Raw genomic sequence first — 139,603 nt, forward strand, 5'->3', positions numbered from 1 at the left:
GATGTTGAGGGTAAAATCTAGGAAAGAAAATCTACCTTTCATCACTGCAACACTCACTAGATATTTCTTTGAAATTTTTGGCTCCCTTTCCATGTGAATAACTCCCTATGGAGGGGCAGGATTTTTCCACTCATGTCTTATCAAGAGTCTCCTGCAAATTTTCCTCTCTGTTTTAGCCCCTCTAGAGCAATGTGCATCCAAGGAACCAGCACAACCATCAGCAAGCCTGGGCTCAGGGCTCTCACTCTGCCTTTCCTCCTGCCAGTGGCTGCAGCAGCACTGTGCACCATGTGCTCCCCTTGCACAGACTCATACAAGTATTTATAAATTCAACCCAAGCCTGTTTGTCCCACTGACAGCAAAGGGACTGCCCCAAGGGCTCATCTAAAAGGCACTAACAAGTCTTCATGCAGAAAGTCTTTTCTTCACCTTCTGTATTGTGACCTCTGGGCAAATATGTGCCTTTAGAAAAGCAGGACCAAAAAACCAACAGTCAACTTGGTGTTTTAGCTACTTTCAGGAGCCTCCAAACCATTTCCTGGTGAATCTCTTTCACCAAGACATAAAAGAAAATGAATTTCATTAAATGGGACATGACTTTACCTAGCACCTTCCTCAGCACAGACATTTCTTCAACAGCTAGCAGCATTCTAATGGTATTAAACTGTAGAAAAGAAAACAGTCCTTTGCCAATATCACCTTTAGTGCAGAGACTAGTTTATATTTTCCAGTGTTCCAGTAGCAAGTCCTTAATCTCTTCTGGGTTTGCTTTTAAGAGAAAGAGAATTTCTAAAGCCCAGAGCATAAGCCTGTGTTGGGAGTACAGTTAGTTACACTCCAAGCAGACAAGTCTGTCTGAGCCTGCTGTGCTCCCTGAAGTCTTTAACCAGGATTTGGGAGAGCAAGGCACCCTCTGGGGGAAGAGCCAGACAACCCAGGGCACTGCTGTCTTCCTCTCTGGATGAAACACTGAATCCTTTCCTAGCTTAAAGACAAATACCAAAACTTTCTGCATCGTTAAATGGCACTTAGCAATACACAGCCTGCAGATTGCTATTTTTATCAAGTACTCCGAATTTGCACTTCCTCTGAAATCTCAGCAGGGTCTCAATATTGCTGAAGCTGACTCCTGCAGCCAGCATGCACACAGGCTGTGCCTGGGAAAATGCATCTTGGAGCTGGCAGCAGTTATCAGAGAGTGATTGATAATGGGCAAACTTCTTGTTCAGCTAAACGGGCTCTGGCACAGGATCACTTGAAATATAACAACAACCAGAAAAAAAGGTTTAAAAATCAGTCTGTTGAAGAGCATCCACCCATACCAGATGTGCTGACTGGAGAATATGCCAAATTCCTCAAAGCAGTACAACTTGACAGCAGTTCTAGGCAGAAGTGATATTTTTCCCCCAATGTATTTACAAACAAAAAGAACAGTAACTGTAGAGTAGGATGGATAAGTTAAAATATTTTTGTGACTATTGGTCTAAATTTTTTAATGAGTCTCCCTCTGCTAAATTTAATTTCTTTTTAGTGGGTGCGGAAACAACTGGCTTTTGCTGGCACAAACACCTGTTAAAAATATACAGCTCCCCATAGTGAATGTTTGAGTTTGGAAAGCACTGGCACTTTTAAAACCATGTAGAAAAACGCTGATGACTAAAGTGGCCATGGGCTAATCCATCAGAGAGAGAAGAAATGTTAGATTTAGGTTTGTTTAACCAACTTAAACTCAAAACCAGAGCAATTTCATTATTTATATTCATGACCAATACTTCTCCAAATGAGCCTTCACTTCTCAGTTCTGCTCTTTGTGAATGCATTGCTAGCCATGAGCAAAAAGGGTAAGATTCAGACATTTCTCATGTCATGGCACAGACAAGCTCCTTTCTGGAGTGAACATGCACAAAAGCACAGGTGCAACAGATTTTAGGTCAAAAGTGAAGGAAAAGACAATCAAGGGCTTGCTTTTGAAGTGCAGTCCCAGGAGGGAGGGAGAGATGCAGGCTGGGCAGATGGAGCCACTGTGGCTCACGTTTATCCGTGCCCTGCCATCACTCCTGCTCTTTGGGCCCTGCTCCCGCTCCATCTCTCATCTCACAGGTGAAGGCAGCAGCAAGTGTGACAGGTAACCACCTGCTGCTTCGCAGGGCTCCCTGCAGCCCAGCCCCACAGCAGGCTGAGTGGGATCTCAGGTCAGGGCTGGAGAGGTGTTTGTTCCATTGTTGTGAGCTCTAGGGAAGGTAACACCTTCCATAGCGAGTGCCAGAGAGGTGAAGGTGCCTCCAAGCTGTACAAACTACCTACCTGCAGTTTTCTTGCATGTTCAGGTGAATTTTCTGTGCAATCTGTCTCTCTGCTTGTTACTGGCTCATCCCCAAGCCCATCCAGGTTTTCTAAAGGAAAATCAAAATCACCTTCCAAAGAGGGTCAAAAGCTGAAGGAGGATCTCTGTCAAGCTCTGTGATGGAGGGTGCCACAGCTCTGCCTCCCTGCTGGCTTCAGCTCTCACACAATTTCCACAATTTCCATTTCTTTTGGGTGACCTGACCAAATGTCCACTGCAGGCAGAGGAGACTTTCCAGTCGTATCGATGGATGTCTGATGGCGCTCACTGGCACTCAGTAATACACTAAACAGTCCTCAGATTCCTTGTGGTCACCAAGGAATTCACAAATGCCTTAGCTTTTACTGCCCTGAGTAATTATTTATTGGGATGGCCTTTTTATAGAATCTCCTTAAAATGTCCATCCAGGTTTTAAGGCCAGTGGAGACTATTAGCTCATCAGTCTGCAAAATAACATATCCCATAGCATTTCACTCAATAACCACCACTGTGTTTAGCTCAGCAGTTAGCATTTGATTAAAAAGCATCTTCCAGAAAAGCCTGCAGTCTCCACTGAAGAAATAAAAAAATTAAGAAATTACCATTACTTTCAGTGGTTTATCTGGTGCCTCATCTCCTCTTGGGTTTAAAAGTAAAATGTATTTAATACAAAATTTTCCCCCAGCTTTGAACACCTCTGGACACTTTGCTGGGAGCACCAACATCTCCGGCCCAGCATCCTCATGGGTTTCTATCCACCACAGCATTGTGGCTTGCAGAGAAATGCCTGGAATTGTCATAGGGGATTGACCACAGCATCCCAAAAAACTCACTTCCTTTTCAAACCAGGACACAGATTGAGCTATTCATCCTAATTCCAGCCTTGCAGTCTGGAAAATGAAGGAAAAATCTTTGCAAATTATTGTTGAGGAAAAGGACAACTTCCCATTTCTTCCAGGTGGGTTGGAGGAAAGAAACCATTGCAGTGGCGGAGTGGCTTAATTCTGACTCCTCCTCCAGCTGAATCACAAGTCGCACTGCTTTGCCTTTTTCTCCGTCAGTATTTCTGTCTTGCTTGTTCTAAGCTCCAGTTTTCCATCTCCTCTGTCAGTTTTGCTCCAGGAAAACAATATCACATTGTGGGAACAGGTCCAGTTTGTCCATGTATGATGGTGGGCAGGGATGCACCTCCACTTAACCTTGGCTTCTTTAGCCCTGCTTTTGTTTATAACCATTTCCTGGATCTTCACTGGGGGAATAAGGATCATGTACTAACCAGATGCTCCAAGGGTTTCCAGGGATGGAGCAATATGTCCTGGCTGAGCCCATGCAAAGTGGGGAGTCAAAAGTGAACTTTTGCAACAACAACAACAACAGCTGCTGTGTGTGGCCAAGGTCAGCTTCCCGGGGAGGGGAATTGGGGAAGGCCTGTGGGAGAGGATCTGCAGAAGCTCTAAAGGAGCTCTTTCACATGTTTCAGCTCAAATCTCTATTCCCTGCTCCTACTATCCATACCTCTGAGCTGAGTTTGCCTTAAAATCCTTTGAAACGATGTTTGCTTTTGTGCTCCCAGAGTGAAGAATAGTTCAGAGTGTATCTATGGAAAACTCATTCCTTGCTGCCTTCTCCAGGCCACTTTGTACCTCAATGTGGTGCAAAACCCACTGGCTGCCATCCAAAGATCCACACAGCAGCTCAACTCAGGTTGTATCTTTGGGCTTGGTAGGGTTAAATCACTCCCTCCATTTGAAATTGCCAGCAAAATCTCATTGATCTCAGCAGCCCTGGGATTTCTCCAGTAGCTGCTAAGAGCAGAGCAGGCAATGTGACACCCTGTGACTGCCACTGGAGAGCCAGGGGACAGCATCTCCACATATTCCCATTCCCTTCTGTTCCTCCCCTGGCTCACTCACAGGAGGGACTGCATGACATAATAAGATGCATCATAACAAGATGCCTTTATAAGCCAAAAAGTCATGCTTCTCCATGCTGGGGAAAACAGCAGATGAATGACCCACATGGATCACAGTAACTTCAATTACATTATGGAGACAGTGAACTGTTTGTGGCACATCCTGTACAAGGCTCTTGAACCACAACAAATAGATTGAAACCTCTCTAGCACTTAATCTTTTCTCCCATTGACCATGGACAGGTCATACAGGAAAAGAATCTCTCTTCCTTCTGTGTCTGTATTGCATTTTATTAGGTTTGCAAGGTTTGCTCTCTGTGTGAGTTACTCTAAGACCTCACTCTTCCCCTGTGATGTCCAGGGGATTATACTCACACTCTTCCATAATTGCTTTATCAGTGGGGACCATGTAAAACCACATTTTACATGGCACTTTTGGCATAATTTGTTTTGCTCAGGGGAGAGACAGGATGCTTAAAGGAATTGCTCTTCTGCTCTGTACCAGAGAGGATCCATGAGATGTGTCACACCTGACCTGCAGGTGTGCATCAAATCCATGAGGACTCAGGAAAGTCTTGCCTGGAGGTACAGAGACAAGTCCAAGGAGCAGCAGTATCCTGCTCCTGAATTTGCAAGACAAAACTATTTTAAAATATCTTCATTGTGTCCAACACTGATGCAGAGAGCCAGAGAGGGTGGTATTGGAGACCTTTTCCTTTAAGTCTCTCTCACTGTAAAACTTCACCACCACCAAGTATTAAGAGCTAAAAAAGCTTTTTAAAGTCTCTTCTAGACAATGATACTATCTAGACTTGGAGTGATAAACATCAGAACCTTACATGAGTTTTGGGGATGTCCAAAAATAGAGAGTGGGGCACAGATGGTACAAAAACAGTGATAAGACAAATTTAATTTCTTCTGGAAGCTGGTTGGTCTGGTTTTGCTCTTCCATGGACTACTCTGACCCTACTGCGAAGGCAGTAATATATGTTGTATTCTTAGAGGAAAATGAAGCCATGACTATGCATTTCTGCAGTGCCCCCAAAATGCCTGCTGCTGGCCCTCCTGGTGACAAAGCCTTGCACTGGAGGGGCTCTTCTGATCCACCCTGTCATAGCAGTGGCCCTGCTCCTGTGCTCCAGCAGGGTATGCCAGGCTGCATCCAAGGATAAAAAGGTAATTGATCCCACCGAGGAAAAGGAAGAGCCTGAGGCAAGAGACAGACACACCAACTGCAAGAATGCTACATTCATACTTTTACCTAAATCAATAGTAACTATGAGAAAGCTGCTATAGCTGCAGGCTCTCAGGCTCTGGCTGAGTCTCAGACCTGGAGAGAGGTTTGGAAATCCTTGTGTGCAAGAAAGTACCTGAAAACTGCCCAAAACTGGGCGTGAGGTGAGGAAAACCAAAGCCAGCAGGAATCAGCCACACTTACATACAGGCACAGAGAGGGGTAGGGGGCATCTTCCTGCACCAAGGTCAGGCCATTTTGGAGGTGTCTAAATGCAGGCTGAGACCATCAGCTGGCTTTGCACGACACAGTGAACAAGTGTTTCTCAAGACAAGGCTTCCTGACCTAGGCTGCACTGGTAGAGACAGATCAGACATCCATCAGTACCCCACGCACTCTGTCCACTGGAGATCATTTATTTTGGCTCCAGTGGCAAGCAGCAATATGTGAATTCATCACAGTCAGATAAACACTAATAAAATGTCCCAGGTTAGAGCAATAGTGATTTTTCTGTCAAGCCCAAACTGAATAAAAAGCAGAAAAATTTCATTTTCTGCTCTGAAGCTGGAAGGACCAAGGTGTAGAAACAGAACAAGAACAAACCCCATGAATTCTTTGCAAATAGCTTCCTCTCTTCTAATTGCATTTGCCATCTAACTCCACTTTTGCTATGGCTTGTGGAGGTAACAGCTATTGATCTACAACTATTTTGACAAGGAGAGGTGCTGCAGAAACAGCAGAAATCTCCTCAGGTCGTTGTCAGCTAATCTGGCCACACAGTAAGGGAGAAAACAATTAACACCAAGCACTGGCTGCTGGGCTTATCATTATCCAGCAGTATAAGGTCCTCTGAGGACTTGAATTCACATTTGGGTCCAGCTCATAATACAAAAGTCATACTTGAGTAGCATGTGCTGGCAGAGCTGATTTCACAGAGCACAGAAACACAAGCACAGGAGCTGCAAACATGTTTTCCATTGACTGGAGCATACAATGTCTTATTTATCACAAGCCAATTGATGACTAAACTCACCCAGCAAAGTCATAAAAGCATTAGTTTGTATTTGTTGTTCACACTCAGAGACATTATACATCAAAAAGGTCAATGCTTCCCAGCTAATTCAATTATAACACAGCCATCTATCATACCAGCTCTGTTAATACCATGTTAGCTTGCTGCTTCTGAGGAATGATAAAATTTGAAGTGTCCATACAGGATGTTCCACTTTAATGACAAACCTGTGAGTGAGAGCAGAGCTCATTGCAAACCTTTCTTTGCCAAATTCTTTGTGTGTCTGAACTACTGCTCCTTGCAGGTGACAGGGTGTTTAACTGCACTGAGGCACAGTGCTGCAGCCTGAAGCCATGCTACCTACACAGAGCTTGAAAAATGAGAGTCCCTAAGCATGTTTTATTTGTCTGCATTTGTTATTAAATGCATGGTGACTGGGATTCATTTACTGGACTGTTTTCAATAGATTTCATCAAAGAACCATCATCCTCCCTGCACAGGTTTGAAAATCTGGATGTAAGATAGCTACAAGGCGAGGATTTATTTAATAAATCTGTGCAATCAGATAGAATGAGAAAATATGATATTCCAATTTTTTAGAAGTGCAGACAAGCAATCTGGGCAGCTTCAGGTTCTCGAGTCTGATTTCACAAGCAAGAGAGGCTGTTTAATACATGATGAAGAAAAGGGCTCTGAAAGCAAATGGTGGCAGGAGAAAATGCACCAAGATAAATCACACCCAGGGACACCATTATGTTTCTCTGATAAAAATCCTCATTTTTTAAAGCAGCACATATAACCTATCAGGACTTCAGCAAAACAGCTGACATGGAAAATTAAGTTCACTGGAAATTATTTGGATTAATTCACAACTACTAACTACCTCCCCACCCAGCCAGTAGGGGAGATGCTGACATGCCATTTTGAGAGGAGGAGGAGCAGGCTGGGGGAGATTATTAGAGGAATTCCTCTGTGTCTGGAACTCACTTCTGTTGCTATTTTCATTAATTATCTGTAGACAGAGCAGAAAGGCACTAATGCCTCCAGTGGCATCAGACAGAGAGCTGGGAACCATTCTTGGAGAAATTGCACAGGATGAGAGGCTGAGAGATGGGTCAAACACAAAAAATAATTTACAATTATGTACTGAATGAGAAGCAAGAATATCTGTGAGATTATCAGTGGGGAGGAAGGGGAAAGGCAAAGCATTGGTCTAGCACAGGATGCTTATGAGCATTTGTCAGGCTGTGGCCATACAAAATCAAAGGAATGGGATGAGTAGCTCTGCACAGAGCTCCTGGGGAGATGCTGACACATTTACAGGCACAGATCACTGGGAAGGAGGAGCATCTCACTGGGAACACCCTGCCCCATCCCTGTGCTCAGCAATGCCCAACCCAGAGCAAAAAGCAGCAGGGATGAGCCAGTGCTGTAAGAGGAAAGTGGACAAGCTGCTCCTTTTAGCTCTGCAAAATGAAGCCTGAGAGGGGCTGTGATTATTTTCTATAAATACATCAACGGGGTAAACACAGGGGAGAGAGAAGAGCTATTTCAGCTGAGGAAGAGTATTGGCACGAGAACAAATGGATGTAAATTGATGGGCTAAAAAAACTTCCTCAGAAACGTGAGTTTTTGGAACAGCCAGACAGGCAGGGAGAATGAGCTCTGCCTGTCTCCCACACCCTTTCTCTGTGGCTGAGCAGGTTTGTAAGGCCCATTGGGGTGGGATGACAGCACACTGCTCCCAGCACATCCTCTGAGGTCTGGGTTCTCACACTGAGCACACACCACACCTGCCAGTGGGTATCTCTGATACCACAGAGATCTTCAAGCCCCCACTCAGCCCATACCATCCAGAGCTTCCAAGAGTTTTATAAAGCTTCCACTTTTATAAATGGTGGAGTTTTCACCTCAGCTGTGTTTTCCTGGTCAAGCCCAGTGGCCAGGGGGACCATGGAGCTCCTGCCCTGTGCCCTGGCAGGGAAATGGCACAGATGCAAATGAAACCTGTTGGTGTGCACACAAACAGGACCAGCCTGCTGATTGCTGCCCTGCTGACAGGCAGCACGAAGGGTTCATACAATGGAGAGCTCCAAAATGTGGGATTTTTAACATTAATGGGGATCAGAAACCATAATGCTGGGCTCAGGCCTTTTGCTGATGGCAAAGCAGGCTTTTAAATCACACAACCGTTATCCATACTGACACAGTAACATTACTAATAGACTCACAAAATACCATCCCTAATCATCACATACCATGACACTAAACAGTATGTGGGAAACTGAGGCACAGAAATTCAAAGTCACAACTCAACAATTCTTTGATCACTCATTTCCAGCTAAACTATCCTGCTTTAGCCCTACAAGAGGTGCAAAAATCACATCTGTGACTGGCAGGAGATCTCCACAGACACCAGGGTAGCTTTCCCCAGCTCTGTGGCACCTTGCTCAAGCCCTGGCCATGGCCCCCTCTCCCTGTGCAGAGGCACAGCACCCCAGGATGGCATTTTCAGGCTGAAGCTTTCAGTGCAGCCCGTTCACACTCACTGCTTGCATGGCCCTCCTCCACCAGGTAATGCATTTAGCATCTCCTCCAAGCAGCTTTTTCTCAGGGCAAACACATCATCTTCTGGAGTGTTTTTACATTATCACAGCAGAGCTGCTCAGATGACACACCACTAATGTGGGACTTTGCTTTTCCACTTTGGTGCAGTCTGCAATAAAATTAGGTGGAGGGCTCCTGAGATGTGCATTTTGAGTCCTTCCATATCACACTGGAAAGTGCCAGCCCATCTTGCAATGAAGGAGTCAAACCCAGAGTGGAGACTTCAGTATGAACGGGCTTTTCAGTGAGTGGGGCAATAATTCTCATTGCTCTTCCTCTGAGTCACACATGAAAACTCTCCTGCAGACCCAAATGAGCTCATCTATACCTCAAGTGCAAATAGGAAATGCAGTCCTCTCCTGTGGACATCAACTACCAATTTCTGTGTTGCCTCATACTGTTCAGATCATGTTTTGGGCTGATATTATCACTTTTGCTATCAAGTTTATTGGTTTTATTTATACCAACTGGAGTCATTCTTTTTAGCATAGACTATCACTGTGCTTTATAAATCTTATCACAAGAATAAATCAAGAATAACATTTTTTGCTAGTCTATGAATCCATAATTGGCATTTGCTCTCTGATGTTTTATGCAGATGAGGATCTTTCTCAACACATTACTACACCTGCAGAAAAACCCTCACACTCTTCTCTAGAAAACCCAATAAATTTTAAATCAAAACCTTCCAGATCTTTTGTGCCCAAAGGTTGATTTTATTTGCACACTGAACAAACTCCTGGAAGAGAAACACATTCATTTTAATACCTACTGCTGGATCTTAGTGCATGTTTTCTTTTCCATAAAGAAAGCCTTCAGAAAAAAAAAAAATAATAGACTATTTGCTCAGAAGCTCTTCTGAATCTGGGAACTTTCTCTCTGAAACTGATGGAAGCTGCATGACAGGGCACCGAGGTCCCAGGAGCTCAGGACCCACATTCTTCCTTCCTCTCTTTTCCAAACATCAACTCAGAAACCCCAAATGGGGCACGGGTCAGTGATGGCACCAACTGATGCAGTGATCACCAGCAAAGCCAGCTGCACCCACCCCAGCCCTTGCTTTTATTCTGGTGGGCTCTGAATCCTCCCAACATGCCAAGGCTTTAGGAGAAGAAAAAAACTTGAAGGACCTTATTTTAGTCTGAATCCATTACAGAGAAAACAAGGAGTCATGAGTGTGATACTGCTTGGGGGAATGGTGTAGCTTCTTCCTCCTTCCCTGGCATGATATAAAGGGTCTGTTAAAAGGGAAAATACCACTCTCTCATAGAAGGTAAAAAAACCTATGCCCTTTTGAGATGAATAGATGTCAGTCCAAACTGATGGCTTAAATTAAATATTAAAGATTTAAAAAAACCAAACCTCCTGAACCAGAGTTTGATTTATATACTACTGTTCCTTTAGAGAAGATTTGTGGAAACATGAACTCCTTCTCTCTGTTGTTCTTTGTAAAAGAAAAAGAACAAAATCAATTTCTATAAAGCAAGATTATTTTAGGAGTCAAGTTATCAGAAATGCTTGCTGTATCTGGGACATCTGTTTTTCTCTTCCCCATCCTCTCTCTCTCATAAGGCAGTAACAACAGAAAAAAACTGAAAAGGATCCCAGAGCCAGCCCAAAACTAGGTTATTACCACTTTTCTCAATGTGATTAAACTTGTCTTTATTGCAATCTCACCTATTTTCAGCTAACATGATTAGCAGAAGCTCAGCTCTCTGCACAGACCCACCTTTGCTGCAGCCAGCAGCATCCCTGGGCCCACTGGGTGATGTTTCACACTCTCCTCATTTCAGTAGGACCCCAAGGAGCACAGGGGCACCCAGCATCCAAAAATCACCACTTTCCCCAGGGGGACTCCCGCACACAGGAATGGTGCTGGCAGCATTGGTTAACAAAGCCAAAACAATTATTTCTCCAGCAAACCCTGGGCTCTGAACAGGGGATTACAGGGTGATGTTTAATAGCAGTCATGAACCTTGTGCCCCATTTCCAAACTCACCAGAAGCATGGACAATTCTTAGTGGAGTTTGGGGTTCTTAACCTCCCAGGCTCTTCTGGAAGGGATTCTAGCATCCAGCACTCAAAATTCTGCAAAACATTCCCATCTTTCAGGGGGATTTGGCACAGCACAGCCCAGGAGACAGGGAGTGCTGCAAGCCCCTTATGCACAGCCAGTGTCTCACATTTGATGGTTGGCCTGGTATCACAGACATCTTTTACGAAAATTCCTTTCCTTAGGATTTTTTCCTCCTGAGAAGCTGAGAGGGCTCAGGAACAAAATGTAAACATTGATTATCTGCTGCTGTGGAATGCAACAGGTGCATCTGTGATTGGCCCCTGTTGGATGTTTCTAATTAATGGCCAATCACAGTGAGCTGGCTCAGACAGAAAGCACCAAAAGACTTTGTGATCATTCTTTCCTATTCTATTCTTTGCTAGCCTTCTGATGAAACCTTTTCTTCTTTTAGCATAGTTTTAATGTAATATATATAATAAAATAATAAATCAGACCTTCTGAAACATGGAGTCAGATCCTTGTCCCTTCCCCAATCCAAGAACCCCTGTGAACACAGTCACAGGCTGGCACCAGGTTTCAGCTGCCCAAAGGGACCAATCCCTGGATCTGATGGAGCAACTCTAGAGCTGAACCATGTGTGGAGGGGACCCAGATGCTGCCTGGGAGCAGGCAGGGAAATGTGAGTGAGGGGAGCTGCAAAAGGCAGCCTCGGGTGTGGGAGAGATTAAAATTGCACTGGGCACAATCTGTCCATGGGGGTGGGAGGGTTAATCACACAACAGCTCCCATGAGGAACTGTCTCACAAAAGCTGTCTTTCACAGGCAGAGAAAAAAGGAGAAAACAGCTGCTAAGAAGAGGTAAAAGATGCTGCAATGTTAGAGAACTCCTCTGGGCTTGCAATAAGTCACTGGAGCAAGTTTGTTCTTGAATGAAATACCTCCAAAGCAAACATGTCCTTTTGAAGAAGGATGTTTTTTATATGTAGCTTAAAAGAGATTAGTTGCCAATAGAAGAGCACAGCAGAAGAAAATATTGAAAAAGAACTGGAGATTGTACTAGTGGTTATCACACTAGTCAGCAATCAATATTAGAGTTAATGCTGTCATCATTAATTTAAATATTAGAAGCCCAGATGAACTAAGGAAACCCACATGAGCATAATGAAATCATTCACCTGCATCCAACCAACTTAGAGTTTTCTCCCATCCAGCATGTGCAGCCTCTTGTACAAGTGACATGTGAGTTTGCATCAGAATTTCAGATGGAAAACCCAGAAAATTGTTCAGATCAAGTTGGATTTGGCTCCGTGACTACAAATGGCAAATGCAAATCCTGTTATGTGGTGCATACTCAGAACAGGATAGAGATAAAGCAAGGGAGGTGCTGGGACATTCAGTAAAGAAACCACCACAAAATTTGGCTTGTTTTTCATCAAACAGCCAGAAAGAGAGAGGCTGAAAGGCTGTGCTTACTCCTTACTGTTCCCCATGTTTCTTTTCTCCCCAGAAGATGCCAAAATATTTATCCAGCTGCTGTGTTTAAACACTGCACTGGAAAGGGACTGGAAATACTTTGTAGCTCTTTTGCAAGTTTGGTTTTCATAAAAAAAAAGAAAAATAAAGAAGGCTAAGGATCTGTGTAGCTGAGTAAACTTCCACTTGAAGCTCTCAAGTGCTGTTAGGCAAAACAGCAGGATCTTATTAAAGCAGAGATGTGCCTGCTGCCATACATCACTGTGTGCCTTTCTGGATGCTCACAGATGCAGATACTTAGGCTACAGGAGGTTTATCAGGGATCAGACCCGTGTTGCTGGGCACTGAGCTCAACAGCCCTTAAAAAAACAAACCAACCAAAAAACCCCAAACACCCCACCTGAGTGTTCAGCAGCAAACCAGGTTCTGCCAGCTCCCCTTCACCTAAGTAACCCAAACCCTTTAAATCTAATTAACCCAAAATCTTTAAATCTTACAGAAAACCCACAGGCCTAAAGTCACAGCCTTTGAGAGACCAAGTCAAGTGGCTTTTAAAAGTTAATTTCTAGGAACACTGGAAGATGCTTTATGTGTACAGCTCGGTTGGCTCCATTATTAAATTAGCAGGTTACAAAGCTGGTACACCATGCTCTGCACTGGGACATTAAGCTGCAGGAATTTTCCTCTCAGCACTGGCATCTCATTATTTGCTTCTGTTGATTATTCAGATTGCATTAGATGTCAAGGCTTGCTGGATTCAAAGACCTCAGCGAGACGAAGGCAGTTCTATCCATCACAGACAATGTGAGGAAATGAGTATAAAAGCTACACCATCCTTCAGGATAACAAGTGATGCAAATATACCACACCATGCTTTATTTAAGAGTCTTTTGAAATGTCAGAACAGCTTAGATTCAAAAAGGGAGGTGCAGAAGAGGGGGGAATCCATCCAGTTTCAAGAGGGTCTACAGCCAGAGCTCAGTGAATTATGTTTTGGTCCTCGCATCTAGAGTTCATACCTAGCTCACCTCTGCAGCACAGATTCCAACCCTGAAAAGTGGGAGGCATCTCTAAAACTGAGGAACAAACTGATTAAGAGATTACACTTCCATCTCCTCCGCTAAACAGAGTGCTTGTTGTGGGAAGAGGCTCAGCTCCCCCCTGCCCCAGCAGCTGGAAATATTCTCTATATTCTCTGACAAAAACCAGCTGCACCTGAGGACAAAGCAGCCCTGTGAGGAGCACCTCAGTGCCCCATGCCCTTCTGCTGCTCCCTCCTGCCTGCCCTGGGCACAGGGAGACAAATCTCCAAATCAGACACATCTGATCCCACACCCTCACTCAGGCTCAAACAATGGAGAAGAGCCTGCACAGCCAGAAAGTTGAATTTGCTTTGGTTTACTACCAAAAAAAAAAAAAAAAAAAAAAAAAAAAAAAAAAAAAAGGGGAGATTGCCTTATTGTTTTCTCAGCTCACCATTTCACCATTTTAACCTTCCTTCCTCCTACTAAGTGAATATCTTATGTGATTTCTGTGCTAAAAGCAGCTGAATGTCAGAGACATTGATCTTGGCTCCAGCTTGTTTTTTTTGTTGTTGTTGTTGGTTTTTACAGGATTTGGATCTGGTCTGATTTGGCACCACATTATTGGTATCTATCAGTGTCAAAGTGCCACTTTCTGTTTTGTTTTCGCTTGTTCACAGCCCTCAGCCCTTTGGAGAGCAAGTGCCAGCCTAAATAGTCTGGGTAATTAAACTGTAATGGGAGGAGACTCTCCTCATGTTCCCAGAGCATCCTCTGGTGCTTCCAGGGGACACGAATGCACCAGTGGGATGGGAAATTATTCCCAGAGTAATTCACTACCTCCCTTCTGAACCAGAATTACTGCAGACATCACTGCCATCACACACCAGCACAAGGGGAGCAAGCAGTGCTGGTGGTGCAGCAGCAGCACTTCCCAACTTGAAATCACAATTTCAGTTTGGAAGATGGCAGCTCTGCCAAATGAGAGAGGGAAAATCCCTCTGCACAAGTCCTGGGCTCACTGAATGATTTTTATTTTTTTTTTAATAACTACTTCCTACATTCAGAGCATCCTCATTCCTTTGTTTCTGTTGCCTTCTCCCTAAATACTGGACACTGTTCAAGCCCCCTATATGCTCTCTAAAAACAAGTACAAAGCACTTTTGCCCTTCTAGGATGACACACTATATAAAACTACATAAAGGCACATTAATCACAGAGCTCACATTCATTTATTCATGCCATTAGAGATGAGAAATACTCTCTGGTTTTAAAGGTTTCTATAACAAATGAAGGTTGAAAAGCCAAAAGAGAAAAAGAAAGAAGAAAATGGAAATGAAAAAACTACATCAAAATATTTAACGTGGGAGAATATCGAGTCAATGCTCTCATGGATTTCTTGCCAAAATCACTTGAAAGACTTTCACAGCTGAAATTGGGACAGAATAAAAGAACTGAAAATCCTAAAAGAACATGCTGAACAATTTAAAATAAAAGGTGAACAGAAGATCTGACTGAAGAAACTTAACTGTGATCCCAAGCCATTTCAATTACCCATGAGAACCCAAGCTCTTCTCAGGAGCTGGAGTTACCTGTTTGGGACATCATTTTCAGCATTCACCACCCCAAATCATAACCCCAGGCTCTAGAGAAACAGCACCTTCTGCAGAGGTCTCAGAGCAGGGAAAGGGACAAATGTGGTGATAGCTGGGAATTAAAACAAGCAAATGTATATGAGTTCAGATTTGGGCTCAGGAGAATCATCAACAGCCCCTTCCTGAGGAGCAGGTGGGGATGAGAAGTGCAAAAGCAGAAAGGTGTGGACAGGGCCAGCGCTGGATCTGGACCATCTGTTGGTTTAGGCTCCTGATTTCCAGCCCAGCCTGCTTTGAAGGCAACTCAACACCAAGTTTTGGCTCAGGAGCATCAAAGAGAAGAAACATCAAGAGCAAGAAACAACAAGAGCATCAAGAGTAAGAAACAAGAAGAACATCAAAGACAAGAAGGTTTTGGAGGGAGCAGCAGGGACAGCCAAGAAGGTGCAGTGAAACTCAAGAGATTCTTGTTGTCCATAGTAAGAGCTTAACAACCCGAAGGGCTCTGAGCTCCTCTTTTGGGGAGATATCCACAGGAACTGTGGTTGCTCTCAAAATCCAATTAGGGCTTGCCTACATCAAAATGTCGGCAAATAAAGGTGTCTGATCCAAATTTGCCAAGTGCCTCCCAGCATTTCTGTACCAGATGGTGTGGTTTTTGACAGAACTATGATGCGTGAAGCCGAGATTGATCTGCAAGCTGCAGATGATGAAGATGTGATTAAGGAAATAGGAATCACTCTCAGAGACAGTGGTCTTAATCAATTAGTTTCCATTCCTGGAATGCTTGCCAGTGTAAAGCCTGCTTTGCAGGCCATTTGCAAGTGATCAAGGACACCTATGGTACCAGGAGCTTCCTGTAACAGCCAGAAAACATAGTAACTGATAAAGCAAAAGGTGAATGCAAGTTTCCAAAACCCCTGTTCAAATCTGAAGTTGGCTATTATTTTCTAGTTAATCTTCTGTCTGTTTGTGGTGATGAGGGAGCCAGATGTTTAATTAGTTTTAACAAAAAATTCCATTAAAATTTGTCTTGCTTCTACTGAACTAGATTTATAACCTGTGTAGACAGAGACAATTGAAAATCCCAAGAAAAATATTCCGTGGGGAATCCAAGAAAATCTGTATCTCAGAACATTTTCCTCCTGTACTTGGGGACCTTCAAGGTCTGTAGACTCAGATAGAAAGACCACATGCATTTTTCAGCTGTCACCATCACTTACTCACTTAACAAAGGAAAAAGAAAAGCCTAATTACTCATGGGTCCATTTTTAATTTGCAAGGTTAGCGATGTTTAAGAAGAAAAAAAAAAAAAGGAAGAAAAACACAGAGATGAATTATCCCTTCTCTTAGGGCAGTAAGGAGATAGTGGTGTTTCCAGGCAGGCAGGTCCAGGGGGGAATGCTCAGGAAGCTTTAGAGCCCAGAGCACTATTTCAGCCAACATCACCAGTTTGCAACCCTCTGCAGCTTGTTTGCATGCTTTTAAGCAATATTTTGCTCAGGGACTTGTTTCTGTGCTATTCTACCCAACCTCATCAAGGCAATTTGTATCCCCACCCTCCTCAGGCACAGAACCCTCATTTCAGCAGGTTCAGCAAGCAGGTTTTGTTTTTTTCTCTGTACAAAATAATCCAAGCTAGACTAAGGCTACTATTTTTTATTTAAAATAAAAAGTAGCCTTTCATCATAGCCTCCCCAGCTGTTATAGGAAAACCCTCCACATGCAGACAAATTGTTGTGCACAAACAACTACAAGCAGTTCCAAGCGAGTGTTTTGCAATCATCTGTTCTACTATTATTCTGTTAAGCACAGAAAGACCTACAGTCATGGTTATTTTGGCTCTCCAACCCTCTGAGAGCCCCTCAGGTACTGCTGTGACTGAGAACAGATCCATCCCCTAGAGGCTGCTAACACAATTTTCTACTTGTTGCAATTTTCTTTCCTCTTCTCCTAATTAACACTGTTGTGAATCTGGTTGTTCTCCCTTAACCTGATTTTAAAATATGCAACAGCATTGACAAACTCCTCCATTAATTATTTAAAAATACCAATACAAGCATGTTTTGGGGCACTGTACAACCACCTCAGTCCAAGTTGGAGTGAGATATAAAGCAGATTCCTGTCTGAGCTGAAAGGACTTAGTTTTGATCATAGAAAAAGCCTGTAAGCACAATAATGCTTGGTCTTTTTCAGGCTGCATTCTCATGCTTTCCTGGACCAAAACAAAAAATAAAATTGCAAGCACGTTTCTTTCAGGGCAGATTTCAGCCTTACACAAAATTGAAATCTTTGTCTTAAATAACACCACCCCCTTTGCCATTGTGAGGGGCAAACTATATTAGCCAAGAACATTTTTTAAACTGCTGCTAAGAAAAATAGGTTTTTCTAGTAAACACAATCCCATGTCTAGACAGAGCCTGAAAGGAATCTACTAAAACCATTCAAAACAAAACATGTAGAAACAACATGTTCTCCTCCATGCAAGAAAAGGTTTTTCCCAGAGCTAAAGCAGCTCCACAGCCTCAGCCCCAATTCTTTCTCAGGGGGTCAGATCATATAATGAGAGATTTTGGCCTCTCTCAGTGGCGTCTGGAGAGCTGTTCCAACACCTGACACCTTGGTCAATACTTGGATCTGTAGAAACTGCATCCCTGTCCCTCACCAGCACAAATTCTCTCCCTGGCACCAGGGAGAGCCTTTGGAGCACCAGGGCTCACGAGGAACGAGATGTGTGAGTCAAATATGCACAGGAGCAAACCCCGGCAGAAAGGGGACTCCATGAAGGTCTTTCCACTTCCCTGAGGACCAGATTCCCCTGGTCCTCAGAGCAGGGAGAACATGGGATGGGGCTGCAGCCCCAGGGCTCAGCTCCTGCCTCCGCATCCATCCCACTCCTGACCCAGCAAACCTCCACTGTCACCCCAAGGCCATTCCCTGCTCAGGAAAGGCTCAGACACTTCAGATTATCCTCCTCCCTCTCTAAAACGTGCCTTGTACTTGTGCCCAGGGCAGGAGCAGTTTAAATAGCAGAAATAGAAGTAAATGATAACTATAAAGCAAATAACAGCTGTGTGGAGGGAATGGCATCTTCTGGAGTGTGTTAAGGCAGTGTTAAGAAACACAGGAGAAGCTGCACTGAATATCAAATTAGGAAGGAATGTTTTTTTTCTTCCTCCTCTTCTCCCTGGTGAAACCCCAAGGCATTTCTCATTCTGCTCTGAGGCACAGAGCCAGTGCCTCTTTCAACAAAAACTTGTTTTCTGGCCAAGCATGGGGACTGGGAGACTCTGGCTTAGCTGAAAGTGTTCTGGTCTCAGTGTTCCAGAGGGTGCAGGCTTTTCTAAACTTCTTTACTCCCCATGACAGCAATATACACAGAGTCTTGGCAGGAGGACTCTCTTTTTCCCTCATTTTCCCCAATTACAGTCATTCCTCCCTCTGCCCCATCTCACACACAGGTCCCCTTTCCTGAGCACATCCCATTTACCAACTCTCCTTGGGGACAATTCCATCCTCTAATTCCTCTGAATTTTCACTCCCATTGGGAATCTCCACAGATCATTCAAGCCATGGATGTAGGAGTGAGTATGAAAGCACATTGTGTGTGGAGAACTGTTCATCATAAGAATGTATTTTTATTTATTTTTTTACTGTGCCAAGTCCTTTGTCCATTTGGTTCAGCCAGCGGAAATGGGTGGAGAGCACTTCCTGCCAAGTGCTCAAACTTCAAACTTCCCTGCTTTGATAATAAGGTCAGACATCAAAATACAGGGAAGAAAATAAATGCAAAACGAAAGGTGACACCAGTGTCACAGCAGACCTGAGAATTTCCTGCATCTCAAACAAGGTGAACCCTGAGAGGATGCCCAGAGTGCTGCTTTTCCCTGCCCAAACCAGGGCTAAGATCCCAAACCTAAATGAAAATTTAACTTTAATTTGCACTCAAAAATGTGGATTCTGAGTGCTGGGACACAAATAGGATGGCTAATATGAATGAGTTAATAGAAATGGAAATCACTCCCATCTGAAGTGAAAGTAAGAGCCAGAACTTAAGGCACTTAAGTTCTGGGGATTGGATAATTCCTGAGGATAATGATAATTAAAAAAAAAAAAAATCTATCAAGGCATAAATGGCAGTGTGTGCTAGGAAACAGCAAATATAAAACTGTGTTTAAGTGAAGCCCATTAATCCAACTGCACTAGTGTGCAAGATTTCCTGAACAAGTTATGAAGGGAAAAATAATTAAAAGATATGGTGGCTAATGGAAAGCAGTATAAAATGTAGCATGGGTGTACAAAAAGAAGCTCATGCCAGACTGAATCCAATCTCTTTCTTTAAAAAGATAACTCGTTTTCCACGGGAAAAATGTGGCAAGTCTAATCTATTTGGACATCTGTAAGGAACTTGGAAATAAAACTGCATGGGAAAGTGCTGGTTGGAGCTAGAAATAAAAAAAAAAGGGTGCTACAAAAATTATTAACAGTGAGAAGCTCTTGAAGGAGCTGACCAGAATACACACATGCTGTGTTCTTGTCCTCTCATCTTTTATCTTAGCAGTGGCTTAATTTTTTAAGGTTAGTCTGAGTTTCTATGGTTGATGAAATTCAATTCTCACATCTTAGGTACTTAATAAGCCCACACATAAAATAACTGCTTTTTGGGGGTTTTTTTTTAAGGGAATGTAACATCTTATTGTCCTTTGAAGTAGACAAGGACAGTGGTGTATGTCCTTAGCTTCAGGAAAGTTCTGCAGAAGTTTTATGTGCTAAACCATCCAGTTTCTGATGCTCCCCAAGCCTGTGTTCCTCTCCACAGCTGCAGCACAGCTTTGTTTACTCACAGAGTTTCAGCCCATCCTCTCTCCTCTGCAATCTCAGTCACAGCCTTGCCAATGGTCTGGTGTGAAGGTTGCTTCGTGCTGAGACAGAGGAGGCTCAGATACTCCAGCTTTACTGTGACAGTGGTCACAGGGGTCTTCGGGTGAGGGAAGAGATGAGAATGTTGGCTCCCTGTTCAGAAGGCTAGATTAATATTTTATTATATATATATATATATATATATATATATATATATAACATTATAACTAACTAAAAAGAAAAAGAAGGAAAGGTTTCCTCTCAGAAGGCTAGCTAAGAATAGAATAGACAAGAATGATAACAAAAGCCAGCTGTCTCAGACTCTGAGACAGCTCAGCCTTTATTGGCCATTAGTTATAAACATCCTAGATGAGCTCATCAAAAATCCACCTGATACATTCTACAGCAGCAGATAACCATTGCTTACATTTTGTTTCTGAGGCCTCAGCTTCTCAGAAGGGAAAAAATCCCAGTGAAGGATTTTTAATGAGAAGATGTCTGCGACACTTTACACTGCAGATATCCCGAGGCACCAAGGATGGGCATCAGGCAGGTGCCGAATCCCCTGCCCCACAAGGACCAGCAGCACTGAGGGGGGGCTTAGAAAAATACAACCAGCAAAGGAAAGGCCTGAGACCATTCTCCTGCACCAGACAGGGAAACACTGTGGTTGTGGCTGTCCATCAGCACAGCCCAGCCCCAGTGAAACCCAACCTGCTGTGGAAAAGCACAAAGAACCCTTTCCCCGAGCCAGGAAAGCCCAGTACCAAACAGAAATGACACTGGTCTGTGTCACAGACATCTTTTATGAAAAATCTTTTCCTTAGGATTTTTTTCCTCCTGAGAAGCTGAGAGGCCTCAGGAATAAAAATGTAAACAATGGTTATCTGCTGCTGTGGAATGCAACAGGTGCATCTGTGATTGGTCTCATGTGGATGTTTGGAATTAATGGCCAATCACAGTCAGCTGGCTCAGACTCTCTGTCCCAGCCACAAACCTTTGTTATCATTAATTCTTTTCTATTCTTAGCTTAGCCAGTCTTCTGAGATGAAACCTTTTCTTCTATTCTTTTAGTATAGTTTTAATGTAATATATATCATAAAATAATAAATCAAGCCTTCTGAAACATGGAGTCAAATCCTCATCTCTTCCCTCATCTGAAAACCTCTGTGAACATGGTCACAGGTCTGCACCTCAGCTGTCTGTGCTGCCCTTTCTACAAAGGCACCTTGCAGCAGCACACTCCCACCCTGAGTTTTCTCCAGACTCTTCAGCTCCAAGATTGCAGGCACAATCTTCCCTGTATGGGCAAAGTGGCAGATACTTCGTCAGCAGGAAAATGTCTGTATGACTATTAAAGAAATCAAAGCCAGGAAGGCTGCACACACCAAGTGGTACTAAACTGCTATAAAATTCAAATTAAGCTGCATTGCATTGCACAAACTTCCCCCTAACCCACCCCATGCAAGGTTATTAAATGAATGTGACTTGAGTGCTACAGAGAAGAAAAAAAAAACAATATGAAAATTCCTGAGAAGCCAGTGCATAATTTTCCCATCTCCAAGCCATAATGTGGCAGTGCGAGAAGGTTTCCTATTTTGGAAACATCAGGCAGGCACATTCTGTCTCCATCCCAGCATGTCTTAATCAAAAGCATCCTGATCTCAGGTTCAGCAGCTATTTGCAGGAACAGCCAGCAGCACACAAATGATCAGAGATATTACAGAAGAAATGAGTTCTGTACCAAGAAGCCTTAGCAGGGTCTCCTACTCTCTCCAAACACATATCTTTGTGCTTTAGTGCTGCAAGAACCAGGGAGGAACAGCACAGTCAAGATGTGAGCAGCATGGCCAAACCAGACTGTGCAGGGCATCCCTCATTCAAGGGTGCTGAAGATAATTTGGGTTAATTGCACTGTGGCTTGTCTTTCAGCCTTTAGGTACAGTGAAGAAAGTGGAATAGATGCTGGGAAAAGGGTGGGAATGTACAGAACCAGCCTGGAAAGCCTCTGGAAACAGCAACGGTGTGTAAATGTAAAACCAGGAGTTGGCTTTCCATAGGGAGACAGAAGAAGGTGCAGCACTGATGTAATTTAAGGTTTAACTGTTTTGAAGAGATTTAGCCATGCAACAACTCACAGCTGTGCCCTCCCTGAAACCAGAGGTTCAAACATTGTGGAATGGAAATTAGTGTCCATCAGCCAGAGCTCGTTACAGAAACAATAAATAAACAGCCACTCCTCACAAAGGGCAACACAAAACTTTACAAGAACATCCACAATTCAAATCTTAACAAGATTAAAATATATTAATACCACAAGTATTTGATTTTTTTATGAGCAGGAAAAGAATATTAATTTACTGCTGGGGAATATTTTGGGTTTTCACCTCCTGTGATGAATCTCTCAGACAAAATCAAATCAATTCACTTTACTACCTGTCTATCATCAGATCATACTGAGGTACCATTCAGAAGGTAATTGAATAAAGTTTTTAATCTTAGATGACATTCAAATACCAGTAAACAGCTCTCTCACTATTAAGAAAAAAAGAAATCACTCTTGCTTAGCAGGTGGCAGATGTAATGATGGCTTTTAAGGAGATTGCAGTATTAAGCTGAACAAGAGTGACAGAGCTGACTATGTCTCTTCAGTGGAGTTTAGAAAGCAAAGTTTGCTTGCAAACTTCGGAGTCACTCTCTGGGAAGGCTTGGCTCTCCAAGGAGATGGTCAGATCCACACTTTGGGCTGAACTCCCTCCCAGCACAGCCCTCAGCTCTCCAGAGCCTGTCCTGCAGCACAGCTCAGGTGCTTCTGTTCCACCCTGCCTCCACTCATCGCCTTTTTGGGCACATCTTCCCTCTGGAAGAGTTAAGGAAATCAATATCCTCTGGTCTATGAATGTAAGAGAGACACAGTGCTTCTTCCTGGAAGCTTTATCTTTTATTAGAACACTGATGTAGTTTTAAAAAAAGAATAAAAGCTAAATAGGAAGGAACATACTTGCCTGGAAGCTTTCCTCCCTGCCTCCTTTACCTTAATACAGATATTGCAAACCTCCTTCTGTAGACACATGAACACAAAGAATTTGCTGACCTGGCTCCACCTTGACACAACAGCTCCCACAGCACCTGCAATAACATCACCTGAAAGAGACATTGCCATCAAACCCGGCGTGCTGCTAAATTGCACTGTCCTGCAGAGACTGCAGAATTCTCCCAAGATGAAGACAAAACAGCTCACAGGAAGCCAATGACCTCCAGGTTAGCAGTGAGTTCACCAAAGCCAAAATCCCCTGGGGTTTTCTCAGGTATCTCAGCTCCTGGCTTGGGATAAGCAACCTCCCCTCCCTGCCTGACCTGCTCACCAAAATATCCCCTGCCCTGATGCCCTGTACTCACCTGTACATCAAAATATCCCCTGTCCTGTTGCCCTGCACCAGGCTCAGTCCTGCTTAACCTGCATGGTGCCCACCACGTCCCCAAGCATTTGGGAAACCCCTGCAGTCAGGATTGCTCTCTGTTGAGCATGGCTAACAATCCAATTAGTTTAAAATTAGCTGGTTTTAAGGTGCAAGGCAAGAAAATATTCAAGTCAGGAGGAATCCTCCTCTTTAATTAACTTTGGTGGAAAACAAGTTTGTCAGATGGTATGGATATGTTTGTTTTGGTTCAGTTGATTTCTTAATAAACACATTAGGTGTAACATACTACAGTGAGCTTAATTGCGCAGCTATAACAGAATTCAATGAAGAACATAGTTAACAATTGCTAAACTGCAGCAGCTCCTGTTATTGCTCACAGAGTTATTACAGCTGCCAGTGGTCACCTGTCTCCTCTGGATCCTAATAGAGCAGGGGCTGCACCAACCCATAAAAGAGGTGACAGAGGGGGGAGACCAACATACACTTAAATAATTGTGCAGCAAGGCCTTGTAAATTCCAATTTCTGCTAACACTGCTTCCCACAGAGAACAAGCAGCCTTGGCTGGCATGGTCCATGCTTCTCCCACTCAGGAGCTGCTCTGTTCCCTTGCCCAGAGCTGAGCTGCAGAGATGCCTCAAGCAGAGAATCAGCCCTGCCAAGCCCTCCATCAGCACACCAGGGTGGATGGCATCAGTCACCCCTGTAGCACTCACTCACAGCCCAGAGAGGAGCAATGGATTGTTCTTCTCTGCAGGTCAGTATATGGCTTTAAGCATTTCTGTGCACAAGCTGGGAATTCTTGGAGGGAAGAGCAGAAGGAAGAGATACAAGAAGCACCTCCCTGCTGCCAGGGCCATCCAGCTGTAAGGATTATGAGAGTTGGCCCAGTGTCCCTGTCTGGAGGTCACAGCCCAGCAAAATGCAAACACTTGCTCAGCATCAGCATCACTGCAGCCTCAGTTTGGGAATTGCTTGTCCATGTGCTGCAGACCTCACTGGTGGGAGCTCTCATTTTGCAGCAAGAGGAATCAATGTTTCTCCACTCATGATCCTCCTCTGGCAGGAGAAGGGAAGCCAGGCTGGGTGTTGGAGAGTGATCTTTGCATGCTTCTCATACAGAGAGACTGATGCTGCACAAGCATGGCAAGGGCACATCAGGTGAGACCCTGTGAGTCCCTGCACCTCAAACAGCACAGAGCAGCCCTACAAACCCTGGATGAGACATGTCCCACCCACAGAACCCTCCAGAAACACCCTCTCCACATCCCAACACATCCAAGTCTCAAACTCACTACAGGCTGATCCAGCCAAGACAAGGAGCAGCAGTGGCAGAGACACAAATAATTTTAGTTTTGTTTGACACAGCTTCAATTTTCTACTCGTGCTGAGAACATGAGCAGCAGCAGTTGATCCTAACACACACACATACACAGATATATATATATTATAGAACACATTGCTGTGATGGATGTCTCCCTTCCCTACCACACCTCTCAGTCAGCACACAAATTAACTTCACTCAATCAATCATTCTGCCATCTGCACCTATCACCATACATTAACTCCAGTGATAGGATAATGTTAAGATGAAGTTTAGATACAGGCCTCTAACCTCTGGCTGGTGCAAATGAGTTTACACAGCCCATGCTTTCACAATCTCATGAGAAATAATACTTACTTCCTCTGGTTTAATGATGAGCACAGACTGCATATCCATACTTTTATAGATACCTTGGAGAAAGGTGAGGGAAGGTGCACTCCATAAGCATATTGATGAGTTTTGTAGAAGTGCTCCAAGTACCCATTAGACACTCCAATATGATGTAGTCTATTAAGAGGAACACAGGCTGGACAAATCACTGCACTCCGTTACTTTATAAGTGATAGGCAGAGAGGTTGTGGACAGAAAGAAATGCTCTGACTAAAATTTGATCAGGCAGGAGACAGTGCACAGCAGGATTTTGATGCTGTTTTACCCATCATCCCTCAAGAGGGGAAAAACAATCCTTACTTAGCTTTGGTGGCAGAGGAAAATTAATGCCACACAGGGAGCAAGGGTTGAGGGCCTTTTCTCCACAAAACCATTCCCAAGCTGTTTATTCCTTTTTGCCTCTTCCCAAAACCAATCATGTCCCAAACCATCCATTGCACGCACCCACAAAATGGTGTCACTTGTTCCGCTCCTTGGAAAAGTCTATTTTGGCCTAAAACAGCAACAATTTAGCAAAGCAAAATGAATCCAGCTTCTGTATCAGTCATGGAGAAGATGTGCAGTTTTGCTCCCTCTGCCTGCAGTTGGATCTGTACTTGGCCTCAGGTGGTTCAAAGCATTTATGTTTAGAAATCCTGCTTATTCGCAATTAAAATTGTGCATTGCCATTCGAGGGAAAGTGCAAATATTCTGCCCAAAGGTTCTGCAGGTGCCTGGGTGACCACACACCCCTGCAGACCTCGCAGCCATCTCAGGAGGCATCACCGGAGACTCAGCTGTCATTCCCCCTTGTCACAGACATCTTTCATGAAATATCTTTTCCTTAGGATTTTTTTCCTCCTGAGAAGCTGAGAGGCCTCAGGAACAAAATGAAAACAATGGTTATCTGCTGCTGTGGAATGCAACAGGTGCATCTGTGACTGGCCCATGTTGGTTGTTTCTAATTAATGGCCAATCACAGTCAGCTGGCTCGGACAGAGAGTCTGAGCCACAAACCTTTGTTATCATCCCTTCCTATTCTATTCTTAGCCAGCCTTCTGATGAAATCCTTTCTTCTATTCTTTTAGTATAGTTTTAATATAATATATATCATAAAATAATAAATCAAGCCTTCTGAAACATGGAGTCAGATCCTCATCTCTTCCCTCATCCAAAAACCCCTGGGAACACAGTCACACCCCCTTACCTTGGGGAATATTCTCTACTCAAAAGTGGTAACAACCAGAAGAAAGAACCCATTTCAGTTGTGCCACAGCACAGCAGAAATCCTGGAGAGCATTAATTAAGGTCAAGAGAAAGAACTTGGAGGGTTAAGAGCACAGGAGCAGTCAGCAGCAAAATATTGCCTATTAACATAAAAAGCACACAAGTTGTTCATTCTGTTTAGCTTGTTAAATATTGAAATTAAGTGTTATGAACTATTAAATAAAATTAAAGTCAAAATTAACTGCCAAGCCTCCCCTTTTAATGGCTCATTAGTGATGCTCACCAAGGAGCATCACCCCACACTCAGCACCAACGCTGCTCCCTCTGGGATTGCCTCTGCAGAGTTCCCATCAATCAGGCTCCCAGAAAAGTTGGTGGACAAGAGTTTAACACTTGTGGATCATGAACCAACCTTGTCCATCTGAGCTGGACAAAGCTGGAGAGGCATAAAACCAGCAACAACCTCCTGAACCTTTCAAGTGTCAGAGCTCTTCTCAGAGCAGCTTTAAAATCCCCCCTCTACGTTTGCTAATTAGTCATACCTAAAAATACACCATTTGCCCCAGAGACCAAGAGGATTAAGTCACTTTTTTTTTTCCTAAAGACATGATATTTTTATAGGAAGAAAATTTGGTAAATATATGGAAATGAACCAACTCTCCTAAAAGGTTCTCTGATTTTAAGTGAAGGCTGTTCTGCATCACCAGCTGTTTATATGCACTGATTGAAGGCATAATTCACAAGGGATAATTGCTTATTCTTCCTAATACGTGGTGAATTACATTTTTCTGACTCAGCACACCACGCTGATGAGAAGCCTCACAAAGCACTTGCAACAGAATCAGTCTGGAGGGCAGGAGCCAGACACATTTTTCAGCAGGAGGGGCCACTTGGGCCTCATCTTGAACACTGAGAGCCATGCTGAGTCCTCAGGAAAGCTGTGGCACCATCCAGCAGGGCTGGGTCTCCTTGGCACTACAAATATATCCCAGCTAAAAGTGCCACAGAGCTACCAGCACATCGTGCCTGGTGCAAACCTGCCATCAAACACAGACCTATTAAAAGTACAACAGGATCAGAGTTCAAAACTGTGAGAGGGCTTAAATATTGAGTATTCACTAATCAGGTGAATGCAAGATCTACTTAAGAACACAAGCATTTAATAATGCTGATACAAATTAGCAAAGGCTGATAATTGCTTTGCGGGAAATACAGCCCAAGGAATGAGTGGGAGGAGGATTTAAACCCCTGTAGTATTTGAAAGGAAAATGTTTTTGTCCTAAAAATGTTTCACAGCAGTTTAAAAGGGGCAAAAATAATATTAAAGGGGCAGTTTTCAGAAAGAGTTTTAGGGATTTGGGAAGTTTTTCCAAAAGTCTAGGCAATTTAATTGGATAAAGGTGTTATTGAATGTCCTCAAGTCCAATCAATTCCCCAGGCTCACCCCAGGAGCAGAAAATGCCCCACAAGGCACAAGGTCTGGTCAGGGCTGACACAGGGTCCTGCACACACAGATGACCAAACTCTCCTTGATGAAATGCTAATTGCAGAGCTCAGGCAAATCCTTCATAAGAGTGAGGCCAGGGGAGCATTTAATGGATGCTCTCACACCCCAGCCCAGCCCTCTTGCCTTCAGAGACTTTGGATGAGTATCTCCAGCTTTATCAGATAAGAAGCTTATTTGAAATTCAAGGCAAGGGTATTCCAAGGCTCTTCCTTTTCTGCATGTTCATTCTGTTCTAATGGAAAGATATTTTATCTAATGCTTTTTAATTCTAGCTACAGAGTATAATTGGCCAAGACTGGAAGATAAGCAGTTAAAAATCTCCAGTTCCTTTTTCAATTAAGGCTTTCTTGAAAACAACCTAAAAATCACATTTAATGAACTCAAAATATTTAATGCTTATTCAGTAAATTTCACAAGAATTAATTTTTGGTTTATATCCAAACAACACTTCTGATTGTTGAAATGCAGTGTGCCTTCAAATTAAAACCTGCTGGTGGGAGATGTAATCTAACATTTCCTTCAGATTAATGCCAGCAATAGAAAGGGCATTTCTTGAACAACCTTACTGCTCCAAAGAGCCATTAAAGGATGCAAAAGGAGTCAGAGGTGCAGAGTTCATCCTCTTGCTGCTCTCCCATCCTACACACCAGGGATGGCTGCTGAGCACAGACAGGTCCAGCTTCACCTCCCGTCACCACAGGGGGCTCTGAATGGCCACAAACTGACCAAATCAGGGTCTTTTTTCCAAATCTTCTCCAGCCTGTACACCCCATGTTGTCCCTGGTTAAGTGGGCTCAGCCACAGCCTGTATCCTGATTTGTACAGGCACTCAAAAGCATCCCAATGCTCAAATCTTAAGCAGCATCCTTTGCACAGGTTCATTTTGGAGTCAGCAGCACTGCACAGCAAAGGGCAGCAAATCCTGCCAGAAATCTCCCACAGAAAGCTCCTGTGGAGCTTTGTCCTGGCAGAACTTCCCCAAGCCAAAGCTGGGCAAGGAGGAGTCAAGGCGGGACAGCATCAACCAGATCAGATCTTGGGATGAGGTGATAATGCCCTAGAAGGGGCCACTGGAGAGGACTAGCAAAAGGCAGAGAAGCACTAACGAGACACAGATTAACAGTGACTTTGGTTTATCTGCTCTCTCCTGAGGGAGGGAAGAATCTCTAACAGCAGGAGATGTGGTCTCAAGCAGCAGCTGAAGCTTTGGGAAGTCTCCTAACCACCCCACGTTCCCAGGCCCCCATACCCATCCTTCAGCAGTGTTTGCCTGGGTGGAGAGGTGGAGCAGATCCCCTCTGGCACCCCAAGGACCAGCCCCTGTTCAGTGCCACTGAGCTGCCCTGCAATGTTAAAGGCTCTCAGTGATAATTGGGAATACAGCACCTGGAAAATCTCCATTTCAGAGCTCTGCTGCTTAATCCAGGGAGACAAAAAGGGAGCAGTGGGAAGCTGTGAGCCTGGATTGTGTCTTAGAGGCACTTCAGGGCTCCAGCAGTGATGCCCAATTAACACAAGCAGCCAGTGCCAAGCACACCCCAGGGCATGAGGTGCAGATTACTCTGCACAGCACAGACATTGCCCTGCATGGAGGTGGTAGGCTGTTTTCCAGAGGCTCTGCTGCATCTCACAGAGTTGTTTCCTTAACCTACTGCTGTAGGCTATGGGTGTAGAAGCAATACAACAAAAATAAATGAGGATAACCCAAAGAAAATAAACCTGCACTTGCTTTCAAGGAAACTGCTGCCTCATTCACCAAGCCTGCCAGAGTTTAAAGAACTGCCTGGTCAACACTCAGGCACATAGTGTGATTCTTGGGGTGGTCCTGGGCAGGACCAGTTAGATTTCAATGATCTTTGTGGGTTCTTCCAGCTCAGGATGGTCTATGTTTCATCAGCCAAGAATTAACTGGCAGTGGCTGCTCAGCTTGAGTTTTGCTGGCCAGGACATGCTGCAAAAGCACCAGGTGAGCTATTAGCTGAAAGAAAGGGTTAAAGATGACTCCAAGGCAGGCAGATTTGGCATTTCAATGAGGCACCTCTAATTAGGGCCACAGGCTGGGGACAAGAGGACAGCCAGCCTAAGACCCAGTACAAGCTCACACCAAACTGTTGTGGTTTACAGGAGCCACTGGTCCTACCCAGGGTCATGGGGACCTGAGCAGAAGGCTCAAAACAGGCTGAGAAAATGAGTAAGGAAAGTGAGAGTGTTAGAGATGCAGACCATGTAATTACAGACAGAGACACCTGGATGGTTTACAAGAGGTAAATGAACTTAAGTTCATTAAGGTCTAGCACAAGACAGCCAGTGCTCTCAAGTGTCAGTACTAAATGGGGTGGAGGAATTTAGCTCTTCAGGTCCTTCACCAGTTTGTTTGGCATGTCAGGATCCCAACAGGGCTGCTGAGGCACAGCTGGGAGTGGGAAGCAAGCAAGAACATTTTCCTGAGAGCTCATACAGCAAGGACAGCACAGGGAGACCAGGGAAAGCCAGGAGATGAGCCAAAGCACAGCAGGGACTTCACAGTCACAAACCTCTGTCTCAGCTTTGCTGGGAGATGCCTCTCTTCATGCAGCAGCTCTGGCTTCTTGTGACATCCTTGTGCCACCAGCTACACACTCAGAAAATGGCTTTTTCAGCCCTAAGAGGCCACTGGCTTGTGCTGGCCAGCCCTTACCTGATGGGTTAAGGGGACTGTGAAGGAGCTCAGAGGGGCAGCAAGAAAATGTTCAGAGAGGCTTTGGTTTCCAAGCACACACTGGACTCCTACTACCTTCTTCACACCAGGCAACTGGGAAAAAATTCCAACCAAAGTTCCATTCCTCCTGGCCAGGCCAGCAGGATTGCTGCACACTCTGCACCAACTTGTGTGCAGTTTGTGCTGCATTCCTGCTCTGTCCTTACAAAGAGGCTTTTCAATGCCAACCAACCACCAAAAGAGAAAAACATTGCAAGAAGGCAGAGGAAAATCCACTTCCCTAGGTTGTATAAGGAACATGTATAAGGAACATGTATAAGGAACATGTATAAAAGTTGTATAGAGCTGTTGGCAAAGACAAGGAGAAGCTGTGTCCTTCTTGCAGGAGATGCTGAGTGAGCAGAAGGCTGTGCCCAGCAGCCAGACCAAGCTGTGCTTTGCAGGGCTGGACCCTGAGCCCTGTGCTGCCATCCCAGCCCTGGTGGCAGCTGCTGAACCAGAGCCAGAGGGAGCCGCCCTTGGTGGCACAGGTGCTGCCTCACAGCGCTCCAGAAGGGAACAAGCTGCCTCATTCAAACAAGAGAACTTGAATTCCTGCCCAGCAAACCATTCCTCCTGAAAGGGAACTTTCAGATCAGCGTTTATTAATTCTGGAGTGTGATTTTGTTTCCAAGAAACTTTCTCGGCTGAAACAATGAAAAAAAATTGCTGGTTTGGCAAAGTTTCTGATTGAGAATTCAAGTGACAGAGCAAGTGTTTTGCTGATAACGAAATCATATACATTTTTTGTTTTATAGCCACTACTGTTTGCTGCAGAATATTTATGGGATGTGATAAAAATCTACACACTCAGCACAGCTCAAACTTCTTTCCACAGAGAGGTCTTTACCCCACCAGAAGTTTTGTCAGGACAGAGGAGTTATCTCTCAGAGGGTCAAACACACAAATCTGGGCCAACTCACCCCTTTGCACAGGATCAGGAGCACCCAGGGCTGCATAACATTCATCCATGCTCTGGAGTTCCTGTTAACCAAACTAATTTCACCTAGGAAAAGAACCTGGAATTCACTTTAGCCAGAGGAGCACACAGTTCCTGCCCCTGTGTACAAAGCACATAAAAGCCCATTCAAGAGCTCTGTTTCCCTCCTATGCTTTAATTTATATCAAATCAACATTAGGACAAATAGATGCTCTCATACAAGCTGTTCATAGGCAGCCTGGATTATGTGTGGTTTTATACAATTTGGAAGTCCTTTTATTTAATTTTTTCTTTGTTTTTTAAACCTCTTGCAGTTAAGACTGGAAGCATAAGGAAATTTCCACCTCTGGCTCTTGCCTCATTGCTTTGCCCAATAGATCTTCAGGCAGCAGTGCAGATTACTTGATTGCTGCTAGATCTCTCTCTGCCACCTCTGAAAATCAGTGTGTGGACAGCCACTGGTGGCTGTGGTCAGAGCAAGCAGCTGGCAAATGGCTCCAGCACTGCTCTGGGGAAGCAGGACCATCAAGCCTGCAGGATTTATCAGGCTGCAGGAGAGCTGACCTGCCTGCTAAACAGGGTGGGTTGGGGTTTTTTACTCCATTCAGATGAGGATGGAGTTGGAATCTCACACAGCTATTTGCTGGAAAGGAGCAGCTTTCCACTCCAGCAGCAGCAGCCCTGCCCGAGCCACCGCCCTGACAGCCAGGATATATTGCCCCACCACTTTGGTTAGGAACAAAATCCAGGGATTTGCAGCTACAACCCCCACCATTAATCACCTGGGTGCAGAGATTTTAATTTTGTGCATCTCCAGCAGAGCCCTTGGATGTGCAGGAGCTGTGCCAGGCCCCAGTGATGGCTCTGATGTGGGGAGTTCAAGGGCACAGACCAAGACTGGAGTTTCCATTTACACAAACAACCACAATGGGAGTGGGGACAACCATCCCTGAGGGCTATTTTCCTTAAGAATATGCACACAGTGGAGATGAAATCTGACTCAACTGAGGATTGAAGACTACATCCATCCAGGCCTGTGTTTCCCAGGTAAAACATCCAGGTGTGTGCAGAGAGGAGGTGGTGATGGATCTGCCACCATTCCTGAACACAGCTGGTTCCCTTCATTGCTCATCTCATCAATCCAGGGACAGGCCATTACTGTTATTGATGTGCCTCAGACCTCAGGAGCCCTCAGACTTCCAGCCCCAAGAGCTTTAAAGTCATGAATTAAGCCCTAAGAGTCATTATTAAAAAAGCTGCAACCATTGCATTATTTTCATCTGCCGTCTGTTTAAAGGCTTTAGGCTATACTTAGCTCAAGGTTTCTCTCCACAAGAGATAGAAATTTACTTGCTCTAAATGAAAAAAAATCCTCTCCAATTGTCCTGGAGTTATGCAGTGATTTGAAGTGAAGTTTTCATTACTGTGATACTTGCAGTACAGGCAAAATGCTCCAGTGCTTCCAACTTTGTCCTTGAGAATGCATTGCTCAAGGTGGGGAAGGATGGAAATCCAGGATCTGGCCAGAGCTCATCTCCCAAATGCATATGGAAAAAATTGATGTAAGATGGAAGTGTCACAGTCCACAGCAAGGCAGTGACTTCCTTTGGTGCTTGCCTGCTCTCGTCATCACTGATTTTAAACCACTAGATCAAGAGGAGCTCAGTTTACCTTGAGTTTTCCACTTGGATTCATTTTCAAGCCATCACAGATGAATTGAAAAGTAAAGCATAGATTCAGTTTCCTAATCCACTCTGGTGGATCCACCCCATTCCTCACAAACAGCCTTCGTTCACCTGCTGTCACCAAGAGCAGCACTGATGCACAAAAAAAAAAAAAAAAAAAAAAAAAAAAAAAAAAAAAAGATGGGGTAAAAACTAATATCTACCCTCAAAAATAAGATTTGTTTTTAAATTTTCTTCTTACCAAATTCCCTTTTCTCCAAGTCCTAAAGAGGAGCAAAGATCAATTGATTTAAAGATGTTCTCTTCTGCAGCCACAATATTTCAAGTCCTTAGACCTCAGCCCATTTAGATTTTAATTACTCCTAACTCGCATAGTAGAAAGTTTGTGGTTACAAATAAGGAACCAAAACGGCACCAAGATCAGACTTGGCCTTGCAAAAGAAAAATAAAAACCTTCTTTTTTCTTTAAGAAAAGCTTCAATTTCTACATTCAGTAAGAATTCAAGAAAAAAAGCCCAGTATGTCTCTCAAGCTGGAGAGTGCTGTGTTTCATTTTCTGCTTTATAAAATAATCCTACTGAAAACATTTCTCTGCATACATTCAGGATCTCTATTCCAACAAAAAAGGAAGCCCTACCCAATACTGTAGATAGCTTTAACAAATATTGAAAGGACTGCTCTACAAACAGCAGAGCTGGAATCCAGAGCAGCCCTGGAAGGGGTATGCATCACCCCCAGATGGGAGGAGCTCTCCTTCCTCAACACTTGCTATGCCCTAACAGTCCCCTCTGTGGGCAGCAGCTCAGTCAATAACAAATTTAAGAACATTTATTGCAAGACATGCACAAAAGGAGCTCCTGAGGAGCACACACATCCCCACTGCTGGTGAGGCAGCTGCTCCTTTAGGCAGTGAGAGCAAATCAGTGCAAAGGGTCTCATTTGTAAATTACAGACAGAGCTATGCCTCATCCATCTCACAGGCACTGACTCCTTGGAAATTGGGAGCCAGTTCTGTCCTCACAGCCTTGGGGAGGACCAGACCCTTTGCACAGCCCCCATTGCATTTTTGGGTGGCTGGATTCCAACAGGAAAAACATAAAGACTAAGTTGACCTGGGTTAAAGTAACTTCCAGATTCAAAAATCACCAATCCTGGCAGAATCAATTTGTATTTCCTCCCCCTGATGCCAAGGCCTCCTTTCTGAGATCACCAAAAGCTCTAAAAGGGCAATGACAACTCCTTTAATATGTAATTTTAAACCACCCACCACACTCAGTCATTCAAGTCTTTGATACTCATCTGCTGCTTTATTGAGGCCCTTTGTTGAGCACAATGGGATAGACCTGAAGCTCTCTAGGGTGAGCCAATTTTCACAGAATGTGGCTTCAACAAATTCTATGTAGCCAACTGGAAAATTAAAAACTGTCTTTTTTCCCTCTGGAATTTATTAAGGTTGAAGTAGTCTTTATAAGTGTCTTCTCAACATGTCAGTGCTATCTAATCAATTGAAGATAAATTAAGGGTTTGATCAGACTTCCTTTCACAAGAATTAACCTGATGAGTAGAGACAATACTTTGTGTGTTGCTTCATCCAGTGCAAGAAGAAAAATCAACTGTACCTTGCTACAAGTGGCCAATTTTGGGTACTTGAGGCCCCCTGACCTTAAGCATCACTCAGTGCCCACTGCTGTCTAAGAATGACTGCACAACTTGCTCTGCATTTGACTCTGCAGGAGAATTGCCTTAGTTATTATTTAAATAGCTTAAAACTGGGACAGCTTGAAGTGAAGCAGGGCTGACCCAAACAGTGAAAACCCAAGCAGTGCCACCCAAACAGCCCCCTGAGGTCACAACCATGTCTCTCCTCTCAAAAAGGCTTTAGAGGAGGCAAACACTTGATTTCTTTACTCAAAAAGACAGCACCACAGTCTCTGGGTAGTCAGAGATCAGAGATGAAACCACTTTAAAATGACAGAATCCACTGAGGCTGGAAAAGACCTCACAGATCTGACTCCAGCACCACCATGTTCACCACTAAATCACATTCCTCAAGTGCCACATTCACTGGATTTTGAGCTCTTCATGAACAGTGATTCCACCACTGCCCTGGGCAGTTGCTTCCACTGCCTGACCACCCTTGCAGTGCAGAAATCTTTCCTGTCATCCATTCTGTAAACCTCCCCAGCACAGCCTGAGCCCATTTCCTCTCATCCTGTCACCTCTCACATCCAAATTCCCCCTTCCACCATCTCCCAAACCAGGTAGGGAAAAAGATGGAAAGCCCACACCAGTCTTCTCTCCAGCCAGCTGCAGGGTCTGCAGAAATACCCCCAGAGAGAGGGAAAAAGCACAAATCTGGCCCCTCAGGCGCACCATGCTGATGGCAGCTAATCTCCCACACACCCATAAAATCCTAAAACAACCAGGTGTGACCGTGTTCACAGGGGTTCTTGGATGAGGGAAGAGACGAGGATCTGACTTTATGTTTCAGAAGGCTTGATTTATTATTTTATTATCTATATTACATTAAAACTATACTAAAAGAATAGAAGGAAGGATTTCATCAGAAGGCTGGTGAAGAAAAGAATAAGAAGGAATGATAACAAAGATTTGTGGCTCAGATTCTCTCTCTGAGCCAGCTGACTGTGATTGGCCATTAATTAGAAACAATCAACATGGGCCAATCCACCTGTTGCATTCCACAGCAGCAGATAACCATTATTTACATTTTGTTCCTGAGGCCTCTCAGCTTCTCAGGAGGAAGAATCCTAAGGAAAGGATTTTCCATATAAGATGTCTGCAACAACCAGGTATTCATTTCAGGGAAAGTGTTGAAACAAGAATAGGAAAAAGTAACCCTGAGGAAAAAATAGTTTCTGTTTGAGTGTGATAGATGGCCTGGGAAGATGACAACCTTTGTGTGTTTGTTGATAGAACAAGCTGATGATGTGACTGGGCCACAGGAGAGGCTAATGAGTTTCTGCAGTTATTACAGAAGGTCTGCTCAGGAGAAGCTGAAGATCAGTGTTATTGCTCAGGCCCAGGAATCCCAATTTAGGAAAGATCTCATTCAGACTGAAACAGGTACAAAGAGCCATATGTGTTTAGTTAATCTCACAAAAGAAGATTAAAAATAACTCAGTTTGCAAATGAAAGTCTAGTGGCGCAACTGCAGTCTTTGAATAGATCAGAGAGATTACCAGCATCAGACCCTGCCTGTTTTTACACTGAGAGCTGGAGTGACCCTTGGCTCCACCAACAACATGCAAGACAGAAAGCAGTAGGGGCACAAGAGGAACTTCTACATTTAATTTCCAGCACAGATACACTGGCCAGTTAAATGTCTAGGTGCTAGATGAGGGCACAGCTGGAAAAGCTTTCCCGTAGGAGAGGAAGAAATAGCACCCCTTACTAAAATAATCCCACTTGCTTGCAAGTTCTCTGAATAGGATTGGGATCTTTCCTGACACTGAATTAAACTTTCAGACACTTCCCTTCCTGCCTGACCCCACAAAACAACTGGAGTGGATACCAACAGCCCCAGCAGCATCTCCAAAGCTGGTCATGTTTTTCAGTCTCCTCATCACTGAATATTTCCATGAATTAGGTTTTTCAGAAGAGGGATGGAGAGCAGCAAGTTTAATATACTGAAAAAATTAAAAATTTAGGGGCAGGATAAAACTAATTGAATCCTGTGTTAAATTATACCACTGCAGGGATGCCAGTGCAATTTTATCATTCATACTTAGTCTAATAAAAACTCTCAGGCCTTTAATTTATCTCCCCTCCAGCACCATCCTGCATCATGAAAGGGCTTTGCCACAGAGCAGAGGTCAGGCTGAGGAGCAGCACAAGCTGTAAATACAGCAACTGCCTTCAGCTGCTTCCCCTTGGGAGTGGCACCAGGATGCTCTTTTCTAAGGATAAATCAGAGATAAGCACAGCACCTGAGAGCTCTCTTGCTTTCATGCTCTGTACAACTGCTTCACTCCCAAAAGTGTCCATAAAACTGTGCAAAACAAGGATGGGGGGGGTCAGCTGGGCTTGGCCTCCAGCACAGTGTCCCCCACAAGGGTAATTCAGACAACTGTGGGTGTTGTTTATGAAGAGGACAGGAGAACAGCTTTCCTTTCTCCAAAGCCGTGATCCATCCTCAGGGTTTAGGCAGTTCCTCAGACCAGCCCCAAATTATCTGTAAAAAGACAGGGCTGTGCACCCAGCAGTCACCACAGCTGACCCCTGCAGACAGAGCAGGCAGTGCTGCTGCTTGCATAGCCTGCAAAACATGCTGTACTTCAGTCCTCAGGCCTACAGGGAGCTGGGACAGAGATTTTGTGCATCTTCTGGGCTAAAGATTTATTGCACAGTTGACTGAGCTCAATGTGCCAGCTGCTGCACATTAGCCCCATGCCCCCACACTCATTTGAAGCCCTGTTCTGAGCTGATTGTCCCAAGATGGGAACTCGGCAAGTTCTGGAAGATCTGTGAGGCTCCACCTGCCTGTGTTCTGCTTGGATTTTGATTTCACATAAAGTTGCTCAGTGAAACCTTCCATATCTGTTTCATAGAACCTTGCACTTGCAGGAGCGGTGATCCCTGCCAGCCACCCACCCCACTCAAGCCCAGGCTGTGCATCAATCCCCCCAAAACAGGCAGAGTAAAATTTCCACAGTGCCTTTTAAGACAGTTTCAACTTTAAAAAGCCAACAATACAATGAACAGCTGACTAAACTGTTGCATGGTTTTGAGGAATTATTAATTTCCCTTATTGGTACAAGCTGTGCATTCATAAGCAGCTCAGAGCCTCACCAGACTCCTGCCAGACTGAATCACTTTAGCTGGAAGACGAGAAACTGCAAAAGTTCAAGGTTGCCACAACAGCAATCAGGCTTTAGTTCAGGCACTGCTATAAACAAGCAAGCAAAAATTCTACCAGCCTCAAGATGCTGGAGATCCAATTCCATCCTCCTGGAGGTGGGGATGGGATCTGGGGGAGCTCTGCAGTGGCCTCATCCCAAAATGAGGAATTGGATGTCAGGAACACAGGGCTTTAGCGCCCCTGGGGAGGAAGGCACCAAAGGGCACCCTGGATGGAAATCAGCAATTTCTGTGCTGCAGAGATGCCCTTCAGGCAGTTCTTACAGCTCCTAACCTATCACAGGGTGAAAAACACCATTGGAGCATCTTCCCCAGGCTGAGAAAAACAACTCAACTGCTCTGTCCTCTGCAAGGATATCTCAGACAACAACCTGTAGAGCTGCACTGAGTGGGTACATATGGTCAGGGACCACCTTCAAAACACAGCAGCTTTAATTATTCTGGCTCCTGTGCCAGGCATATGGCATTTTACCTTCAGTTTAAATGCCATCAGCTTCTATTCCCATATTGTTCCTTTCCAAAACTTGTCCTTTCTCCCCACTTTAATATTTTAAGCTGAAATGGAACTAGATTTTTTTTTTCAAAGGAAAAGTTTGTAGCCAAGCAAATATGTCCATGTCATAAGATGAATGACTATGCAGCTAAAGCAGTGATGTTTTCAGGATTAATCTTGCCTAAATATTTCATTTCTTCATTTTGAATTATGAACATCTTTTTCACAAGTACTGATAGAGTTTATAGATCATTCCCAAAATGAAAGTTTGATTAAAAAACTAGAAAACCACTTGAGGAGGAGGACTTCAGTCTTATCTGAAGGACAGTTTTTGCCACCTACTGAGGAGCCTATAAGAGATGGGTCACTTATTTTTGATAGAGTTTTTATTTTGGCACAAAAAAAGGACTATAATAAGTCTTGTGCTACTTTTCCATTGTTGGATTAATATAATGAAACCTCTGCTTGAGTCTAAAACCAAGAGGCATTGTCAGAGAGTATCTGGGGCTCAGCACTCTGCAAGGCTTTGGCACCACATGCACCCCCTTGTGCTGTGGGATTCATTGAGAGCTGTCAATACACATTTCCTTCAGGAAATCAGGAAGCCTAAGAAACCCCGTGGCAGGTAAGATGCAAGACTGATGAGCTGCAATCAGTACAAATTGGCACCTGCAAGGGATAAAAGGAAAGAAAATATCTATTATGACTATCAGAAAAATTCCAGCTGCAACATGAACTTGAGGAAGTCACAAGGTTGTTATTTACACCTAGACCTCTTCAGCAACTGGAGTTTGGCAAAGGAAAAAACCCAAAACAAAACCAATGTTTTTGGTTTTGTTTAAAATGAGGTTTTATTGGGTTTTTTGGTTTTATTTAAAAGGAGGGTGAGTACAAAAAAATAATTTTTCCTAGGAATGAGAAAGCCACAAAGATTAATAGCTCCTGGTCAAAGGGAGTACCAGCTGAAGAAAAGGATTAAAGATGAAGTAGGTTTTTGCTAATGGTGTCTAAGGGATCATTTTTTTCCCCTCTGTTGAATCTTAGGCACCTTGGAGATGGGTGTACACCCATCAGGGCACCATCCTTCCCAGCTCATGTTATTAACACACCAGAACTCCTGGAAATGCTCAGCCCCAGCTGGGAGGTGGTGGAGGGCTGGCTGGACAGGGAGAAGTGTTGGATCTGCCAGAGGAACAGTTCTGCAGGAGGTCACCTGAACGTTCTGTAGGAACAAGAGTCCATTTCCCCAATGCATTGCTGTGCAGCCAGAACAAAGACCCAGAGTGGGCAGGAAAAGTTTTAACAGACCAAGCAGATGAGAGAAGGAAATTGGTGTCAAGGGCAAGCACAGCCCAGTGTCACCGGGCACCCCAGCAGGTCACATAAACCATCCAAGTTATGAATTTCATTTAGAGCTCCTTGTTCTCACTACACCTGCAAAACCCAGATGCTGTTCTGTCCAACAGCACCTCTTAACTAGGAGATAAGCACCATTAATTACCTGCAGGCCCAGGGATATCTCCTTTCACTGCCAGCCCACTCTCAAGTGCTTTGATAAACACCGAGTTCCCTCTTGCAGGGGGAGGGATCCTATCTGCAAAGTGTTAATGGTCTGAAGCCACTTTCAAAGTAGCTTCTACCAGCTGATAAGTTTATCCTGTATCTCAGCACTTCACAAACAGCAGCTCCAAACACTTTTCCCTGACCAATTTATCAAGATTTATATCAGATTTGGGTTCTCTGCTCCAGCTTGACTTGCCCAATATTTCAGCATTCTGTAATCAAACCCCGAGAGGCCCATGACTCTTGGGCATGACATCTTCTGCTTTTCAAGATGCTCCTGTGCTATGAAATAAAGAGGCAACTGTGCCAGGCAATAAGCAGGAAGAGAATATTTCAAGAATACAAGAGAAATAATTAAAACTCAGCAATTTGTTTGGGAACACACATGTGCTTTTGTTAGTAGGAGAAACATCATCCGTGGCTTTTTTAATCTGGGGATGCACTGATGTATTGTGACACTCTGTGCTTTTCAATGCCCTGCATTTCCATCCATTTCCTTCCCTCGAGTGGGGCAGGCTTTCCAGTGGATTGTCACCATTTAGTAATTACAAATATAAATGTCACTGCTGTCAAATAACATCACACACCTCACGCATCAGGACACAAGCTGTTTAAAACCCAGCCATTACAGCAGAGCCACCGCTGGGCGAACACGCCTTGATTAAATTCATAGACATTCATCATTTTAAATAAAAACTGAATTTTTGTCAAGGCAGCAATGAACTTTCCAGAAGATGTAGGAGTGAAGTGATGTTTCCAGAAGGCAGTGTTCCTCCAGGCATTCCTTTAACGCTGGAGCACAGTTGGAGTACATAATGCATAGCTGCAAAAAGCAGTTTTTAAGCGCGGAGCAGTTCAGGACCACAAAACCCCTGAAAGCTGCAGCCCTCAGCATATGGCAGCTGCTCACCTGAGCACCAGCAGAGCCATCACAATCAGGTGCTGTCTGCTCAGGCACAGCCCCAGTGAGCCCAAACCAGGGTCCAGGGTAATTTGGTTTTGCCACGCTGTCAATCCCACTCCCAGGAAGAGGTTCCCCTGCCAGCCTGCCCAGTGCCAAGACAGCTTCTATTTTCCAGACTGTCAGTCTCAAATCCTATCAGATTTCAGGCTGCAGAAGATAGATTATCTGGGCAGCACTATGACAGATGCACTGCTGAAGATGCCCACTTACTCAGAGAGAAAAGGGAAAATTTCTCCCCCTGCTCCTCGTCTGTGTCAGACCCATCTGCCATCCACTGCTGGGTTCATCTTTGTCACTCCTGGGGACAACAACTCCACCAAAGGGTCTGCACATGCATTCATTAGGATGAAACATAGTTTGATGGAAAGATTTAGTTTCTTTATCTTCCCAGAGAAGGGATATCCTGGGAAAACAATCTATGATTATTCCCCTATACATTAAAGGGGTTCTTCTGCATAGGGATCAAATTGCAGTTGCAGAGTGGAACAGCCACTTGGCACAATGACAGATGCTGTATCAGTCATACCTGCAAACCTTATTTACAGAAGCACCACAAAAATATTTGAGCTGGCAGCTGTTCCATTGTGAGAGCAAATATAGCTAAGAAGATTTTCTGTTTTGCAGAATTTCCCACCCTTAAAAAAAAAATGTGCAAAACACATCTCTCCTCACTGTCATCCAGCTTCTGCCCACCCCTTTTGATGAAGGGTCCCCTAAGTATGGAGCATTTGCTAAAATGCAGACAACGATGTTGCTGTCACTATTTAGTCTACTTATGAGTCCAGCTCTGAGATCAAGAGCAGATGAAAGAGGAGAGAAATCTCATTTGGAGTCAGATGATGCTGAGCCCCAGCTTGCGGCATGCACAGCCAAGTTTTCACTCCATCACTCAGCCACCTTGCACTTACTGGTTCCCCAGGTGTGGCTGAGCCTTGCCCAGCCTGGGGTGAGCAGAGAGTGGTGCCAGCTCCAGGGACAACAGGAGACCCCCAGGGCCTTGTCGGACCTGCAGCAGCAAACCAGCTTCATTACCCTTCCATTTCAAAAGCAAGGAGAGCTCAGTGCCCCCACATGAACGAGCACAGCCAGCACACAGCCCTGCTGATCTCTCCCCTGCCCTCAGCCCTGTGCTGCTCCCTCCATCACCCAACTACAGCTGCACATGCAGCTGGCACAGCAAAGGCAGACTGAGGAGCTGGGCTAAAAAAAGAGGCAACTCCTTGCAAATAAACCCTTAAATTTAGCTTCAGAGTTTGCAGCACAGCTCTCCTTGATTGAGGCTGGTGTGCTGGCAGTGAGATGCCTCCTGGCATGGATGCCCCACCCCAGCACATTCAGCTCTTCCCAGAGATGTGCTGGGGTTTCTCTGTGCTGCCCTGGGACACACCAGCATCGTGCACAGCCTGTGCAGTCCCCACCAGGCACAGCCTCACCAGACAGACAAGCAGCACTGCAAGGCCACTCATCCAGCTTGAGGCATCAGGCAGCACTATCACAAATCCTTAGGCATAGTAAAGCCCCGAGATTTTGGGGTTTGTTATTTTTTAAAAGCTGAAACATGCATGCATGTGCTCCATCTCTCTGTTGCAGACGGGTAAAACACAAAAAGGTAAAGTTTGTTTTTAAATGCAAAAGCCAGAGCCCACAGCCCCTTCCTTTCTATCCCTCAACCTGAGTCAAGCACATTAACCAGCTCTGCCACTCAGCCTCCTCTTCCTGATAGAAATGTATAACAGGAGGGAAATTGTGCCAGGATCCAGAATGTATTTGCCACCTACCAGAGTCAGGACTGCACTTTACACCAGAAAAAAATTCTCCTGGGCACTCATTTCAAACTCAGGTCAACATTTGACTCTCCCAGCATCAAGCAGAGCAGCTCTACTGAAAGCTGCTTGAACTATCCCCTCCACCTAAACTTGCTCCCTGAGGGACCAGAGAAGCTCACCATATACAAGGATGCTTAATTTCTCACTTGCCTTGCCTGAACACAAGCCCTCTGCTGCTCCTCAGCACCCCTCAACAAGCAATTGCACCTCAAACAAAAGCAGCTTTTCCAAACCCAAGAGAAACCAGAGCACACAGCACCTTAACTTACCATCCATGCTCTCAAGCAGCTCCACTTCCCACAATCTTCCTTGCCAAGAGCCACTTCATCCTACAAACCTCTTCACCCACCCATTCTGAACTGAGGAATCATTTATACTCATGGCCCTTAATGATTTGTCAGGTGGTCTGGATTCAATGCACCAAAAACCCTTGTCTTCCCCACTTGAAATCTTTTACCCCACTCTCCTGGATTGCCCTGGGAGGAAATGTGTGAGTTTTGTGATAAGACATTTGTGTTCCTTCACAGGGGACAGAGGAGAGGTCAACCTAGAGGAAAGGGATGGCACAAATGGAAAAGTTTGGTGTTTTGGGGTTTTTTTTCTTTATGGACAAAGAAAGCGTTAGAGGTCAAATCAGCAGCAAAGCACACATTTTGCACTAAAAATATATGTTTGTACAGATATAATAAAAGCATCAGAGTCTTGCTCTGCTCTTGAGCAGTGGAAAAACCCATGGACTCCTCTTGCCTCATAAATCACTGGCACAATTGTCCTGTGCTAAACACTCTCACTGCAGCCAGGCTTGGGGTGGCAGGCAGGGCAGGGCTTGGTGTTGTCACCCAGTGCAGTGGCCAGCAGGACAGGTTTCCAGCCGCAACATGTGAGGATGAGGATTCAGACTATGGTGTGCTGTCTTGCCCTTCATTTTTCAGCCAATTTTTAGTAAGCAGGATTAAATTCTTTGCACTGGTTTCTGAAGCAGGAGCAGGTCCCCAGCAGGACACAGCTGAGAGCACTCGTTGCTGGATGCAAGGTGACATCCCCTACTCTTATCCACACATCATGAATGAAATTCAGAATAACAGCTGTGCTGTACAGCCAAAGAGAACCTTCTTGTGGACCACTGCAGACACAGTTATCTGCAAAACATGTTTTTTCTTTGCACATGCAGAAGATGAGCTCACTCAGAGCCTCAAAACCCCAGCATGTGGCCAGCTTGGGGCAGCTGGATGGGATGTGTGCTCAGCGTGGATGTATGTCACAGACATCTTTTATGAAAAATCCTTTCCTTAGGATTTTTTCTCCTGAGAAGCTGAGAGGCCTCAGGAACAAAATGTAAACAATGGTTATCTGCTGCTGTGGAATGCCACAGGTGGATCTGTGATTGGTCTCATGTGGTTGTTTCTAATTAATGACCAATCACAGTCAGCTGGCTTGCACTCTGTCCGAGACACAAATCTTTATTATTCATTCCTTCTTTTTCTATTCTTAGCTAGCCTTCTGATGAAATCCTTTCTTCTATTCTTTTAGTATAGTTTTAATATAATACATATCATAAAATAATAAATCAAGCCTTCTGAACCATGGAGTCAGATCCTCATCTCTTCCCTCATGCTCGGACCCCTGCAACCACTGTCACAGATGTGCACCTGGATTCTCCCTCCCATGGCAGCCCAGGGAGCACAGCATCCTCCTCAGCTGCATGACTGCTTGTTCAAGAGCAGGAGGAGGAGCAGTGTGGGGCTGGGAGGGTTCCAGAGGTGCCACAGCAGTTTTGCTGAAGCCACGGCCACACTCTGCACGTTAGCAATGGCCCAGCCACAGACCTGAGCTCTGACCTCCACAAACACCAACCTTCTGATCAGAGTCTGAAACCCCTTAAAAACCCCCTTTCATACACCTCAATTATTTTAACCACTTAACCATCACGTTCCAGTATTGATTTGAGCACAGACGAATTATTTAAGTCAATTGCCTATTAAAATTCATTTTTGGTGAAAGGTCAGAGCTGCAAATTGAAACCAGATGCAGTACATTATGTCTATCAGCACTGTGATCTGCACACAAGTTCATTATAATGTTTCTGCAGAAGTAATTTCTCTTGTCAAATTTTGCTCTGTATGCCACTGTGGCTATTACAAACTCTATTAATTAAGAGGCCTCTTTATTCTTATTAGCAAAAAGTTTTAAATTCTGCAGTTTCAAATAAAGATATATAAAAAAGCATTAGGGTTTACCCACCTTATAGCATCCTGCCCCTGAAATACAGAGAGAAAGGAAAATGAATTAATTTTGCAGCTGTAAGTGTATTTTATTCAGTTACAGGAGATCTGAGGAGTTTTTGGACTCCCTGGAGTGAGTAACAGTGGCAAGTAGCACCCTCCCCTGAAGCTACCAGCAGCATCCCTGCATCCAGGACTGTGTTACTTGTAAAGTGCAACGACTTCTGGGCAGCTTTTAATCCACTTGATGTCCATCAAGAGAAAAAGGTCACAAGAGTAGCCTCTCCGTGTCACCTTGAAGCCTCCATCGGCTCCTGATGAAAGGCAGCAGAAGCACAGCAAGCCTCAAAGCAGCCTCTAAGTGTTTACACTGCTCTCTTCCTCAGCAGCCAGAGCTGGGAAATCCCACCCTGACCTGATTTGGGTTGCATCTGGTTTTAAGTTCCTAAAAAAATAAAGGCCAGTTACTCATGGCTTGCTCTGGCGCTGCTTGCATGAATCTTGCCCCAACACAAACACTGCCCTTCCTTTATGTACTCATGGCTTTTGTAGCAAAGAGGGCATTGGAACACAGAGGGGAACATGGCATTTTCTCCCAGTTTTGTTTTCTTTGAGACTGACCCTGTAGCTACTGTCCCAAGAGGAAAATTAGTTTTCTTCCAAAGTAAAAATCATTTGAAAGGAAGGCTGCTGTTCCAGTGGGAAAATGATGGTGTTCCTCTTGGGAAAACTGAAAACAAACTAAAATGGAAATTTTCATTTCATTTTAAAACGCCAGCTTGAAATAGGACATTTGCATTTCTGCCCTCCAATAGCAGGCATGTTGTTCCTATTAAGATGTTTATAAAAAGATTGTGTTTTGGTAGAAGGAGGGGGTGTTTGATACTTCTGATAGGGAAAGCTGATCTCTGACCATCTCTGAACATCTGAAAGTGTTTTGAGCTCTTTGCAGCCTACATTGACATTTCAGAGTGTTGGAAGTTGCACAGATCAAGTCAAAAAGTTTCAGGCAACTTATGAGTAATTCAGTTCATAGAATCTCTCCCAGCCCAGGGAATCACTTCACTTGAACGTTGCACCAACACAGATCAAGGCTGTGCTTTGGTTACAGCATCTTCCACAGTTCTTCCAAGAGTTCTTTAAGACAATTGCCAGGGAAAAGTGGAACAGAAGAGCCAAGAGAAGAGGAGCTGCTCTCAGTGCCAAGCATATTCAGCAGTTGAGGAGGCACACACAGACACGTTTTTTTCTTTGCCAGAAGTTAAACTTTTTTGTCATAAAGTTTTCTTGTAAAAATATTTCTTTTCAGTGGAGCTCTGTAGAATCTGTCCAATACTGCATATTATATGTATATGTAAAAAAAAAAAAATATATATATACACATTATATTATATGTATGTGTATATATGCTATATTATAAGTATATATATATATATAGTATAAGTATATATATATTATAAATACATACTATATTATATAATACTATAATATATACTATATTATAAGTATTATATATACTTATACTGTATTTTCTGGAACAAGGAACCTGCAAGTCCCCAGCGGGTCACCCCAGAAGCTGATGCCTTAGGATTTTAGCTTTTATGTTTTTCAAATCCTGTACTGCTTTAGGTTATAACTCTAAACTCCATATAGAGTGTTAGTTAGCTGTATTCACATTTTGGTCAGACAAAACAATCCCTCCTAGGCCTGATGCTGATCAAAGTGAGTGGGAGCTTGTGGGTGTCCCAGGGAGGGGGCATGGGTGGGTGCAGGGGCTGCACCCAGAGCAGATTTCTCTATGACACAGCTCATGGGAAATTAGGAGGTGTCTGCTCCCCTGAAACAAGGATCATTGTGTGAGCAACCACAGAAAAAGGGCCAAGGATGGGAAATGCATCAAAAGCAAGAGTCCTGCTTGAAGAGATGCAATGGTGGTCCTGCTTCTGGTTGGGTTAGGCTTAACTTGTCTCTCTCTCTGAAGTTATTTGAAAATGACTCCATGGGCACAGCCTGTTGGAGGGACCAAGCTGCTGTCCCAGAGCCCATCACGCTCCCAGCTCAGCTGCAGAGGTGGCTGCTCTGCAGGCAGGGCAGGGCCTCTCTCGCAGAGGGATTTGTGACACAGGCACAATCCTGCTGGGAAGGGAGTGGCATGGCCAGGCCAGCAACCCTGGCAGATGGTGAGGATCTTCCATGTCAGCAGGGCTCTCTCAGGAGGAGGGGAGGCTGGACATTGCTCCTCCAGTCACACATGGCTCTGTGCAAGCCAAGGGATGATCCATGGGCAGGACATCCTCTGCAGCTGTGGCTGCTGGGGCCATGGCAAGAGCTCTGCAGGGCTTTTGGAGGGCCCCACTGGGACATGAAACAGCTCCATTCAGTCAGAAAAATCATGGCAAGGGCTGGTGCTGTGGGGCCATGTAATCCAGGGGTTAACAAATTCCAGTATCACCTCTCCATCTTTCTGCCTCACTTTATTGGAAAAAAGATGAGATAAGAGCCCAGCCCTGGGCAGGATTTCACAGTCAGTGGCAGGCATGTATGGTCTCTGATTCTCAGAGGGGAGCATCTCAGAGCAGCTTCCAAATGACCAACACTGGAGGGGTTCTCACCATTTGGCTGAGCTCATCCCTGTGCCAGCGTGAGCCAGTGCCAGGGTGGGTGCACAGCTGATGCAGAACTGATGCTGCACTTGATCTCAGCTGAAAGGCCATTACAGAGGAATCAGAAGAGACTGGCTAAAAGCAATTTATGGGGTTACAAAATGATGTATTACATGCACCATGGCTCCAGGTTTGCAGTAATTTAGGCTGGTATTGATTGAGGAGAGAGTGGGGCATATTCCACCACCTTTTTAATTTCAGCCTGATTTGGCCACTACTTGCAGGTCAGCAGGCAATTTGATGAGACAAAAACAAACGAAGCATTAGAGCAGCCTAAATCACATGCTTTTAGAAGTACCTTGTAAATAACTTTTAAGGCTGAACAAGGAGAACAAAATGAAAGAATTGGCTATTAAGGAAATCGAGACTGAAGTTTCAGGCTCAGAAAAAAATGGTTTCATGGCACAGCTAAGAAAGAATATCCCTCACACCTACCATCATTGCCTGCCTGCATTTTCCCAAACAAATATATTCTTTTTCCTCATATTACAGTGCTAATTCTGATTCAGTGTGTACTGATTAGGTACCAAAATAAAGCCAAAGTTCATACACTTTATTACAGAAGCCTCTAATGATATTTTTTCAGCAATGAGATAGATGAATTGGTAGGATTCCAGATTATTCAAACCATGTAATGGTGGAGTATTGTCTCTGCACTCCAAGAAAAGGGACAGGCTGTAAACCTGAGATGGTCTTTTCCTGGAGGTAGTGATTACAGTATTAGTGCATGGAAGGGAAACCATCAGTACTTGAGGTGGGGAAATTGCCCAGTGACTTCCATCAGGGAAGAAAACTTGACACATACCACGTGATAGAGAGGAGAAAAAAAACAGGCAGAGGAAGTGGGAGAAAAGGTTATTCAATTCTTCATTATTTCTTTTGATTCTAGGGTTGAAGAGTTCTCCTCCTCACAAAATTACATTACAGCGCACAAACTCCCAGATCCTTTTCCCTTTCCCTCCTAGGCATGTGCCCTGTAACTTATCAGGCACAGCCACAGTCTCACAGGGTGATGGAGGCCCATGGTAAAGGGGGAATTGTTCCAAACCACAGAATGCATCCAACTGCAAACTGCCTGAATTCAGCCCCGAGCTCACCTCTGCTGTGTTTGCCTATTGATGTTGTGCAGGACGTGGGCAAAGGTCTCAGCAAAGCAGATCGATTCTGTCACTGACACCAGCCATTAGGTGTGGATATAAATGGATTTTCTAAGTTTGCTGTGACTATCAAATCTTGAACTCTGATGTGCACAGGTAAAGAGAGACACAGGAATCTCTGATTGGAGTAATTAGCACTTTCCTGCAGAAGGCTCCTCTGATCTCTAATTGCATGTTCATTTCAGTCTTTTAATAGCACACTTGTGAGTGATTTTCTACTTGCTGCAGGTAAAGGGAGACGTGACCTCGTATCCCATCACACCTGCTGATGGAGCAGATGGGATGTCCAGACTTGCTGATGCTTGGGAGGGAGCTGGAAAAATCTCTGAATTTACTTCAAACCAAGCAGCTTCTGAGGACTCAGTTTTTTATTTCTGGCTAGCAGGGATTCTGTTCAAATGGCATCCCAGGTAGCATGAATTCCCCCTTGATGGTTTGTCTCATAATAAAATCAAGCTGAGTGGTGTGAGGGAGGATAACAACTCCTTCCCTGGCCTGTAGGAAATGGTAACCTGCTCCCAAATACATACACATATATGTGTTGGGAAGGCCAGTCAGGATCTATGGACTCTCACAGACATCACAGAAAGTGCAGGGCTCAGCTGCCAGTGAACCTGATTCCACCCTTCTGATAATTCATTCACAACCAAATGAAACCACCTGAGCACCTTCCTTTGTCTCAACTCCAGAAGTGTCAAACACCTCAAAAGTTATTGGCAGTTTTAATTAAAACTAGCTTTGAGACACAGAGCAACCTATAATGGCTATGGCTCATTCTAGATAATACTGTAATAACCCTCTCTCATATTAAATATAGCAGCAATATTGTTCACCAGAGATGAGGACATTAGCACAAATAATCAGCTCACTGTTGTGGGGAGGGCACTGAAGCCAGGAGGGGGGTCTAAAATGATTGCATAAAATGCATTTACTCCTGGAAAAGAGACACCCTGCAGCTCCCTGCCCTCATCACCATCCTTCCCAGAAGGGCCCTGAATTTCCAGCAGATTTAGTTCAACCCCCCCATACCATCTCAGCAATGTGCTGCCAGTGGGAGGCATTTCCAGGCTCCTGCCCCTGCCTGGGCACTGGCTGCACTGTGTCTGTCTCTGCCAGTGCCACTGACACAGCCCAGAGCTGTGGCAGGGAGGGCTGTGGGCTCAGTGGCTGCACAATTTCAGCCCCATTCAGCTCTTCTGATCCAGGCCTGGGCTCTGCCCAAGGGGCTGCAGCAATCTCAGGGCTCAGCTCAGAGAACTCTGTGATGTTTGAGCAGGCTGGCAGACAGAATCTCTGCTGTGCTGCACTTCAGAGCTGGGTGGCTGTGGCACTGCAGAAAGGGGATTTGGTGGAAGGACATGAGGCTCTCCTGGGGCTGGGGGTGCAGAGGGCAGGGCAGGTTATCACACATGGAAGGTTATCACACATGGCAGCCTATCACACATGGCAGGTTATCACACAACAGGTTATCACAGCCTTGCTCAGTGAAGCCAAATGGCTCTGCAATCACAGCCCTGATGCAATCAATGCCTGAGGGATGTGTGGCTCACCTGCCTTCTGCTCACCTACAAACCCCCAGCACGGCTGCAATTAACTCAAGTTCCCTCCGGTTGATCTGCATAGGAAATAATATTTTTCTCCATGGTGTAAAGGCACTGAAGTCAGCACATTGCAGGAAGCCACACAAGGAGGGAATTTGACCCAGGGCAGTTCCTGTCACAGACTCAGGTGTTCACTGACACTGCCCAATGGCCCTTGCAGCTTCAGCCCAGTGCTATTTTAAGGGCCAGTGGAAAATTTAATTATTTCTTCACATGCATGGCAGCCAAACCTTCAGTGCATTTTCTAGGGAGATATCTTAGGTTCATCTGAAAATCTCAAGACATTCTGATTTGATTTGCAGGAGGCCTTTGGGGGACAGTGAGAACAGTCCATTTGAGGAAACTCTAGTTGAGTACGTGAGGTAAAGGCATCCAAAATCATTAATTTCTTTTGCAAACCACATCTCCCCTTTCCTACAGTACTGAGGGTGTGCATGAAAACACTGAAACAAGTTTTGCTCAAAAGACCATTTCAGTGAAAAGGATTGTCATTTTTTAAACTAATGAAACAAAATGCAGCAGTGTTTCTCCTTCGAGAAAAATAAAAAAAAAATAAACCTTCTTCCTTACAGTTCTTATTCCTTTTTCACCCTGTGTGTGTAATTAGATAATAAAGACAAGTAAAAAAACACAGGAGGTGGATTCAAAATTTGAAACCCACAGGGTTCTTTACAAACTTCTTGGCGAAATGTTTAGCTTTCTGATAGATGATACAAACCTTACTTATAGAACCAGAAGCTCATGCTAACTTAAAATCCCTTACATCTGAAATGCACTTCAGTGGCCATTCTGCTCAGGAACAGTTCATCCTTGGGAAAACATTATTGCTGGAATGCTACGTGAGTCCACAGCTTGGAGCTGGAGGATGCATTTAAATCCTCTAAAGAGGCTTTAGGAATTCATAACAGCACTTGGATCTACCTTTGGGGGAGGGAATATGGGGGGTTTTGTGCTGCAGCAGCTGAAAGCATTAATTGGCTGATCTTTTCACCAACAATTCATTGTGTTTCATTATGTCCCTTTTATGTTTCTGTTGTGTTGTCCCAGTGCCTTGCTAAATATTTCCAAGCTGCAGCATGGCAGCTTTGAAAGAGGGAGAGGGGCTCCAGCCATCACTCTGTTCCTAGGAATGAAAGCAAAGTCAAAATTAAATGGGAAAACAACTGTCACCACAATGATAATCAAAGTGCAGGCTGCATTAGTATTTTTCCTCCAGAAGCTCTGGTATGAGGCAACAAGATGCATGTCTTTCCACAAAATAATTATGCTGTAATGAGACTGTCTTAATGTGTTCAGAAAGAAAAACTGCTGTTGAGGCTGACTAAATGGAAGTACAAGCAGAACAGGTAGCCTAAATGGCAGCTAGGCTTTGTAGTTTCTTCCCCAGTCTGGAAGATTAGGATTAGTGTGATCATAGCAGGAGTAAAATGATGTGATAGATGCAAGTGTAAAATCCAGATCTGGATTTCAGGTTTTGCCTCAAGAGGTGGGGAATATACAGAGGAAGGCTTCTGATTCAGGTTCATTTTGTAAAGGAAATGTGTAAGTCTCTATCTCTTCATTCTGGTACCAACAAGTAAATAACTTCAGCCTCTCTGATCCCTGAGGAATGATGATTTACAACTGGTAATGTGCACTGAAGAAAAATACAACTTGTTTCTGAAAACCACTGATTAAAGTGATCATAGCAAAGCCAAATAACTCTGGGCTCCCTCCTTTTATCACCCATACCTGCCTTACCCCTTGTTACTCCACTCAGCAGCACTGACTCTGATTTAATCTGCTGGAAGGGGGCTTGTCTGCAATGCTGATCAACACAATTCAGCCTTTGCAAACATTTGCCAGTGCCAAGGGACCTTCTGGCAATGCTTTTAGCAGAAATAATTTTAAGAAAATGAATTGCTAAAATATGAACTTCCACAGAGACAGGATCAGGAGAAAAAAAATGACAAAACCATAATAGGCACTGCCTGCTCACTGGGAAGCATGAAGGATACAAGTTATTGAACCAGGAGGGAAGTACAACCTGGAAAGATATGTTTAGTCCTCTTTCATCCACCATCACTGCCCCAGTCTCTGCCAGGACTCTGTCACAGGGCAGATCCATAAAGAGCAAAAGCTGCAAGTGATGGAACTGAACATTCCATCCCCATCTGGACAATTGCCAATATTTTTTTCCTGGTTTTTAGCCCTCCTCCTGGTGCCTCTCTGCACTGTCCTGGGAACTGTGTGAAATGCTTTTCTCATTTCCTTTTGTATGTTATAGCCTTCAAAGAGAGAAAGGACCCAAATGCAGGATGTGTGGGTCAGGAACACAGTCAATGTCATTTCTAGAAACTGAGAATCACAGAGAATCTGGGCAAGAAGAAATTCAGGAGTACCCTCTGTCCTACTGGATCTCCCTGGCCAGGAGAATCCCTCCACTGATGGATGCTGCATGACTCCCCAGAAATCTACACTTATGCTGCATCCACAGTGCAAATTTCCCCTCACCTCCAATCTGAACCCACTGCTAAGTTCCTCCATGGACACTGGAGTTGTTTAGTCCCCCTACACCTGCTTTACACACACACACATGGCTTCCAAGTCCCTCCACCTTTTCCTGGTGGGCTCTTCCATCCCCCAGGGACTCAGCAAGCTGGAGGGTGGAGTGTGACCAATTCAGACCAGAAACCGGGTGCAAATTTAAGCAGCACAGGTAGTTTAACAGCTGTGACAAGTGACCACAGGCTGTGCTGGTGTCAGCCACGGGCAGCTCAAAATTAGGATGCCGGATGTTTTTAAATGATGGCTGTGTTTCAAAGAGGAATTAATTCAGAAGCATGGTGCATTTAGTGTTTACCCTGTATTACTGTGCTATATTATCCCATAATTGGTTGTTAGGTCAGGATTGCAACCTAGCAGGTTCCTCTTCCTTGCCTAATTAGTGTGTATTCCTCATTGCTCGGTGCAGGACTTGTTGTTTTCCCCCTACACATCTGCTCTTCCTATGAACACCCTCCCAACAACACAAATTTATCCCCTCTCCCTCTGACAATCCAGCCCTTCACATGCAGAAGAGCTGCAGTTTGCCCAAGCAGGGTGACCTGAAGCTTCCAACAAAACGAGCTGTTTAGTCTGACGGGCTTGAGGCAGTGGAAGTGTTTCAAACTTGGCAGCACAGCCAACTCACTACTCAGACACTGTACATTTCCCTCCTGTCTGATCTGCAGCCCTGCAGTGACATGAGTCATTCTCCTTCCCCTTCTCTTAAACCATGGGTTTCCTGGGGCTAAGCCAGCACACAGCCCTGCACAGAGGTGTGCCATGTGAGCACCCGGCTCCTGCCAGGACAAACCCTCCCTACAGCACAACCAGCCTGCTCCTCCTCACCCCAGGCCCAGCACTGGCTTGAGCAGGGTGTGAGCTCCTCAGAGCACACGCACTGTCTGCCTTGAGCTGCACGGGGTGCCTGTGAATCCACGGGCCTAGAGCCAGAACACAGCATCACCCCCATCACCATGCAAATCTCTTATCTCTGCAGCACCCTCAGCTCAGCTCAGCCAACCCCATCCTGTATCTTGGCCTCAAAGATATGGCTCGTTTCTCATCCCACCCAATTGTCCTGCTCTTGCAAAATCTGGTATCAAGGCCAGCAGAACCTGGCCCCCCATGTGAGACCACAGGTGAATACACACAAGGTCCTGGACAGATCAGCACAAGAGGCACTGTACACCATCAAACTGGAAGAGAAACAGGGACAAACTGGGAGGGTTTGCAGAAGCCCGGGATTAAACCAGACTGAGATGCCTGGCACAATGCATTAGGGAAGATTAAAAGAGTGGATGGCTTGGCTGAACAGCACAATCCAACAGCAACAGCCTGGGCTCAGAGGATGATGAGAAACTGCACCCTGGTACAGGGAACTGGCATTAGAGGTAATGAGGCAACACTAGTTTGGACAATGAGAGCTATTTCAGAAATTGGGAATGGGATGCAGTACATAGTCTACCTATATCTAGACACAAATTAATAGAGCAGGGGGGACAGTTTGACCTTCCCTTGCTGCTGCCAGAGCAAACCAAGCAAGCCCTTGCTGGGACTGTCCTGCCCCAAGCACCACTGCATGTCCCACAGAGTCTTGCAGGGACTTTATTTCCCCCAGCTAGGACACAGTTCTTTGCATCTTCCTCCTCAGAATGGCTTCAGGTTTATGTGCTGAGACACTGCAGGATATGTGGATTGTTGCATTAAAATTGGCAGCACAGGCAAGAAGAAGTGCAGATCTCAGAGTACACAGCATTTCAGCTCTTCTGAGGACCACGCTCCTTCCAACAGACACAGACGTGGCTTACCCAAACAGCCCCAACTTCTGATGGCCCCAGGAGCAGGGGAATCAGATCAGATCAACCTCTGATTTCCCCTGCCTTCACAGCACAAGCATGCAAAGAAGTAAGATGACATTTGGCTTCTTGCAGAGAGCAGCAGATATTTAGCGAGATTAAACGACAGCCTCGTCTCCCTTCTCGCGCAGAGAAACCATCTCCGACCTGTCTGTGCTGGAATGATGCTGCTCGAGCGCCTCTCTGTGGCTCTGAGCTCCTCTTCCTCCCTTACAGCCTTCTCCAGCCACCAACTGATCTTTTAACTGCCTTTTACTTTTTTAAAATACAGAGCCAAATTGCTGCTATTATACCGTGAGCACCTCTGAGTTCACTAAACTTGGCACTGAGCTAGGAGCTGGCCCAGACAGAATTCACAATTTCATCTTTTTGATGGTGAGATACACACGTATCATGCTACTCAAGGCCTTTCTGTAGTTTCCAGCAGCAGAACAGCTGAAATTGGAGCAGACCCACAGCTGCCCAGGGCTCACAGAGTGACCAGGAATGGTGGCTGCCAAGGGCATTATTGTGTTTGAAGGAGGTGCCTGTGCTTGTCTCCAGAACGTCCTGTGGAGCTCAGCACAGAGCTCCATCACTAACACACACATGTCAACACACTGAGCATGCCAATTTTTCTGTATCCCTCGAAGAAGCAGGAAACAAATGGTCCCCTGCTGAAATCATGACTTAAAACAAAGGCTCTTCATCAGCCTCCTGCAGCTGCTTGTTGTTTTCCCTTCTCTGTGGAGCCTGCCAGCTCCTAGTTATCTTGGCCAAGTACATGATTAGAATCTTAGAGCAAATTCTAACTGCAAACAAACAAGTACATCTTGAGAGGAATACACACAAACTGGTGGATGCACAGTACATCTAACTGCCCAGCAGATCCTGTCCTGCCTCTTCTGATGCCAGGCAAGCCCTGCTCCTCTTCTGGATGAAAAGCAGATGGGGCAGGATTAATAGCACAGATCCCCAGGCCCTTTATATTTGCACAAATAGCAAGAACTAGACCCAGTGCTGCTCAAGGGGCCACATATTTGTTGTGCTGGCTTTCTGCAGCATGGGAAGCAATGTAGGAACAGGAATTCCTGCCCTGAGTAATCCCCAATGCCTGGCTATGGCAGAAGGTCTATTGTTTCTGAAAGCTCCATAGAAACAAGATAATTAAGCTCTATGGCCACCACAGCAAGAACAGAAGGAAGGATCAAGGGGTGCTCCTTGTTCACTCAGTGCTGACCCAGGTGGCTGGGCTTAAACAGGCACTGAGGGTGGTGTGGGCTCACCCTCCCAGCTCTGCACTGAGGCAGATGGCAAGAGCTCACCCAGCCCAGCCCCAATATCCGTAACAATCAGATGAGCTGTGAAGCTGGAATCTGTGGCAGATGGAAAATGACAGCACAAAAGCTTTTACTACAGGCCTCAGAGCCTTCACAAAGGTAGCAGAGAGGAAGGTTTAATTCAAATAGCTTGTCCTTCTCCAGAGCAAAGCCAGGCTGTGAAATAAATGGAATGCTTCTCCCTTTTCCTGCCTCCCCAACAGCTTGGCTGACTTCATTTCCAGAGGATGAGCTGAAACATCTCATCAAAACTCAGCCCAAACAAGACAACTTGCTATGAAAAACTGAAATGGGACCTTGGCATGAGAGCATCTACACAGCACAGTCTGTGCTGAATCCCTGGCACCCTGCATTGGTGCTCTCCTGAACCTTTGTGGGAGGCTATAGAGGAGGCACCAGGGGATTAAAAAAAATGTCCCCCATGCACACAGACTGGAGTTGTTCCTGGGAGATTTGTCAGATTACTTGTGGGTTAGGCAGTCATCCAGTAGTATGATCAGTTGTAAAAAGACTGAAGCTTTTTCATGGGCCTCCCAGGCTGCAATTCCTAAGCAGTCTTATCCCAAAAGTGCCTGCTTTGAAGTCAAGAGAAACAACTGCAGAACATCCTCTGTCAGGGCTGTCACACTCTGCAGTGTCACTGCTGCTTAGCACTGCCATGCTTCGAGGGAAGACACCTCCACAGCCAATTTGCTGCCTCCTTTGAAAGGACAAGGTTTCTGGTTAAGCACAAGGATGCTGATGGCTGTCCATGTGGGTAGGAGCAGAAAATGACACCCACTGGTGAGCTCCAGCAACACAAGGACAGAAAATCAGAGTCTGACAAAATGCCAATGCTGTGAAGAGCAAGAGACTTTTAATGGAGGAAAGGCTTTATTAAGGTGCACCCTATTATTGTGACATACCAGATTGCTCCTGATGCTCCAGATCTCTGGGAGAGAGATGATCACAATAGTGTCTATGAAAATGTCAGTGCTGGATCATGGGCCTGGCCCTCAGGATCCAAGGCTGGCTACTGCTTCTTCTCTCCCTTCATTTTCTCTCTCTCCTTGTCCATGGCAGCTGCCCGTTCCTGCAGACAATCCCAGTACTTCTGCTTCTCCATTTCCAGCAGTACCTCCTGCCTGAAAAGGTAGAGAAAGGGTGGTTGAAACAAAAACAGTCCCTGACATTCCCCCAGTGCTCAGACAACATCCCCAAGGGCCCCTGGGGCTCACTACTGGTTAAGCAGCTCTACTCCCTGTGTCCAAAAATCTCAGTGGTTCCCTCATGCCAATCAATAGTCAAGTTCTCCTGACAGCAAGGAGCTCTGAATTTGTGTTATCTCCAGATCTCTGTAGACAGAGGTCCCACTGCAGCTGTATTTGCACAAATCTTGGTTTCAGCTCTCAGATCCCAGGGAGCAAGATATCCCTGGAGGTGGTGACTCCCCAGTTCTGTGGTATGAGGCAGATAAGAGTCTCCTCTCCAGCATTTGGAGAAGGAGGGACACCACTTCTGGCTGGTGACATAGGATGGAACTTTTCTGCACTTAACTAGCCAGACAACTCCACAGGATTCACCCTGGACACAAGGAATTAGGGAAGGCTACCAGGTAATAAATATGTGCCATAAGGTCGCACCAGCACTCACCTGTTTCGTTTCGAATTAAGAAATTAATGCATAGTAAAAAGATACAAAAGACTGACACGGATCTAGTTCCAGGTTCCCAGCAGAATTCGAGGCCAAGGAGCCCAAAAAGAGATGTTACAGTGCCATCTAATGACGGCAGCGGCGAGATGCTCCAGCCCCGAGGCTGCGGGGACCTGCTCCAACCGAGGAACCCCCAACACAAACCACTGAAACACCACACGGAGCCGGGAATGCGGGGGTGAGAGAGGCACAGAGACCCCAGCTCTGCCTGGATGTGGGGTCTAAAGGAGCATGCAAACATGTGAGGATCATACCCCCTAAAAAGCTCGCACAAACTGTACTGCACAAAATCACATCAGAACTTGCATCCTGACTTACAGCTGAAGCTGTTCTAGGGAAGACAGAGGGGAGAGGAGGAAGGGCTCTGGGTGGCTGTCAGGAACCCAGCTGCCTGAACACCAACCTTTCTCAGACACAAATCTCTCACAGCACACAGAACAAGCCAGAAGCTCCAGGGTAAGCCCTTCCATGAACTCACCATCACTACAGCTGACAATAATGCAGGTAAGGTGCACTTACCTCTCGGGCAGAAAGCGAAACCTATCGCATAAATAAATGTTACATCTCTCAGTCCACTGCAGCTCCTGCATGGGTTTGAAATGCAAATCTGGTTTCTTTGGGATAGCCTCCTTCAGTGGGTAGGAGTTGAAGTCGTAAACGAAGATGGTGCTGTGAGTGGCTTTGCTCTGGAAAAATTCATCTACATGCTGGTGCTCATCTCCTAGACAGAGACAAGAACAGTGAACTACTGTTCAGGAATCACCCAACAGGAACAAACAAGGAGCAGTGCACAGCTGAAAGCACCCAGTGACGGTGTACCTATGCCCACCCACCTCGGAGCAGCAAGCAGTTGTTGGCACTATCCACTGTGAACACTGGCTGCCAGGCAGGGGCCACAGCATGAGAAGGTGGGGTGCAGAAGCAGTAAACAGTCTGGGATGTGTCAGTGTTCATCAGGGACACTGTGCCATCCCAGCAGAAGATCAGGACCTGAAGCAGCAACATTGACAAGTAGGTGAAAAACAAGTGGAAAACACTTTCAGTAAAGGACTTGAGGGGATATCCAGGACTCCACATCCCCAAAAATGACAGAGATGAAGAACAGCCCTTGCAGAGAACTTGGACCAAAACTGCTGGAGGTTTGGATTGGAAAAGGACAACAGAGCACATTAGAAATGAGGTAGATCCAGCCTTCTGTGGTGAGTGGCTATTAGTCCTTTCCTCCCCATGCCTGCAACCTTTCTGAGGCCACTTGTCAGGTTGTGTTTGTACCTTTCTCCCCAGGATGCCCCCTCATATTTGACCCTGATGCCTGAAGCTTCATGGCTGAACCCTCCCACTTTCACCTGTCTGTGTGCACCTCAGTGGCTAGTTAGAGGGCACAGGTGCCAGGGGATACTGGGTAAGATCATGAAAGAGAAATCCTTTGAGCATTACCAGCTACACACACACCTGGAGCTGGTGCGGGAAGTTTTCACACCAAAAATATTTGGAAGCTGGAAAGGATGTGAGGATCTGATTGCCCTGCTCGTTATCTTCTCAGCACCCAGTTACTGCCCTTGCTGGAAACAAGGTCCCAGCACAGATGGACATGAGCTCCCACCCAGGTTAAGAGAGCTGGCAGCAATACTCACTGCACTGGGGAAGGCCAGGACAGGCATCACTGCACTGACTGTAAGATTTGGATTTTCAGGCCTGTGAAAGAGACAGAGGTTTATGCTGCTGTTGCATGTACCTGGCACATGATAATGACATTGGCTTTGTGTCACACTGGCTGGCAAATAATCCCAGACAAGCCCCTTCCTTATCGAGACAAAGCCCATCTCCTCCTGGGCAGGAACCCCTGGAGCCCATCCCTGTGCAAACCTGCCTGGGAACTGCACTGGAGATACAAATCCCTGCCTGCCAGGGAGGCAGGAACCCAGAGTCTTCAGAGCAGGGGATAAATGAACACAAAAAAATGATAGAAAGATGCCAATAAATGTTTATTCTGACTTCTAGGGGGATAGTATTCTGCTAAGGGCAGAAGAGGGAAGAAAAAATTCCCCTGAGTATCCAGCAGAGACACAAAAGTTCAGCATCAGCCCTGGAGCTGTGCTAGAAGTATTTGTGTTCTGGAGCACAGAAGAAGCCAGAAACACCCCTAATTCTGGCAAACCATTGAATTTTAGCACTGATAAAACCACACTTGCTGCTGACAGCAGCATGGCAGAGCCATCTGGGTGAAAACAGCAGGAAGTTCTCTACTCCACAGAAATCTGAGGCTCTCTCTTAGACAGGATCACTATAACCACGAGTCTGGCTCACCTGTCTGCCAGGAGTGTGATGCTGGACTTGCCAGCCTTGGGTGCTCTCACCAAATAGAAAGAGCTGTCTGTACACAGCACTAGGAGCTGTACGATGGCACAGACAGGGTCTGCACCACAATAGACAGGATCTGCACCACGTGTCTCATCATTGACAGCTGAAGAACCATACAGAAAGTGGATGCTACGGATGAAGCGTTCCTCTAGAATGGCAGTCACAGACAGTGGGTATCCTGGGGAAGGGAGGGAGAGAAAAGAAACTGGTCATTTCTCCAAGCAAAGCTTAGTTTGGAGTGTGGGAGGGAGAATAAGCAGATGGCAGAAGAAGATTCTTGTGCCAGGAGAGTCCCTGCATCACGGCAGGGTGACACTAGAACTGATGGCAGCCTGAATGTGGCACCACAACAGTCTCAGAAGTGACCTTAGAGTGCAGTGGCAAAGCAGGGACTGGCACTGTCTCACAGCCACGGGCAGGACTGATCAGTCCTTGCTGCAGCAGCTCCAGCCCCTGCATTGCCCTGCATGGGCATGGTTCTGCAGAGGCCAGGGCAGTCATGCTGGCCAAGTACCCAATAGATGACTGAATCCAAACTGTTTTCAGATTTCCTTGTAAATTCACCACCAGCCTTTTATTCACACTAAGTCTGAGCTTCAGACTCCTAGGCAAAGGTGCAATTTACCCACAGTGATCCCAATACAGACTCCCAAAGGGCAGGCTCACCTAGGTGCTTATCCCAAATAGTTATTGTTGCATCTTCACCTGCCAGTGCCAGGTACCTGGAGCAGGAACTGACAGCTGAGCATGCAATTGGAGCTGCACATGGCCACACAAGATCAGGCTTCAGATCAGAGCCTAAACAGAATGGCATGAAGAGAGACAACTGTAAGAAGGTGCAGAACATTCTCTCACACAGTACTAGCATTTATTTTCCCCATCAAACATGCACCACCATTCTGCTGCTTCCTGCCAGAGTGGCTTCACTGAAAACACTGCCAGTCTGTGCAGCACAGAGCCCCACAACCCAAGTGCCAGCCTCACCCATGAGATATGAGTCAGCTTTCTGCCAATTCCTCATTCCCCTGAATCATGGAGACCTGGCAGAGTGAGAGCCCCTGGCCACAGAACACTCCCACTCCCCACAGAGTGCTCTGCTAGAGAAAGCAAAACTTCCTTACCTGCTTTGTCCTTGAGGGAAGGGTTGAGTAAGTACAAGCAGAAATTGTGGTTTCCATACCAATGCACTCCAATGCCAACTGGAATATCTGGTACAGAGAAGGGGATGGCAAAAAGAGAAGAAGACTGGGGACAAAGAAAGGAACAATCCAGGACACCAAAACACCATTAGAAAGCTTTCATTAGAGCTTTCATGGTACTCCTAATAGAAATTCTGCTCACACAGAAACTAAACCAGAACAACCTCTCCTTTTTGTTTGTTTTGTTGGTTTTTTTTTTTTAATCTTGACTATATGCCTCCTTTTTAATTTTTGGGGGGGGTTGTTTTTATTTGTTTGTTTTTTGGTTTTTTTTTTTTTTCAGGGGGAAGATTGTGGAATTCTTATAAAATATGAAGATAAGTTTTTTTTACTCCGAGCCAGTAACTGATTTATAAGTCTTAGGGCTGACAGTTTTACCCAGACTTACACCCTTGGAGATGGAACTTAGAGTGGATGCAAGCCAGACCCACTGAGCTCTCAGTAGAGCTCAATGTCATCCAATCAATGACTGTGCTTCACAGATTAACAGCTTTTTGTCCATTTGGATTACCTGGCTCTACTTCCATTTCTGGTGCCATCAGGATCCGGCTAGGAAGGAGGAAATGAAAGGTAGCATATCTGAAAAAGGGAAGAAATATATGTAAAAGAAAGTAGCTTTGATAAGTAGGCAGCAGGATAACAAGACCTGGAATGGCTCCAGCTCCCTGCCCTGAAGCCTTGGGAGGAAGGAAGCAAAGCTGAGAGAGAGGCTTCCATCTACACAGTGCCCTGTGTGGGTGACTCATGGCTGAATCCTGGCTGGTGCTGCCACTCACCTGGGCATCTCCTCCTTGGTCACTCCCTCAGCCTCCAGATACTCCTGGTAGGTGCTACAGAAGATTGCATCCTGCAGCTCCCACTGGGAATCCTTGATTAGGTGGTTGTACCCCAAGCCAAACGTGCTGCCATCACCCACTTCCTTCAAGGCATCCAAAGGGCCCTTAAAACTGGTGCCTGGGTCGGGAACACAAAGGGAAAAGGCACAGCCCTGGAGAAGCAGAAACCATGAAGCAAACATCATGGAGGCATTTGGGGGTGGCATAGTCTTGAGACAGAAAACACTTTCTCTTGTGTGGGGCTTTCCATATCACAAGTTCATTTTCCAGTATTTGAATGCAGGGATTAGGGCAAGGACCCCACTCACATTGCCTTTCTGTGGCATTTTCCAATATAAAGCCTGTCCCCTCCTCATCCTTGGCATTTCTCTATAATTCCAGAATTTCTCTGTGATTCCAGGGCTCAGGAGTGCTGCTAAATCTAGGAAGGAGCCTCCTCCCTCTCACACCCACTCTGAGACACTCCAAAGCACTTTGTGCTGGCCAAGGTGATGTGTTTGATGATCTGGGAGGAAGCAACTCCCACTACAGGATTACATGTAACTAGATAGGTCAGGAAAGGACCGCGGATTGTGTTACTGAGACTTTCTGACCTGATCTGTGTTTATAGGGGCCCTGCTGCCTTTGCACCTGAACCAGGCTGCACATACAGACCCAGTCCTGACCTGTAATGGGTTTGGGTGGCCTCACTGTCAGCAGCAGCTCTGGGGGATCCAGCTTTATATCCAATCTAGCTTGGATTGCAGGCACAGGAAGCTCCTGCAACAGAAAAGTGCCCACCTGAGAACTGTGGTGTGTGAAAATGAGTTTTCACCTGTTCATGGGAATCAAGTGCCACCCAAAGAATTTAGGAAAAACTCCTTTGTGTAGGCAAAGGATGGCTGGCACTGTCTGGGAGATACTGGGTTTGGGCTCATTCTTCAGGCCAAAACACAGAAGCTTCAGGGCATCACTACTTTCCCAACTACATTACAAGGATGTCCTGCCCACACTCCTGTCTTTGTGCCATCTCTCAATTATTCCTGTTGCAGCACAGGCCTGTGTGAGTCACAGCAATGAAGTAAAGGGAAAAAATTTTTAAAAAGAAGCAAGACTAAAGGTTGAAGGGTGTCTCCTGAAAGTGAGAACCAGATTTTACTTCACAGAGCCAAGGACTGGAGGAGGGCTGGGGCTCCTCCTCATGTATATATACAGGCTGGGAACAGAAAATTGTAACAGGGGGCCAACACCAGTGTGTGCCCACCACCATAACCCCACACACATTGACATTGGGCTAAACAGAAAAGGTCTGGCTTAATAATCAGCCAGTCTGAGCGGGAAGGGGCAGGAATTTGGATAGTTTGCATAGAATCGGCAAAGAGAGAATGCTTGTTTGGTTTTGGCTTCACTAAGTTAAGCAGGGTGTTTGCCCCGAGGACAAGGCTGAGTTCCCTCTTAAATGTCCAGGAAGGTCTTTGCTGAAGGAAGAGGAAAGAGTTGGGAGCTGCTATGACAGAGGGTTAGTTCAGGGTGCTGGGAAGTAGTGTCTGTGTGCTACAAGGGGAGGGTTAAGCACTGACTCAGCACTTTGAATTCCCCATGGCAGCTCAGGACAGCCCCTGAGGCCAGTGACCATTTCTGCAGAGCTGTCCCATGCAGCTCCTCAGTTTTCTGCCAAAGAACAGAGCTGACTGTGGTTAGTGCACACTGCAGAGACTCTGCCCTGCTCGGGTGGGTGAGGCTGTGACTCCACCAGGCTCTCTTTGTATGGAATCTAAACACAAACCCTGCTTCAGACTCCCAAACAGAGGCATCCTGCCCGGTTCCCACTCCTCCTTCCCCCAGTAACACCAGGGAGAAGCCCTGTGGGAATGCCCTGGGCCCCCTCGGATGGAGCAATGCTGCTGAGAAACGAGCTGCCAGTTTCAGGGAGGGGCAGCAGGAACACGAGTCCTGGGACCAGGGAAATCTCTTTGGAAAGCCTGTCTTGGGAGAGTAAACACATCCCAATGGCACAAAGGCTTATGAAATGTGGGATGGGCAGCTGCAGCAGCTGCAGACACACAGACACACACGCCATCCATCCCCTTGGGCGGCACGAGGGTTCAGGCTGGGTCAGGCTGTCACTGTCTGTACCAGCAAGGCTTGGGGAAGAGCTGTGGGCAAAAAAATCTTTAAAAAAAAACAGCACAGAGGGAGATGGAACTGTTTTGTACCACAGGTGAGGAGCTCGACCTCCTCTCACTGCCAGCCAGCTCCTCTGCAGCTCTTGAGTTCTCTTCCATCTCTGTCAGCCAGGAGTCCTTAGGCAATTGGTAGATCTCCAGCCAAGCTTCTGTGCTGTCTGCATTGAGAAACCATGTTAAGCAATTGGAAATGAGGAGAAAAGGTCTTCCAGGCAGGCAGCCTCTGTTATCTTTTATCCTTTATAAAAAGATTTGTGTATTTTTCTGAAATATAAAATCTCTGTGAACTGCATGCAGCCCAACTCTCCTCTCACTTAAGGCTTGACATGCTTGATGGAGACTGACAGCTCAGCCTGCAGCTCAATCCTCAAGCTCCCACACCCACCAAAGAAATTCCATTAAGCTACTCAGTGAAGAACCTGACTTGCAGCCTCTGAGTAATAGAGTAGAAAGTAGAAAGTGAGGCATGGTCTCACATTAGCTCTCTGCTACATGTCTCATTCTCAGCATGTGTCCAGGCAGATCCCACCAAACGCAGGTGCAGAAAACCTGCCTGCCATGGATTCAGCTGCCATGAAACAGAAGAATATGATAACAAGGATTTCTTGTGGTGTTTCTAGAGGCTCTCTATGCTCTCTGGCCTATATCTGCAGAGAAAATTCTTCAGGTCTACATCTTTCCAGTGAGCCATAGCAAAGTAGAGGAAGAACTGACTTTGGTACTTCTGGAGAGAGGGAAAGCTGCTTTCACTGGGAGCTGGGGAATGTTTTGCAGAGATAATCAAAACTCCACAACTTTTGTGAAAGTTGTAAAGCCGGTATGTTTATTACAGCACTGGACGCATGGGGGAATCGTTCCCCTAAAATGACATGCATCCTTCTGGGAACTTCAGGTCCCTTTTTATCCCCCTCTCAAATACATATGCATACAATTTCACAATAGGTTCATACATGTTCATTTTTATGAATTTTGCGTGACATTTGCCGCTAGTTCTAGAAAGAATTCCTGGGTCAGGTTAACCTGCTCTCACAGCAGTCTCTGTCTCTCTCTACCACCTTCTGTCTCCCTCACCTTATCTCTGTCCTTCACTGAAGCAGTTTCTCTGAGCCTAGGTTCTGCAGTCAGGCTAAATAGCTATGTTTTCTAACCACAGACTCAACTCAAAAATGTACATTTCACCTACATCAAAATGGATTTCTACCCTGGAAAATTTCCACTTTGCCTCAGGACTGCAGTGACCAGCTCCAGACAGCTCAATTTTGGGATCAGTCTTGGTGCACACCGAGTGCTTTGGAAAGGACAGGGAGTGTCAGGAGCTGCTCCTTAAGCCAGAGGGGGAACTGGGAGGATTAAAACAGGATCCCTGGCTACTCAGACCACTTGCAGCATTCTAAAAACATTGCTGCTGCCCCTGTGCTAGAACAGAGGATTCTCCAAACACAGCATGTTGCTGCACTTGCCTTGCAGCAGGATTCCTGCATAATCACCTCCTCGGGACAGCACCACCTCCACACAAAGGCTTCGCTGGCTGATGTCCTCCTGCCAAGGAAAAACAGGCTGATCAAAGCCAGGCCACTGATTCAGAGAGCTCTCACACCATTCTCAACAGGCTAAAGGCCAGCTAGACTGCTGGAAGAACAAAAGTAAATATTGGGCAGCAGTCTTGGAGCACTACTACCTGTGAATAAATTTCTGAGGGCAACTGGTACTCCTCATGATTGATTACTTCCCAGCCTGTGCACGGAATTAGCTCAGCACTTACCACTTCATTCAGGGCTTTAATGAGCAGGAAGCTTTCCCTGTGAAAGCAGAAGAGCCAGGCAAGCCCTGAAACAGAAATACAGGAGCAGCAGGAGGAGGGAGAGGAAAGTGAATGAACATTAGCCATGCTCTTCTGAGATGGCTGTTACAACATGTACAGGGCAGTGAGCAGGATTACATTCCTCCCTGGGCCCAAGGAAAAGCATCCCACTGTTTCCAACACTAAACTTTTTGCTGGCTTCCTTGTGCAAGCACCAGTAAAGCTTTGGTTGTGCACAGAGATGGAGAAGCCAGTCTGAAAAGTGTCTCCACCAGAAGTGACAACTTTCAGATTCACCAACAAACTCGTACAGCTGCAGGGGCAGCTCACAGGCAGGGGGTCTTCCTGCCCAGCCCAAGATGTTCCTAAACCTCACTGTGCTTCCCCCTCAGCTCTGCAGCTGCCCCTGCTGTGCCCCAAAGCTCACCAGACCCACAGCCTTGCTAATCACAAGGCCCCAGGGCCACTCTGCCACCCTGCAATCTGCTGGCTGTCCAACGCCCTCTCTGCAGGGCTTTCTAGGAACATTCTCAGCCTCCCTGATGCTGCTCCTGCTCTGTGGCAGCTCAGCCCCAGAGCACAGCTCATCCCCAGCCAGGGCAGGGACACCCAGGGCACACTGACCCATTTCATCCACAGCAAGCAGGACGTGGCACTCGTTGCCCAGGGCCGAGGCATGGAGGGCACAGATCTCTTTTTGGGCTGCATCCCAAGCACAGACATCCTTCAAGTCACACCTGCTGAAGGCAGCCAGACCCACAGACAGACCCACAAAGATGTATTTTCCGGACACTGCAAGGCAATTGGCTCTTTCAGTTACCTAGCAAAAAAAGGGAAAGGATGAGTGTATCCAACTGCATTCTCATCAGCCATGCTAATTATGTATTCCTGGCCTTTTCACCAGAAAATGCTGATTTATTCCACAAGGGAAGTATAATAAATGATAAATTTTGACACATTCTTCCCCCACAAGAGCAGGGGAGGATCTCTTATCTCTGTCACAGAGATTGGTCTGTGTTAGGAATGAGAAAGTTTTCCCCCATCTTTCCCCTTCCCACAAACAGAAGGGGCTTTAAAGGCCGAGAACTCAGGAGCATTGAGCCCTTCTTTTGTCACAGACATCTTTTATGAAAAATCTTTTCCTTAGGATTTTTCCTCCTGAGAAGCCTCAGGAACAAAATGTAAACAATTATTATCTGCTGCTGTGGAATGCAACAGGTGGATCTGTGATTGGTCTCATGTGGTTGTTTCTATTTAATTGCCAATCACAATGAGCTGGCTCAGACAGAGTGTCCGAACCACAAACCTTTGTTATCATTCCTTCTTATTCTATTCTTAGCTAGCCTTCTGATGAAATCCTTTCTTCTATTCTTTTAGTATAGTTTTAATATAATATATATCATAAAATAATAAATCAAGACTTCTGAAACATGGAGTCAGATCTTCATCCCTTCCCTCATCCTCAGACCCCTGTGACACTGTCACACCTCCATTCCAGTGCAGAGCAGGGATGGGATGCTGAACTCCCCCAGGCAATCACAGGCACCAGAGTGTCCCCCTGGACACCCCCACATGCTCATGGGGAAGGCAGCACCTTCATTCTGCCCCCATTCAGCAGAGCTCTCAGAGCTGAGCTTGCCCACTTGTGTGCCACTGAGTAATCACCTTCTCCCCGGCAAACAAGGGCGGAGCCAGCCCGGGAAGCAGAAGGTGAATTTAGTGTTTAATACCTAGAGAGGTGTGATGATTGGGTGGGAAGCAGAACCTGCCAGACAAGCTGGGAAGCTGCAGGCTTTTAAACAGAGCCAGTGAGATGGTGGCTCATTCTGGGGAAGGTCATGAGCAGAAGAATGACAGGATCTGCTGTGGTGGTTGATGCTGGCTCTGTACCTGGAATTCAGCTGTAGGAAAGCATTTTGTGGGCTGCACTTTTCGTTTCTGTGCTTCTCGGAGCATCTCCCTTTCTTCAATGATTTCCACAGCACTCTCAAAAACCTGCATCACCAGTTTGTGGATCATCCTGAAGGGCTGTGGCAGCACATCGTGCTTTCGATCGGGATCCAGCAGGAAGAAATTTTCCTCCTCTTCCTTCGGCCAGTCCTTTGCAGATGGCGGGGGAATCTCCAGGGGATGCTGCCGGCTATTCACTGCCATGGTTCTCCCTCTGCAGATGCAAAACGCACCACGGATGCAGGAACCACCCTGGATGCAGAAGAACAAAGACTCCTTCAATACTTTCCTGCATGAGGTAATGGGGGAAACCTTGATTAATGATGTCTAAGGGGGTTTCCTTTCAATACTGATGGCCAGAGCAACCCTGCTCTGCATAGCTCAATTCTCCTTGCATCGCCTTTGTTTCCCGGGGGCTTTGTCCTGCTCTGGGCATCTCAGCCACACTGGGATTTGCAGGCTGCCCACAGTTAAAGAGAGCCCAAAAGCTTTGTCACAAGCACGTATAAGAATTATGGCAAAGCATTCAAAAATATCAAAAAATATTCTCTTCTTCTCCATTAATTACCCAGGACTTATTCGGTCTGGGTAAAATCCCAACGATTAACTCTGAGAGCAGCTGCTCTCACTGGGAGTTTTATACACTTCATTTCCAAGACACCGGGTGCTTTCGAGATTCATCTCCGCGGCGGGGCCATACGCACACGGGCGCACCTGACCTCGGAGCGGGGCCGGGGCCAGAGGGGCACTGCCGAGGGCCGTGCAGGGGACCGTGGGGCAGTGCCGGGGGCCGTGGGGCAGTACCAGGCTCCTTCTGTTTCCCGGGAGAATCCGCCGCAGGTCAGCCGGCGGCTCCGAGGCGGGGGAAGCCTTTAGCGGTGACACCGCCGCTGCTCCGTTGTTGACGGTTGCCGTGGTAACGGCCCCTCGGTGCCGCAGCCCGGCCGGGATCGCGGCGCGCAGCGGAGCGTTCCGCGGCGGGGCGGGGCCCGGGCGAGGCGGGGCGGAGCGGCCGCGGCCCCCGCGCTGCTCCCGCCGTGCCGCCGAGCCATGGAGGGCTTCGTGGGCTTCACCAACCGCTCTCAGGGCCGCGACCAGATCTTCCGGTGAGTCTGGGGGCAGGCATGCTCCCCGGGAGCCCCGGCACCGAGCCAGGGCCCCTCAGCGGCCCCGCGGCCGTGCCCGTCCCGCCCGGCCCCTCGGGCAGCCCGGCCCCGCCGCGGGCCCCGGCACCTCCCGCCCTGCCCGGGAATGGTACCGAGCCTCCTTCGCCGTGCCCAGCCACACGACAGGAACAGTGGCCCTAAACTAAAACACAAGTTTCGTTTTTTTCCTCCTCCTCAGCGTGAGGAGGAACTTTTATACATTGCGGGTGGCGGAGCGCTGAGCGCCTGCCCCGGGAGAGCCTGGAGTGTCCCTGTCTGGGGACATCCCAAACCCATCTTGTCACTGTGTCACCCCTCCAGTGGATCCTGCCCTGACAGTGGGGTTGTACTGCGTGTTCTCCTTCCAACTGTGACAGTTCTGAGTCTGTGGAATAAACCTGTCCTGCTGCTGCCATCCTGTGATTGTCCGTGTCTCACCTGTGTCTCCCCCTCTCCTCGTTTTTTCCCTTCCAGAGCCACTCAGTACACATGCATGTTGCTTAGCTATTTAATAGAGAATAAAGCCGATAAAAAGAAGCTGGTAATGAAACTCAAGCAGTTGGAATCTAGCATGAGCTCTGGCCGGAAAAGTAAGTACCCGGTGTCTAGGGGGATAAGAATTTCTTCACTTGCTCCTTCCAGTAAAAACAGTGTTTCCTGTAGTTAACCTACCTTGAGCCACAAAACCTCTTTTAGTATATTTACAGAGCTGTCAATAGACCTTATCCCTGACATGGCTTGCCAGGCTAGGTAAGGCTAAATAGATTTTTTTTTTTTTTTTTACTTCCTCAGCCTCCTCTTCAGTTAGACAATTGGAATTACTGCTGGAAGGATGAGAGGAATAAGTTAACAGTCAGCTGTTGCTGTAGAGGCCAAACTGTCACCTCTGTTCAAGGACAGAGCAGGGTTGTGAGGCAAGGCTGGCTCACTGTGTGCTCATTAGTCCTTCCAGCTGATGGGTTGAGACAGCCCAGTGCTGAAAGATCATCATCCTACAAGATCACCTCTGAAGGACATCCTTCAATATGGCTTTTATATCCTACTTAACATATTAATCTCTTTAGCATTTCTACCCTACTAAATGACATACCCTTCCATGCTTACAGCCTGACCATTTGCATCACTCCCTTCTGTGTCACGGTTGCATCCACAATGACTACACTGTTACTATGTGTGTATCACTTGTTTTCAGCTTGATCTTGCACCCACTTGTCAATTGCTCAATCCTGGAACAACTGCAACACGAGACAAATATTCTAGTCTATCATATTGCCATAGATTTGTTTATTATTCCATTAGCTTTAGAGTTATGGTCATTTCCAGTGGGGAGGCCAGTTGGTTTATCAGCATAGCCATAATTCTTATGCTTCTGCTAAATAAATCACTAATAGACACCACGCCTGAATTCAGGGCTCTTGTAGTTCCACCAGGCTTGGGTGCTGTCAGCATCTGTCACTGTGATAAAGGCATCAGGGTGTAAAAAGTATTTTCAATAATTTTATATTAACATTCAGGGGCCAAAACCCAAACGGTGCAGAGGTGAAATCAGGTTTGCCATATGTTCTACCTTGAAATGGAATCCAGTGTTCCACACAGTTTACAAAGAGCTCCATGTGCCTCTGGCAGATTCATGGCTGAGGAGGGACTTTGGTCCCTGTGCTCAGCACGTGAATCACCAGCTTTCACAGGCACAGAGGCCACCTGTATCCCATGGCTGCAACAGGATTAATGCAGCAACATCTTCTGTCCACAAAGTGAGGTAAAATGCTGTGCAATGTCCAGCTGAAATTAGAGGCTCTGTTTGTGTTCTTTATTTGCTGGCACTGAGTCCTGCAGAGCCAAGGGTGATATTGGTCCAGAGGGGTGCAAGAATGGAATGGCAAGAGAGGCTGCAAGTCCTGGCTGTTGACCAGACAGTATGTATGTCCTGGGCTGGTGATGTTTACAGAGCACTGAGATGTTTACACCCTTTTCCTCACTAATTCTCCCAAGTGCTCAAGCACACACATGCCCAAAGCCCTCCAGGTTTTGTACAAACACACGCGGACCGTGACAGGCCGGGCCGTGCTAACCTGTGTGGGCTCTCTTGCAGTGTTCAGGCTGGGCAATGTGGTGCACGCCTTGGTGGCAGCCAGGAGAGCTGCAGAGCTGCCAGAGGTGGTGCCTCGCCTGTGCCTCACGGGCTCCCACCTCAGCCGGGCCCTGTACTTCGTGTGCGACGCCGCGCTCTGGCTCCGCAGCGTCGGCCTCCAGCCAAACCTCGACAAACCCAAGTGGCACACCTGGGCCACCAAGTGCTACTACTGCTCCCTGCTGATGAACCTGGCCAGGGACTGGTATGAGATCTCCTGGAGGCTGGAACAGGCTGCGCTGGAAGAAAAGGCAAAGGAGAATTGTGCCTGGCAGAGAGACGGCGAGGAGCTAAATGGCGTGAGGAGCGATGGTTTGCACAGTTTTCTCTGCCAGCTCTTTCAGATACTGAAAAGGAATCCTCCTTTGCTGCTGGACTTGGTGAAGAACCTCTGTGATCTCTCAGGCCCTTTGGATACTCTGGGAATCTACAAGACCAACCCAGGAGTGATTGGTTTCTGCGGCGTGCTCTCCTCCCTGGTGGGGATCCTCACGTTAGCAAGCCCACATCTGAAGCTGAAACAGTGACATAAAAGGAGCTGCATAGTATGAGGCTGCAGCTTTGATCCTCTGACAGATTTTTATCTTCATATAGCACTTTCAAATGAACATCTCTTAAAATAATCTCAAGATTAATTTTGTCCTCTGAAGAAGTGGATTCTGCCACCTTTCCTTCCCTGTGCCTTTGCAGATGAGTTTAGTGCCATGACACACTCACTGATGGGGTGGAGAGAGGAAAAGGCCAAGTAATATTTCACAAGCAGAAAGAGGACTTGGAACTTGGCTGCTAGATAAGAAAATATTCCTTTATTTTAATACAGGGTTGTGAAATAACTGCATAGGCGACTGTAATAGGTATATGATTCATGGCTACACTAATCATGTTTACACTGGAAAGTTTCAATTCACTAATCCAAGGTCCCTGCAGTCAGATTGTCTAGAGTGGGTTAGGAGCTGCAGTTAGAGCAGCCTGAAGTCAGGGATGAGTGTCCTGATGGGTTTGGGTTGGTGGATGCTGTGCCCTGCAGGCACTGAGCACACTGTGGTGGTACCTGGAAATGGTCTCTGTGGTGTGTGCCCTGCTGGTGCTGGAGCTGCAGTCTAGTGAGTGCCAACTCCTGTCCCGAAAATCTGCACTTTCTTTGTTCCCTTTGATACTGTGAGCCAGGGACTGTTGGCCAGTGACTCTGACTGCTCCAGCAGGCCACAGCTTTGGTGCAGGACAGCATATTAACTCCCAAACCCCTGTAATTGCAAGCACAATTATTTTCCATTAATGATATTGTGATAAGGAGCTTGTTTTTCTCTTTAAATTTACATGAAAAATTCCAGTGTAATAAGGAGTTTGGAACATGCAGTTAAGGAGAGAAGCCTGGCTCAGAGCTCGTTGAGTCACAAAAACTGCAAGGACATGTTTCTGGTTGTGTAAGCTCCAGGAGGGGAGAGAATGGAGTTTGTCATGATAACATCAGAATCCCTGTGGAAGAAAGCTTTTTACTGGATTTGGGCATTCATGGTTTAGACTTTTGTATCTGGTGCTCCCTCTCCTCCCTGCTCATGACCACATGATTGCTTCTGTGTTCCCTCGCTGGCTGAATGGGTTCAGCCATTTGAAAATGCCTCATTTTGTTGCCCTGCAACTGTGTTATTGTTTATCAGTGACCTCACTGGCAGGGATGGCTGGCAGTGTAACTGGGTTAAAAGAGAAATGCTGTGTCCAGCTCTCTAGCAGGGCATGCAGTGTTTGCTGCTCCTGACTTTGCAGGATACCAGTTTGACACCATCTGAGACAAATTGCACATTATACAGGAGATAAATGTAACATTTTTCTTCATCAGAGTTAGGCCTGTGTGTTCTGCTGCTTCCTGGTGTAAGAAGTCCTTGTTTAATCTGCCAAGGAGATGTGAACAGACTAACCTGGACCAAAGTTCTCTCTTATTATTTCTGATGCTATCCAAAACCAGAAAATTAAAAGGTGTGAATCTCCTTTATTAAAAGGCAAAGGATGTGGAATTAAGTAAGCAGATGAGGCAGTGCGCCAGTTTACCTGAAGTTGTGGTTGGGCTTGGAATTACTTCCAGTTTGAATATGAAGTGATAGCCTGCCAATGAAGTGTTTGAAAAGAAAGAGGTTGCTGGGCAGGATAATTAAGTGTGTTTGAAGGCCAGATGTGGCCTTCAGGAGCTCTTCAATATGGAAATAAGCAGCACTAAAAGTAAAAACTGGCAGTTCAGGCCAAAATGGAGCATTGTGTGTGGGATATATATTATAGGCTATATTCTAGGCTTCCTCTCCTTTATAACAATGGAATTTTTTTGTTTGTTTCTTTCTTTCTCCATTTGTGTTTCATCTCCTGGCAATGAGGAAGCCATCCCTACCTTAGTCAGAGTTGATCATTATCTCAGTGTGTAGCAACCCCTGGAAGAAAGGAAGAGGAGTCTTGATCATCTGACAGTGGAGGTTTGACCAGCTTTTGTCTACAGATTTCCATCTTATCGTTAAAAATGTGTTTTCAGTCTCACTCGGGGGAGCTCTGAGATGCAAAATACTTCACAAAATACTTTCACTGGTTTGCCAGCTGGTCTCTCTTTCTCTCTTACACTTTTCAGGGAAAGCCATTGATAAAACCCAATCTCCCTCCCTGTGCCTGCAGGCAAACACTGTGCTAAGCCCTGAGCCAGGCTTTGATGTTTCTCCCTTAGGGCCTGGTGTGGATTAGCTTGTGCAGCCTTATTGAGGGAAATGAGGGTGAGTTTTCAGCCTGTCTCAGCCCTGCCTGTCCCATTCTCCATGATGTAGGCTGGAACACACAGGAGTACCTCTCTTTACTAGATGTTAAGCACTAATATTTGCTTTCTGCTCCCTAGCTGGAGGCTGGTGATTTAAGGTACCTTAAAATAATGTGACTGAAGCTATAGGATTGTGATCATATGGAGAAAATCCTTTTAGTGCCTTTTTTGTATCTCTTTCTAATACAGCAGTTGGAGTAAGAACAAGATGTTTGAACATAAGCAATAAACTGTGATGAGTGTGACACTGTGTCTGTGTATCACTTGGAAGGTGGTGTAAAGAGGGAGAATTTCTCTCATCTCTGAATTTTATGAAGGGTGACACTTTTAAAGAGACATTGCCTGTGAGGGGGTTCTAGACCTTTCCTTTTGCAGTACCCAGTTGGCAGCTAGATTCTTCTAGCTAATTTAGAATCACAATTTCAGCTGCAAAAACATTAAGAGATATTTGAGTGATATCAGGTGAAAGTGCATCCTTAGATTGCCCTGAAACAAGGAGATGTTTTGGGAATTCCTTTGAGTACCAGCAGTGAGGGCTGGAGCCTTGTGGCCAGTGCAGGCACAGCTGGGTGAAAGGGACAGGGGCACCTGCATTTCAGTATCTTATAAACAGCTTTTCATTTGGATGGTTTAATGAGAAATGCCAGTTCAGGCAGGGAACAAAGGGTGACATCTCTGGCAGAGGTGGCCAGGGATGGAGCCCGGATAACCATTAAACTGAGCTCACTGTTAGCTCCTACTCCCTGCAGTGAGATTCTTGCAAACTTGGAAGCTCTCAAATGTCAGCTCCTGAGCAATGTATAAAGCATGGCATTCAGGAGTGCTTTAGCAAGAGTTTCCTTCTGGATTAATGGCCTCAGACACATTTTATAATGGGAACAGTAGGAGAGTGGTCATCTTCTCTTCTACTTACAGACAGGGCCTTCCTAACATTAACACTGTGCTGGGCATGGCATTTCAAGGAATATGTGAGCCATTGGGGATTCCCAGGTGAGCATCAAGAGCAGGCAAAGGTTAAAAACCAACATCTCCAAGGAGATACCAAATAAACCAGTTCTGTAGAGGAAGTGTCACTAGAGGAGGGTGTGAGTAGTCTTCCAAATGCCTAAAAGCTTTTCTGCCAAGAGCAAGGCAATGAATCAGTTTCCAAATCCAGGGGACAATACTTTTATATTGCCACAAATAATTAAATCATACCTTTTTTTGAACTGAAAGTAAAATAAAAAAATCTAAATAGCTTGCCTAGGAGGGCATCCTTAAAAAGAAACTGGGCAGACATCTGTCAGCAGTGGTTATGGGGTTGCTGATCCTGCATGGAAATGAATCAGATACTTCTCCAGCCCCTTCCCAGAGCAAAGGATGAAGGTGCCTTGCAGGGCTCATCCCCTCACTGTGGTACATTACTGAGTGTGGAGCAAACTGCAGAGACAGGGGTGTGAAGCTGCTTCCCTGCACCCTGTGGACCTGGGAGCTCTGAACAGGGAATGTTTCTGGTGCTGGAGTGGTGGGGCAGGGAGGCCGTGGAGCCTTTGCCCTGCAGAGCAGGGGCTGGCACAGCCTTTGACCCAGAGGAAGGGGAGGGGATGAGCACAGGCTTTAGTAGGGCAAAGGCTGTGCTGGCTCCTGACTCCAGCCAAGGCAGGGAGGAGGTTGCTGTGCCCTCTGCACTTTCAGCCATGCCAGCAGCGCTGGAAAAAGTCTGAGTGCCAAGAGAGCAAACTTTGAAGCAGGCTGGTGCCCTTTGTCCCTCTGTCTGAAGGGCAGTGGCTGACCCCAGCACCAGCTGGAGGCAGCCCAGCATACTCATGTGCCTCTGCACCCAGCCAGCCAGGCAGGCACAGCCCCGGGCTGGGAGCAGACTCTGGGCTCTTTGGGAAGCAAAGGGGCATTTTATTTCCATCTGTGGCTTTCCCGTGCCCCAGGGAAGCCTCCCACCCCACACAGGAGCAGTGCAGCCACAAGCAGGGAGCCATGGAGCCGTGTTGGGTGCTCACCTCCATGTGCTGAATGGGAGTGCTGGGCAGCTGTGGGCATTGTGAGCCACATGCCAAGGGACACACGGCACCCTGGACCTCTCATCTTCACTGATCTCCCTGATTAATGCCTTGTCCTCAGGCATTTGTCCTCTTTCCACTACACTGTCCTCATCTCATCAGTGTGGCTCATCTGTAGTCAAAAACCAAAGCTTGGTATGGTCCCATACAGGTGGTGTGGTCTTCGTTTCAATCAGTACCAGAAATGGATTTTTTAACAATGGTGTGAGTCCTCAGTGTGCCTCCTGTGCACTGAGGCCATGGGAGAGCAGCATTTTAGTGAGGGCACTGCTGGCTGGTCAAGGAGGGCAGCTGTGAATCCACATTTGGGGAACCATGTCTTGTTTTGGTCCCACCATCACAGAGACATCTTGAATAGTCACTTTGAAGATCACTGAGAGAGCATTCAGGGGCGTGGAACACAGGCTGCACCAGCACTGAATGGGGTACAAAGTCTGCTCAGAGGTGCACAAAGCAAAAATAGGAGATGTCAGGTACAACAAAGAAAATTCCAGCTGGACATTAGGAAAAAATAGTTTAACCATTAGTACGGTTAGCACAGGAACTGGGCCCCAGAGAGAGAGGAATCCTCTCACTGAAAGTTTTTAAAACTGCACAAGATCAAGAGCAGCCTGATCTGGCTTTGACAACAGCCCTGCTTTGGGCAAGAGTTGAACGAGGTTATCTTCACTTCCAAACTGATCTTTTTCTCCATCTATCCCAAATGCCTAAAGCTTTCCTAATGCAGTGTCTGCCCTGACCCTCAGCTAGAGCCTCCTCACCAAAAGCCTCATGAATCATCTTAGAAATTGCAGACCTGCCCAAACCAGATTGCTTCAAGCAGAACATGTCCCCCACATCTGCCTTCTGCTCCTTGTGCTCAGTAAACTCTCCTGGGGAGAAACCTTGTTCTTGATCTCTGTTAGGTTTCCCAGCAGGATCATACCCTGGTCCATCAGGAGGCACAGCAGGGCTTACAGAAACACAGGAAGGTTTTAAACCCTTAGGAAACCCTGACTCTTCACCTTCTCCCTGTCTGTCCATGACCTGCTGCTGTCAAGGTGGTGAGGTCCCAGGGCAGCTCCTTCTCCTCTTGTGTGGAAGGAGAGGTGTTAAACCCTGGAACGTTCCAGCCGTGCTGCAGCTGACGCACTCTGCAGGGAAGGCAGCAAAGGGGATTTTCTGCCGTCATCTGCTCCCAATTACGGTGGTTTCAGGGAGCTCCTTGGCCCGTTTCCACCCCGATCCCTCAGCTCCCGAGCCCACGCAATGGGAGGTGGGGCCTGGTGGTGGTGGTAGTGGCCAGGGCACGGTGCCTCACCCTCACAGCACCAGGCTGAGGGGACACTGCAGACACCACTCTCTGCTGCTGCTCTGCTGGGGACAGGCTGGCCCTCGGTGAGTAGTCTGTGCCCGCTGGGTGCTCCAGGACAGCTTCAGTGGGACCAGCAGGGATCACCCATTCTCTCTAGATGTCCAGAATTTCATCTGCTGCTAAGAAAAAGGGGTCTGCGCTGGGGCTGGAGCTGTTTTCACAAGGATGAGTGTTGGCATTGTGAGCAGCAGATATGAATGAGGGGGATGCTGACCTCAGCTGGACATCTCACCACAACCCTACCCAGCACTCTTCTGTCTGCTCCTGTCCTGCCTTCCTATCCCTCCTCAGCCAGAGTCTATTCTCATGCACATCTGTCAGCATCCTGGCTGCTCTGAGTTTACTTTTCCAGCATACTTTATCCTGCCCTTACCATAACTTCTCTAAACTACATGCCTCTCAACTAATATTTTTGGTCTTTGGTTGTTAAGGCACACGAGCAGGGCAGGGCTGCATGGAGGCTTTGGTTTTACAGTTTAACTGGTAAAAAGTCAAATGTTGGGCAATGCCACGTCCATTGCACCCACGGGAGGAGTGTGTCAGCCCAGCTGCTGTGCTTGGGGGATGCAGGAGTGAGGGGGAGCCCAAGCCCAGCCCTGCTTTCAGGTAGAGTCTGAGGTTCCCAACTTTGCTTTGCAGGTGGGTGCGCCACAATGACGGTGAAGAAGACTCAGGCTCTGCAGGATGGAAGTGCCAAGGTGGGTGCAGGGAAAGGGAGACAGAAAAGGGCACAGATGTGCCAGGGGGGCCAGGTAGTGTGTGCTCACGGTGCTGGATGAATACCAGCCACACCTCTCTGTCTCACATGTCCCGTGTTCTCTTTATATGGATCTTTACCTGCAGTAGTATGGAACATCATCAAAGGGAAAGGACAAACCTTTTTTCTTGCTTGAAATTAAATAGTTCAGATTCAAAATTGTTAACCTTGAGCTGATGCAAGCACTAAGTGATAGCTGCCTATTGTGCCAGACAGTCCTTCATCCTTGCCCCATTTAGTCCCCAGATCTCCAGCATGGAGGTTTCCAGAGGGTGGAAAGCCAGAGGGAGCATCTAAATAGTTGGGCTTGTGTGACCGTGTTCACAGGAGTTTTTGGATGAGGGAAGAGATGAGGATCTGACTCCATGTTTCAGAAGGCTTGATTTATTATGTTATGATATATATTGCATTAAAACTATGCTAAAAGAATAGAAGAAAGGATTTCATCAGAAAGCTAGCTAAGAATAGAAAAAGAAAGAATTGTAACAAAGGTTTGTGTCTTGGACAGAAAGTCCAAGCCAGCTGGGCTGTGATTGGCCATTAATTACAAACATCCAACATGGACTAATCAAATATCCACCTGTTGCATTCTACAGCAGCAGATAACCATTGTTTACATTTTGTTCCTGAGGCCTCTCAGCTTCTCAGGAGGAAAAATCCTAAGGAAAGGATTTTTCATAAAGGATGTCTGCGACAGGCTTGGGATAGTGGAGGAGTGGAGACTGATCCCCTCAGACACTGCCTGCAGAGTCCCTGCTCCCTCAGTGGCAGCAGCCAGCCTATTGTCCTAATTCAGCACACCTGGCAGACCCTCAGTTGGGCTAGAGAAATACCCTCCTCGTCCTCCCGTGCAAGCCAAAGTGTGAGTCCTCAGTGTGCCTCCTGTGCATTGAGGCCGTGGAAGAGCAGCATTCTAGTGAGGGCACTGCTGGCGGGTCAAGGAGGGAAATTGTTCCTCTATAAAGCATTGATCCTCTCCAAAGCACTGATCCTGTACAAAGCAGTGATCTCTGCTCACTGCAACGCACCGAGAGCCAGCGGTGTGCGGACAGCGGGGCACTCCTCAGGGAATTGGGGCGCTCCTCAGGGCATTGCTGCTGGCTCACCCATACCCACCCCCCACGCAGGAGAACGTGCTGCAGAGGGTGCTGCAGCTGCCCGTGGTGAGCTCGACGTGCCAGACGCTGCAGCGCAAGTACAGCAGCACCAAGGAGTCACACCCGCTGATGGCCTCGGTGTGCGAGGTGTACGAGCGGGGCGTGCAGGGCGCCGGCGCCCTGGCCATGTGGGGCATGGAGCCCGTGGTGCGCCGCCTGGAGCCGCAGTGTGAGTCTGTCTGCCAAGGGGGACATGGCAGGGGGGCACAGCAGGTGGGGCAGTGCTGGCACAAGCACAGGCCTGGCACAGCCATGGGGTTTTCTTACCGTGCTTTTGCCAAAGCAGTCGCTGTGGCCAACAACCTGGCTTGCCGGGGCTTGGACCATCTAGAGGAGAAGATCCCTGCTCTGCAGTACCCTGTTGACAAGGTAAGTCACAGGCAGGACTGTCACTCTTGCACTGAGAATGACATTGGAACAGGCAGTATTGTAGAAAGAGCAAAGAAGGCTTCATTCAAGAGAACCACACAGTTTTTATAGAGTGATACAATACATTCTATTAGATTGGCCAGTTAACGAAAACACCTTTCTCATACACCATCCTTGAGAAGAACAGAAAGACAAAAGTAGAAAAACACCACCTGCAGATTGTTTATACTTAACAAGTTATCACATCCTTACAACTCCCTAAAAATTCTCATAAGCCGCTGTGAGAAACGCTTGCTGTTTCTCTCTCTCTGTCCCATAGCATCCACACAGGACAGTCTGGGACACCCCAGCCCCTCTGAAAAGCCCAGAGTACATCTTCTCTAGTCTTGTTTCTGGATGGTGACAGGCTGCTGGCTGGGAAACAAGGCAGCATCTCCAAGTGAGAGCTCCTCCAAAGACCTCTGCAACCTAAACGATGGTTGGGGCTCCCAAATATAAGTCACCAATGTCCTGTGTCCCATCCCTGCCAGCTACCTCCAGCCCACGTTGGAGACAACAGTTAAGCCCCTCTTGGAGCTGTTTACTGGCATGGACATGACTGGGGTCCCTGCAGTCCCTCTGGCTGTCCTATACCACCCCAAGCACACCAGAGGGGCTGTTCTCCATCTCTCTGCCCACAGCTCGCATCTGAACTGAAGGACACCATCTCCTGCCCCCTCCAAAGTGCCAAAAGCACCATTGGCAGCTCCATGGATAAGATCATCGAGCTGGCGGCAGAGGGCTATGAGGCCACCAAGAGCACAGTGGAAACAACAGCCAAGTACACAAGGAAGAACTCAGTGACCCAGATGGCAGCTGCAGGGGTCGACACAGCCCTGGGAGGGCTGGAGAAGCTGATGGAATACCTGCTGCCTGAGGAGGATGAAGAAGCAGGTAGTCCTGATGCCCAAATCCCCTCTGAGGGAGTCTGGTGACAACTGGCTGGGTGGCTCCTCAGTTGTGGGGTGCATGGGGCAGGAGGCAGCCCCTGGATTTTGGCATAAGGCTGCCTAGGAGGGTTGTCCCACCAGAATGTAACCACTCTTCTGCCTGTACTCTTCTACCTTTAGATAAGAAGCCCAAAAAGAAACATCTGTCAACACCAAAGGTGTCCCAGCAGCAGCCCAGTACTACCACCAGCACTCCCAGCACTCCCAGTGCTACCAGGGCTCCCAGCACTCCCAGTGCTCCCAGGGCTCCCAGTGCTCCCAGGGCATACAGCGCATGCAGCACTCCCAGTGCTCCCAGCACTCCCAGTGCTCCCAGTGCTCCCAGCACCCTGGGCCGGATTGGCGCTTTGGTCAGCACCGTGTCCCACCGCGCTTACCAGCAAACCACCCAGAGCCTGCAGCGGGCCAAAACCAAGGGGCAGGAGCTGGCCTCCTGGATCCCCATCCTGGTGAGTGCCAGGACCCACCTGCTGGGTTCCTGCTACCCCATCTCCTCTTTTGAGCTGATTTTGCTTCCAGACAGGACATTTCAGGCTCCTTGGAGCAAATCTGAGCAGAGTTCACTTCCCCTGCTCAGCAGGACAAGCTGGAGCTGGCGGTTCCTGCGTGATGTTCACACATAACCATGTACCACATTAGTGGGACGAGTTATTTTTAGCAGGTTCCCAGCATGTAATTGTTGATTTATGGCCTTGCAATAACATCCTTCCTAAAGCAAAAAGCCCCTGCAGAGACCCAGAGGGAATGGGGAGAAGGAGGTGTTTTTCCTACCCTGTGCTGTAGTGGGAACAACTTCCCTGGCCTGTGCCAAAATCCCAGCTCTCCCATCTGCCCTCAGGGTTTCTTCCCAGATGCACAAATGAACTCCCTGTGTACCTCAGGCTAAAAGGACGGAGTGGGACCGGCCAGCCCCCTCTGAGTGGTGCCTTTTTGCTCCCCTGGCAGGGAAGCCTGGCCAAGCCGAGTGCCCCTGCAGCCCCCCAGCCCCGCAGTGACGGGCAGGGCTGGCTGACCCGGCGCCACAGCAAGGCACCCGAGCAGAAGCAGGAGAAGGCAGGCAAGAAAGACACCAACCATGCCAAGGTATGGAGAAAAGCAGAGTAGTGAGCTGGGAATGCTCCAAAGCATCCTCCTACCCATGGACCATGGAGGATGTTCCCCCGTACATTTGGGGCCCCTATCCCTGCTCAATCCTGAAATGCAGCTTGGAGGATGCAAGAGGAGGGGGGGAGTGAGACAGTCCCCTTCCCTTTCCCCAAAGCTGGGAGCTGTGGGCAGCCTCTATGCCAGGCAAAATCACCCTGGCTTGTATGTTCAAAACTGCTTTGGAGCTGTGGGATGCCAGCACTGAACTCCCTGCTGAACCTCTGAACACCCCTGAAAATGCCCTGCCGTGGTGCCTGCAGGGAGGGGCGGTCTGAGCCGGTGGGGCTGGGAACAGCTCCTGCATGGCTCCGCTGGGAGCTGGGGACGGGAAGCAGCAGGTTGGGGTCAGTGCCCTTTGCCTCGGCCTGCAGCGGAAGCGCAGCCCCGAGCAGAGGGTCCCTGGGGCCCCGAGTGGGGGGAGCTGGCAGGGACAGGGAGAGACCCTGCTGCAAAGGGCTGCGGTGGCTTTTGCACAGCAGCCAGCTGAAATCTCTCAGGCTTAGAGCTGCAAAGGGGATGGGGAAACCAGGACCACCCCTGTCCTGTCCTGCTGGCGGTGGGGCAGCCCCAGGAGCTGAGCTGGTTTCTCTGGGCAGGCAGGACAGGACCCTGGGCTCGTGGGCAGCGTGGCTCACAACCTACAGAGCGCCTGCGCCTCCGGCATCTCCAGCGTGAAGAAGGTGCCGGCCGTGGCCTGGGATGCGGCAGAGGGCTTGATCCTCTTCACGCCCCGCAGGCTGTCCAGGGCCATGGAGACTGTGGATGCTCTCGGGGGGACCCTCGTCAGTGCCCCTAAGCATCTGCTGGGCACCCTGTACAGCTATGTGCCGGTGAGTTTGCCCCTAGCCAGGCCCTGTCCATCTCCTGCAAAGCCCATTTTGCTCAATCTCCTGCCATGGGCACCCCACAGCTGCAGGAAATGTCAGACTGAGGAGATGCCATGAAGACACCTCAGTCCCACCCTCCTCTTGAGCATCCCCAAAGCCATGACAGTGAGTCCCTCAATAGAACAAATGGGTCACACAGTGGTGACACCTTCACACAGTTCATGCCCAAGCCAAGGTGTGACCACATTCCTGGGAAGTTGAAATTTCAGACTGAGACCCTGTTCTTTCTCCTTTACCTCAGCCTGTTGCTCCCCTGGGAGCATTTCTCCACCACAGCAGCTCAAGGACTGCAAGTCACCCACTCCTCTCCACTCTGGGGGCAAACTGGCTTCTCCTGAGGCTCTCCCAGTTTAAGGGGGGCTGTGCAGCACAGGGGGAGCAGGGCTGGCAGGTGGCTCCACCTGGCTGGGTGCTCACCCCATCTCTCAGCTTCGCAGGCAGTCGGTGAAGGAAGAAGAAGCATCCAGGGCCAGCAAGACCAACGCGGAGAAGAAAGAGAAGAAGGAGAAGGAGGAGGAGGAGGAGACCAAGCCCGCTGCCCCCTCCAGCGAGGAGAAATCGCAGCTGAGGAGTGACTGGCGGCTGTACCGTGGCCATCACCCCCTGTCCTTCCTGGGGCTCGAGGACCCCCTGTTCCTGCGGCACGGCTACTACCGCAGCCCTGCCCTGGAGCCCGAGTACCCGTTCCCAAGGAAATCTGCCTTCACCCCCTACAACAGGCGGGTCAGCGAGGGCTCCTACCGCTTCAGCCCTGAGTCCATGTACAGCCGGGCCTACTATGGCAGCCTCTACAGCCCTGTCTACAAGAAGGACTGAGCCAGAGGCGGGACAAGCACATCCCAGCCCCTCTCCAATCCCCTCAGCACGCTTTGCTGGGCCCCTCCAGCTTCCCACACACACCCCTGTTCCAGGACAGGAGCTCAAAGTGGTAGACAGGCCATGGGACAGCTTATTCTGGAGTGCATCAAGGATGGGGGAATAAAGGCAAACAAAAGCCCTGCTGCCAGAAGGAGAAGGTAGGGGAAGGTGGAACTAGAAAGGTGAAGGAGATGTGGAAAGAGCCATCACCCACGGCTGGCACTGGACTACCTTGGACCCTGCTCAGCAGACAGGGTGAACTTATATTGGTTACACATTGAGAGAGACAGAGGGGAGGATGGCAAAGCTGTCAAACATCACCATAGCAAACCTGTTTCCCCATCCTTCCTCCCTCCATCCCCCCTTGCAGGGCACATCCCTAGGCACAGATTGCTCCTCCATGGAGGGGCTGAAGATCCCCACCACCCAGCAGGATTCATGAGTGAGAAAGCCCTGGGCAATGCTCTCCCAGCTGGTGGTGGGATGGATGGTGGGGTCAGGAAAAAGAACAGGTGGAGCTCCTGGAGCCCCTCTCCCACAGGATCACCTGGCTTCCCACAACACCTTGTTGCATCTGCTGCAATAATAAACCTGCAATAATAAACCACCTGCCACTCACCCCATCTGCTCAGCTTCTTTGTGGCAGTGAGACACCAAGCCAAGGGAACACAGTGGGGTGAGTGCCCCAACTCAGGGCCAAGGGAGTGGGTGCAGGAAACATCCTGTTACATTCCCTGTGGGTAGATGCCCACAGAGTGGGTGCTCATGCCCAGCACGGTACGTGTCTCTTCCCATGCCCCAAGTACAAATTCACAGCTCCAAGGAGCCGGGGCTTCCTGCCAAAGACAATTTATTGCATTTCCAGAAGAACACAGCAGAGAAATCAGTGTCCCTACAGCACGCACAAACCCTCTCCCAATACACTGCTTTCCCAGGGCACAAAGAGAAGGGTTTGGGAGAGGCAGGGAAAAGCCTCCCAGCAGCACAGGGGTCAGCGAGCCCCTTTCCCCAGCTCCTTTCCTCCCCGGGGACAGGCAGCCCTGCAGAAGGAGCAGCTTGGGAAGGCTCATGGTGCAATTCCCATGCTGGGAACGAGCCCCGCGCCTGGCTTTTCCCAGGCACAGCCTGTACCGCGCCCGCCCGCACAAGGGAAACAAACGGCTGGGATGGCTGAAAGGCTGTGGGGGAGAGAGAGGGCTGTGAGCACGGCTGTTCAAAAGCACGGCAAGGGGGATGGGAGGCACCATTCCTCATAAAATTCCCCAGGATCGCTGGTGCCCTGGGCTCTGATACACATGTGGGAACTATCACTGCCTCCCCAGTGGGGAAAGCACCACCTCTCCAGCTCATGGGTGCTCCAGGGTTACTGAAGAGGACCCTGATGAGGGTAAAACAGGAATAAGGGTCCCAGAGTAGGAGTGGAGAGACAGGGAGTCGTGTGCTGTAGAAGAGCAGAATGTTCTCCCTAATTGCTGACAGCCTGGGCAGCTCCTGCTGCAGGAGCTGGGGATACTGCCTGGAGCTTTGGCAAAATCCCCCCGTGGTTTCCAGTGTTGGAGGATGGAAGGAGAAAGCAGGAGGCACCTAAAGAGCTGGAACAGCAAAGAGATGAGACTGTCCCACGGCAGAGCCAAGAGTAACCCAGTCCTCGGCTGCACTGGCTGTGCATGGCACTGACCCTGACACGAGGAGGACAGCAAGGAACCCGTCATACTTATGGAAAGACACACCCCATGTCTATGGGCACCCAGCAGGGAGGCCTGGCCCAGCTGGGCAGCACAGAGAGCAGCAGCAGCCCTGCAGGAGCTCAGAGGGAGTCCGTTCGCTTTCGGGCAAACACAGCCGACATGGTCTTGACGATGCCCCGGATGCCTGTGCCCTTCTTCAGGGCCAGCTTGGTGTCTGGGATGAGCTTGGCCAGTCCGTGGAAGACCATGAGGGCCCCGTGATAAGCCTCAGCTGCAGAGACCTCGTAGAAACCGCAGTCTAAGGAGAGGGCCAGGAGCCGGCCCTCCTCGCTGGACACCTCCCGCTGGTGGTGCAGGTCCCGCTTGTTGCCCACAATGACAATGGGCACCTTCTCCTGGCTCTGCCCCTCCTTGGCAGCCTTGATGAACTGCACTTTGAGGGGCAGGATGTTGAAGCTGGCACGGTCACAGATACTGTAGACCAGGACAAAGCTGTCTGCCCACTGGATTCGCTTCTCCTCCGAGGAGCCATCCTCTGCCTGCTCCTGTGGAGAAAGAGAAAAGGAAGGGTTGTTTTATTGGGATCCCTCCCTCCAGGCCTGCCTGATAGAAGAGGGCAATCCTGAGCCTGCCAGGACAGAGAACAGCAAAAGGGCAGAGAGGAAGAGGAGTACCAAGGAGGGCAGTGCAGCACCTGGCTAGCAGAACTAACCAAGGGGGGATGATTCAGTTTTCAGCATCACACCCTAATCCTAACCCTCACCCAGCTGCCAAGTACTGCAGGCTGTAGGTGATAACAGTGTGGGACCTCAGAGCAGCACCTCTATTTCTTTACCACAGTCCTGTATTTCCATCAGTGCTTCAGCTCCAGTGTTCTCAGCCAGAGGGCCATGGGCTATGGTAACTATTGCTACCCTGCCAGCAGCATTGCTGTCCTATACTTGGCAGCTGAGAAGAGTTCAGTCACTTATGAACCCTCTGATTTAAAAGCCTTGCTCAACTGGACCTCCCAGCCTGTGGTTCCCCATAGGTAATTTCCAGTAAAGGGTTTTTTTGCCCCTGGGGTAGAAATGGGTGATAGGAGTGGAGCTCTCTCACCTGGGAATTGGGGACGTCCCAGATGTGTAAGAGAATCTCTCGGCCATCCACAGTCAGGTTGTGGCTGTAGATGAATTCTGTGCCCCCAAAAAGAAAAAAAAATCGTCATCTTCATGGTGCCACCAGCTGCCACCCTGGACCTTTTGCACCCCAGAGAAGCAGCTCTGGAGCAAAGAGACGGGTCACTGAACAAATACAACACTGAGCCCCTAGGAGCAGGCAGATGCTCTGGAGAAAAGCAGGAGAGGATGGGCTGCAATGAAATCCCACAGCAGGGCTGTCTCTGTACCCAGTCCCTGCTGGGAACTGGCCTGGCCTGGCACTCACCCATGTCCCCGTACTCTCCAATAAAGCGCCGGGTCAGGAAACGCACGGTCAGAGCTGCAGACAGAAGGACAGGAATCATCAGAATAGCCCAAAACCTGGAGGATTCTCCCTTCTAAATCCAGAGCAGAGTCAGGCACTATGCCCTTGTAAACTCCTACAAGCAGCAACGACCTCTGAGTTTCCCCAGCCACCAGCAGGTCTGTGAGTGCAGCAGAGGCACAGCACGAACCAAAGCATCTGCACGAGCCGGAGCATCAGCAAACTGCAGCTCAGTGCAAAATACCTTCCCCTGTCATTGCCCGGCTGGCTACAAGGTTGTGCTCAGCTTCCCCACCTTGAACCACAGCAGCACTCCAGGGCTCAGCCCCCTCTCACCAATTCACTCCATGGGCTGCTCCCTGCCACTGTTCTCCAAACACTGATGCAGTTTCCAGCCTGCTACAGCTCACGGGTCAGCTCTCACCTGATTTCCCTACGTTGTCTGCTCCCATGACAAGGACGTTCGCTTCCATCTTCAGGGCTGCGGGGCCAGGCACCTCCATGAGGGCAGGGTGGTCGGGGGTGAAGCTGGTGCTGCGGCGCAGGGGGAGCCGGAGCCCCATGCCGAGCGTGGCCGAGCCCCTCGCACGGTCCCAGCCGTGTGTCCAGCCCGGCTCGGCACAGCCGGCAGCCCAGCGCTTCCCACGGCACCCGGGGGACCCGCCAGGCCCATACCCCTCCCCGCAGCCGCAGGGGCGGTGCGCAGGGAACTGCAGGCAGCCGGATGAAAAACTTTGTCATCGCTCGGAGTGTCCTGAACATACGTCAGTGGCTGAGCCGGCCGTGCCAGCCCCCAGCGCGGCGGGCGGCCGGGAAGCACCAGCTGTCGGCACCAGCTGCTCGCAAACCGCATCCCAGGAGGGACCCACGCCCCCACCCCAAAGTATTCTGTGCCTCGGCAGGGCCACGCAGCCCCTTGTCCCTTCCGCACGGTCATCGTGGCAATGTCACCCGGGAGTGCGGGAGTGTCACCGCTGCTGGGCTGGATGAAACGGCTGATGAGAGACCTGAGTCCCTTGTGGCTGGCGGAGCATCTCATGGGCGGCGGAACTTTGTTTCACCAGCGATGGAACACTCAGGATTAACGGAGCGCTGCCTCGCACGTGACGAAGCATCTCACGGGGGACGGAATCCCCAGTGAGGGAGTGAGTGATGAAACATCCCAAGAGTGATGGAGCTTCTCTGGAGCACAGCCGCGCCACTCCCGCAGCCGCGGGCATCCCCCGCTCCCCTCGGCCGCTCTCCCCGGGGTGCGGCGAGGACCGACCGCATCCTCTGCCCTACCCGCATCCTCCTCCCTTCCCGACCCTCTGCATCCTCCTCCCGACCCGCACCCTCCTCCCTGCCCGTCCCGTCCCGTCCCTTCGGGAGGAGCCGCTGACGCCATCGCGGCGCGCCGGGCGCGGCCATGGCGGCGGAGGCGGCGGTGGTGCGGGTGGCGGTGCGGGTGCGGCCGCTGCTGCCCCGGGAGGCGCTGCGAGGACACCGGCCGTGCCTGCGGAGCGATGCCGCCACCGGCGAGGTGGAGCTGGGCCGCCGGCGGTTCCGCTTCGCCGCCGTGCTGCCCGAGGCGGCGGGGCAGGCGGCCGTGTACCGGGCCTGCGTCCAGCCGCTGCTGCGCGCCTTCTTCCGCGGCTTCAACGCCACCGTGTTCGCCTACGGACAGACGGGCTCCGGCAAGACCTACACCATCGGGGAGGCCAGCGTCGGTGAGTCTCGCTGGGACTGTCGGCTCCGTGCCCGCCAGCATCCCTGTCCCGCCAGCATCCTTAGTCCGCCAGCATCCCTGCTTCTTCAGCATCCCTGTCCTGCAAGCGTCCTTGCTTCACCAGCATCCCTGTCGCGCCAGCATCCCTGTCCTGCCAACATCCTTGCTGTGCCAGCATCCCTGTTCTGCCAGCATCCCTGCTCTGCCAGCATCCTTGCTTTACCCGAACCCAACTGTATCATCATCATCTCCATCACTTCCAGTTTCACTCCCAAACAGCCCTTCCACCCTGCCAGCCCCTCTAGCTCAAGCCAGCCTCTCCTCACCATCCCACCGCCAGCAGCCTTTCCTTTCCCCTTACCTATGTTGCTGTAGCCACCCCCCAAAGATGTGTCTCCACACCCTTGAGATCACAGTGTTTAGGTTTCTCCTCTTTCACTGCAGAACAAGTGACAGGACCTGGTCCTCCACCAGCTCTGGAGGTGATGGTGATAGTCCTAGGTCCTGAAATAAACCTGAAGAAGAGGGAGGTTTGCAAGTGTTAGTCCTGTTCATTTCTTTATATGAAGGAAATGAGGAAAGAGACAACTTTTTCGTTCTGGTTTAATGGCATTGTGATTTCTTACAGAGGATGTGCTGTAAACATTTCAGTCATCTTTAGTTAATTGCATCATTTGTAAACACTAAATTGTTTCATAGTTTTAATATACATCTGTTTTCAGTCTCCCAACTCAGGCTGTCATTGCACCAAATTTGAGAATTGCCATTTTACTTGGCTGTTAGAGACAAAAGGAAAAATAAGAGTGCTGTGGCCAGATACAAGCAAGCTACAAGCACACAAAAAAAAAAAAAAGGAAAAAAAAAAGAAAGAAAAGCTGCTCTCAGTTGGGAAAAGTTGTGGAGTCATGCTGGCTTCAAAGGACAGCACAGTGCAGCTGCAGGCGTGGTGTTTGGTACTCACTGAAATGCTGAGGTGCGTTTTCCTTCTTGAGGAAGGACTGGAACCAAGCAGCTTTGCTGGAATCCAGCACAGCAGTGGGATAGGATTTGCCCAGGGGTCCTGTGGGATGTTTAACCCAGGCTGTGAGGGCTGAGCTGTGGGAGAGGTGTGAGGCTGCTCCTTTCCAGCTGATGTATGTTGCAGGCAGGCTCCTGACCTCAGCTCTGTCCCCAGCCAGCGTGGGCTCCCTGGATGCTCCATGGTGTGTGCCTCTCTTTGGCAGCTTCCATCAATGAGGATGAGCAGGGCATCATCCCACGAGCCATGGCTGAGACCTTCAGGCTCATCGATGAGAACGACCTGATCGACTACACGGTCCGAGTGTCCTACCTGGAGGTGTACAAGGAGGAGTTTCGGGACCTGCTGCAGGTGGATACAGCCAGCAAAGACATCCAGATCCGGGAGGATGACAAGGGGAACATTGGTATGTGTGCCTGTGCACAGACTCCTTTTCTCCCCATGTTGTGGGCCAGAGCTGGGTTATCTGTCCGTGAAGGCAGAGCCAGGTCTTCCCCCTCCATCCCTTTGTCCCCTGCAGCAGTTTGCTGTGCTTAATCTTGAAAGCTTGTCTGGGCAAAGCCTGGCAGGGGCAGGGTGGCAGCACCAGGGTGTGCAGAGGAGCCGCATCCTCAGGCAGCCCATCCATCCCAGCTGTGGGATTCACATTCTCTGAACCTGAGAGAAGCAGAGAAAAGAATGATCAAAAACTATTCTTATCTTATTAGCTGCTCCTATGTTGTGCCAAAGTAGAATGCAGTGTGGAGATTGTTTACCCACAGTGATGGTGTTTTGTTTCCTTGGGCTGTCAGGGCCAGGCGTGCAGACTGTGCACTGTGCAGACTGTCGGTCTGGAGACAGTCACAAGATTTTGTTCAGTTGTGACTGAGTGCTTGTGCAGTTTCAGTTAAGATGTAGTGTAATATAGTGTAATGTAATATAGAATAATATAGTATAATAAAGTAATTAATTAGCCTTCTGATATCAGTGGAGTCAGATGCATCATTCCTCCCTTTGACGGGGATCATCTGCTTTTACAATACCACAGCTGCGTTTGCTTTGCAGTGCTCTGCGGGGTGAAGGAGTCGGAAGTGGAAGGGCTGGACGAGGTGCTGAGCCTGCTGGAGATGGGGAACACGGCCAAGCACACGGGAGCCACGCACATCAACAGGCAGTCGAGCCGCTCGCACACCATCTTCACGGTGACCATGGAGCAGCGGCGCGGCGCCGGCCGCCTGCCCCTGCACCGCCAGCCACCCGCCCTGCCTGCCGCTGGACAGGTCCTGGTCTCCAAGTTCCACTTCGTGGACCTGGCGGGCTCAGAGCGGATTGTGAAGACGGGAAACACAGGGGAGAGGCTGAAGGAGAGCATCCAGATCAACTGTGGCCTCCTGGCCTTGGGCAACGTCATCAGTGCCTTGGGAGATCCTCGGAGAAAGACCACCCACATCCCATACAGGGACTCCAAAATCACCAGGTACCACTGGGAGCAGGACCCCCCATGTCTCACAGGCTCAGCTTACTGGTCTGCCCTCTCTGCAGGTTCTCACGTAGGGAATCTCAAGGAGCAATGAGGCCAGGATAGGAACACAGGCCTAGGTCGTTGCAGTGCTACAGACAGTGAGGCTTGTGTGAGTTACACTGCTAAAACTGAGATGAGGTGTTGCTGTGGGTTATCCTGCCCTGCCTGTCAGGGAATAAAAAATACTCCCAGTAGACTTGTTTAATGGTCCACAGTTAGTTCTTAGCTTGAGCAGGTGACCTTTGCAATCTCCAGCAGGACATACCTAGCAGTGATCACAGAGTCAGGGACCTCCCAACCTCAGGAGTTATTTGGATGAAGACTTGCCATGGTGCAAACTCTTCATCCTCTGCTTAATGATTCCATTCGCATCACTGATGCCAACGAACTACAGAGCAAGGACCAGAGCAAGATCATTTTCCTTGGGCTTAACCTCTGAAAAGGGTTGAAAACCTTCTGTTTTCTCTGTCATTATGTATTTCTGCCATTTTAATCCCTGTGCTCTTCCTTAGGATCCTGAAAGACTCCCTGGGGGGGAACGCCCAGACCGTGATGATAGCCTGCGTCAGCCCCTCATCCTCCGACTTCGATGAGAGCCTCAACACGCTGAACTACGCCAGCCGCGCTCAGAACATCCAGAACAGGGCGGTGGTGAACTGCCGCAGGGAGACGGAGCACATCGAGGAGCTGCACCTGCAGATCAAGAGCCTGCAGAAGGCGCTGGAGCAGCGGCAGCGCTCGGAGACGCGCACCATCCGCCGCTCGGGCAGCGCCAAGCGCGGCGTGCCCGACGCCACGGCCCAGCTGCAGGCTGAGTGCGCCCATTACCGCACGTGCACCGACGCCGCGCACCGCCTGCTCTCCGAGCTGCAGGAGGACAGCAGCCTCAGCCTGGAGCAGCTCCTGCGCGTCAAGGAGTGGCTGTGCGCCGTGGAGAGCCAGAGGAGCGAGCTCACCTCGGCCGGGCTGGACAGCGGCATTGAGAGCACCTCCATGGAGGAGCAGGGGCAGGAGACACAGGGATCAAAAGTAGCAAAAGGACAGGTAGTAGTGGGGTGTTACAGCTCTCTGAGGTGGGATTCATCTCATGGCCCCAGCACAGCATGATGGAAGGGTCAGGAGAGGGAGGGGAGGAGAGGTAACCTGTCCAAGAGGCTCTAGGGAGGCAGAAGGACATGGTCTTCACAGCAGGCAGGGAAAAAGTAGAACTAGGACTCTCAGCTGCAGCTGAGAGATTTATTGCATAGGAAGAATCTGCAGAGCTGTTGTGTCCTTGCAGAGATAGGAAGAGAAGGACAAATACTGATACTGCCTCTCTTTTGTTCTGGGGAGCAGGTGAGCGCTGAGAAGAAGTGCGAATCCATCAAAGATGAGCAGGTGGCCAAGCTGCAGAGGCAAGTGGAACGCCTGGAGGAGGAGAACCGTGATTTCCTGGCTGCCCTGGAGGATGCTATGGAACAGTATAAGCTGCAGGTATTTCTGGGCTCTGCTCTCTTTGTAGGGACCTGCCCCACTCCTCTCCTTCCTGCACAGGGGGGCTCAGCCCAGCTTTCAGGTTCCTCTGCAGTGGATCTCAGATCAACATGAATGTAACCACATTTTTCTGATTGTTTCCTAGAGTGACAAACTGCAGGAGCAGCAGGATAAGATCTCAGAGCTGCACGTGCGCTTGGAGATGGCAATGCCAAACCTGTGTGTGCCAGGACTGCTGGAAAATCTTCACCTGGTCACTGCCAGCCAGAGACCTCACACAGCCCCACTGGATGCTGCCCCATGCCATGGCTTTGGTGGGGTTCCCTCAGGGCTGCTTCCTGAGCAGAGTGGAAGAGCTCTTTGCAAGAAGGTGAGGGCATAAGGCTGTGCCACTGAAGAGCTGCTGCCTCTTCCCTTGGCTGCTCTCCACTGTAGGAGAGCTTTTGCCCTGCTGTTCAGTGTGATCCTTTCCAGAGGCGTAGTCCAGAGGACTGTGCTCAGTTTTCAAATCCAGAGCTTTACAACTCTGGCAAAAACAGCCCAGCTTCAAAACTGAGGCTTTTGCTTTCATGTTGTGGGTGAGTCCCAGAATTGTTCAGTGTTTGAGCAGCAGAAGCACAGGCAGCTGAGTCTGGCAACACACTGGTTCTCCTGAAAATACACTCAATCCATTTTGTTGCTTTTATGTCTAGCAGTGATGCTCAGGTGGGAGCCACTTCTTCTAACGCTGGCTCTCACACAGCTTGTTTCCTCTCTTTCCAATTCTGTGCCCAGAAGCTCAGCAGCAGCTCCTGCTTGCAGAAAGAGGAACTGGCAGGCTGGCACCTGAACCACACACAGCACCCAGCTGGTGATCCTGAGGTCAGAGAGGTGGTGCTGAGGAGGGAGCTCAGCCAGGACTCAGAGAAGCCATCAGAGCTGTCCTCAGGAAAGGAGATGGAGGAATGGGAACAGAAACAGTCCCTGTCCCAGTGCCGGTGAGTTGGGGCTGTCCCAGCCAGCTGTCCCTGTGCCGTGTCCCTGTCCCTGGCTGTGACCTGGCTGTCCCGCCTCTGCAGCTCAGCTCTCATGTCTGATGCAGGGCAAATGCTGCCTGTGGGGTCAGTGATGCTGCTGGTACACCTTACTGCTCCCTGGGGAGCTCATTACCATCATTCCTGACCACAGCTATTGTTTCCATCTCCTTCTGAAGGCTGTGGATCATGAGGGTCCTTACTGGGAACAGCTTTAGGAGTGCCCAGACCAAACTGATTAATTTGCTTCTTCTTCTAGAAGTGGGATCCAAAATTTGAGCAAGAAAGAGATTTTCAAGTTGGGCGAGGAGCCAAGTGGAGGCAATGCCCACTCAATTCAGGAGGAGCAGCTGGAGCTGTCAAAAGGCAAGTAGCAACCATAGGTTGTTGGACAATCTTCCATGGACTGGTGGTGGTTCACTGGGAGATCTTGGTGTCCCATCTGGATGTGCCCCGAGGACAAAAATGGAACAAAAATGGAACCCAGCTGCTTTTGTTAGGGAGAAACTTGAACTCTTAGGGTCTGGCAAGGGTGTATATTATGGTAGAAGCTTCAGGTGACTCTGGGCAATGCTGTGCCAGACTCTGGCTACAGATCCAAGATCAGATTGTCCTTCTGTCACCCATCTGCTAGGACAGGACTTTCCTGACGTGGGTATCTGTGTTGCAGAGGTCTATGGGAAGCGGGAGTCACTGCTGGGCTGCCGGGAGCGCCTGCCAGGGAAGGGCTCTGAGTGGAGGCTGGTGCAGGCACAGCAGAAGATCCGAGAGCTGGCGATCAACATCCGCATGAAGGAGGAGCTGATCACGGAGCTCATTAAGACAGGTGCAGAGCTGCTGGCAGGAATATGCACCCATTTCCCTTGAAACCTTCTCCTAGTTGTGGTGCTTTGTCTCTCCTTCCATCCTCATCTTCTCTGCCTGTGTTGCTTGTGCTCAGTCTCTTCTCCTAAAAGCAGCAGGGCCTTGTTTCTCCATCCCTCCAGCTGACAGAAACCCTTCCCACTGGTTTGTTCCTTCCCTGCAGTGCCTGAGGGAAAGGGAACATTCAGTCTCTGTAGCCAAAAATACTTGGGGAGAGGGCGGAAGGGTCGGGATCCTGGCTGTGAGAGAGCGGGCTGTGTTGCAGGCAAGGATGCCCAGGCTCTGAACAAGCAGTACAGCCAGAAGATCAGTGAGCTGGAGCAGGAAGCAGAGCAGGTGCGGGCAGAGCTGAGCGACAGCCAGAAGCAGCTCCAGGAGCTGGAGGCCAAAGAGCCCTGGGACCCCGGGGAGAAGCGCAAGCTGCAGGAGTACCGCACACGCCTGGCGGCCGTGCGGAGCAAGGCACAGGTGAGGGGAAGGGCTGAGCAGCACAGAGCTGGGGGCATCTCTGCAAAGAGAGGAGGTGCCAAGGGTGGGTTTCACCCCCTGGCAGGTTCTGTGCAAGAAGAAGCAGGCGACGGAGAGGCTGGTGTCGCTGTCGGCGCAGAGCGAGAAGCGCGTGCAGGAGCTGGAGAGGAACATCCAGCTGATGCGGCGGCAGCAGGGGCAGCTGCAGCGGCGGCTGCGCGAGGAGAGCGAGCAGAAACGGCGCCTGGAGACGGAGGTGAACAAGGGACAGCACCGAGTCAAGGTAGGAGAGGGCACATCAGCTGTGCTGCTGTGGGGTTTGTGAGGATGACACTGGCTGGGCTCTGATGTGGTCTGTGGTTGTCTTGGAGAGCATGGAGACAGCTCTATCCAAAGAGCTAGAGGAGAACATAACCTGTCCCTCAGCCCCTGGGCAAACACATCCCACTCCCTCCATGCTGCTCTTTCACATGCAGGAACTGGAGCTGAAGCACGAGCAGCACCAGAAAATCCTGCGCATCAAAACAGAGGAAATCGCAGCTTTCCAGAGGAAGCGGCGGAGTGGCAGCAACGGTTCTGTGATCAGCCTGGAGCAGCAGCAGGTACAGACAGCAAACCTGCCTCTGCTGCCCTGCTCAGGGGGGATGCTTGGCAGACTGCAGGCTGATGGGAGACATCTGAAAACAGACCTGAGCCCATCTCATGCTTGAGAAGGAGAGTCCATAATGTCGTTTCCATCTAGTAGCAGAGGACTTCAGATCTTTTCTTACCCCAGAAACAGGATCTCATCTAAATCCTAGTGCTGGTAAAGAAGTTTTGAAGTTTTGTCTGTTAGCAGAAGGGTGGTTATAGATGTGCCCTCCAAGAACTCCCTGACAGCTGGAATTTAGTTTAGCTCTGACTTTTGGAGGAGCTGGAAGGGTAAAACCAGCAAAGTGTGGTTTTGGAGGTTACCAGAGATGCAATAAGGACGCTTGTTCAGATCTCAACCCTGCTGCTCTTTAGTCCAGCAGTCCTGGGCACTGCTGCTGCTGTCTGCACACACACACACACACTCACCTTTTGCTTCTCCCTCCATCAGAAAATTGAGGAACAGAAGAAGTGGCTGGACATGGAGATGGATAAAGTTCTCGAGCAGCGCCAGGCCCTGGATGAGCTGGAAGATGAGCTGAGGAAACGGGAAGCTATTGTGGCCAAAAAGGAAGCCCTGCTGCAGGAGAAGAATGGCCTGGAGAGCAAAAGGCTGCGCTCCAGCCAGGTAAGACAAGAGTGGGACACCTCAACCCTTTGCTTGATTTCCAGCAGAGGTGGAGGCTGGAAGATCTGGGTGCCATCCTGGGTCTGACTGCAGGATGAGGGGGTGTTGGAAAGTAGGTAGGAAATCTTGTTTCTCTGAAAGAGTCTGAGCTTGTTGGTTTGGTAGCCCTTGGTTGCCTGGGGGTCATTTGACCTAGAGAGGGAGTAGAACAGGGCTGATCTGCCCTGGGAGCAGATCCCCTTGAGCATGCTGTGCTGCAGGCCCTGACAGATGACATAGTGCGCGTGTCCAGCCGTCTGGAGCACCTGGAGAAGGAGCTGAGCGAGAAGAGCGGGCAGCTGCGCCACGGCAGCGCCCAGGACCAGCAGCAGATCCGCCAGGAGATCAACAGCCTGCGCCAGGAGAAGGACCAGCTGCTCAAACAGAGGCTGGAGCTGGACAACAAGCTGCGCCAGGGCACACTGCTGTCCCCAGAGGTACCTCTGCTGGGCTGGGAGCAGGAGGCTGTAGGAGAGAAGTAAAGATTGAGCCTGAGATCGTTGGCAGATGCTCCCCCACATCCCAAACTGCATGTCCCAGCTTCTCACCAGCACGGACATGACAAGCAAGGCTAGGGCAGGGTGAGACAGAGCAAGCTCTTTGCTCCCTGGTAACTACAGCTCTGCCCTGGCAGGAAGAACGGATCTTGTTCCAGCTGGATGAGGCAATCGAGGCTCTGGATGCAGCCATTGAGTACAAGAATGAGTCCATCACATGCAGGCAGCGAGTCCTGCGGGCCTCAGCCAGCCTGCTGTCACAGTGTGAGATGAACCTCATGGCCAAGCTCAGCTACCTCTCCTCCTCTGAGACGCGAGCTCTGCTCTGCAAGTACTTTGACAAGGTGGGAGACAACTGCCCTCCGTGCTGGTGGCAGCTGTATTTCACTTACTTGGCTGTTAGTGATTGCATTATCAGCCAGCCAGAACACATCATAAACATCACACAGCTTGAATGCACTTTTTAACAGAAATTATGACCTGACCACACTCCTGTTTTGCTCAGTTTCAAGCTTTCTCTTTGCATCATATTCCTGAAAAGTAAAGCCACAAAGCCACAGCACCATGACCCCTAGCTGGGAGATGGGCCAAGTAGTCATAGGATGCATGGATCCTTGCAGTGGCTCTGCTGCATCAGTGCAGCCACACCTTGCTCTTCCCTCCACAAGGCAGCTCTGACATCCCAGCACTACTAACCTTTGTAGGCTGTACCAAAAAACTAACCTGACTGGGGCTGGGGCAGGAAATCCTCCCAGGCATGAAGTAGCTGAAGAGATCCTTGCTCTTGGGCCCTGGCCAGGTGGTGACACTGCGAGAGGACCAGCACAGGCAGCACATTGCTTTCTCTGAGCTGGAGATGCAGCTGGAGGAGCAGCAGCAGCTGGTGTACTGGCTGGAGGCGGCCGTGGAGCGGCAGCGGCTGGAGATGGACCGCCAGCTCACCCTGCAGCAGAAGGAGCACGAGCAGAACATGCAGCTACTGCTGCAGCAGAGCCGTGGTAACCCCCAGCTCTCCTCATGGGCAGCAGTGCCACTGCTTTTGTCTTTCTCAGGGCTCCCAGGCTGAAACAGCCTTGTTCTTGCTTGCAGAGCACATGGACGAGGGGCTGGCCAGCAGCAAGCTGCAGTATGAGGCGAGGATTCAGGTGCTGGAAAAGGAGCTGAGCCGGTACATGTGGGCAAACCAGGAGCTGAACCAGAGACTGAGTAACATGAACCTCCATGCTGGACAGACCAAAGGTGAGAGGAAAGCCGGGCTAGGGATTTGCTGTTCGGGCCAAGTTAAAAGGGAGGTTCAATTCCCACACCTGGTAGTGAGAGCTTGGAGTAGTTCAGAGCAGTGCATGTGTAGGTCCTTCAGCAGCTGTTATACAGGCACCAATTTTGATGATGAAAGTCCTGATAATCTCCTCACTGTATCCTCATTTTTTCCCAGCAGGGATGGAGAGAAGCATTCATGGGGCTGGGGACAGAGCTGCCCCTGAGCTTGGCACCTGTGAGGAATTCAGCCTCAGGGAGCAGCCCTTGCCTCCAGCTGCTGCTGAAGAGAGCCGGGACCTGGTGCATGCCCCTTTGCCCTCGACGTGGAGGCGATCCTCGCTGCCCAGCGACAGCCCCGGCGAGCCCCGGCAGAGGGACACAGAGCACTCGCTGCTGAGAGCAGGGCAGCCCCACGAGCTGCTGCCCCCGCGGAGCCTGGCTGCTGCTGCTGCTGCTCCCAAAGCCCGCCGGGAGCTGCGCAGAGCCAGCCTCAACGTGAGCCCAGTGCCTCACCACCCAGCCATGATAGACGTGAGGAAAAACCCGCTCTAGAGCCAGCCTCAATGTCAGCCCAGTGAGGAAAACTCCACTCTAGAACCAGGCTTAACATAAGCCCAGTGCCTCATCACCCAGCCATGATAGATATGAGGAAAAACCCACTCTAGAGACAGCCGCAACGTCAGCCCAGTGCCTTATGACCCAGCCACGATACACATGAGGAAAATCCCACTCTAGAGCCAGGCTTAACATCAGCCCAGTGCCTCAACACCCAGCCACGATACACGTGAGGAAAAACCCGCTTTAGAGCCAGGCTTAACATCAGCCCAGTGCCTTATGACCCAGCCATGATGTGAGGAAAACCCACTCTAGAACCAGGCTTAACATGAGCCCAGTGAGGAAAAACCCGCTCTAGAGCCACCTCAATGTCAGCCCAGTGCCTTATCACCCAGCCATGATAGATGTGAGGAAAAACGCACTCTAGAGCCAGGCTGAAGGCTCACCTGGCACAGGGAGCAGTGGGTATTGCTGAGCTGAGCTTGAGAGCTTTCCTGCCCCACAAGGCAGCCTGGCTGCAACCCTGTTACATTTCAGAGGCCTGAGGAAGAGAAAGATGTGATTTGTTGTCATGAGTGTGTAAGGTGTGGGAGCACCAGCCTGCATTCTCCATGTTGCTGCCAGTCAAGGCAGCACTCACTGACAGGAAGCTTTTCCTCTGCTCCCTCAGCAGCTTGAACACTGTGAAGCAGGAGACACTTTGCTTCCAGGCCTCTTAACACTACAAACTTGTTTACAATGTGGAATTCTCAGCTGAAGAGCTTGCTCAGCCTGGCAGCCTCAGAGCGAGATGCTCTGCAGCCCTGCAGAATTTGTACATAGATTTTTGTAGTAACTTTGTTTTTTTTTTACATTTTTACTATAACTTTTCTAATAAAGCAGAGTGAGTTTTATGAAATGGTGACTTGTCAGAAGGGCCACTTACTCCAGGTATGTAGGAAAGAAGTTGTATTTAAATCTCACTGCATGGGGAGTCAGCTGCTGTCACACTGTTGGCCTAATGTTTAAATAACTGTTTTAAGTAGTCCCAGCCATATCTAAAAGGCCTCCCACATTAAATTGCCACAGGAGGAACATCTCCAGCCAGCAATGTCCATCATAAAGGAACTCTGGTTCTGCTTTTCTCTTGCAGCCTCTAAGCTGCTTTAAGCAGGGTTTTCATATTCTTGAGAGAACTTCCAGTCTGGATTTAAGAGAGACTAAATATAATCCTGCAGCTTAACACTGACAGCTCAGGAAGGGGAACTAAGTTTAACTCTAGCAGAGTAAGAAATTAAAGCTCAGATATCTACTTTAAGAAGGGCAAGGGGCAGGGACAAAGGGCTGCTTGACCACTTGATCCTAAAAACCAAGCCACTGCTTCAGCTTGAAATGAGAACAGCTACCACAACCATGACTTAAGGAGTAACACAGCAAGTTAAAAGCCAGCATTTGGTATAAGAACCATCTTCTGATCTACATCCTTGACCTTGCCTGTAATGGTGTGACAGTGAGGGGAGGATATTATTGAGGGCTCTGTATGGGGCTGAGCTACACAAGATTAAGTTCAGACACTTTTATTTCCTGCTGTTGAAAACAGACCTTCAATAGGAAAAATAGCAATCAATCCTCCTTGGAAGTAAGTAGCAGATTTGGAGCTCCAAGCTTGTGTCACTCCACATCCTTGAAGGAGGTGCAGCTTTCCTACAACAAAGAGTGTGTCCAGGAAACAAGCTCCACTCTATCCCATCTAGTCCCTTAAAGCCACCTAACAAACCTCTGGTTTCCCATGCCTTGTTCTAGGGTGACCTTACACCATCTCCATAGTTCTCCACCTCCTCTGCAATCGGTAGACACAGTGGTGTGAGTTCCCCAAGATCACTACCCCAAGGGAAAAAATTCAGCCCTTCCAATATTATGCACAATTTTAGCCCCTTGTAGGCTAAATCTCAGGCACTGAACCACAGTTCCTGCTCTCTTCATGGTGTTAGAACACAAATGTGTCACAGGCAACTAAATCACTTTTTAATCCATGACTCAGTTTGGTAAAGAGTAGTCTTGAAACTGTCATTTCCAGTTATTCCATCCAAGTTTTACTTCTCAAGGACACTTCCCCAGCCAATTCTTTCTGGCTTACTGCAAGTTTGCAGAAAAGGACAATGAAGTCACTCCATCAGCATCTGCTTATCCAGCAGTAGCCAGGAGCGGATACACCAAACCATTCATGATCTACAAAGATGTTCCCAGTTAAATTATCTTTCCCCTTTTCTGTATTCTTGGCACTTGGCTAATTAATTAATCTGCTTGTTATTTTCCCACTAAGCTGTGGCAAACTGGAAGCAATTAACAGAGGGATCCATTTAGTATCAGGACAAGACACAGCAGGAGCACGCAGCTTGTTCTGTACCCGTTCGCCTCCAGCATCCTCCTTCCTGCAGCCCACATCCCTCAAGCCAAACACAGATTTTGGATTAAAGGACACAATGAAAATTCATCAGTTTATTCTACAAGAGCTGGAGAAAAGTGACAATTCTCCCCTCTTAAGCTGGGAGAATTGGCCCTTCACTGCAGAACTCACTCTGAGGTTCCACTAGCAGAAAGACCAAGCTAGGCTTTGAATGGATGGAAGAAACCATAAATTTTTAGAGTGGTCCTTATTTCTATTGCCATGTGCTTGCTTCCAGTGTCCTACCAAAACAAGGCAGCTCCAGTCTAGCACCAAATACCAGTCTTTGTTAAAAGGTGTTTTGTACAGCTGGGATAATACAGTTTCCCATGCTGGCCTGGTTCCAAACTTCAGCTGAGCAGCTTTTTCCGTGAGTATGTCCTGCTAAGGCGTCGCCTCCTGGAAATCATGATGTGGAATGGAGACAGCTCCTGGTTGGCTGTAATTTGGACAGCATCAGAATCCTCCTCTGCAAAAAAACAGAAAGAATACATGAAAGCCACAGTTTACCAGAATTCACTGGTGATTCCAAGAAGCCAATACCTGGTGGAAGTTGCACTTCCCCTGTAGCTACTCTCTTCATTCTTCAGCAACTTTTCTCTCCTTCCAAACTTCCCAGTTCATGCCAAATTTCTTGTAAGCATGTGAGATCAAGATACTGAACACAGCAGTGGCAGATAGAGGTTTTCTGCCCAAAGCCCAACCCCCAGCACAGCATGATTTTGTTCTTAGCTGGAAGCAGAGAGCACAGGCAGTGTGCTGGAGCCCAGCCTTTCCTCTCCTGTGCTTACCTTGAATGCGCTTCCTCTGAGCCGGCGGTGGGGACAGCAGTGGAGACTGGGTCAGGGCACGAAGGCTGCTGGCACAAAGTCCACTCTTCAAGGGTGGGGTGGAGCCTGGAGAAGCACAGTGAGATGCTGCAGCAAAAATACTCAACAACTCAAATGTTAAATCTCACACACAGCCTTTATGCTACCTCAAAACTGACATCAGTATAAGTGATACTTTGGGTTTATCTGAAATAAACTCTAGGCTGTCACAGTGCTGTTTTAGCATTTGAGAAAGGTAAATGGCAGTCTGGAATCAGCACATTTAATTTTCTTAGCTGGTTTAGCAGAAAATCACTTCACTTGTATTAAACAGAGGTAATTCACATTTCCTAGAAGAAAACTATTACAGCCACAATGATACAGAAATACAAACACAAGGTCTGTAGGTACAGAAAGTCTCTCACAGGACCATCTTAACTCTATTATTTCATGTCCTGAATATGGATTACTGTTGCTTCAAGGTTTGACCTTTTTTCTGTGATAATGTTGAGTAAGACACTGCCTCTCTATACAAATCTTTCCTTGCAAGAGAAAACACACACCAAAGCTTTGTGCAATGACTACAGAACAACACCTGCCACAGCCCCCTGTAATTTCTACAACAATACTGGATTAAGTATTTGAAATTCACAAGGCCTTGTTTACAGAGCTGAACAGCCTGTTTCACCAAGGTTAGTATCATCTGTACCTACAGCAAAAGCAGAGAGACAGCTTAAACCCATTCAGCTTCTGATACATTATTGCTAGCACGGGAATAATTTCTGGTAGCATTTCTTTCAAGTGGCCCACCGCCAGGGGCAGAGACAACTGGAGCATCAATAAACACCAACATCCACAGGACTAACCCCACCAAGACTCCAGTCTGAAGCACTGAAACAGCCAAGCTTTATACTTAAGATCGTTGGCTTGTTGGCTTCAGAGCTGAATGCTGGGCAGAAACAGGCAGTGGCATCAACACAAAAACATGAACAAATCACCAGCTGGATGCAACTGGGATCCTCTCTCCTCAAGTTCCCAAACTTGCTATAGTTCCTCCAGCTTTCTGTTCTTTCATATTTCTCTGACCTCTCTTCCATCGTTAATACTTCTCATATCCAGTCTGCCTCTCCACATAATTATCTTCCATGTCATCTAAAAGTCACTCCCCTTTCACCTCACTCTCCCTCAGATAATTACATGGGAAACAACTGTGCTCTTGTTTTAGTCTAAACCCCATTTTTAACCACATCTGAATTTCAGTGGAGTGTCTTTCATGCCATTTAATTACCTGACAAAAGGAAGACATCATCATCCCCTAGACAACTGTGCTGCTCCAGTGTTTTGAGGGCACATGCTCCTGGTTTCTCAGGAAGTAAAGAGTCTGTCCTTGATTTAGTTCTGTTGCTCTCATCTGTGGAAAAGCCAGTGAGATCCAAGCTGCCCCTATCAGGACATGATCTCTTGGCACTGTGGTTCTCCTCCTTTTCTGGTGATAGGTCAGTAAAGACTCGCTTCCGAGATTTCAAGCCAAAAGTTCCCATGGCAGAGTCCTCATCAGCCTTCAGTTCAGAGTCACTAGGAGATGCCTGATCCTGGAGCCTGCAAATCCCTTCCACTTCAAATTCCCCAAGAGGATTTGTCACTTTGCTGCTGCAGTTTTCTGAGATCCTCATGGTTCTCTCTCTGCCTGCTGAGGCCCATGTCCGATCATCAGCACTCCTCTCACCCTGACTGCAGCTCACACCAGCAGTGCTGCCTGCTGCTCTCTTCCTCCGAGGCCAGTCATTGATGGCATCAGGAGTACTCTTCCCCTTCTGCTTTGGAGAAGGTGTCTGGAGAACTGCTTCCAATGGGAACGGGGAGGTGACAGTAGAGGCACAGCTTGTGGGGGTGTATGACTGGCATATGTAGGTTTGTCCTGCACCTTTCCCAGGTGTGCTATGGAAGGAACGGCAGCAGGATGGGGAGACACAGGCAGCTGCTAGTTTTCCTGGGTGCTTGCTGCACCAGGTCATAGCAAAATCACTGAAGGGGCTTTCTCCTCCCCTGGCTTTGCCAGCACTTGCTTCAGGCTGAACTTCCAAGGATGAGCAAGAGCCAATTTTCTTGATGCGAAGCTTGGGCAGGCCTGAAGCTTGCATTTCAATCTCCACCTCGTAGGTCGGTGGGCTGGCAGAAGGAAGTTTGCCACGACTTTCAGGAGTGGAGAACTTGGCTGCCAGCTGGGGCTCCCCCATGCGTGCTGCAGCCTCCCGCTGCCTCCTGTCGGCAGTGCAGCGTAAGGAATAGGCAGGAGGAGACTTCTGCACAGGAGGGGAGGGGTTCAGGGCAGATCTGGAGCGTCTCCTGAGACTCGGAGCCTTCACTCCCATGCATTCTTCCCTCAGCACAGTTCTTGCTTCCAAGTCATCACTAACTGTTTGCAAATGGCTTAGGAAGGACTCACAGGTGTTTGCACTGCAGTTCTCCCCCTTAACGGATGGCTCACAGTCTCTCTCAGCATTCTGTGCATGTTCCTGCCCTCCAGCAAAAGGCTTTGGAGACAAATGGTTTTCCAAGTCCTCCCTTGAAGGAGACTTTTGAGACACTCTATCCATCTGTTTATTTTTCTCCAATACAGAAGTATTTTCAGTAACTAGGGATTGATGAAGCTGAAGGCTTTCCACATAACACTTACCACCACTATCACGACGACTGTCCTCATTTTCTGTAGGTGTTGCACACATGAGGCTCTCTCCTCTAGAACCTGGCTCACATTTGCCCTGCTTGGGTGTGTGAAGCAGGGACCCCAGTGAAGTGCCAGTAATCCCTGGAGTCTTTTGAGATGCACCAGGTTCCCAGTCAGACTCCCCAGGCTGCGTGTGGGAAGCAGAGCAGCTTGTCACAGTGTTTGTGGAACCTTCAAGGAGTGGAGAACTGCAGAGAGGCTCTGGCCTCACAGCAAGCTGAGGTATTTCTGTACTCAGTGAGCTGGTCCATAACTTTGAACCAGGATCTTCAAGTTTCCTGGGTGTCCTTTTAGGTGCTCGAGATAACTGATCTGACTGCTCCTGAATTTCCTTTGTGAGGATCTGCCTCCGAGCACTCACTGGAGATGCTAATTTTGAGAGGTATCTCAAGGAACGTCTTGGAGTCTGAAGTTCTGTAAAACACCTTTCTTGGGTGGCAGAGGGAGGAGAAGAAACAGGATTTGGATCTGTTGGAGGTAATACAGAGGCTGTGACCCTTTCACGTTTTGGCGTTTGCCAGGCAGGCTCTTTGTAAGGAGGGGAAAGTGTCAGAGCTGCACAGCCGTCCTCAGCAGTCACTTGCACTGAGTGAACCCTCTTGCTGTCAGTTAACACAGATGGAGACTTGACTCTTTGTGCAGGATGAGAAAAGCACTTCCCCAAACATTTAGCTACATTCTGCTTAGCTGCTGGGCTTCTGCCAGGTGTCCTCTCCAGCTTCTGAGGCGTCCTATGGACAATGCGAGGCGATCTCCTTGGGAGCTTGCTGGCAGAATTCAGCAGCTTCTGGGCAGATTTGTGAGGTGTTTTTCTAGGAGTCTACAGGGGAAAAATAATATATATTAAAGAATCATGCTTGTTCTACTCCAGGAGTATTATCTATCCATCTTCATATTTACTTCTCAAGACTTGAAACATAAAAAACCCACTGGATGAGACTTAACAAACACTAAATCTAAGATGCTGATGAATGGAGAAGAAAACAAAGATGGGAAGAAAGAGAAAAGAAGGTAGATAACTGTTTCTACCTGACATGAGGTGAGCTCCTCTAAGTGTAAGGAATCTTTTCTTGTTCTCTTCCTTCCAGGTGAAGGCTTCCCTGCAGGACTACCCATGTCAATGACTGCACCAAAGAAAAACCTCTTGGGACTCTGGATGGGGGGGCTCTCTGAATGCTGGTTAAGGCCTATAAAATGGAACAGCACAATTTAACTAACACAAAGTAACGTGCCACAGTTGTCTGAGTCACGTCAGATGTATGGAAAAGTAGTGTAAAAAGCTCATATCCCTGGCATGTTCTTTTCTAACCAAGAGTTAAAGCTTCACCAGAATTATTGTTATTTCCCATTATGAAATTAATACCCATCTTCAGAAAAAGTGCTCCAATGGTAAAAAAAGGTATAAAATATCTCGGCCTCTTATTCTATTTATAGCTTGTAGCTTTAGATAGTTCTGGTTCATGACTAAGGATTCTAATAAGTAGAATATAAAGAACTAAGTGTCACCATTTTTAGCTGATAATCCTACTGAGAAAGCCTCCAAAGAAGATCCCATCAGTCATTGCTTTATGCTTGCACAGAGTAAGCTATAGGATTTCTGTCCCATATTTTACAAGGATTTCATTGCTTTTAAGGAATACAGACTGGCAATCAGTGGTATTCTGTTAGATGGGCCTGACTGGTTTGTTAAGTTGGCAGTGAATTCATCATAGAAATAGCTGCCTTACCATCCTCAAAATTCAGATTACCAATTAAAAAATAATTACCAAGGATGAATTTCTGTCTAGGGGAGATATTACATGACAGCTCTTAGCTTCTTACAGTCTCTTGTAGAGCCAAATCAAATCAAACTCAGAGCTATCCATGTCAGCTTTTCAGATCAGCAGTATCAGTCTGCTCAAATTCCACTCAGTACCTTCTACATCCTGCAGTTTACAGCTCTCCTTTTCTTGTCCCTGGTGGAGGTGCTGTGAATTTTTTGAGCTGGGCAGTGTAGTGGAATAGAAAGCACCAGAGCAGGTCCTATTCAAAGCCAGCTGTTTGATGCGTGGGCTTCTTCTCAAACCTGCTTCTGAAAAGGCAAGGACAATGGAGACTGAGCCTTCTTTCCCCCTCAGCAATTGGCACAAAATCAGGAGCAGTTCACAACTAAAAGGAACAGACCCTCAAAAGAAACTTCTCTACAGATAACCTGTCTCACCCAGGAAGGCAAGCAAGTGAAGCAAAGGTTCAGTTTTTTCGAGGATTTTGGAATATTTATGCATACAAATCTCCTCAAGTATGATGCCCCTCCTCTAACTCACGATTACTCTCATTTCTCTTTAGAAATTATATGGAAAGGAATGCTAGAAAATCCATGTTCAATGCAAGTTACATCCAAGTTAAAAGACGGGTTAATGCTCTTGTCTCTTCTTGCTAGCGATTTCATTTCCCTGCTTGCCCATACATGCTGGTTTTTTCTTCCATTCTGGGGAAAAAGAACAGCAGGAGCCAACACAAGAGACACTCCCCAGAGCCAGGTGGCTGTCTGTTACAGCAGAAATCAGAGCAGGGTCACAGCACAACATGGTGAAGTTACATTAAAAATAAGCATGTGCTGGTTTGACAGTAATTATAGCAGCTCAGATTCTTGTTCACCCTTCAAGTCCTTCACGTTTTTTCATTTAAAAGATTTACTATCTACATCTCTTTCTTAACTTAAACTGTACAGAGCTGTTAAAGCAGTGAGCAGCAAGTGGTTCTGTCAGAACAGAACAGTACAACACTTTTGGACTGACTTCTAATGAATTAGCCAAATCAAAGCACACTCATCTTGTGAGGTACAACACAGCCCAACCACCTTTAATGAAAAATCAGTGCTTACCATATATGGCCTTCTCTGGAGATTCTTCTACAACATCAGTGTCACAACCTGGATCAGAAGACCTTGAGAAACAACAGACATTTTGGGCTTAGCATACTGAGCACATGTACAGGAACAGAACTTGCCACAGAGAGTAAGAAGCAGTGCTTTATCCTACACCAATATATTGTGTTGTAGGCTACTGTGAGTGACCAGTAAGCACTTTGCCTCCTATTGACCTGTAATTAAGTATTGGTAGCTCCCTAGATGTACAGGTAACAGCTCTACATGAAAGAAAATGCTACAATTCAGCCTGGAGCCCACAATACAGTAGAAGCATTTTTTTCATAAGCTCTTGAATCAGTAACTGAACCTAAACAGATATTAGCCAGGAATTAAAGCAGCCTGACTTACATGATGAAGCAAGCAGTATTTCCCCCCACTTAAGCAATGGCATTTAGCCTCCACTGGTTCTCCTACTGCCTTAAGTGAAGATCATCTTCGACTGCAATGATACCTGGTAATTCTGCTCATAGCCATTAATTAGTTACTGAAGAAATTCAGAAAGAACTCACCGGCCTTTGATCTGCTTGTGCAGGAGCCTCCTGGACACCTGCTTGTGCAGTGGCGTTTCTGCAACTCTCTTGGTCAATAACTTGCGATGATCTAAAAATCATGCAAGAGCCGTAACACCACACCATTAAAAAGCACTCAGAATAAGAAATAAATAAATAGTTTTGCACAGGCTTCAGCTTAAGAATGACAGTAGTTATTCTTAAGTCAATACAGAACCACTGTGCTGTCTCCCAGACTCACAAGCTATCATTATTTCAGTCCAGTGTTTACACCTCCCTCAATATTGTACCATGTCAGACACAGATAACCTACTGAGATAGCTTTCATTATTAATCTTTATTTCACAGATCCCTTTTAAACCAAGCATTTTTAATTTTCTTTACAAGATGTAAAGAGTTTAAAAAACAGGTTTCAGTTTTAATACCATCATTATTCACCCTCCAAACACCACAGCAATGACCTCCTTTTATCCTTTATTAAAAACAGATCATAATTGTTTCACAGAATTGAGAATAAAAATAGGAATTTTAGCAAAAGCCCTTCCACAACAATCCTACATGTGCAAGTCATATCCTACCTTTGGTGCCCTCACTGGTGCATTTGTATTTTAGGCCTTCCACAGCAGATACTGACTGGCTTCTAAGCATCTTTTTCAGAGATCTTTTTGATGGTGAAAGTATCTCTTCATTGAAGAGATTCCTCCTTACCTTTGTAACCTCTGTGAGACAAGAAAAGCACGAAAAGATCAGATTACTAGGAAAAGAGAAGAAAAAAAACAAAGGAAAAAAAATACAAAGGTAATTTTGTTAGGTGACTAGGGATAGAACAATATACCAGCATGGAAAGACGTTTTAGAGCAAAAAGCTTTGAGAAGTTGTTTTTCCTGCTACTGGAACATGTCCTCCTCTAAATCCATTCCAGCCTTCTCTTCTGAATTTGTTATTATTTGCATTATTCCAGCAATAAGCTACAAGCAGATGCCATAGCAGAAAAAGCAGACAATCAGTGTCCCATGTGGAACATTAGGTGCACTACAAAATCTCAACCAAAGCACACCTTGGCTTGGAGAACATGAGATTTATTTTTATGAAGTATTTGTGGGGATATATCCTATTTTCAGATATAGTTTATTCTTGTCCCCATTTTCTTTTCAGGACAGAGAAGTTGGAAATAATTTCAAGAGTCAAGGTTTTCTTTTGAGGACACAAAATTTAAGTTTTCTGCGTATGAGTACACAGAATACCACATATTTTTTTCCCCTCAAAGTTTCTGCACAACTCAGCAAACCTTCCTTCAGATTTCCAGCATGCCTCAGCATAATTTCACCATGGCTCAGTAAAATTTACAGGGACAACATGTGCTGAAGATGCACCTTTCCATGAACAAGCCAAAAGTCAATATACCTTGCCCTGCCTCTTTCTGCAGCAAAGGCATCTGCTGGGACTTCTCAGTGGCAAGGTAAGAATGGGAGTTCTCCTGAAACAAATGAGAAATCAGCCTCAGCAGCAGTGCAATGCTATGTTTAAGTATGAATATTAACTAGAAGCTCTGAACACATTATTTCAATTTTTCCTTCAAAACAATTTGATCTCTGTACAGCTGATATGGCACACTTAGTAAGGGAATACAGAGCAAGGGTTTTTGCAGTCAAGCATCACAACTCACAGACAATCCTTCTGGAAGAGTTTTACCTTTCTGATGGGGTTCTTGGCTACCTTGGGAATCTCAATTTGACGCAAGTTCTGTGGTGCTTCTGTCATGCTCCTGTGTCTGGCTAACACATGATTCCTTCAGAAGACACATAAAAATTAAGTTAAAATGAGATCAACAGCACAGTTATCAACCTACTGACAATTAAACTTAGATGTGATTCAAGAGATAGGATGTGTTTACCTAAATCCAAATTGCAAACTACATTGATACCTCACTCACTACAACACTGAGATATGGTTTGCAATATAAAAAGCTATTCCTAAGGCTGGTATTGGAATTCATTCACAATTTGCTAATGTGAACACAGAGCCCCCAACACAGAGATCTCCAGTAAATCACTTCTAACTTTAACAATATAGGTCAGCTACTGCAGATCATAGCATGCTTTTCCTCTCATGGAAGATGCTCCTGAAATCTACTTTTGCATAAGATACAGATACAGAATCAAGACTGTATTTCTTACAGTCAACAAAAAGCTGCCTCCTGTTTGGAGTTAGTACCTTCTCTTTTTGGCCGATCTGGTGCGCAGCTCCTCCAGCTGATCCCCCTCAGAGCGAACAGCACTGGGAGTTAAGACAGATGACAAAGAGGGAGGAAGGCCTGGAGATTTGCTATCCAGAGTCATGGAGTCATCACTGAAGAAGTCTGAAGGCAGAACAGATGCCAGCTTCGGAGGTATTTGTGTACCCAGACCATAATAAATATCTCCAAGGGTCTTCGGTATAGAATTCATATACCTGGAGCACCGGAGAGAACACACATGAAATACGCCCCTCCTCAAAACTTTGGTATTTCAAACTCAAGGTGTGAACTAAATCCTTGTCCTTACATGTCCATTTAAAAACAACAAACAGAACATGAACTGAGTTTTTAAATTAATTTACTTGTTTATCAGCTACTTTTTCTTTAACCAAAATATAAGTGTAATAAAGCGAACACATCTAAATTTCTGAGAATTATAAAGATGCAGTAAATCAAAGCTGTTGATTGCTCTCTACTCACAGACAACATCTGGCCCAAACCATAGTCCCCAGCAATACATAAGTCATGCCAAATAACTTACACTTCTAATATTTCCTCTAGAAACTTTGTAAGATAGGCTGGGTCTTCAGTCAGACATAAGATGCGCAGCATATCTGTCACCTGGAAGAGAAGGTCAGGTGGCAAAATGGATTAAGGTGTGCCAGCTGCAGCACCAGATATTTTAGTAAGGAATATGAAGCATTAGTGTAAAATCAAAGGAAAATTAGGCTCCAGGTCCACATTTCTAGTGCCATGCAGAAACACAACCTGGTTTATACTTTACTTGCCTCTTCTAACAGCTGCTCCATTTCCTCAGCGCTGCTTTGCAGTGAAGGGCACTGAAGGCACAACTCAAGGCGCAAAAATACCTGAAGTCGGCACCTAAGGAAACAAGTAATTACCCACCACATCTTTTTCTACTGCAAACAGCAGATTTACTGCAAAAGGTGTGCTCAAAAAAGCAATGGGAAGGGAAGTGGTTCCTTTTGACAGCAATATTTAGTTAGCATTTCATTTGGGTGGCAAGGGAGATACCTCACTCCAGATATTGGCTGCAGTGCTTATCACACAGCATGGGTATATTGGCATTTAATGGAATGGTTTTACTGCAACCAGAGATTACCCTTGAAATATTTGTCCCATGTAAATACTTTTCCAGTTGCACAAAAAAGCCACCATTAAAAACTGCTAACCAACTCCACAGTATCTCAGAGGCTGAAGTAAATACAGTGTCTCATACTCTCTGACTTTGGTCTCCTTCTGTGAGCCATGCTGTTGTCTGAGCATTTTGCTGGTCTTCAGGAGATGGTTTCTGACTCTTCCCACACAGGCCACCTGCAGACACATCATGACAGCAAGAACTTCAAAACTGTTTCCTATCTGCAGGGCACGTTCTTCCCTTGTCCCCCATTTACCAACCCAATCAATTCTTTTGGGAGTACAGTTTTTTCCTTTTCTTCCAAGGAAAGGAATCACTTTTCCTTTCAGTAGCAGAGTTTTAAAATAAAATAACTTAGAGCTTGAAATCACAGAGGTCTCATGCTCACAGCTCCAGGCCTTCTTCACCTTGGATCCACTCTGGATTTGTCTCTCACAGCGTTTTTATCAAATTAATCCCACGCTTACCAGTTTTGGTTTAAGATTACTCTAAACCTATAAATAGTGCTAAAGATTGTAAGAAATACCTTGAAGAACTTTTCCTCCCTGACAAAGCCAGGTGTAGATTTGCCACATAATGCAAAAACAAAAGATGCATCTTCTTTAAAATACAGTTTACAAGAATGTATTTTTTTAAATACTGTCTTTGAAATCAGAATTTGTAAGGAGGTCAATATGAAGTAAAGATGTCTTGCAACATTCAGCAAAGTTCTAAACTGATAACTGAACTGGATTTTCCTACATATTTTACAAGCATCCAGTTTTTCACTATTGTGTCCTCACAGATAGAAACAGTCAGTGACCATGGTGCACCTCCACATAAAACCTCAGAGAATATGAAAGAAAGTTAGCCCAAAATAGTAAAAATTCTAACTTCCAGATCAGTAACAACCCCGCCCACATGCTGACACCTACCTCTTTCTCTTTGGTATCTTGTATTTTCAAGAAGCTTTTAATGGCCATGATCATATTCTGGGCACACACAGATGAGGGAATTCCCTCAGCAACAGCCTTCTGGTAGCTGGCAGCCAAGTGGGACTGCAGCTCCTCCTCTGTTTGAAAATCTGCAAGGAAATGGTCTCCATTAGCTAAATGCATGTTCACCACACCTCCCTGATAAAATCCTCACCCCAGCTGAAGCAGGGAACAGAGGAGGTAATAATAAACATTTCCTCCAGTAATAATGCATCCAGACCACAGTACACTAACAGAGGCTGTCCCAGGTTCAGGCCCATGACATACTATAAGCTAAATTAGTCCTATAATCAACAAAGTTTGCTTAAAATCAGCAAACTTTCAGGCTACTGAAGCAGTCAAGAAATGCCCTTTATTTCTGCCTAATTGATATATAGGACTACATTTCCAGTTAAACCTTGATGATTGCTTCCCTCTATTTCACTTGGTTAAAAAAAATTTAAAAGTAAGTCCTTATTGCTTTTTTCAGATGGATACAAGGCAAGAAACTAATCCCAGAAGCAGCTGTAACAGTTTATAAAGAATCAGAAACTAAATGGCAGAAGGGTGGGAAAAAATGTCTACTCTTGCCATGCTGAAGATACAGAAACTCAAACACTGATCTGCTTCTTGGTACTGAATATTCCATTGTTATCCTTTGTTCTCCATTCCATAAAAATCCTCTATGACTCCTCTATCAGGATATAAGAGTTCATATGGGATGTATCAAGACAGAAATATAACAGGACTTAACACACACCAATTGATATTTTAGGTGCTTTTGCCTTTCCTTCCACCTTTTCATCCAATCTTTTTGCTGAATGCTTCTGTGGAACCTTCTCATTCACTGCTGGTGCCACAGCATCAGGTTGAAACTTCTGAGCTTTGACATTCAGTCTTGCTGCATTGAGCATCTGCAGGGATCTGGGCATGGTCTTCATCTTCTGCCTGACTGGAGTTCGGGGAACCCCACCTGCAATGCCACAAGAGAGAGTTCTACCATCAGGAACACTGGAACTCCATCCAAGGTAGAGAACAGAACTAAATTCTGGATTATGTGACCTTAGTAACCTCCTAGAGGAAAACCTGGCCCAAAAGGTTGGTATTTCTTTGTGAAATTAACATATAGGCAGTGTAGCAGGCAGCTACTTCTCCAAATAAAAACCCAGGGGCATATTGCTCTGCATAAGAACTTACACAGGTTTAATCAGAAGTTATATATATATACAGGTAGCAATCTTATGTCACAGAAATAGAAACAGCTGACAGCAGGACTTGCAGATACATGAGGCTAAGGTAAAGTCAACTGTAGTTAGTGTAGAGAAATGCAATGATTAAACTCTTCCACAAAAAAGTGGTTTATTTTGCTAATTAGAACAAAATTGAGAGGTTGCAATATTTACTAGTAGTTGGAGCAGTCCCTGTTTCAACAGCTAATTAAACTGCAGAGCTCTGCATGTTGCTTTTAACAGCTTTGTCACTCACTGCACAGCCCTGAATTACAATAATTTGGGTTCTACTACAGGACTAACCTAATACTAACAAGCAAATGAGACTGTCCCTAAATAAAAAAATATCTAAAGCATGGTACTACTTAGGAGTACAGATCTCTGGAGTTCTTGTATCATCTTTTATTGACAACACACACATATAACCCCAAACTATACATACGTCTTTTTTTGTTATTTCCTGGTCCAGCTGCAGCAGAGCTTTCACTGAATTTTCTCTGGTACAGCTCAGACAGACTTTCTGAGAGCTCCACATCAGATTGGTCTACACCATCCTTCCTGTTAGCACAAGGAACCTGCAGGAGCCTGTAAGAAAGAACAATACCATTATCAAAAAAAGGTGGGAGTAGAAAGCATATCCTATCTTCCTGTGGACAGAAACAAGGTTCTCTAGATTCCAGTCTGCAGCAATATAGTGCAAGCAGCACACACTAGTAACTCTTCCAACACTTGTTCCCCAACACACTTAGGAGATGCAGAAAATCCAAGCCCTCTTAAAATGCTGGAAAAAAGCATTACATTAATGTACAATGGATATGGCATTGACCTGTACCACAAAACTCAATGAGCAGCTTTGTGCTTTCTAAACTACCCTGCATTAGGCTCTTTAGTTTCACTCAGCAAGCTCTTTGAAGAAAGCAAGCTTATCCATTTCAAATAAACACCAACTCTGAGAACACAACCACACCTTCAGTATCTTGCACTGGATCTTACCATCCCATAAAGCTAAAATTTGTCATCTCCCAAGTTGCTTAAGGTCATTTTAAATGACCTTTATACCTTCTGAAACTGCCAAGATTTTAATCCATGCAAACTCATACCCAAACATCCTGTTCCCAGTTTCTTTTGTCCGTATACTCCACCATGAGATAAGCTACCAGAAAACTGAGTACAGAAATAAAAGCAGTAGAATTCTAGAACTCTAAGCTATGCTACAACCACACTCCCTTAATAGGAAGCAGAAATCCTTGATTATTGCTCAGAGACATTCAGAAAAATACCTGAATGACTCCATCAGATCTGAGCTGGCTCCACAGGCATTGGATGCAGCATACCAGGCTTCCAGCACTGAAGGATGCCAGCCCCCTGAATGGGACAGCTCCCGTTGGACCCACTCTGGCATTGGAGCTTCTTCTCCTGTAAGCAAATACACATACACAAAAATGAGAAAAGCTGAACTAAGTGGCAGAAGCTTCACAGAAGCTCAAAGACAGAGGTTCACAAACCTTTCATCCTTGAGACAATTTCATAGCCAATACAACAGAAGATGAGAAGATTCACTCTAACACAAAACACTCAAGCAAAAGCAGCCTCCTTGCTGCAGTCCTACCCAAAAATTTTACTGGTCAGGGATGGCCCATGTGACACATTTTAGGAAGCCTCCTTCTAACAGCATGTCCTCAGGCACATGTAGCTGTGCTTTATCAGCAAGCTAATGGAAGCTAATACTTAATAATAAACCAGAAAGCTACACCCATACAGATTTCTTTCTGCATCACATCACAAAGCCTTAGCTGCAGATGACACAATGAACAAGTCCCAGAAATGAGACTTCTCAAGGAGAAAATCATTAACTTTACATTTTTTCTGGACATGATCAAAAGATGGTGAGTTTTGCATTTCCTGACACCTACCCAGACTGGCCAGAGAATCTTCCAGTGACATGTCAATTTTACTCAACACACTATTCACAATCTCTGGCAGGTGAGTAGCAGAGTCTTGGGAAGAGTCTTCCACTACAGCTCCTTCAAGGCTGCATCCCTGAATTTCAGCAGTCTTCTCAGGACCAAGCACAGTCAGAACTGCAGCATCCTCAGAAAGAGGTGACAGAACAGCAGTGGAGGGGCACCAAGTCTTAGACAGAGATACTTCAGCAATCTGCATTTTAAAAGGAAAAAAAAGGGAAAAAGAGAAGAGTTTACATTACCTAGAAATACAGAGACCTAAGGAGCACAGATACCTTACAAGCAGGTTATAGCTACATGATTTTAAAAAATGTTCTGAGTTTAGCATCAAATGAGCAATTTGCAGTGCAGTGTCTATTACTGTCTTCACAAAGTGATACTGCCAGCCCTTCTGGCACAGTTCACTTCAGAGCAGGCATCAGTTTAAGGCAAAGACGAAGATTTACCATGTGCAGTCCTTCAGCCACCAGACTCCCCAACAGCTGATGAAACAGAGAGCTGCTACATTCTCCCTGCTCAGGCTGTGAGCTCTGCAGGATCCAGCTCTCTGTGAGGAAGTGGCCAGCCTGTGCCAAGCTCCAGCCTGTCAAGCTTCCTTTCACAACAATGCTCACTGGACACTGCAGCTGTCTTTGGCTCATGGCAAGAGGTTCCAGGACCACAGCACAGCTTTCCTGCTTCTTCCCTCCTGTGCAAGGATAGGATAAAGAAAAAGTCTGAAAGCAAGCCTTTTCCATCAAGGTGAAGAGACAACTTCAATGGCAGAAAAGTGAGTTCCAAGATTAAACAGGGAATATACTCTACAGTAAGTGTGTTGCAGAACTGACCTCCTCCCCATGCTCCCAAGGAGCTGAGTGCATGGAAGCACTACTACAGAAAGACCCCATGCATCCTGCAAGCTGCTTTACAGCTGATCTGTTTTCTTTGGAAGGGGTTTTTAATCTTATTTTAGCTAAATCAAATAATTGTATGAGAAAAGGGAGTACACCTCTCCAAGGTGGGACCAGCAAAGAGCTCTTCATCCAAACATCTAAGAGCATGGCAAACTGAAGAGGCTAAATCAGAAACATGGGCTCACAGTCCTCATATCAGAAGTAGAGCACAAGCAGAACTTTAAAAGAAAAACACCTAGGTTTTTAAATATGTAAAATTACTTCTACACACATTATTCACAAGGGAAGCTCATCAAGGACCCTGCATGAGAGATCAGTTACTACCATGCACATCTATTTTTTTTTTTTTTTATTACCAGGCATGCTGAGAAACAATGTTCCTTCTTGCTGAGGAAACACTGATCGATAGAGGGATGGCCTGGAGAACAAACAGTTCAAAGTCCCATCCAGGGGCAGAAGCCTGGTCCAAGGCACAGCCTGTGGCTCTGGGAACCTGGAGTCTCTGAGGAAACCAGAAGCAGCATCTGCCCTGGGGTGACTCAAACAGTGCACCAAGGTTTCAGCTGGCAAAATGGTGCCTCCCATCTGATGAATCACTTCACACATTGTCCAGTAGCCATCATGATCTGGGCATTCGATCAGCTGAAATAAGAGTAACAAAGAGGTTAAGGGTGGCAGTGAGAGTTTCATGTAAACAAATAAAGATTGCACTTTTTCAGAAAAACTGACATACAGAACACATCCACAGCATCTACACACAGTGCCTTCAGAGTGTTTTTATGGACTTTATCACCTTCATAGGAACCTAACAAAGTAAATACTATTCCCAGTGAATTAAAAGCTAGCAATATTTGCAAGCCAATTTTTTTAAAATCTGGTATCTACACACCTGAACTATCAGGCTGCTTATCTGCAATTCTGAAGAGCTGTAACACCCCCCTAAGTCAAAGCACAAGACATCCCATCAACAAACACTGTACAGTTACTGCACTGTAGATGTATCTCAGCCTCCACGTGGATGATTCCACTCCAGATTTCAGTCCCTTGCTGAAGATTACGTGGCAGTGAGTGAACCTTGGCGTGGTTCCCTCCCACCCAAAGATAACTCACACCAGAAAGCAGCGTGGCAGACGTGCCGCTAGTGCTCACAGCCGAAAGCGGCGTGACCCCGTTACCTGAGCCCAGTCGGCAGTGTCCACCCAGAAGAGGGAGATTTTCTGTTCCACGAGCAGCTCCTGCACACTCCTGGGCAGGAGTTTCTCCGCCAGCTCCTGCGCCGAGGGCGGCTCTCCGGGGGAGGAGGGGGCGTCGTTCCCGGACACGAACTGCCGGAGCTCCCTCCGCGAGTGCGGGCATGGCGAGAACAGGAACACGGCGTTCACGAAGCCCTCGGGCGGCGCCTCCGGGGGCTCTCGGACGGGCGGCCCCGTCCTGCGGCTCCTGCGGGGCGGCTTGGCGGGGGACGCGATCTCCGGCCGGTCCCACTGGAAGTCGAGCAGCGTCTCTTTGAGCCCGCTGTGCGTGAGGGCGGCGCGGGGCGCGGGGCCGGGCAGGGCGGCGGGGGCCCGCGCCCCGAGCCGCTCCGCCAGCTCCTCCTCGAAGCGCTGCCAGGCGCGGGGCCCCGGCGGGCGGAACCCACCGCCCCGCGAGGCGCCGCCGCGGCCGCCCAGCGAGTCGAAGAAGCGGAAGGCCCAGCGGAGGCGGGAGAGGCCGAAGCGGCAGCCCAGCAGCGTGAGCAGGCGGAGGGCGCCGCGCTGGAGGCGCTGGCGGCGCGCGGGGCCGGCGGTGTCCAGCAAGAACACGGCGCTGTGCGAGCACGACATGGCGCGGGCCCCTCACGCCGCCGCCGCCGCCGCCATCGCCCGCCGGTACGGCCGCTCGCGCCCTCGCCTAGCGCGGGCCCCCATTGGCTGCCGCCGAGTCCCCGCCACGCCCACTCCCTGCGCCGCCCTCTCCCATTGGCAGAGAGCGGAGAGCTGGAGGGCGGAGCGGTGGGGCGGTGAGAGGGGTGCTCGCTGCTGATTGGCCAGCCGCGTGGAGAGCACTGCTATACCATTGGTGGGAAGCAGTGACGGAGGGGGCGTGGCCAGCGCGCAGACCGAGCCGATTGGGCGCCGCCACCGGTTTAAAATTTAAAGCCGGCGGGGCGCGCCTGGTGGTGACGTCACTCAATGTTATGCATGACGTCACCCAGCGTGCAGTGTGATGTCACTCATCGTATGGTATGTCGTCACCAGGACAGGGCGGCGGTGTTCGCCGGGTACAGCGGGATCCCCGAGCGGGACCCGGGGCTGAGCCGCGGCCCCGGCCCGGCCCTGCCCACCCCGCACCCCGCAGGCTCCCCCGGTGCCGCTAGAGGACCGCGGCTACCAGCGGACCGGCACCTCCCCATTCTCACCGCCGCCCACGAGCACAGGGACGGGGACAGCGCTGACCCAGCCTGCCCAGAGGGTCCTGCTGGCATGGCATCCTCCTTCCCCAGCCTCCCTGGGACAGCCCAGGGCCCGTATGGGTAAAATTCAGATTCTAATTCAGATTACATATTTAAAAAACCCAAATAAATTACTATTCGGGTGGTCATTCATTGAAACAGGCTGGGCAGGAGAGCGGTGGAGTCACCATCCCTGGAGGTGTCCAGGAGGCATCTGGATGTGGCACTGGCTGACATGGTTTAAGGGGTTACAGTGGTAATGCTCCATTGTGGTTAGGCTTGATTGGAAAGGCCTCTTCCAAACTTGATTCTATGAAAAGGTGCAGGGTCAAGGCACCTGGACAGGGCACTTGTGGAGGGCAAAGACCCTGGGCTGTCATCAGCCCCTCCTTGCAGAGCTTGAAGCGTGTCTGTCCCCATGGTGTCAGTGATCACAGTGTGATCACAGTGGGTAACACAGAGGAGTCCCCACAGAGCATCCCCACCCCCTTGTCTGCTCTATCCTCACCTCCAGAGCCAGAGCAGCCCAGCCCAAACCAGTGTCCCCAGAGCCGGTGGTATTTATAGAGAAACAAAGACAAGGGGCACTAAAGGGCCCGTTTGGCTCTGTGGTGACTGTGAACACAAGTGGGTTTAATGAGCTGGAACCAGGGGCTGATGCACTCGGCTGGGCAGGAGCAACCTGCCACCAAGAGCAAGAGAAGGACACCAGGTGTCCCTGCGAAAGTGCAGAGGGCAGCCTGCAGCCCCGGGGATGTGGGCTCCCTTCTCCTGGCCAGGTGTGACATCTCTTGCTGCGTGACATCTCTGTGCTGTTTGAGCCCTGAGGAGGAGCCAGCCACACCATGTCACTGCCATTGTCCAGCCACTGGCGTTTGTCCCAGCAGGCCGCTGAGGACACTTAGCAGAGTGTGACCAAAACCTGCCTTATCACAGTCCCCCTGGGACCCGAAACAAACCCAGGGCAAAGGGCAGCTTCCCAGCAAAGCCTGACAGCTTCCAGCACAGGAACTGCTGCTAGCTACTCAAACCCCTTCTCCTTTCCTGCCCACCTCAGTGCATTTGCTCTGGAAGCCTATCCAGCTCTTGGGAAGGCCAGCAGAGATGTTGGCTGAGCACAGGTGACATTGTTTCCCAGTGTGACAGCCAGAGTTGCTCACATCCCTGCTTCTTGTGCTGTCCCATGTTTGTGCTGCTTTCACAGACATTTGCCCTCTCTGCTGCTCCACAAGGACACCAACTTCCCTCTCAAAGAGTCCTTGGGTTTTTTCTGGACAATCATTTACTTGCTGGTAAATGCTGTTTCTTAGGAGGAAGGAGGGGGCACAAGAAAAATAATTTGAGAATTTGGCTCATGTGTTGTTGTCACTTTGATCCAGATAAAATATTTTTTATCTTAAAAAATCTCGCCTTATTTTGTCATGTTTCCAACATTTATCTCCAAGGGATACTTAATGGTGGGGGCTGAAAAAAATTGATGAGAAAGCCCAGACCTAAATGAAGTGTTTGATCTCCCCTCATAGCACCACTCTGTCCTGCCCCAGTGGAAAGTGTTTGCCAGGCTGAGCCAGCCTGGAAAAAAGTTTTGTTTTGTATTGATTCAGATGCTTTGCTTTCAGGTCACTCCTCAAGGACCTGCACAAGCAACGAGTCACCTTTGATACTGGGCAATTCTCAGAGTCTCATTTATGCTACATCAAGGCTTCCAGGACTCCCCAAATCCTCATTTTCCACCCCATGTGCCCAAAGGCTACTGGTGGTGGCTGCTTTGAGCACTGATTTGGGGAGCACCCATTCCCTCCTCTCCAGGGTGAAGCTGCCCCAAGGCCTCCAGGCAAGAGGGAGGGTTTTCCTGTGCTTTAGATTTTGTCTCTACATCTTTCAAACATATTTAGTGCTCATAAAAGTGAGAAACTGGGAGAGACCCAGCTAGGACCAGTACTGTACAACCCTCACCCAAGGGTAACTGAGATCTGGACACTGCCAGACCTGGTCCTACTGCTCTTGAACAGAAAGACAAATGTTCCTTCTCCTCCAGCATCATCCCAGAGATTTTTCGGGGAAGACTTGCAGCTCTTAGGGGTGCTGGACATGATGGGTGAAATTCTGTGATGGAGCAAGCTGACACCAGCCTGAAGTTTCCAACAGGACATTTAAGCACCCTGATATTTGTGACTGAGGCATGGTGAAACCTGCCTTGTGTGTCCTACCAGCCTTGCAGGGTGGGTGCAGTGGTGGTCTAACCCATCATCGGAAGTGCCCTGCCAGCCCTGCTGCAGACACATGTGCTGGCACAGCCCCACCAGCCTTCCCAGTGCTATCCTGGCCCTGGAAAGGAGCCTGGAGAGAAGCTGGTCCCTTAATGGGCTCTCACAGCACGGACAGCCAGTGGAGCATGCCAGCCCCGCTGGGACTGCAGTGACAAAGTGCTGATCTGCAGCTTGATAAGGAGGGGCAGTGCAGCAAGGTGAGACTATCAGGCCAGCAGAAAAGCCATTAGCCTTTGTTCCTGGCCTCCACACGTGGGAAGAGGGGCTGGGGACAGCAGGTGGGACAGAACTGCTGCCTCTGGGGTCTGCACAAGGGCTTTGCAGGTTGCTTTTCCGGAGACTCTGCCATTTCAGTGATGGCATAGATTAGAAAAGCTCTGCAGTTACTCTTTTGCTCAAGTAATCACAAAGTGTAGCTGCTGGTGGCTACAATACCTAAGCAAGTTCCCTTTTGTTTTAAAACGCTGCTCTGTGCTGCCTTTTTGAGGTGTCTAAAGGCTGCTCTAGGGCAGGGCACAATACCAGTCCTACCACGTAGCTGGCACGAGAACAGGCAACTGTCAACAGCGTTCCAGCAATTAGAGATCAAGTATTGTCTGGGGATTTCAGCTTCCTTCTAGCTGGAGATCTTTTGTATCCTGGTGTGCACAGCCCTGTGTAATGGGAGACCCAAAACCACGCCCTGAGCAGCATTGCTCGAGGGGGAGCTCGTCCTTCAGACAACAGCAAAATCCCCTTGCTTCAGGTGTCCCCAAAAAGTGACCCCAGTCACATGGAGCTCTGCTCATGCAGGGTGAGGGCTAAGGCAGATGGGCTTCTCTCTTTTTTTGACACTGTCTCAATCCTGCTGCCTGCATGGGTTCAAATGAGGTTGGAGGATGATTTTTGTGTGGCCGTCAGTCTCTTCAAGACCATCCACAGCATTTTTCTGCCATCTGTCATTTTGAGAAGAAAAGCACACAAGAAAAAATAATAAACTCAAATTATTGCCTAATCAACACCAAAATCAGTGCTGCTTGCTCAGCCTGCAGGCCACAATTAGATGCCATCAGCAAATTTGGGCAGCTTGCCTGGGCTGCAGTCTTTCATCTCTGGAAGACTGACAGGCAAACCAGGGATCTGCAGGCAGAGGAAGGAGCTGGGATCCGTTTGAAGGACTTGCCTGGCTCTTTGGGGAAAGAGCACATAATTCTAAAGAATAGGAAAAATGGACTTTTGTGTTTATATTTGTTAATTAAAGGAAAACCATACCAGAGGAGGAGCTGTTTAGGCCTCCAGCACCATCTCACAGTATTGCCCTGGTTCTGCAGCCCCAGCTCAGTTTGCCTCATCAGGAGGATGCTCTGGGTAAATCACTTTGGGAAATGATGGAACACGTGGCACTTGAACATCCTTACAGCCTTGGCAGGGCCATCACATGTCTCTGCATTCATGGAGGATCGCAGTACACGGTTTGAAGCTCACACCTTCCTCTTCCTCCCGTTGTGCACCTCAGCTGCTTTTCCAAAAGCCAGGAGTTGGAGCAAAGGTCAGTGCCTTCACCCACAGTGCCAGCTGGGGAAGGGGATCTCAGAGCTGGGGAGGGGGTGAGGGGAGCATCCAGAGCCAGGAGGGAGGGGACAGTGGGATCAAGGTGCTCCTGGCAGGGGCAGGGAAGGGGTGTGGGACTGGGCAGAGCAGGGGGCTGGACACTCTGAGTCACACTGGCCTCCACATCTGCTGGTCCCTGTGGAGGCAGGGCTCAGAGGCGCTCGGAGCAGCTCAGAGGAAAGGTGCTGAGGCTGTCCCTCCTCCCAGGGAGGAAGGTGGGTTAGAGGAACAGCCCTGCTGAAGCTCCAGAGCTCTGAAACGTGATCCTGCCGGAGGCACCTCCCTGGGCCCCACCTCGCCCTCCCTGACCGATATATGTGCCCGGCCCTGGGCGGCGCGGGGGCCACGGCTCGCTCAGCCCCCGGGAGCCCCTGCGCAGGGACAGGAGCACCAGGGCATGGCCAAGAACACCAACATGCGCTGGCGGCTGCCGCTGGTGTGCCTGCTCTGGGAGCTGGCCATGATCGTCCTCTTCGGAGTCTTCGTGCGCTTCGGTGCTGAAGCTGACGCGCACTGGGAGGAGGAGAAACGGCACATGAACCTGACCAGTGACATGGAGAACGATTTCTACTTCCGATACCCCTGTGAGTATTCTGGGAGCCTGATCCTTGTGCTGGCTGGTCCCCATCCCATCCCATCCCATCCCATCCCATCCCATCCCATCCCATCCCATCGCATCCCATCGCATCCCATTGCATCTCATTGCATCCCATCCCATCCCATCCCATCCCGATCTATCCCATCCCATCCCGATCTATCCCATCCCATCCATCCCATCCCATCACATCCCATCCCATCCCAACCTATCCCATCCCTTCTTGATCTATCCCATTCCATCCCATCCATCCTATCCTGTGCTGTGGCAGAGCCTGTCAGAGGTGCTGTCTCCACCAATTGCTGGAAGATCATACTCTTGCCTCGAGGCTGGCTTGGGGTTCACCAAAGAACCAGAGAAAAGCCTCATGGCCCTCTGGTGCCTTGGGGCTCTGTCAGCAGGGTACCATGACGTCTTTTTTCCAGGAATAGGGCTGACGTGTTCCCAACACTCTGCAAGTTTCAGCTCTCTGCCCCCTCCCTCAGCTTTGGATCAGAGCAAGCCTTTCTGTGCACACAGAGGAACGGCTGTTGAGATCCTGTGACATCTTCCTCCTCTTCCTCCGTCCACCCCCTCACTTGTGAATTACCCTTTAGCTACTGGCATTTTGGTGCCAGAGTCCTCCTGAGCCGTCAGGTTCCCAGGGTTCTTGGGTTCTGCATCACAGTGACACAGAAATTATTCAGAAGGTTAAAGCTCTTCTGGCCAGCCAGTGCCTCTCGGTGGCTTTGATCTCCAAGGCTGGTCATCTTTGCGAGCCTTTCAGAACAGGCTGCTTCTGTAGGCAATTGTTTCCAAGGAAGCAACAGGCCTGAGTCATGCATCTATTTAGAACATTTCCATTAAAAACACCTGCTAAATCAAAGGAGCTATAGCAACCTGTGGCTGCTGAGGATTAGCTAGTTGAGAGAAGGATTTGCTTACAGAAACCCGCTGCTCAGTCAGCCTCCAGGTTCATGTACGGTCGTGGCTGCCCTGGGCTCTCCCTGGACATCTGCCCTTGGGACCAGCCCCACACAGGTTGGTGTGAAGCAGCAGCACTGCCTGAGGGCTGCTCTTGTCACTGGTGTGCTGGGAGGACATCAGGAGTCCAAGAAAGAGTGTGTAGGAGCTAAGGAAGTGACATCTCTTCTGTCCTCATATCCCACTCCTGCTCTGCAGTGCCAAATATTCCCCCTCAAACGGCAAGATGGATTCAACACAACTAAATCAAGCTAAGGGCAACTGCTCAGTTTAGCTTTGAATTACGTTTCTGTTTCAGGCCTGAGGAAGAGCTCACGTGCCCAAAAGCACAGCTGCTCTTTCTCCCTTATCTAATCAGAAATTTTCTCTCTCTGCAAAGATGGACAAACATGACAAGGTGGCCAAACTCTGGAATTTTAATCCTTGTGTCCATCCAGTGCTGCTCAGAAGACTGTGGCGGTTGATCACCCGAAGATCATTTGTACCAACATATCTGTGACCACTGCTGTCCACAGCATCTGTCTGCAGTGGCAGAGGGATAAGAGTGACAAATGAACAGGTCCTTCAAGCCAGAGAAGATTGGGAAGGCAGGCAGAGGGAAGCTGTCCTGGTTTCAGGAAGTCAATATGTGGTTGTGTCAATGGTGCCCATTGCCAGGCCCAGTCAGTGAGACAATTTCTTCTCATTTTGGATTACAAGTTGATATTTTGTAATCAGTGACTCATCTGCTCTCTAGGGGAAAAGAAGTGAGTTTTTTTTGTCCCTGAGAGCATTCCCAAAGCCCAAACACTTATTCTTGATAGTTATGGCAATTGTCCTGCCACAAAAGCAGGCTTACAGAACCTGTAGGGCATGGCAATGCCTGTACTGCCTCAATGATAACAATGTTATTCTTACTAAGGGAAAACAAAGGCAAGGGTTAGAAAAAGGTTTTAGATTGGGTGTCGTTTAGAGAAAGATCTGCTCTTCCTCCTGAGTTCATACAGGGTCTAACACAATGGGATCCTCTGGGTTTTGGGAAGGCACACAGTCCACAGTTTAACTCTGACCTGTGTGTTTCTGCTTTTAGGGTGAGAGAATGAATACATGATGCAAATGGCAGCAGATTAATCTAGCTGTATATTGTGCTGCTTACACTGGAAAAGAGAGAGAGGAAACAAGTACAGCTGCAGAGGGAAAGTCTATGGGATTGTGAGGTAAAACCCCAGTAACTAAGATTGGTTCTTAGGACATGTGGAGAAGTGCTTTGGAAGTGACCTCTGCTGAACAGTGCCAGCTGCAGATCTCGTCTCCTTCCTTTTTAAAGAGTGATTTCATAGACATGGGGGACATCTTTTAAAAGCAATCAGACTAGCATGGCACTACATGGCTTAAGCCTGTCCAAATGCTCATCCTTAAACAAGTTACAAGGTCTTCTCAGCTTCTGCAGAGCTGCACTTCACACAAGTCTTCACCCACCCTCAGTGGAAATAGCAGACACAAGCCCTGTGAAAATGAACCAGGAGCTGATGGATTTCAGCGCTGATGGATTTCAGCACAGTTTCGGGATAGAGCAGACTTGCAGACAGAATTTCCTTTGCCCTGAGCTTACACCCTCTCTGAGTGCACAGACTTTGCTGAATGTAGTGGCTATAATGATTTCTGCACTACAAAATACAGAACAATCTGGTTTAGCTCCCTCAGTGCTGTATTTATCTGCTCTGCAGTATGGTTTTGCTGGCAGGAGTCTCCCAAGGGGGATCCCAGCCTTGGGTCTCCTGTTCTTTCCATTAGCTGAGCGGCCTGCAGTGTTAGGGTTTGCATGGTTCAGTTTGTAAGTATGCAAGCGTTTCAGCTCACTTAATTGCAAAGGAATGCTTATCTGATAGAAAGGTGCAGCATTAAAAAGTACAGCAGGTTTACTGCACCAAGAAGGTCTTTCTAGAGGCTCGCACAGATCTGGTTTCCCCCGGGGAAGGGCATCTGAGGGGCTTGGGTGAGCAGGTTTGACCATTAGTGGGAAGAACTGGGTCTCTCTGGTTTGAGCACTAAAAATCTCACACAGTGGGTTTCTGCTCTCAAGGGTATTTTGCTGCTGATTTCCAAAGCATTTAAAAGTGTATTCGTAAACTTTCTTTGTTCTTGTGCTCTCCTTGCTCTGAGCCATCACCAGGACTCTGCGCTGAATGGACCTACTCAAAATGGCCATTTACGTGTTTTAACAAAACTTTACTGTTCATTTCACGTGATGGTTTTGAGTTTTTCACAAAAGGAGAAAAAACAATCTGAGTAGAAAAACGTTTTCCTTTGTACACTCCATTACTCTCAGGTCTTCTTTTGCACAAAGCTTTTAGTAAACATTTCCTTTAAAGGCTGAGCCTTTTAACCAAAAGCCAATTTCTTAAAGCTGAGCCATTTTCAGACTTAGAAGCATGGGGACATGAGGCAAACACACTTTTTCTCTTGAATTTCCCCCCTACTGCTACTGATGTAATTAGTTTCTTTTCAACACCAAATGCACGTGGCTCTTGCAGCCCTGCTGTCCTTGCAGAGCTGACAGTCCCTTCCCTCTGCACAGCTTTCCAGGATGTCCATGTGATGATCTTTGTGGGCTTTGGCTTCCTCATGACCTTCCTCAAGCGCTATGGATTCGGAGCTGTGGGTTTCAATTTCCTCCTTGCTGCCTTTGGGATCCAGTGGGCTCTCCTGATGCAAGGCTGGTTCCACTCTTTCAAGGATGGGAAGATCCTCATTGGAGTGGAGAAGTAAGGAGGAGTTGGGCTCTGGGATGGCACCTCTGGCCTCGCCAGTAGAAGAGCTGGAATGAGAGCCAAGCAGTTGGCAACTCCTGTATATCAGTGCTGGGAACACAGATCATCCACATTATCTGAATAATGTTGGGATGTGAGGTTGGGAGGAAGGTCAGTGGGAAATCCAGGGAATCCTAACCACTTCTTTGTCTTCAGGTGGGATTCTAGAGCTGGGGGTGGGTAAGAGTGATTTACAGAGAAGATTTTCCTTATTAAACCACAATTTTCCTTCCCTTTTTCCAGCCTGATCAATGCTGATTTCTGCGTGGGCTCTGTGTGCATCGCCTTTGGGGCCATCCTGGGCAAAACCAGCCCCATACAGCTCCTTGTCATGACTTTATTTCAAGTAACACTCTTTTCAGTGAATGAGTACATCCTCCTCAACCTTCTTCATGTAAGGCTTTAGGTAGTACCTGCTTTGTTCTGCTCCTTTCTCTCTGCACTTCTTCAAACTGTCTCCCTTTGCCATGTCTCTACCAAGGCACTGCCTTTATAAGCATTTAAAATGCAAGAATCCAGACAGCAAAGGTAGGCAGATTGTGAAGGAGAGGGGCAGAGGGTCATGCTTCCCTGGGAAAGGAGATCTTCTGGGGTTTTACACATAAGCCTGGCAATTCAGGAGCACTGGGTCCCTCTGTCAAGTGCACAGACAAGCTGGGCATGATGCAAATCAGGCCTTAGCTCCAGAACGAGTAGAGATTGCAGAGGCAAACCTCTGTTTTCCCATGGCTGCAGGTAAAGGATGCAGGTGGCTCCATGACCATTCACACCTTCGGAGCCTACTTTGGCCTCACGGTGACACGGATCCTGTACAGACCCAACCTGGAGCAGAGCAAGGACAAGCAGGGCTCCGTGTACCACTCTGACCTCTTTGCTATGATCGGTGAGCCAGCCCTCACCCCGGGTTGCTGCAGCATGGGGAGCACTCAGCTGCACAGGGCTGGTTCCTCGTGTGTCTCTGGGAAAAATGAAACCAGCATGCGTTGAGGAGCTCTGTATCCCAGAGGTCTTTCACATTTCAGAGTTACTCAGCTCTCTTCATCAGTGGCTGGGCTGGGATGGTACCTGGGAAGATAAGGATGCATTTTGGTTCCCGATCTGTGCCAGCCTTTCCTGATGCTGCTCTCATCATGCAGGGTGTGGATCTGGGGAAGCAGGACTATGGGATGTAATTTCCCCCTGTGCAGAAGAGTTTTGTTTTCAAGTCCTACATTCTCTCTTTTTCCTTTCTCTTCCTCATCCCATCTGCCCCATCCCGCCAGGTACCCTGTACCTGTGGATGTACTGGCCCAGTTTTAACTCAGCCATTTCTGACCACGGGGATGCCCAGCACAGGTCTGCCATTAACACGTACTGCTCGCTGGCCGCCTGTGTCCTCACCACCATGGCCTTCTCCAGCATGCTGCAAAAGAAGGGCAAGCTTGACATGGTAAGATGGGAGCACAGAGCCCTGCACTGCCCCAGGGACACATAATGAGGTTGATCAAGGGTCTAGAAAACAGCTGGAACTTGTGTTTTGCTGAACAGACACAGGGTTTCTAGGGATGATGGTGAAACCAGCATCCAGTCAGAAACTCTGAGGGTATATTGAATAAGAAAGTGGGAATGGGTCCTGCAGGGCTTGAAGTGTGGGGTGATGCCCTGCCAAGTCACAGCAGGCACTGGACTTGCTCTTGGACACATTGCAGAGCCCTGTTTGGCAGCGCTCCCCATCAAACAAGGCCTGTGCAGCAGCTCGTGAGCAATCGGGGGGCTGACTTGTACGTGTTGGATGTGTGGGTGACAAGTCTCTGTGACAGCAGAGCTTGCATGACACACGGGTGAGACAATTTCCATCTCATCACAACTCCCCACCCGTATCTGTGGATGCAAAGAACATGTGTGGTACAGGGAGTGGGAGTCTCTGTGCACCTGTGCTACAGACAAAAGCTGCCTGTTCTTTTCTTGTTTTTCACCACCAAGTAGGAAAATGGGCCCTGATATTTCCTCTGGAAACATTTTCAGAGCTGATTCTCCCGCTTTGCCATTGCACCATCCCTGAGCAATTGCAATGTCCCTGAGATGCCAAGGCAGAGTGGTTGCCCCTGCAGGTGCACATCCAGAACGCCACGCTGGCCGGCGGCGTGGCCGTGGGCACCAGCGCCGAGATGATGCTGACCCCGTATGGCTCCCTCATTGTGGGCTCCATCTCTGGCATCGTGTCCACGCTGGGCTATGTCTACTTCACGGTGAGTGCTGCTCCAGGGGCCTGCAGTCCTGCTCCTCCTGAGGAGGCCAGAAATGGTTTAACTTCCCTTTGACGGTTCCTGCTTTCCAGAATCCCTTGCGAGATCCACTTCTGTCTCCATTTACTGCCCAAAATGCTCAGGAAGTTTCAGACTCCCAACAGGAATGTGTTTGGAGGACATGTTGCTAGTTTATTTTGAGCTTGGCTCACATCTTTGTCTACAAGCCTTTAGCTCTTTAATGGGACACAATATCTCTCATCTTTCTCTGCTTATCCCAGTCCTCCATGGAAGAAACTAATCCTTTCCAGGACCACACTCAATTCCCTGATTTCTCTTTACTTCCCTTCCTCTCAGCCTTTTTTGGAGTCCAGGTTGCACATCCAGGACACATGTGGCATCCACAACCTCCATGCCATGCCAGGCCTTATTGGGGGCATTGTGGGGGCCATCACAGCAGCTGCAGCTACGGAGGATGTGTATGGAAAGGAAGGGTAAGATGGCTTGAAATTCTTCCCTGAGAACAGATTTTACCTGAAGCTGTGTGGGCTGGGAGCAAATAACAGCTTTTGTTAATAGTTCAGAGTTGCCCAGAGCTATCCCTCAAAACCATGGGCTGCACTGACTGTGTTTGGCTTACTGAAGTGTAGCCTCATCTTATGCAGCTGACTCTTGGTGGCCTCATGAAGTGAGCGCAGTCCTGCTGTTTGGCATTATTCTGGGCCACAATGGGGAGGGAAGTGCTTCTCCCTCTCCCCTGCACTGTTTTGTGGGGTCAGGTAAGGCTAAAAGTCTGAATTACAAGGAGAATGTTTATATTTTGGGCTCCTCCTTGGTAAAGCTTTGCCAGGGGTCAGAGAAAGAAGTGAGCAATGTTTTGGTCATTGGAACACTGCAGAAGAGGGATGGGGGTAGGGAAGAGCTCCCAAAAGCGCAGGACACCATGGTTCCTACGGAGCCGGGGAATGCCTCCTGTTAGGGGCAATCATCACCATTTCTGCCCTACTGCCAGGGGAAATCTCACCATTTCTGCTCTCGGCAGGTTCATCAAGGCGTTTGACTTCACGGGCGTGTACCAGACGCGGACACCCAGCATCCAGGGAGGTTTCCAGGCAGCCGGCATTGTGGTGTCTCTGCTGATGGCATTCGCTGGGGGAGCCATCGTGGGTAAGCCGGAGGGCAGTGCGGAGAGGGGAGGATGCTCAAACAGCGGCATCCACGTGCCGGATCCATCCTGGGGGGACGGCACCGAGCGCCGTGCCAGGGCTGCGTTTGCCCCGTTGGGTGGAGCATCCCGCATCCCCCCGTGCCCACCACCCTGCCCTCCTCCTCGCAGGGGGCATCCTGAAGCTGCCCATCTGGGGGGACGCCGCGGCCGAAAACTGCTTCGAGGACGGCATTTACTGGGAGGTGAGCGGGCCGGGAGCGGGGCGGGGGGCACGAGATGGCGCTGTCGGCCCGCGGCCCGGCCCGGGGGGCTCAGGGGGCTCTGCCGCAGGTGCCGGAGGACGAGGAGAGCGACGTGTACCACATGCACAACCCCGACAAGCCCGCCTCGCCCTGAGCCGCGCCCCGCCGCCCGCCCGCCTTCCCGGCCGCAGCACCGAGCGCAGAGGGATCGTCCGCTCCCCGAGACCGCGGGGCTCTGCCCTGCTTTGCCGCTTTTGTGGATATAATAAAGTCGTGTTCTTCTTTCCAGGCCTGTGCTGCCGTGTGTCAGCGGCCGAGCGGGATGGGATGTGCGGCACAGGGATGGGATGGGATGTGCGGCACAGGGATGGGACATGGGTTGCAGCAGCTGCCAGGAGAGCTCTCGGCTGCCCCGGGCAAAGCAGAGGCGCTGGGACACTCCCGGTGCCTTGGGGACAAAGTGCAGGCATGAACGGCGGCAGCACAAGCTGGGTGTGTTAGACAACGTATTTGATAATGCAGTCTGGGGAGATACTTGGTTTGGGAGCTGGCACCCTGAGATGGCAATGCCCACGGTGGGTAGCACAGGCTGGGCTGGTTCTTTTTGAGGAGGGGAAGCAGGGGTGCAGCAGCTGAGCCTCTACTCATGCAGCCATCCAAGGCAGGGGTGAGGACCATTGGGAGTCCAGCTACACTTCTACATGATGGCCTCTGCCATCACCTTCCCTTGAACTGCTCTTTCAAGGCCTCCATCAGCTCCTTGGAACCTTTTTTGAATGTACAGCACAGGCTGAAAGGACCTTTTCCTCCTTTTTGGCTTCATCCATTTCTTCCATTGTCACCAGATGGCTCTTTCCACTGTCTGGTGCTATTCTGATGGGAAGATGACAGCCCCCATCTCTTAGCTGGACCATCAGGCTTCAGCCAGGTTTGGAGGACACAGGGCTGAAAACCAGGCCTAAAATCCTGCATGTTTTTCAGGGTGATATAATATGAGGAGCAGGAAAGGAAAAGGGAGGGGAGGAAAGGAGGTAGGAGGGCTGATAGGTCTCTTCACTGCATCTAGCTGTAATTCTTACACCTGAGGGGGGGAGTCAAAAGTAGCTATTCACATCCCCTTGGGATATGACACCCTCATTTTCCATGCTGGGTAAAGACAAAAACCCTTTACAACATGTTTCTGGAATTTGTCAGCGGCTGCCAGCAGCAGCATGTTAATTAAATGTCGGCAAAGATGGAAGCAAGAGGCTCTGCTCTAATTGGACACTTTGCTTGGTGGAGCTGAAAAACATTGTGACAGAGGAGGAGGTGCCGAAACACTGTGTTCCCCTGCCATGGCGGGGACGGGGACAGCCAGGCACCGAGACGCTCCCTCCTGTACACACATTGCCTCCATTTGGCCTGAAACAACCTCACCACTGAAAAAAGAAGAGTAATAAAAGGCCTAAAATCCTCCACAGGATTGGTTTCCAGCACGGCAGCAGTGTGGCATGCAGGGAGAGGGCTGGTTGGCTGAGAAGAAATTCAGAAATATCGTAGCTGGGCCAGCTGGAGCTCCAGCCTGCTTGCCAGCAAGTGGTGTATTGTATATTTCTTTTATGATGGCAAAGGCAGGTCTGACAGGGGTTAGAAATGGTCTCTGGAGAATGATTCCTGCAGAGGCTGAAACATACATTGAGCTCATCCTTTCTCTAAGACAGGGATGGGAAAATGTAGGGCAAGTGTTTTCCCTGTGCTGGGATCTGCTGAAGGAGGGAGATCTCTTCCCACCTTCTCTGCGCTGGAAAAGGGTTGTAACAGCCATTTTCTGCTCACAGCTTCATCCAGAGAGTGCAGCAGAAACCACCACAGGGATGTTCAGTGACAGGCACCACAGGCAATGTCATTTCAGAAAGGAAGTCCAAAACTTTTCCCCACAAGCCTGCAAAATCTAAAAGCAGGAGCAGACCTTTTGGGCACTGCGTTTCCTCCTGTGTGACTGGACTGGTGTCCCTTCATCCCACACCATTTAAGTTCTGTCTGTGTCCCAGACAAGCTGTGTGTTCAACCTTCGTGGCCTCTGATCTTTCCTCCCAGCAGCTCACGAGGGTCCATGTAATGGTAAGGACTGGGTGACCCTCATTCCTTCAGCAGGTGGCCAGCCCACATTTCTGATGGACAGATCTGTGAGCCCTGGGAGATGATCCTGTCCCATGTGCACATGCTGGAAGAAGAAGCCCTGACCCAATTCCCCGGCCCTCTGGGCTGTGCCTCCTCCTCGTGGGAAGACCCCTAAATTGCCGGGGCTGCTGGGCAGCGAAGCGTTTTATTGCCCGTGCTCTGGCGGGGCTCAGTCTGGTCTCAGTGCCTAAATCACTCGCTGGGGCTGGCCGTGCAGCTTTAATTCCCTGCCAAACAATGCCGGGAGCGGGCTGCCGCGTTTGAAGTGCGGCCGCGGCCCCAGCGGTGGACGGAGGGTTTCTCAACGGGGGAGCGTGGAGAGCAGAGGATTGGGCTGCTCCAGCAGGCGGGAGAACATGTGAGAAAGGGGCTGGAGATACTCGCGGGGATTAGGTGGTACAAATTGGCTGGGAAGCACCGGAGCCATTGACCAAAGTTGTCCTGGGGCAGGTTCCCATGGGGGGGGTGGCTGAAGCAACCTGCCTTCAAGGAGGCTGGAAGGCCCAGCCTGGCTGCTAATCCCCTGGGATCTCTGTGGCATGGAGCAGAAAAGAGGTTAAAAAAAAGGGAAAATCTCATGTAAAGGTGGTAGTTTCCCCAAGGGGATGATGTTAGAGAGAGAAGGGAGGAGGTGGGGGGGAGGAACAGCATAGTTTAATCCCTCTTTTAATAGGCAGGTGGTGGGCTTTGCTCGCACTCCTGCTCCTGCAAGCTGCCGCAGAGATTTTGGCAGAAGGCCTTTGCTCACCTCTGCTGTCCCCACTCTTGGTGGAGAGGGGCCCCATCTGTGGATCTGCCTGGGACAAGGGGGTTTGCCTGCTTGGTACACCTGTGCCCATGTGTGTGCTGGTGTGTACAGGTGTCGACCCCAGATTTGGGCTGAAATGGGCCCAGCCACTGGCCACTGCATATCTGCTGCTGGCGGCGTGCCCACATGTACAAAGCCACACATCCCCACAGCCTCCTTGACCTTGCACAGGTGTCACACTGAAAGCCACGCTGTGGGTGCTGCTGGTGATGCTATTGGCCATGGTGCCACTGTGCACATACTCCCACCTGTGCCACGCACACCCAGCTACCTTTGGGCCGGTGTGTCCAGGCCCAGCCTGCCCACACATACAAAGCCACACGTCCCCACAGCCATGGCCTCAGCCTTTTTGACCTTCCACAGGTGGCACACTGAAAGCCACGCTGGAGGTGATGATCACACTTTGTTGGCTCTGGTGCCACCGTGCACATTCTCCCACCTGTGCCACACACACCCAGCCACCTTTGGGCCAGCATGTCTGGGCCTGGCCTGCCCACACGTACAAAGCCACACTTCACTGCAGCCGTGCCCTCAGCCTTTTTGACCTTGCACAGGTGACACACTGAAAGCCACACTACAGGTGCTGCTAGTGATGCCCACATGCTGTTGGCCATGGTGCTACCCGTGCCACGCACACCCAGCCACCTTTGGGCCGGCGTGTCCAGGCCCGGCCTCGTAAGTCCCACTGCAGCCCCTCTGAAGGAGCGCTGTAAATTGTAATCAGATTAGGGCAGCCGGTCGCTTAGGGCCCTTGAAAAGGGCATACGTCCCCTCATCAGTACCTAGCATTGAGTCGCACAAAGGGTCTAAGTAACTCGGCAGGGGTCGGGCCCTCTGGAGCGCAGGGGAGGGGGCTCGCCTTTCTTTTCTCTCTGTCCCTTGTAATTATGTCAATTTGCTAGCCAAATTGTTTGCTTGAGTGGACAGTGGGGGCTTGCCCCCCTTCACACCTCCCCCCCACCCCTAACCCCATTCATGTGCTAATGTGGGAAGGAGCACGGCCTCCTGACTTCAGGAGGTGGCCGTCAAGGAGCAAAGCACAGGAGGACATGGGCCAGGAGCCCCCCATTTATGTGCCCATGGATGCCTTGGCCTCACAGCCCCGATGAACAGGGCTCTCCTGGTTACTTTACCCCATGGCAGAGTGTGCAACAGCCCAGCAGCCCCAGCCAGCCCTGGCTATCTCTGGCCACCCCTCACCTGTGCCACATGCCCTCCTGGGCCACGGCATCCCCAGGGCCACGAGCCTTGCCCTCTGCACTGCGGTTTTCCCGGCACACCTCCCCACCCACTCACCTCCCAGCATTTGCATATATTCTGCCTGCAAATCCTTGTCAAGGGGACCCTCTTTATTGCCTGTATAGATCACAGGGTGTTAGTTAAGGGGCTTCTTTGTATTGCCTCAGACAGCTGGGGTCATCAAAAGTCCTGTGGTGGGAAGGAGAGACAGGAGGAGGGGGGACGCTCTGACAATACAGACTGAAGGATTAAAGGAGCATATAAAGTTCCTATTGAGTGAGACAAGAGGCTGTTCACTCCCAAGATTGACAGCAACCAGGAGGCGATTCCCAACACAATGTCCAATTAATTCTCTACCCTCTTCGCTGCCGTCTCCTCCTCCCTCCTCTCCTGGGCTGGGGCATGAGCAGGGAAGGGCTGAAGCTAAGATCCTTGAGAAGGTAATTAATTATTCCTGACTAAGAGGAGCTTGCTGAGGTGAAGGCCAGTCCCCAGGCTCGCTGGGCATCCATCCCCCTCCTACAGGCTGCCCTCAGTTTGGGCCACTTCAGGGAAATTTTCCTCTCTATCACAGAGCTGTCCCACCTAAGGTCCATCTTCATGGCATGTGCTGGACAATAACCTGGGCTACTGTTGAGCCTGGAAGAGAAAGATTTAGGGCTAAAGCCGAGCTGACAGTGGAATGCAGCGTGAACAAGGCAGCAGGAGGAAAGCCAGGGAGCAGGGCAAGGTGCATGATCAAGATGTATGGGCATGCAGAGCATTTGGAGGCAGAGCAGCATGTGCTGGGCCTCGGGATCAGATTTTACCTGTGAGTGCAGTGGCAGTGGTTAAAGCAGCTCCACCTATCCTGGTTTTGTAGGGAGAAGTGGGTTTCTGGCAGTGAGGGTGTGTTGCCGCTCTTCCCTGGGCTGGCCAGACACACTGGCCCCAGTGCTGGCAATAGCAGGACATGTAGGAGATATTGTAGGATATTGCATCTCTTTGATGTACCTCATGTACAGGAGCAGAATCTGGTCTATCATGTGAAATTTCTGCAAGCCACTGAGAACACAAATTATCTTGTCTGGTTTTCCCTTAAAAACACCTCAGCCCAGAGGGAGGAAAGCACCTTTCTCTGAGCTGGCCATCTTTTCCTTGGTACTCTCTGTGGCAGTGAGACTCCCACACATAAGTGACCAAAGTCCTTCAACAGTGACAAACATCTTCAAACCACCTCATTTGTGAGAAAAAGCCATGCAAGGAGAACAGCCTGCTCTCTCCACAGAGACATTTTGGCCAGCCCATCTTCTGCTGCTCAGCACTGACCCCTTCCCCTCTGCCACCCCTGAGCATGGCAGGAGCGGTCAGCACGGGGTGTGGAGCCAGTGCTGCCCTCCCTGCACACCTGAGGAGCAGGGGATGCCCTCAGGATGCCGGCCTGGGGCTGCCAGGGGCTCGGCACCTCCTGCCGGCTCCCTCCCGCCGCACACGCTCCCAGTGAAGTTGTTTGAAAGTCTTCCGGCAGTTTTCCCGGCCAGGAATAACAGATTAGCCATGATCTGATCAGCCCAGTATCTAAGCTGTATTCTCCCTGCTGACAAGTATTTGAAAGAGGGGAGGGGCCACTTTCAGCCCAACGATGAATCTTTCAGCGACAAGAAAAGACCCTTTTTTCTGCCTGCCAGCCGCGGGCTGCTCCGTGCCCTGTTGCTAAGCGAGACCCGGGGCTGCTGCTTGCACGCGGCCGGCTCCAGGGTTAGCAGGATCAGGATATTCACACCAGACATCTTGGGATTTTTTTAGGGAGGGTGTTTCTTTTCTCACCCACCTCTGCCTGGCAAATAACAGCTCGCCAGCGAGGCCCGGGGATGCTCCTGCTGAGGCAGCCTGCCCTGGGAGGAGAGAGAAAATGCAGAAACTGTTGGAGGGGAGATTGGGGCATTGGGGTCAGGCACACATCCCTACATGTCTGGGGTTTGCTACCACACGTGGGGCTGTCCCTGTCTGGGTTGTGGAAGGGCAGCCACCACACAGCCCCCAGGTCCTGGTGGTTTTGGGTACAGTGAGACTGTGGGGCATGGACTTGGTGGATGCTCGGTGCTGGTGTCTGAGAAAAACCTGGCTTGGCCTCATGCAGGGGTAGTTCTGGGCATGGTATTGCAGGGGAACATGTGGCAGAGGAAATAGGAGGATAATCTCCAGTTTTGGCATGCTTTTTTAGTCCCCACAGCATCACTCTGCTCCAGAGCACCGTTTTATCCTGTCAGCACCAGCCGTGTGACCCTGGGAGAAAGAAGGGAAAGCACTAAGACAAAGGCTTCCAGGCTATTTCTGAAGCTGCCAGCATGAGGTGCCCTCGCCTAAGACATGGTGCTCGCATCTCTCCTCTCCTGCAAGGCAGCGGTGAAGGCAGGACTGCCGGCTGCCAGGGCTAGGGCTGGCACCTCCTCAGAGGCCTGCCATCGTAGGCAGAATGTGGGGAGAGGAAGGAGGCTCTCAGTCCTTCGTGTACCCCTCCAGTGTCTCTCCAGTGCTGCTGCCGAACCTCCCTCAGCAGCCCCGAGCAAAGGCATCCCAGTGTTACTGATGCACGGCAGCTCAGGCTCTTTGTGAGCAGCCCTGTGCACAAAATCTCCCTCTCCACGGCTGTAGGAAGCTGCAGAAACCCACTCGTTCCTGCCTCAGCCCAGGAAGTCTTGCTTGACCCCAGACTCCTGCAAGCCCTCGATATCTCGATAGAGGTGACCAGGGTTCATTCCACTGACGTGCAGGAGTGTGGAAGAGACATGCAGAGAGGCTGTTTCCTTTTCCAGGGGAAGAATAAACCTCTCTGGCACAGCATCACAAGCTGCTCCCTCTCCTCAGGCCATGCCCTGTGCCCAGCTGGTGCAGAAAGCCCCAGGGAAAGATGCCAGAGGGGATGTAAAAGTTACTGCTGCTTTCAGCAGCACAAAAAGCAAAGAAACCCTGAGCCTCCTGGTTTAAGACACAAAATACTGGATCCATGGCTGTGATACAGCCCCTTTCTGGATCTTTAGCAGCACAAAGCAACTGACAGTCTGGCCTCTCTGGCTCAGTGAGATCCTGTCCAGTTTGTGGAGGGTCCCTCGATGACTGAAGGGGCAGCACCAGTGCTGATGTCACAGCCACCTCCAGTGCCGTGGGCAATGGGACAGCTTCCTCAATACCTAGAGGTTGTCCTAAGTCACATCAGAGGCATGATGACTTTCTCCTGTATTCCCAGGACAGAGGTACCTCTGTGTGGCATTCTGGGGGAAGGTGGAGTTATGGGTGCAGGTGCTCTATCAGTTTGTGTTTGCCACGGGTAGCAATGGTTGCATGGGCTCTTTTCCATGCTTGGCAGAGGGCACCCACCCCAAATAGATCCCTCCTAGCCAGCAGCTTCTGAAGGATATGCTCAAATCTCTCTAGGCTTGAGCCAGCAAAGCACAGGCAAGGTCTGCTGACTTTTGAGGCTCTCACTCAGTCCTGCCTAATTCTGTTACCCTTTTTCCTGGCTGTTGGCCATTCTGGCATGGGCAAGCTCTCAGTTTTGGGACCTTAGCAGTCCTCTGGTAATCTAGGCCAGATTTCTCACTCTGTGTGTGTCTCTGCCAGCCATGAGTCATGCTCTCCACTGCACAGACAGGTCTCCTGCCTTGCTCTGCAGCCAAGAATCACCTGTGTGAATGAGCGGCCAGAGAGCTGGGTGGGGGCTGGAGCACAATTCCCTGCATCCTCTCCTGGGGAGGCTGAATGACTTTTGACATACATTTTAGAGCTTCTTGGCCCATTGCTTGGTTAAACCTGCAAATGGCCTCTGTTCCTCTTGGATAAACTCCCTGACTCATTGACTTCACCATCTGCAATACAATGACCCAATGCTCACACCATGGACATGAAGACCCATTTTTGACTGCCCCCGAATTTCTCACTGTCATGGCACTGACCAGGTTTTTAGGAGCTCCATATGCTACACACAGCAAATCCACAGCATCAGAATTAATTGCAGCTGACTTTATTCCTTTTGTCTCAATTTTGTCTGCTGGCTTTGCTTCCAAGCCTTGACTTTGCCTTTGATTGTGCTTGGCAGGTGCTGGAAGGTGCTTTGTGAATGGGAGCAGGAGCATCCCATATGGCTTCACTTTTCTCTGGGGAATCCTGAACCACTAAAACCAATTTACTCTGTAACTCTGGGCAGTCTCTAAACTGGAAATGCTCTGTAAAAGCCTTGTTTGGGAAGAATGTGGCCTGCAGAGAGATTTGACTGTCCTCCTGATGGTCTGTGCAGGAGAGCACAAGGGCTTTTCCATAGCCAGGGCTGAGCAGCACCATGTCTTCCTGAGGAAGAAAGGAAAATTTGCCTTCAAGAACTAGCAGGTAAAACCTGATCTGAGAATTCATGTCCCAGTGATGAAATAAACCATTGTGCAGCAAAGAATAGTACACAATGTAAGCACTCAGGAAAGAAGAAAATAATTTTATCCTGATTTCTAGTGTCTTCCTGACTTGTGAGCACCCTTCCATACTCACACATGTCAGCAGAACACC

At 48.3% G+C, this 139,603-nt stretch overlaps 6 protein-coding genes and 1 pseudogene across 11 annotated transcripts; 4 read left to right on the forward strand and 3 right to left on the reverse strand.

Moving 5' to 3' along the window:
- Positions 1-57,183: 57,183 nt before the first annotated feature.
- WDR93 (WD repeat domain 93) lies at positions 57,184-68,540 on the reverse strand. 2 transcript variants are annotated; one of them, XM_064722212.1, is made up of 15 exons: positions 68,277-68,540; positions 67,011-67,206; positions 66,348-66,412; positions 66,046-66,124; positions 64,616-64,743; positions 63,086-63,179; positions 62,361-62,538; positions 62,096-62,163; positions 61,507-61,593; positions 61,052-61,183; positions 60,332-60,563; positions 59,659-59,719; positions 58,858-59,014; positions 58,544-58,745; positions 57,184-57,456 (listed from the first exon to the last, which is right to left on the reverse strand). In XM_064722212.1, the coding sequence occupies exons 1-15, from the start codon at positions 68,538-68,540 to the stop codon at positions 57,345-57,347; spliced, it is 2,055 nt and encodes a 684-aa protein (XP_064578282.1). In that variant the 3' UTR covers positions 57,184-57,344. The 2 variants fall into 2 exon arrangements, with proteins under 2 accessions (XP_064578282.1, XP_064578283.1); XM_064722213.1 differs by lacking the exon at positions 68,277-68,540 and adding an exon at positions 67,874-67,933.
- PEX11A (peroxisomal biogenesis factor 11 alpha) lies at positions 68,495-74,645 on the forward strand. 3 transcript variants are annotated; one of them, XM_064722214.1, is made up of 3 exons: positions 68,495-68,634; positions 69,956-70,071; positions 71,574-74,645. In XM_064722214.1, exons 1-3 carry the CDS (start codon positions 68,495-68,497, stop codon positions 72,137-72,139), a joined length of 822 nt encoding a protein of 273 aa, XP_064578284.1. In that variant the 3' UTR covers positions 72,140-74,645. The 3 variants fall into 3 exon arrangements, with proteins under 3 accessions (XP_064578284.1, XP_064578286.1, XP_064578285.1); XM_064722216.1 differs by having other exon boundaries at positions 68,613-68,634; positions 70,274-74,645; XM_064722215.1 differs by lacking the exon at positions 68,495-68,634 and adding an exon at positions 69,341-69,442.
- A 3,136-nt stretch (positions 74,646-77,781) lies between these two features.
- PLIN1 (perilipin 1) lies at positions 77,782-84,570 on the forward strand. Its single transcript, XM_064722199.1, has 9 exons — positions 77,782-77,831; positions 78,448-78,506; positions 79,693-79,891; positions 80,009-80,091; positions 80,772-81,024; positions 81,201-81,529; positions 82,026-82,163; positions 82,823-83,056; positions 83,543-84,570. The coding sequence occupies exons 2-9, from the start codon at positions 78,462-78,464 to the stop codon at positions 83,927-83,929; spliced, it is 1,668 nt and encodes a 555-aa protein (XP_064578269.1). The 5' UTR covers positions 77,782-77,831; positions 78,448-78,461; the 3' UTR covers positions 83,930-84,570.
- Positions 84,571-84,813: 243 nt separating this feature from the next.
- LOC135452180 (GTP-binding protein REM 1-like) lies at positions 84,814-88,162 on the reverse strand (annotated as a pseudogene).
- A 242-nt stretch (positions 88,163-88,404) lies between these two features.
- On the forward strand, positions 88,405-99,663 carry KIF7 (kinesin family member 7). 3 transcript variants are annotated; one of them, XM_064722044.1, is made up of 18 exons: positions 88,405-88,832; positions 90,055-90,255; positions 90,894-91,305; positions 91,863-92,394; positions 92,686-92,823; positions 92,969-93,193; positions 93,598-93,800; positions 94,096-94,202; positions 94,507-94,662; positions 94,966-95,168; positions 95,254-95,451; positions 95,645-95,770; positions 96,250-96,426; positions 96,687-96,902; positions 97,100-97,306; positions 97,762-97,960; positions 98,052-98,201; positions 98,398-99,663. In XM_064722044.1, the coding sequence occupies exons 1-18, from the start codon at positions 88,532-88,534 to the stop codon at positions 98,772-98,774; spliced, it is 4,128 nt and encodes a 1,375-aa protein (XP_064578114.1). In that variant the 5' UTR covers positions 88,405-88,531; the 3' UTR covers positions 98,775-99,663. The 3 variants fall into 3 exon arrangements, with proteins under 3 accessions (XP_064578114.1, XP_064578115.1, XP_064578116.1); XM_064722045.1 differs by having other exon boundaries at positions 98,401-99,663; XM_064722046.1 differs by having other exon boundaries at positions 93,601-93,800.
- Positions 99,664-101,240: 1,577 nt separating this feature from the next.
- On the reverse strand, positions 101,241-118,439 carry TICRR (TOPBP1 interacting checkpoint and replication regulator). The gene is made up of 22 exons (XM_064722298.1): positions 117,766-118,439; positions 116,947-117,232; positions 116,144-116,385; positions 115,647-115,890; positions 115,014-115,149; positions 114,176-114,318; positions 113,265-113,477; positions 112,466-112,614; positions 111,633-111,727; positions 111,181-111,274; positions 110,934-111,013; positions 110,371-110,607; positions 109,849-109,945; positions 109,561-109,633; positions 108,735-108,875; positions 108,157-108,247; positions 107,603-107,664; positions 106,655-106,810; positions 105,769-105,926; positions 103,300-105,559; positions 101,994-102,098; positions 101,241-101,671 (listed from the first exon to the last, which is right to left on the reverse strand). Exons 1-22 carry the CDS (start codon positions 118,411-118,413, stop codon positions 101,553-101,555), a joined length of 5,829 nt encoding a protein of 1,942 aa, XP_064578368.1. The 5' UTR covers positions 118,414-118,439; the 3' UTR covers positions 101,241-101,552.
- Positions 118,440-123,034: 4,595 nt separating this feature from the next.
- Positions 123,035-131,151, forward strand: RHCG (Rh family C glycoprotein). The gene is made up of 10 exons (XM_064722109.1): positions 123,035-123,465; positions 126,997-127,183; positions 127,472-127,622; positions 127,964-128,111; positions 128,491-128,657; positions 129,319-129,456; positions 129,811-129,947; positions 130,496-130,620; positions 130,790-130,863; positions 130,952-131,151. The coding sequence occupies exons 1-10, from the start codon at positions 123,279-123,281 to the stop codon at positions 131,015-131,017; spliced, it is 1,380 nt and encodes a 459-aa protein (XP_064578179.1). The 5' UTR covers positions 123,035-123,278; the 3' UTR covers positions 131,018-131,151.
- Positions 131,152-139,603: the final 8,452 nt, after the last annotated feature.

Source organism: Zonotrichia leucophrys, chromosome 10 (genome assembly GCF_028769735.1).
Source record: "Zonotrichia leucophrys gambelii isolate GWCS_2022_RI chromosome 10, RI_Zleu_2.0, whole genome shotgun sequence".
Lineage (NCBI taxonomy): Eukaryota > Metazoa > Chordata > Aves > Passeriformes > Passerellidae > Zonotrichia > Zonotrichia leucophrys.

What these genes read in the sequence shown, in the direction of transcription:
- PEX11A (XM_064722214.1), top strand. Translation starts at nt 68,495, where the DNA reads ATGGCGGGGGAATCTCCAGGGGATGCTGCCGGCTATTCACTGCCATGG. An exon ending in TCAATACTTTCCTGCATGAG is followed by an intron (nt 68,635 to 69,955) that starts GTAATGGGGGAA and finishes TTTCCCTTCCAG; the next exon opens with AGCCACTCAGTACACATGCA. An exon ending in CATGAGCTCTGGCCGGAAAA is followed by an intron (nt 70,072 to 71,573) that starts GTAAGTACCCGG and finishes GCTCTCTTGCAG; the next exon opens with TGTTCAGGCTGGGCAATGTG.
- WDR93 (XM_064722212.1), bottom strand. Translation starts at nt 68,540, where the DNA reads ATGGCAGTGAATAGCCGGCAGCATCCCCTGGAGATTCCCCCGCCATCT. An exon ending in GCCACCCAAACCCATTACAG is followed by an intron (nt 62,539 to 63,085) that starts GTCAGGACTGGG and finishes TTCCCGACCCAG; the next exon opens with GCACCAGTTTTAAGGGCCCT. An exon ending in ACCAAGGAGGAGATGCCCAG is followed by an intron (nt 62,164 to 62,360) that starts GTGAGTGGCAGC and finishes TCCCTTTTTCAG; the next exon opens with ATATGCTACCTTTCATTTCC.
- PLIN1 (XM_064722199.1), top strand. Translation starts at nt 78,462, where the DNA reads ATGACGGTGAAGAAGACTCAGGCTCTGCAGGATGGAAGTGCCAAG. An exon ending in TGCAGGATGGAAGTGCCAAG is followed by an intron (nt 78,507 to 79,692) that starts GTGGGTGCAGGG and finishes CCCCCCACGCAG; the next exon opens with GAGAACGTGCTGCAGAGGGT. An exon ending in AAGACACCAACCATGCCAAG is followed by an intron (nt 82,164 to 82,822) that starts GTATGGAGAAAA and finishes TTCTCTGGGCAG; the next exon opens with GCAGGACAGGACCCTGGGCT.
- KIF7 (XM_064722044.1), top strand. Translation starts at nt 88,532, where the DNA reads ATGGCGGCGGAGGCGGCGGTGGTGCGGGTGGCGGTGCGGGTGCGGCCG. An exon ending in CACGGAGCTCATTAAGACAG is followed by an intron (nt 94,663 to 94,965) that starts GTGCAGAGCTGC and finishes GCTGTGTTGCAG; the next exon opens with GCAAGGATGCCCAGGCTCTG. An exon ending in TCAGCCTGGAGCAGCAGCAG is followed by an intron (nt 95,771 to 96,249) that starts GTACAGACAGCA and finishes TCCCTCCATCAG; the next exon opens with AAAATTGAGGAACAGAAGAA.
- TICRR (XM_064722298.1), bottom strand. Translation starts at nt 118,413, where the DNA reads ATGTCGTGCTCGCACAGCGCCGTGTTCTTGCTGGACACCGCCGGCCCC. An exon ending in TGGAGCAGCTGTTAGAAGAG is followed by an intron (nt 111,014 to 111,180) that starts GCAAGTAAAGTA and finishes CTTCTCTTCCAG; the next exon opens with GTGACAGATATGCTGCGCAT. An exon ending in TGATGTCTTCCTTTTGTCAG is followed by an intron (nt 102,099 to 103,299) that starts GTAATTAAATGG and finishes GTGCTTCTCCAG; the next exon opens with GCTCCACCCCACCCTTGAAG.
- RHCG (XM_064722109.1), top strand. Translation starts at nt 123,279, where the DNA reads ATGGCCAAGAACACCAACATGCGCTGGCGGCTGCCGCTGGTGTGCCTG. An exon ending in TGACCTCTTTGCTATGATCG is followed by an intron (nt 128,112 to 128,490) that starts GTGAGCCAGCCC and finishes CCATCCCGCCAG; the next exon opens with GTACCCTGTACCTGTGGATG. An exon ending in AGAAGGGCAAGCTTGACATG is followed by an intron (nt 128,658 to 129,318) that starts GTAAGATGGGAG and finishes TTGCCCCTGCAG; the next exon opens with GTGCACATCCAGAACGCCAC.